The sequence below is a fragment of the Chlorocebus sabaeus genome, chromosome 8 (genome assembly GCF_047675955.1).
Source record: "Chlorocebus sabaeus isolate Y175 chromosome 8, mChlSab1.0.hap1, whole genome shotgun sequence".
Taxonomy (NCBI): domain Eukaryota; kingdom Metazoa; phylum Chordata; class Mammalia; order Primates; family Cercopithecidae; genus Chlorocebus; species Chlorocebus sabaeus.
Window position 1 is genome coordinate 77,748,141 of NC_132911.1, and position 144,179 is coordinate 77,892,319.

At 40.4% G+C, this 144,179-nt stretch overlaps 2 protein-coding genes across 16 annotated transcripts in view; both read right to left on the reverse strand.

Moving 5' to 3' along the window:
• Positions 1–1,039, reverse strand: part of STAU2 (staufen double-stranded RNA binding protein 2) — a 333,819-nt gene extending 332,780 nt beyond the window's left edge. For 9 of the 12 annotated variants that reach the window (XM_008000887.3, XM_008000875.3, XM_008000893.3 and 6 more), the window contains exon 1: positions 934–1,039. The gene's annotated coding sequence lies outside the window, so the exon portion shown is untranslated. The remainder of the gene's footprint in view (positions 1–933) is intronic. The other 3 variants (XM_038000392.2, XM_038000384.2, XM_038000390.2) reach the window with 3 other exon arrangements.
• Positions 1,040–35,829: 34,790 nt separating this feature from the next.
• Positions 35,830–118,840, reverse strand: UBE2W (ubiquitin conjugating enzyme E2 W). Of its 4 annotated transcripts, XM_008000897.3 has the most exons (7): positions 118,733–118,803; positions 109,858–109,890; positions 80,458–80,549; positions 75,256–75,358; positions 61,078–61,233; positions 56,222–56,297; positions 43,236–49,210 (listed from the first exon to the last, which is right to left on the reverse strand). In XM_008000897.3, the coding sequence occupies exons 1-7, from the start codon at positions 118,745–118,747 to the stop codon at positions 49,197–49,199; spliced, it is 489 nt and encodes a 162-aa protein (XP_007999088.2). In that variant the 5' UTR covers positions 118,748–118,803; the 3' UTR covers positions 43,236–49,196. The 4 variants fall into 4 exon arrangements, with proteins under 4 accessions (XP_072874264.1, XP_007999088.2, XP_007999090.1 ...); XM_073018163.1 differs by lacking the exons at positions 43,236–49,210; positions 109,858–109,890 and adding an exon at positions 35,830–36,252 and having other exon boundaries at positions 118,733–118,840; XM_008000899.3 differs by lacking the exon at positions 109,858–109,890 and having other exon boundaries at positions 118,733–118,840.
• Positions 118,841–144,179: the final 25,339 nt, after the last annotated feature.

Consider the following 144,179-nt stretch of genomic DNA (forward strand, 5'->3'; position numbering starts at 1 on the left):
CCCCACGGCCATTATCCCCACCCCTCCCTAAGAATCCCACTGTAGCGTGCTCCTCCATAGCCTCTGCGGAGCACCCCCCGCCCCCAGGCCACAGCCACCGGCTCGCCCCCAGAGAGACTGGAGTTCCTGCTCTCACACAGCGGATTCCGTAACTGAGCTTTGTCTCCTCGCCCAACTCCCTTCACCCCGGCAAGGTCACTACCGCCAACTACCCCTTTAAGCCGAGCCATCACGGTAGGAGTTCGTAAGAGCCACAGCAGAACTTGCCTGTCATAGGATACATTTTGTCCCCTCGGCCCCACCTACCCTCCCATTTCGGCAAGTTACGTCTTTACCACTCGCCCATTCTACAGAAATAGCCGCCGCCGCCACCCTCCGGCTCGCCCCGGGCCCGCCGCTCCGCCTCCAGCGCCCCCAGGCCCATTCGCCGCAGACCCTCCCCAGGCCGCCCTCCCCTGCCCTACCCCAGGCGCTCCCTCTCCCTCGCAGCCACACCGTGGCTGCACTCGCCGTCCTCTCTTCCGGCCGCTACCACCCCGGCCCCCTAGAACCCCAGCCTCCCGCGCCCGCAGCCGCGTTCCTGCCTCCCCCACCTCCGCACCCCGACTTGGCCCGGCCTCCTCGCGTTCCTCCCGGCTCCTCCCCTCAGGACACCTGTGTCGTCCCACCCCCTCCGCCACACACGCCCCCACCCCCCACCCCAAATCCTTCGCCTCCCGGTCCTCCCTCCCCCGCCGGTCTCCCCTCCCCCCTGCTGCCCCGAGAGAGCCCGAGGTGGGAGGGAAGGCGCGGGGGAGAGGAGGCCGCGAAGGGGGCCGCTCTTCTCCGGGTTCCCCGTGCCGCAGACCTGCAGGGCTCCCCAGCGCCCTCTGCCTCCTCCGCCGGCGGGGCGGAAGTCGGGGTCTCCCGGGCGCCCCCGATGAGGGTATTTACCTTCTTACCAGGAACACTTTGCAGACGGCTCCAACATTGGCAAACAGTACAGAGAACTGACCCCGCTCGGCCGCCGCCGGCTTCCACCCCTCGGGCTCCCCGCCCCCCGCCTCCGCCCGCCTCCGCCCGCCTCCCGGGCGCTCCCGCCGCGCCCTCCCGCGCTCGCGCCGCGCGCCCCCGCCTGCGCAGCCGCTCCCGCGCCCCAGCACGCCCGGCCGGCGCGCGCGCCCGGCACCGGCTCTATCTCCACTCCGCCTCCCGCCGGCCCGCGACCAAGCGCAGCCATTGTTCGCGACGCAGCTCCCGCCCCCTGGCGGCTGCCGGGCCCCCCAGCTGCAAGCTCTGCGGGGCTAGCGGCGGCGAGTTGGGCCCCCGAGCGAGGGCCGTTCCCGGGGGCCTTGGGCAAGCGGGCGAGCGACTGCGCTAGGAGCGCGCCCAGTCCGCAGTCTCCTCGTCCCCGGCGCGGCTCCCCGCCCCCTCGTCTGCTAGGTGGGCCTGGGGCAGCCCCTTCCACACCTGCAGTCGGCAACTTCCTTCTCCGCCCGACTGACCGTCTGCTCTTTCTGGTCCGCACCCTGTGCTCTGATTCCCCGCTCGTACCTTTCCCAGGCTCTCAGGCTGCCCCTCTGTGCTGTGCAGGGGACGCGCGACCATCCCGCGTCTGCTCCGGCCGCCGCTGTGCGACACACGGTTTAGCGGATCCTGCACCTTTCCAGACGGGGGAGGGGGCGAGGAGGAGGTTGCTTCACCGTCTCGCCCAGCAAACACCAGGGATCCGTAATCACCTGCTCGCCAAGACCCGCGGCGGGGCCAGACCTCCTCCTCCACCGAAAAAATTAGTCACATGAAAAAGAATCCTTGGAGCCAAAAATGAGAACCATTGAAAACAATGCCCTAGATCCTAGATTTATGAGGCAAGAGTGCCAGAAAACAGAAATTACGTCTTGATTCGTCCTGGTTTTGATGTGGATTACTTTTGTCTAGATAACTTCAACCCAGTTAAGCTCGATGAAATTGAACACTTCGTTTAGTAACGGGCACCAAAAATAATCTGACAATAAAAGAAATTTCGAAATAGAACTGTTAGTGTGCTTTCACAAACTTATTCATTTGCAACGTTATTTCTAGAGTTTCTTCCCGGTGTCACTTCTCTGAGAAATGTCTCCCAGGCCGGTGATTTCAGTCATCATCTAAAACCAATCTCCTGTGTACACCTGGGAAGATAGTGTGTGTCCTGGTTAAGAGCAAGGGCTCCAGAGTCAGATAACCAAGGCTGGATATCCGCTTACTAACTGGAGAGGAGACCACCGGCATGTTACTTATCCTGAACCTCAAGAGGAGACTACATGTGATATTTTGTATTTAAATGTGACAATACATATGAAGCCCTTTAAACAGGGCCGGTCATGTAGTACCTCTCCTGGTACAATGTTAGCTACAGCTGTATTTTTCCTCCCAGAACTCTTTCCTATGCTCCTTTTTCCCTCCTTTTCACCTCTGCCAGTTCCCTCGGATTGAACATGTTGCATCCTTCCTAAATTTGCAGCGCTCCTTCTAGCGGCTCACGCACCTAGTCAGCATTCTAATACAGTCATGCCTTACCTAGCCACAGGCATATGTTCTGAGGAACGTGTCATTGAGCGATTTTTGTTGTTTTGTGCACATCATAGCGTGCTCTTACGCAAACCTAGGTAGTCTAGCCAACTGCTCACTTTGGCTATATGGTATATAGCTGTTGCTCCTAGGCTACAAACCTGTAGAGTGTGTTACTGTGCTAATACTGTAGGCAATTGCAACACAAGGTATTTGTATCTAAACATAGAAAACGTACAGTAGAAGAACTGTATAATCCTTTTCTTTCTTTCTTTCTTTCTTTCTTTCTTTTTTTCTTTTTTTGAGATGGAGTCTCAGCTCTGTCACCCAGGCTGGAATGCAGTAGCGCAATCACAGCTCACTGCAACCTCCGCCTCCCGGGTTCAAGCGATTCTCCTGCCTCAGCCTCCCTAGTAGCTGGGTTTACAGGCACATGCCACCACGCCCAGCTAATTTTTGTATTTTTAGTAGAGATGGGGTTTGACCATGTTGGCCAGGTTGGGCTCGAACTCCTGACCTCAAGTGATCCTCCCACCTCGGCCTCCCAAAGTGCTGGGATTACAGGTGTGAACCACTGCCCTCGGCTTAAAGAACTGTATAATCTTATGGGAGCACTGTTGTATATGCTGCCCACCCGTCCATCACTGACAGAAAGAAGTTGGACCAGAAATTGTTGAATCTTTTGAGTGAATACCTTACTTTCCCACCAGCCATACGAAGAATCAAGCCGCCTACCTCTGTGTCTTTCCATAAGCTATTCTCTCTCCCTTCAGGCTACCCCTTCTCTTGCCTGGTGAACAAATAATCTTTCGTGGTATTCAAAAATCACCTTCTTGGCCGGGTGCAGTGGCTCACACCTGCAACCTCAGCACTTTGGAAGGCCAAAGCAGGCAGACCATGAGGTCACGAGTTCGAGAACAGCCTGGCCAACATGGTGAAACCCCCATCTCTACTAAAAATACAAAAATTAGCTGGGCGTGGTGGCACGCACCTGTAATCCCAACTACTTGGGAGGCTGAGGCAGGAGAATTGCTTGAACTCGGGAGGCGGAGGTTGCAGTGAGCTGAGATCATGTCACTGCACTCTAGCCTGGGCAACAGAGCAAGACTCTATGTCAAGAAAAAGAAAAAGAAAAAGAAAGAAAAGAAAAGAAATCACCTCCTTGAGAGGCATTCTCTAACACTCCTCTAAGCAGGCCAGTGCTCTTCTCTTGTACCTCTCTTCTCTGATATTGTAGGTATGTTAGAATTGTGTTTTCTAGCCTGTCTGTATCTACCAAACATTGCATTGTTGACGGGCAAACTCTGTGTCTCATGCATATCTGTAGTCCCAGCATCCAACAGCAAGTAGGTGGACAGTAAATCCTTTGGTATAAATGGATGAGTTTATACTTTTGGAAATAACTCTGAAGTGGTCAGATTTCATTCTCTTTGATTTGGATAATTAAAGTTAATTGAAAACTTTATCTCTCCTGTAACTGTTCCTCATAACTGATTTTCAATCATTGGTAAACCCCAAATAGAATGAACTTTTCTAAGTCACAATTATCAGAAAGGAAATAGTTTTCTAACTTGAATCAGCACTTTCAGTTGCTCAAGCTATATAGCATCAGTACATGAAATCACCTGAGTGACATGGAAATCCACACGCCACTCTACAATCATTTTAGGATTTACTTTAAAATAAAATATTTGTATAGGAGTTGAAAATAATGAATATTTAAAGAGCAGTGGGCCAGCCGGGTGCGGTGGCTCATGCCTATAATCCCAGCACTTTGGGAGACTGGCGTACCACCTGAAGTCAGGAGTTCGAGACCACCCTGTGCAAAATGGTGAAAACCCCATCTCTACTAAAATTAGAAGAACTACCTGGGCGTGGTGGTGTGTGCTTGTAGTCCCAGCTACTCAGGAGGCTGAGGTGGGAGGATCACTTGAGCCTGGGAGGCAGAGGTTGGAGTTAAGTAAGATCACATTACTGCACTCCAGCCGGGGCGACAAAGCAAGATCCTGTATCAAAAAATATAAATAAATAAAGAACAGTAGACCTATTAATAGGCAGCTGATTAAAAGCAACTGAGGCCAGGCACAGTGGCTCATGCCTGTAATCCCAGCACTTTGAAAAGCTGAAGTGGGAGGATCTCTTGAAGCCAGGGGTTTGAAACCAGCGTGGGCAGCAAAGTGAGACCCCCACCTCCATTTAATAAAAATAAATTTAAAATTAAAAATTTTTTTAAAAAGCATCTGATTTATCAACACATTTTTACCAGTTACCATGCAGTGAAATGTTCAAGCATCAGGAAAAAGATAATGCTTTCAAATTCACCATTATCGGATTTGAGCAGTTTGAATGGGACAGATTCCAGAATCACAAACTCCAGTTTCCTTCTATGTCCTCTTCTTTCGTATATTGTATCTTATATTATGATGCCCTTTTTCTGACATTTATTTTCCTGTGAATTCATCTAGCCCCCAGCACCCACCATAGAAGTTACCCTCCTTTATTAATGATATCTGAATTTTTTTTTTTTTTTTTTTTTTTTTGAGACAGAGTTCTTGCTCTCGCCCAGGCTAGAGTGCAGCGGTACGATCTTGGTTCACTGCAATCTCTGCCTGCAGGGTGCAATCGATTCTCGTGCCTCAGCCTCCTGAGTAGCTGGGATTATAGGCATATGCCAACAGGCCTGGCTAATTTTTGTATTTTTAGTAGATACAGTTTGTTTTGACATGTTGCCTAGACTGGTCTTGAACTCCTGGCCTCAAGTGATCCGCCCTCCTTGGCCTCCCAAAGTGCTGGCATTACAGGAATGAGCCACTGCATGGCCCTGAATTTATTTTTGTCACTACACACTCTTTATGTGTTTCTTCTACTATATCTTAAGCTCCTTGAAGGCAACAACAATGACTTTCTCTTCTTTGTCTCTCTGGGACTTAGCACAGTGCTCACTAAATGCTTGTCAAATGAAGGGATTAGCAAATTTGACCAATATTTACTGAATACCTACTATGTGCCAAATACTATTCTTGGCCTACAGATGTATAGCAATGAAAAAAATCTGCAAAATCTTTGTCCTTGTGGAACTTACAGGGGAATGAATGATGAGGCCGGGCACGGTGGCTCACGCCTGTAATCCCAGCACTTTAGGAGGTCGAGGCAGGCAGGTCACAAGGTCAAAACATAGAGACCATCCTGGCCAACATGGTGAAACCCCGTCTCTACCAAAAATACAAAAAAATTAGCCAGGCGTGGTGGCACGCGCCTGTAGTCCCAGCTAGTTGGGAGGCTGAGGCAGGAGAATCAGTTGAACCTGTGAGACAGAGGTTGCAGTAAGCCGAGATCACTCCACTGCACCCCAGCCTGGGAGACAGAGGGAGACTGTGTCTCAAAAAAAATTTTTTTTGAAAATTCCCAATGTATTTATGTGTTCACTAATAAAATTATTGCTCGAAACTCAACTTGTTTTCATAATAATGTCAAAATAATTATCAGGGTATTAGCCACCTAAAACACTGCTAAAAAACAGTAGAAATAAATTATGTTACAAAATAGGCTGGGTGCCATGGCTTGTGCCTGTAACCCCAGCATTTTGAGAGACAGAGGCAGGAGGATTGCTTGAGGCCAGGAGTTCAAGACCAGCTTGGGCAACATGGCCAAATCCTGTCTCTACAAAAAATAAAAAAGTAGCCGAGTATGGTGGTGCATTTCTGTAGTCTCTGCTACTTGGGAGGCTGAGGTGGGAGGACCACTTGAGCCCTGGAGGTCAAGGCTGCAGTGAGCCGTGATCAAACCACTGCACTCCAGCCTGGGCAACAGAGAGAGAATCTGTCTCAAAAGAAAAAAAAGGTAATCAATTATGTATAAGAAACATCAGGTATATGAAAAAATGCTCAACATTACTAATCATCTGGAAAATGCAAATCAAAACCACAATGAGCTATCATCTTACCCCAGTTAGAATGACTGTTATCAAAAAAACAAAAGATAAATGCTGGCCAGGATGCAGAGAAAAGGAAACTCTTGTACACTGATAGTGGGAATGTAAATTAATACAGCCATTATGAAAAACTGTATGGAAGTTTCTCAAACAACTAAAAATAGAACTGCCATACAACCCAGCAACCACCACTGTATATTTATCCAAAGAAAAGAAAATATATAGTGAAGAGATATCTGCACCCCCATGTTCATTGCAGCACTATTCATAATAGCCAAGATATGAATCAACCTAAGTGTCCATCCATGGATGAGTAGACAAATAAATGGGTATAATGGAACATTATTCAGCCTTATAAAAAGAGATCCTACTCCTTAAGACAAAATATATGAATCGAGGATATTATGCTAAGTGAAATAAGCCAGACACAGAAAGACAAATATCACATGTTCTCACTCATACGTGGGAGCTAAAAAAGCTGATCTCATGGAGATAGAGAGTAGAATGATGGTTACCAGAGGCTGGGAAGGGTGACTGGGGGAAATGAGGAGGGATTGGTTAATGGATACAAACATACAGTTAGATAGAAAGAATAAGTTCTAGTGTTCAATAGCACAGTAGGGTGGCTATAGTTAAAAATAATTTATTATATATTTTTAAATTGCTAGCAGAGAAGATCTGAAATGTTCTCAACACAAAGAAATGATAAATGTCTGAGGTAATGGATATCCCAATTACCATGATTGATCACTATACATTGTATGCATGTATCGAAATATTACATGTATCCCGTATATATGTACAGATATCATGTATCAATTAAAAAAGAAAACTCTCAACTAATAAGAAAAAAAGAATAAAGAAACAAAAACATACTTAATGAAGTATGGAAAGATTATTTTTTAAGTCTTTTTTTCCCCCCTGAGATGGGGTCTTGCTCTGTTGCCCAGACTGGAGTCCAGTGGCACAATCATGGCTCACTGCAGTCTTGACCTCCTAGGCTCAAGTGATCCTCCCTCCTCAACCTCCCAAGTAGCTGGGACTATGGGCATGTGCCACCACACCTGGCTGATTTTTTAAAATTTTTAGTAGAGACAAGGTCTCACTATGTTGCCCAGACTGGTCTTGAAATCCCAAGCTCAAGCGATCCTCCTGCCTTGACCTCCCAAAGTGCTGGAATTACATGTGTGAGCCACAGTGCCTGTCTTCTTTTAAGTCTTACGGCACATGGTGTTCAATAATTTTTTTTGAATACAAATAATAGGAACCAGGTGTGGTGGCTCATATCTGTCATCCCAGCACTTCAGGAGGCCAAGACAGGAGGATCACTTGAGACCAGGAGTTCAAAACCAGCCTGGTCAACATAATGAGACCCTGTCTTTACCAAAAAAAAAAAAAGTTTTTAATTATCTGGGCATGGTGGCATGCACCTGCAGTCCCAGCTACTCAGGAGGCTGAGGTTGGATGACACTTGATGTCAAGGCTGCAGTGAGCTGTGATGGTACCACTGCACTCCAGCCTGGGTGATAGAGTGAGACTCTGTCTCTAAAGAATAAAATTAAATTAAATCAAAAACAAAAATAAATAAAAAGAATAAAAAGAAAAAATTTGCCAAGCACGATGGTGCATGCCTGTAGTTCCAGCTAATCGGGCTGAGATGGGAGGATCTCTTGAGCCCAGGAGTTGAAGGCTGCAGTGAGTCATGATTATGCCACTGCGCTCCAGCCTCAGAGTAAGGCCCTATCTCAAAAAAATAAATAAGTAAATAATAGGGACCCAATTATGCTTGTAATGACTTTTCTTTTTTCTCTATATCTATCATCTTGTCTCTGAATTTTTTTTTTCTTGGAGATATTCACATTTTCCACCGTGCCAGAAATTTGGTCATCAGCCAGTCTATCTAGTATTTTGATTCTAATTTTGTCCTTAAATTTGTAACAGCATTGTTTAAGTTGTGATTTCATTCTTAATTAAAATGCAAGATAAAATAGCTTTACAGTCTGCCTTTCAACTCAATCTGTGTTTTATCATCTGTAGGTTGAAGGTTTTTTAATAGAATAGACAGATTCTAAAAACCTTGGCTTGTCCTTGTCAGGTAACCTGTTTGAAGAGTTGTCAGCTGCCACAACAGTGAGTCAGGAATTTCATGACTAAGTCATCCTGGGACCCCATGGAGAGCTGTAGTGGGGAGGAGAGTGAAGACTGAGACAAGCCCAGAGAGGTTCCCATCCTCTCTGTGCATCCAGTGGTCACCAACAAGATAAAAGTGAACCAACTGCAGTCACAGGGGGGAGCCCCCAAGAATTGCCCCCACCTGAAAGACTGCAACACACCATAATGTGGGATTACACTACTGTGGAATTGGTGGAGCTGGGAAATAGGTTCAGACACAAGGGGAGCATCGATAGCAGGGTGGCTGCTCCATCTAGGAGATGTGAGGATGGAGGGTATTATACTCCCCAGACTCAGGATAAGTAAAATGGCATCCATTAGAAAACCCATCAGAAAAATATGTTACATTTTTCTATAGTGCAAAGCCTTCGTAGAAATAGTCTTCTGTTCCATGAGGTATTTTTCTTTTAACTTGAGTTCTTCCATGATCTTTTGAATACAGTGTTCCATTTATTTATTTATTTAGCTATAATAATGGCATAATTTAACATACTTTATTCTTATTTTGTTCATATTTAATCTCGAAAACTGTACCCAGATCCTCTATTAGCTTAGCTTTGCCCAGTCTAATGGGCTTCCAGAGAAAATAAGATTTTATTTCACTAGTTTTTAGGAGTGGGAAAAGGTCTAGAACCTCGTTTTATTCCACCCTCTTTACCTTAAATATCTAATACTTTTCTTTGAACTATACAAATATATTATATATGTAACAAAACCTAGAAGTGTAACTTGTTAATTATTATTTAAATGTCCTTGCAATGGAAATAAATTTGTGACATCTCTACACACAAGAGAAGGAGGAGGGGGCTAGGGGAGAAGGGAAAGATGGCAAGTATTGCTTTTTAAACAAGCACAATGACTTCTTTAAACACTTCTTAATCGTGACTGTTTTGGCAGACATCATCTTAGCTTCACTTCTTCTTTCCTTTTCAATAACTTTTCCAAAAGACTTCATTATAAACTTCATAAAACATTCTTTTTCTCTTGCCATTTATAAAGGAGGAAAAAAACTAAAAATTTTGGCTATGTATACCTGTATTGAAGAGGAACAATTCCAGGAACTGGGGATGAAGGGGCAGACAAGTAGATTGGCCACACACAATGGCAGTGATACAGAGAAACTACAGACAATATCTGAACAATTTTCTGTCGTCTCTCTGTATCACTGCCATTGTGTGTGGCCAATCTATTAATATTCCTCTGTCCCTTCATCCCAAGTTCCTGGAATTGTTGCTTCTCATTTTTTTCTTTTCTTGGCTAATTGTCAATGGCATTCTGAATTTGAGACATATTGCAGTTTAATAAGGCACTCCAAAATGTAGCAGCTTTTCAAGCAACAGTTTAATTCTGGTAGTTTAGGCAGGGCTCAATATCTTGTCTCTGCCCCATGCAGTGTCAGCTAAGGGCACCTCAAAGGCTGGGAGCCCAAATCATGTAAGGACTTACTGATATCTTTTTTTTTTTTTTTGAGACGGAGTCTCACTCTTTCGCCCAGGCTGGAGTGCAGTGGCGTGATCTCGGCTCACTGCAAGCTCCGCCTCCTGGGTTCACGCCATTCTCCTGCCTCAGCCTCCCGAGTAGCTGGGACTACAGGCGCCTGCCACCACGCCCGGCTAATTTTTTGGTATTTTTAGTAGAGATGGGGTTTCACCGTGTTAGCCAGGATGGTCTCGATCTCCTGACCTCGTGATCCACCCACCTCGGCCTCCCAAAGTGCTGGGATTACAGGCTTGAGCCACCGCGCCCAGCCAAGTCACCACTTTCTTAAAGCCTGGCCCAGAATTCAAACATGCTTTGAATTCTGCCATATTCTACTGGTCAAATCACACAGTCCAGATTCAAGGGGAGGGCACCTGATTCTTTCCTTCCATGGGAGGCACGTCAGAGGATCTTAGAATCACATTTAAAACTCCACACATTCTCCTGTAATCCCAGCACTTTGGGAGGCCAAGGCAGGCGGATCATTTGAGGTCAGGAGTTCGTGATCAGCCTGGCCCACATGGTGAAAACCCATCTCTACTAATAACGCAAAAATTAGCTGCCCATGGTAGCAGACGCCTGTAATCCCAGCTACTCGGGAAGCTGAGGCACAAGAATCACTTGAATCTGGGAGGCAGAGGTTGCAGTGCGCGGAGATCATGCCATTGCACGCCAGCCTGGGTGACAGAGTGAAATTATGTCTGAAAAACAAAAACAGAAAGCAAAAAAACAAAAACAAAACATACCTCCACACATTCTCTGAAACATATCACCGTGTCTTTTCACTGTATTGCTCCTGTGTTAATATAAAGGTGACACAGAAAATTTCCTTCCATTGGTACCTACACGTGTCTGCATGAATCATCTCAGCTGGCTTAATTCATTTAACACCTTTCTTGTGCTGAAGACAGATATGCACACCTGCACTACAGAGATTACAAACACCAGATTGAAGTGGAACAGGCGTTACTAGTCTTTTTTAGTCTATTCTCCTTCCCAGGTCAAGGGGGGATGCTTCAGGCAAGTTGAAACAGTCAGTAGTTGCAGCAGCAGCTGAGATGAAGGAGTAAGTTGGAAGCTGGAGGAAACTCCCAGGCAGTAACATGCAATATGTAACATTTAGTCATGGCCTGTTTCTGGGACATGCTGCAGCTGAAAGTGGGCCATGATCTCAGTAGGGAAATAGCCTAGGGAGGGACCAACGGAAGGCTGTCTGACAAGGTCGGGTCAGGCTAGTAGTGTCAGAGTGCTCAGTACCCAGAGCAGGGTTTGTTCCTTCCTCTCTCAGCCCTACCCCAGCATCACCTTCAGGCCTGAGCCCTTCATTCATTTTCTCATTGAACAAACATGTCTGCCAGTGGCAGTGCGGCCTGCTGGTATGTTCAGATATTGTCTCTAGTCTCTCTGTATCACTGCCACTGTGTGTAGCCAATCTGCTTGTCTGCCCCTTCATCCAAGTTCCTGGAATTGTTGCTTTCTCCATCCTGTTGACTGCTCTCCAACACACACACACACACACACACACACACACCCCTCACATACCATTTCTTTTTTTCCCTTTTTTTTTTTTTTTTCCTCAAGACAAAAGTCTTGCTCTGTCACCCAGGCTGGAGTGCAATGCCGCAATCTCGGCTCGCTGCAACCTCCACCTCCCAGGTTCAAGCAGTTCTCCTCCCCCTGCCTCCCAAGTAGCAGGGATTACAGGTGCCCACCACCACACCCAGCTAATTTTTGTATTTTTAGTAGAGATGGGGTTTCACTATGTTGACCAGGCTGGTCTCGAACTCCTAACCTAGTGATCCACCCACATCAGCCTCCCAAAGTGCTGAGATTACAGGTGTGAGCCACCATGCCCAGCCTCTCTTTTTTCGTTTTCAACTTTTATTTTAGAATCGGGGGTGCACAGACAGGTCTGTTACAAAGGTATATCACACACACACCATTTTTTAAGATCTAATATACAACTTTCTCCTATCTAGGACCTGCTGGCCTCTATGCCTAGGGCTGAACCCAGTGCCCTCTTCCTCTCCTCTAAGGATATCTTTGTTTAAGTGTTGTTCCAGACATCCATGAACAATAAAACCATAGCTACCTTAAGGCTTGTATGTTGACCCACTCTTTTCCTTTCCTCCTCCCCTCCAGCTTTAACCACCAACCTTTACTTAGTTTGAATTGAGTTTATGATACCTCCTCAGAGTTGTTCTAACCTTTTGGGGACCTCAGCTCCTAGCTCCCTAATTTGCTTGGAACTGCACTAAGAAGTATACCCTTGACTTTTCCAAAGTCACTCTGGCTGGATCACCACTATGCTATATGGTGCCTTTGTGAAAATTATTTTTAAAGTACCTCTCTGGATAGTCACAGATATTTAAGCACAAATGTTGTGGAGTAAGCCTCACCTTTGTGCCTAGAGAAAAGGAGTGAGCAGAACATGCACAGTCTAAGGCATTTTGTTTTGTTTTGAGACAGAGTCTTGCTCTGTTGCCCAGACTGGAGTGCAGTTGCACGAACACAGCTCAATGCAGCCTCAACCTCCTGGGCTCAAGCAATCCTCCCACCTCAACCTCCCGCATAGCTGGGACCACAGGTGCATGCCACCACACCCAGCAATTTTTTTTTTTTTTTTTTTTAGAGACAGGGTCTTGTCATGTTGCCCTGGCTGTTCTTAAACTCTTGAGCTCAAGTGATCTACCCACCACAGCCTCTCAAAGTGCTGGGATTACAGGCATGAGCCACTGCGTCCAACCAGTCTAAGGTATTTTGTTATAGCAGCCTAAATTTACTAAGACAGAACCCGTTTGCTGGGGCTTTTGTGAACAAACAACGCAGAACACTACGCATATTGTCTTTGGGCTATCAAGCTCGGTCAATTCCCTTAAGCTAGTTGGTAGCTTACTCAATACCCTTACCTTAGAAATGGTCTAGAGGCTGGACACAGTGGCTCATGCTTATAATCCCAGCACTTTGGGAGGCCAAGGAGGGAGGATCATTTGAGCCCAGGAGTTTGAGACCAGCCTGGGCGACATAGCAAGACCTCATCTCTACTAAAATTAAAAAGAAAAAAAAAAAAAATAGCCTGGTGTGGTGGTGCACGCCTATAGTGCCAGCTACTTTGGGGACTGAGGTAGGAGGATTGCTGGAGCCCGGGAATTTGAGGCTACAGTGAGCCCTGATCATGCCACTGCACTCCAGCCTGAATGATAGAGCGACCCTGTCTCCAAAAAAGGAAAACAGAAATGGTCTAGTCTTTTCTGTTTCACTCCCATGTTGGTACCACTTTTCCACGTCTAGTTAGTGTCTGTCTCCCCCTTCTTACAAGAACAGAAGGAATTAAAATACTCGTCACTGGATCCTATCACGTCACAATTTTCCCAGCACTTCCTTTAGAGACAGGGTCAACGAATACTGTCAGAATTATCCTTGGATCCTCTAAAATCAGAACACAAAGCCAGAACCAGTCTAAAGACAGGGCTAGCAATATTAAGCATGGAAAATTTTAACTTATGGATTCCCAAATTCTAGATCATAAGCAGGACTGATCCAGAAAGTCATGTAGCATAATTCCCTGGAGTCACTACACTGGACATTAATAGATGTTATATCAGTAAAGAATTCTTTAATTAAATACATCCAAGAAGCTGTGAATTCAACAAAGTTAAAGAAGCGTGGCCTGGTGCAGTGGCTCATGCCTGTAATCCCAACACGTTGGGAAGCTGAGGAAAGAGGATTCTTTAGGCCTAGGAGTTAGAGATCAGCCTGAGCAACAGAATAATACCCCATCTCTACAAAAAAATTTTAAAAATACCTGGGCATGGTAGCACATGCCTGTAATCCCTTCTACTCGGAAGGCTGAGGTGGGAGGATTGCTTGGGCCCAGGAGTTGGAGGTTGAGTGTGCCACTGCACTCCAGCCTGTGTGACAGTAACACTCTGTCTTTATAAAAATAAAATAAGAAGTTTTTTTTTTTTTTTAATTGCAGAACTTCTCAAAATCTTCTACCAATATAAATGAAGTTTGCAAGAAAGGGATAGGACCTGTTCTGTACCCCAGGCCCATTTGACCGTAGGAACTTTTTGGCAGGAAGCACATCAGTGGAGCACATTTTGGGAAACCCAAAGGCACAGTTGGAGATCAAGCAGAAGGGCTCTACCTATAGTGGAAAAGAAGTCTCTGATGTTCAGCTAAGAATGGGAATATTTCTGGTAAAATGAAAAAGATCATTACATTGCTAATTTTGCTTCCATCTTTAACTATCAATTGACTTTTATAGGCTTTCTCTCTGTTCTCTAGTAGCTCTACTTTCTTAATGTTTAGCTTTAAAATGTCATCTTGGACTATTGATGGTCCATTCAAGATGTACAACACCAACTCTGGAGGCAGGTGATCACCAACCTTTCATTAGAAAATAAACAGTCAAGACAAGTAGAAGACATGACAATGTCTACAAACATAGATTTCAATGCTTTAAAGCAGAGGCCAGCTGGGCGTGGTGGCTCAAGCCTGTAATCCCAGCACTTTGGGAGGCCAAGGCAGGCGGATCACGAGGTCAGGAGTTCTAGACCAGCCTGGACAACATAGTGAAACCCCGTCTCTACTAAAAATACAAAAATTACCCAGGCGTCGTAGTGCACAACTGTAGTCTCAGCTACTCGGGAGGCTAAGGCAGGAGACTCGCTTGAACCCGGGAGGTGGCGATTGCAGTGAGCCGAGATCTCACCACGGCACATCAGCCGGGGTGACAGTGCGAGACTCTGTCTGGAAAAAAAAAAAAAAAAAAAAAAGAAGCAGAGGTCACAAAAATAAATAAATAAGTAAATAAATAAATAAAAATAAAGCAGAGGTCAGTGAATCAAATCTGGTCTGCTGCCTCTTTTTGTAAATAAAGGGTTTTTGAAATATACCTATGTTCTTTCATTTATACATTGTCCATGGCTGGTTTTATAAATCTGCATAATTGAGTACTAATAGAGAATCTAGGGCCCCAGCAAAACAAAAATATTTCCTATATAGCTCTTTATAGAAAAGTTTGCCAGCCCCTACTTACAAGAGAAAATAGGCCAGGTGCGGTGGCTCACACCTGTAATCCCAGCACTTTGGGAGGCTGAGGAGGGTGGATCATTCGAGGTCAGGAGTTTGAGACCAGCCTGGCCAACATGGTGAAACCCCATCTCTACCAAAAATGCAAAAATTAGCCAGGCATGGCGGCATGCACCTTTAATCCCAGCTACTTGGGAGGCTGAGGTAGGAGAATCACTTGAACCCGGGAGGTAGAAGCTGCAGTGAGCAGAGATGGCGCCACTGTACTCCAGTCTGGGTGACACAGTGAGACTCCATCTCAAAAAAAAAAAAAAAAAAAAAAGAGAGAGAAAATGAAAGGGATGTTAGTTCAAAACTCAATATGTGTCCTTTTCAAAGTCATATTTCAATGAGTTTTGCTAAGTTGAAAATAATGCAGTTAATGATATTATGTGTACTGTAGCCATTTCTGTGTAATCTGAATCATTTCCTTTCTCTTTTCTTAGATAGTTCCTCTTCCATATATAAACCTCTCTCCTAAATTTGAAAGGCATGTGGAAATCACTTTTTCAAATTGGTACTCCTGGCTTAAAATGGCAGACTGAACACATCCATTTATCTCTCCTCCCTCCAAAATCTTATTATGATGAAGTGAAGAATTTAAAAGGCATATGCCCACAAAGACAAATAGAAGAAACAAAGTGATGGAGCAATGATAACGAACTTAACGAGTCTGGAAAGCAGAAGCCTCACTAACCAATACAAAATGAGCTGACTTTACAAGAAGAATCCCGGCAAAGCTCAGGAACGGAGGCACCAGATAGTGTTTAGAGGAGATAAGGCATCAGGCTTATAGCATAACTGAGGGGAAAATCTGTATAAGGAACCGTTAAATTAGTTTCCACCCCCGCAGAAAACACTTCAACAACTCTCTTGTCTCAGCCTCCCAAGCAGACAGGAGGTTTATTTTCTGGTGAAACTGACCCTGGAAAGAGGCCCAGGACTCACAAACACCAGGCAGAGAGCCGGCAGCAAAGGTAAAAGACCGACGACAGACTTGGTACAGGTGAACCCGCCTGACACACACACGAAAGCTTCCCTCACCCTCCCCAGCTACTCGTTGTTCACGGAAATTCATTCTCCTGTCTTCCACGATGATGGAGTTGTAGCTGGGTAGGTAGGATGTCAGGTTGGGAGCACACAGCCAGCTCACTGAGGGTAAGTGTGACCACACAAGGAAGCTTACCGGAGGAATGGACACAGACACATTCCTGCTCCTCAATTGCTCCTTGCTCCTCTTTTCTCCAGCTTAAGCATACGCTAGCCTGAGGCCCTGTTTCTACCACAAAAAGGACAATGTCCTAGGGCAGCGTTTCTTTTCTTTTTTCTTTTCTTCCTTTTTTTTTTTTTTTTTTTCCTGAGACAGGGTCTCACTCTTTCTCCCTGGCTGCAGTGATATGATCTCAGCTCTCTGCCTTGATCTCCTGAGCTCATGTGATTCTTCCACCTCAGTCTCCTGAGTAGCTGGGATCACAAGCATGTGCCACCATGCCCAGCTAGTTTTTTGTATTTTTAGCAGAGACGGGGTTTCATCATGTTGCCCAGGCTGGCCTCAAACTCCTGACCTCAGGTGATCCACCCACCTCAGCCTCCCAAGGTTCTGTGATTACAGGTATGAGCCACGGCATCTGCCTAATTTTTGGATTTTTAGTAGAGACAGGGTTTCGCCATGTTTCCCAGACTGGCCTCAAACTCCTGACCTCAAGCAATTCACCTGCCTCAGCCTTCCAAAGTTCTGGGATTACAGGCGTGAGCCACCACGCCCGGCCTTTTTCTTTTTTAAAAAACTACTTTCGTAACAAATTAGGGAGCTTCTTTCTAAGATGATGAAATGATCTGGAATTAGGTTGTGGTGATGGTTGCACAACATACTGAAATATACTGCATTGTACACTTTAAAAGGGTGAATTGTATGGTGTGTGAATTATTGTATCCCAATTTTTAAAATACATGGAGCTAAGTATCAGTAGCCATAACTAAAATAGGTGAGAAGGACCAGCGTGGTGGCTCACGCCTGTAATCTTGGCACTTTGGGAGGCCGAGGCGGGCGGATCACTTAAAATCAGAAGTTTAAGACCACCCTGGCCAACATGGTGAAACTCCCTCTCTACTAAAAATACAAACATTAGCCAGGCGTGGTGGCGCGTGCTTGTGGCTCCAGCTACTTGGGAGGCTGAGGGTGGGAAAATTGCTTGAACCCGCCCTGCACTCCAGCCTGGGAAACAAAGTGAGTGTCTCAAAAAAAAAAAAAAAAAAAAAAAAAAAAGAGAGAGAGAAAGTGGTAGCCTCTGGAAAGCTCAACTGGCACATAGGAAGAGATAGAGCTGATAACTCCTGCTTTTTCTTATGTCTTGTGTTTGACATTTTAAGCTATATGCATACATTACTTTGATAAAAATAAAACTTACTTTTGAAAATCACCGTCACAAGTCTCCCCAAGCCTCAATGGAGTCAGTATTAAAATTAAAACAATATTAGCTAATTACGTAACTCCTTTCCAAAAAATGGCTTTTTACTTTTGGATAGTATTGGAATCTGTTTTCCTGCCTGAACAATATTTTCTTGAATTTAAGATCTAGGAAAGCATTGGGAAAAGGAAGCACAGAAATAGAGGTGGCACTGGTTAAATTGAAGCCAAGAAGAATCTAAATTCAGGGAAAAACTTAGGTTGAGCCAAGAGCTTTTTACTTATAAAACTGGTTAAACGCTTATGCTTGAAAACGAAGTTAAGAAAAGGAAGGTATTAAATTGTAAAATATACTCACTTCCCAAATGAAGATAGGAATATTCTGATTGAATGTGAAATCAGAAATAAAGTACTTAGCAAGCACCCAAGAACAGTTTGTCTTAAACTAACTGTACTGAAGTACCTTTTTTTTTTCAATCATGGACTGATAAAAACACAATAAAAATGAATTACCAGGTCAGGTGCAGTGGCTCACACATGTAATCTCACCACTTTGGGAGGCCAAGGCGGACATATCACCTGCGGTCAGGAGGTTCAGACCAGCCTGGCCACATGGAGAAACCTTGTCTCTACTTAAAATACAAAACTTAGCCTGGCATGGTGGCAGATGCCTATAATCCCAGGTACTCGGGAGGCTGAGACTAGAGAATCACTTAAACCTGGGAGGTGGAGGTTGCAGTGAGCTGAGATCACACCATTGCACTTCAGCCTGGGTGACAAGAGTGAAACTCTGTCTCAAAAAAAAAAAAAAGAATTACCAGAAAAATGAAATATAAAAACAAACACAAACAAGGTTGAATTTTCATTCTTAGCTTAAACAGGTATAATATTACTCTGACAAATTGCTAAAAATGTTTCTAAATATGCATTCTTAATTTTTATACTCATCTGTTCATAAACTGTTTGTTGTTTTTTAGGGACACGGTCTTGTTATGTTGTCCAGGCTGGTCTTGAACTCTTGCACTCAAAGGATCTTTCCACCTCAGCCCCCTAAGCATCTGGGACTACAGCACATACCACTGTGCCCAGTCTTTATAAATTGCTAAAAAATGGTTCATATAGGCCAGGTACGGTGACTCACACCTGTAATCTCAGCACTTTGGTAGGCCGAGGTGGGTGGATCTCCTGCGGTCGGGAGTTCGAGACCAGCCTAGGCAACATGATGAAATCCTGTCTCTACTAAAAAATATATAAAAAATTAGTCAGGTGTGGTGCTGGGCACCTGTAATCCCAACTACTCAGGAGGCTGAGGCAGGAGAATTTGTTGAACCCGGGAAGCAGAGGTTGCAGTGAACTGAGATCACGCCACTGCACTCCAGCGTGGGCAACAAAAGTGAAACTCCATCTCAAAAAAAAAAAAAAAGGTTCATATAATGGCACAGAGCCATGGGCCAACTTTGAAAAGCACAGCTCTAGAAACTGTGGAATTAGATCCTTGCAATTATTGAATAAATCTTAAAATAGTTTCAGAAGCAAGAGGCTACTAGAACCAAAAATTTAAAAATAGCAAGGAAAATAAAATTGTCTGATAGTTCTGTATCAGAGCATTGAATAAAAACCATTCACTTGGCCGGGCGCGGTGGCTCAAGCCTGTAATCCCAGCACTTTGGGAGGCCGAGATGGGCGGATCATGAGGTCAGGAGATCGAGACCATCCTGGCTAACACGGTGAAACCCCGTCTCTACTAAACATACAAAAAACTAGCCGGGTGAAGTGGCGGGTGCCTGTAGTCCCAGCTACTCGGGAGGCTGAGGCAGGAGAATGGCGTGAACCCGAGAGGAGGAGCTTGCAGTGAGCTGAGATCCGGCCACTGCACTCCAGCCTGGGTGACACAGCAAGACTCCGTCTCAAAAAAACAAAAAAAACAAAAACAAAAAAAAAAAACATTCACTTATAGAAAAGGCTGCAATTATTTTACAATGGCAAAAACTGGGTGCAAGCTAAATGGACATCAATGAGAGATGGTTAAAAGTCATAATATGTCTTTACTATGGAATTCAGCATAGTTTTTGTTTGTTTGTTTGTTTGTTTTTGTTTTCTGAGTTGGAGTCTCACTCTGTCACTCAGGCTGGAGTGCAGTGGCTCCATCTCAGCTCACTGCAATGTCTGCCTCCCAAGTTTAAGTGATTCTCCTGCCTCAGCCTCCTGAGTAGCTGGGATTACAGGCACGTGCCACCATACCCAGCTAATTTTTGTGGGTTTTTTGTAGAGATGGGTTTTCACCATGTTGGCCAGCCTGGTCTTGAACTCCTGACCTCAAGTGATTCACCTGCCTTGGCCTCCCAAAGTGCTGGGATTACAGGTGTGAGCCATTGTGTCTGACACGCATAGATTTTAAAAGAAGATGTATTCACAGGTATTGGCCTGGCAAAATGTCCTTGTTACATTATTGAATGAAAACACACAAACAGGCTGGGCGCGGTGGCTCAAGCCTGTAATCCCAGCACTTTGGGAGGCCGAGATGGGCGGATCACGAGGTCAGGAGATCGAGAACATCCTGGCTAACACGGTGAAACCCTGTCTCTACTAAAAATACAAAAAACTAGCCGGGCGCGGTGGCGGGCGCCTGTAGTCCCAGCTACTCGGGAGGCTGAGGCAGGAGAATGGCGTGAACCCGGGAGGCGGAGCTTGCTGTGAGCTGAGATCTGGCCACTGCACTCCAGCCTGGGCGACAGAGCGAGACTCCGTCTCAAAAAAAAAAAAAAAAGAAAACACACAAACAAAAACAAGTTCCACAGCACTGTATATAGAATGCAATCCCATACATTAGAGGGGGAGCCCAGGCTGTGTGTACATATTTACATTGTAAAAGTGTAGAAAAATATCTGAAAAGAGACGCACCAGACTGTATACCTTCATTACCCTTAGGGGCTGGGAGAAAAGGGACAGAAAGTGAGAAACTTTCACCTTTTACTTTCACCAATAGTTCATTCATTGGACAAACATGTACTGAGCACCAACTGCCCTAGGTGGCAGGAAAATAACCACAACAGATGACAAGCAAGTAAGCAAAGAACTTAAAGGAATGTAGAAAAACAGGAAGGAGAGAGGAAAAGGGGAGGGAAGAAGGGAAGGGAAATAAAAGCAAGTTCCAGAACATTAGAGAGTATTTTGTCCCACATATTAGAGAGTGGGCCTGGCTATATGTCAATATGTATATAGTGAATGCATTGGAGGAAGGCGGGAAGGGAGAGGAGGGAGGGAGGAGAGGAGAAGAGAGAGAAAAGGAGGAGAGGGAAGTGAAAGGAAAGAAAGCAAGGAGGCAGGGAAGAATGGAGGAGGGTAAATTTCAGATGGTTTGAAACCAAAGCAATGAAAGGAATAAAGAGTGACTGGGAAAAAGGCAGGGACCAGGTAGTGGAGCTAGTTTAGACACCATCGTCAGAGAAATGCCATAGGAACTAAGAAAGTGGACAATGAAGGCTGGGCTCGGTGGCTTCTTCCTGTAATCCCAGCAGTTTGGGAGGCTGAAGTAGGTGGACCACCCGAGGTCAGGAGTTGGAGACCAGCATGGCCAACATGGCGGAACTCGTCTCTACTAAAAATACAGAAATTAGTCGGGCATAGTGGCGCATGCCTGTAATCCCAGCTACTCAGGAGGCTGAGACAGGAGAATTGCTTGAACCTGGGAGGTGGAGGTTGCAGTGAGCCGAGATCGCGCCATTGCACTCCAGCCTGGGTGACAGAGCAAGACTCCGTCACAAAGAAGGAAAGAAAGACAGACAATGAGAAGAGATGGGCAAAGAGCCTTGAGAAGTGTAATCTGTGTGCCAAGTATATACATCTGCTTCAGCAGGCATCCACTACTATTAGATTTTTTTAAGCCAATAAAACGTTTCCATTGTTGTTATTATTATTATTATTATTATTATTTTGGAGACAAGAGTCTTGCTCTGTCACCCAGACTGGAGTGTAGTGGCGTGATCTCAGCTCACTGCAACTTCCACCTCCTGGGTTCAAGTGATTATCATGCCTCAGCCTCCTGAGTAGCTGGGATTACAGGCACACACCACCATGCCCGCTAATTTTTGTATTTTTAGTAGAGAAGGGTTTCACCATGTTGCCCAGGCTGGTCTCGAGCTCCTGACCCCAGGTGATCTGCCTGCCTCAGCCTCCCAAAATGCTGGGATTACAGGTGTGAGCCACCGTGCCCGGCCTCAAATATTTTCTAATTAAGAAAATGATCCATTGTAGAAGTTCTATAGCATTTTGAACTCTGATCTCGTTTTCTCATGGAAACAAATATTCTAAGCGGGTATTGGGCTCCTAGACAAGACTGCAGAAGGCTCTTTAATCCTCCAAGGCTATGTGTAGTGAACAGATGGTGGCTGCTAAAAAGATAGCTCCGTGTTCTAATCCCTGGAACCTGTGACTATCACCGTATATGGCAAAAAATGTGACTCAAATCCTGAAAGGAGAAGTTTATCCCAGATTATCCAGTTAGACTTTGTAAGCAATCACATGGATAAGAGAAAGGAGGGGAAATTTTGGGGTAGACAAAGAGAAGACATACAGAAGAGGAGGAGGCAATGTGACTACAAAGGCAGAGATTGGAGTGATGCGACTGTAAGCCAAGAAACGCTGTCTCTACTAAAAATACACCATCTCCACTAAAAATACAAAAATTTGCCGGGTGTGGTGGCGGGCGCCTGTAATCCCAGCTACTCAGGAGGCTGAGGCAGAAGAATTGCTTGAACCCAGGAGGTGGAGCTTGCAGTGAGCTGAGACCGCACCACTGTACTCCAGCCTGGGCAACAGAGTGAGACTCCTTCTCAAAAATAAATAAATAAATAAATAAATAAATAAATAAATAAATAAATAAGTCAGTCGGGTGTGGTGGTATGTTCCTGTAGTTCAGCTACTCAGGAGGCTGAGGCATGAGAATTGCTTGAGCCCAGGAGATGGAGGCTACAGTGAGCTGAGATCACGCCACTGCACTTCAGCCTGGGCAACAGAGCAAGACTCTGTCTCAAAAACAAAAAACATCACAAAACAGAAAATTAAAACAAAACGTAAAATGAATAAAATTGAGGAAAATTTTAATCTTTATTAGAGTTGGGTTCGGGGAGAGCAGGTTTAATTAATAATGGCTGGCTGGGTGCAGTGGCTCAGCCTATAATGCCAGCACTCTGGGAGGCCGAGGTGGGCAGATCACGAGGTCAAGAGTTCAAGAACAGCCTGGCCAACATAGTGAAACCCTGTCTCTACTAAAAATACAAAAATTAGCTGGGCATGGTGGTGCGTGCCTATAGTCTGAGCTACTCGGGAGGCTGAGGCAGGAGAATCACTTGAACCTGGGAGGCGGAGGTTGTGGTGAGCCAAGATTGCATCACTGCACTCCAGCCTGGGCAACAGATCAAGACTCCGCCTCAAAATAGTAATAATAATAATAATAATGGCTAACATTTATAGACAATTTACTATAAGTGCTTTAATGTGTTTGCTCATGTACATGTTATAACAGCCCTAGGAAGTATCTGCTATCTGTTCTCAATATTTAAAAACAAAATCCAAGAGGCAGAGGTTAAGTAACTTGGCTAAAGTCACTCAGCCATAAAGGGAAAGGGCCAATAGCTGAACCCTGGCAGCTTGACCCGAGAGCCCCTCACTCCACTGCTGCCTGCCTGCAGATAAGTTTTTACCTTTTTTTTTTTTTTTTAAAAACTCTGGACACTCTCAAGGGTTTTTAGAGATAATAGCACTGCTTTTTAAAACAAAAATCAATAGACTTCATTTTTTTAAGTAGTTGTAGGTTTACAGAAAACTTGAACAAAAATTAGACTTCCCATATGCCTCCTCCTCCCTTCTCCCAGATGAACATCCTCCATCAGTGTGGTACACCTGTTACAAATGATGAATGAACATCCATACACATTCTCTCTCACTATATATATATATACACACACACATATATATGTGTGTGTATATATGTGTGTGTATATATATCTGTGTGTGTATATATATATATATTTTTTTTTTTGAGATGGAGTCTCGCTCAAGTGATCCTCCCACCTCAGCCTCCCGAGTAGCTGGGACTACAGGCGCACACCACCATGCCCAGCTAATTTTTGTATTTTTTGGTAAAGATGGGGTTTCACCATGTTGGCCAGGCTGGTCTCAAACTCCTGATCTCCAGTGATCTGCCCACCTCAGCCTCCAAAAGTGCTGGGATTACAGGAGGGAGCCACCGTGCCCGGCCCACATTGTCAATATTTAACATCCATAGTTTATATTAGGGTTCACTCTTGGTGGTGTACATCCTATGGGTTTGGAGAAATGTATAATGACATGTGACCACAATTGCAGTATCTTGCAGAGTATTTTCATTGTCCGAAAAAGTCTCTGTGCTCTGCCTATTCATTCCTCCCTATCCCAACCCCTGACAACCACTGATCTTTTTTATTGTCTCCATAGTTTTGCCTTTTCCAGAATATTATATACTTGGAATCATACACAGTGTAGCCTTTTCAGATTGGATTATTTCACTTAGTAATATGCATTTAAGTTTCCTCCATGTCTTTTTATGGCTAGATAGCTCATTTCTTCTTAACGCTGAATAATACTCCCTTGTCTAGATGTACCACGGTTTATCCATTCACTTACTGAAGGACACCCTGGTTGCTTCCAAGTTCTAAGTAAAGCTGCACATTTGTGTGCAGGTTTTTTTGGTGAATGTAAAGTTTTCAGCTCATTGGAGTAAACACCTAAAAACAAGATCGCTGGATCACATGGCAAGAGTATGATTTAGTTTTGTAAGGAACTGCCAAACTGTCTTCCAATGTGGCTGTACCATTTTCCATTCCCACCAGCAATGGAGTTCGTGTTGCTCCACATCATCACAAGGATTTGGCGTCAGTGCTCTGGATTTTAGTTAATTCTAATGGTGTGTAGTGGTATCTCGTGGTTGTTTTGAATTTGGAATTCCCTGATGATATGTGATATTGAATCACACTGCTTTTTAGTGCTTGATTTTAATCCAATACTAAATTTATGTATATAGTTGTACATAAACATGCCTCTCTATATTAAGTTTATGATATTATATCTGAGAAATGGAATTATTGGTGGCTTTTATTGTCCTTATACTTATTGCTCCTGTGCATGTAACAGATTACAAGCTTTGTTAAGATTTTCAGAGGGGCCAGGTGTGGTGGCTCCTACTTGTAATACTAGCACTTTGAGAAGCTGAGACAGGCAGATCGATTGAGCTCAAGAGTTGGAGACCAGCCTGGACAACATAGTGAGACCCTATCTCTACCAAAAAAAAAAAAAAAAAGTAAAGAAAAAGGCCTGGCATGGTGGTGCATGCCTGCAGTCCAAGCTACTTGGGGGGCTGAGGCAGGAGGATTGCTTGAACCCAGGAGATCAAGGCTGCAGAGAGCCATGTTCATATCACTGCACTCCAGCCTGGCTGACAAAACAAGACACTGTCTCAAAAAAAAAAAAAAAAAAAAAAAAAATCTGGGCATAGTGGCGTGCACGTGTAGTCCCAGCTATTTGGGAGGCTAAGGTGGAAGGATCACTTGAGCCTGAGAGGTGAAGGTTGCAGTAAGCCATGATTGTGCCACTGCACTCCAGTCTGGGCAACAGAGGAAGACTCTGTCTCAAACAGAAAAAAAAGAAAAAAAATTTTTTTCAGAGGAAAAATTATTTTTAAGGCTAGTGATTTATTATTTATCTATGCTGGGTAACTGGTTGTTATTTTTTCTTTTTAATTAATTGAAAATCATTTGGTTTATTAACAAAGGCTCCTACATATTGGTGATAAAAGGTTTATAATTTCCAGTTGTCCTTTTTAAAAGTTGAGCACAACATCTCAAAATCAAATTTTAGGAGTGTCTTCTGATCATTGTAATGTTCACTGCAGTGAGCCAACATTTTTGTGACTTTCCTAATATGTACAGAATCACTTCCTTAATACATATATATATATATATGAAAAATGTGTGTGTATATATATATACATATTTTTGAGACATGGTCTTACTCTATCGCCCAGGCTGGAGTGCAGTGGCACAATCTCGGCTCACTGCAACCTCTGCCTCCCAGGTTCAAGCAATTCTCTTGCCTCAGCCTCCCAAGTAGTGGGGATTACAGGCATCCACTGCCACGCCCAGCTAATTTTTGTATTTTTAGTAGAGATGAGGTTTCACCGTGCTGCCCAGGTTGGTCTCGAACTCCTGACCTCAAGTGATCCGCCAGCCTTGGCCTCCTAAAGTGTGGGGATTATAGGCATGAGCGACTACGCCCAGCCTCCTTGTAGTATTTTAAACAAAACATGTTGAATGAAGAAATAATGTGTAATTTAAATAATCTCAATCATCATAGTAGCATTTGAAAGTTATTTCTAGTTTACTAATTTTAGCACAAGTCCTGTCATTTCCTCAATTGCTTATACAACATGGGTTGATACAAAGGACAAAACAGTCCTCAAGTAATGTATAGCCTATTTTCTACATTATATTTTATTGAAGCTCTAGTATTTAGCATATATTTAATAACTTACAAGATTCAGTTAGCATACTATATTTAATCTATCTTGTCTAAGGTTTATGATAGAACAGCAAAAATTTGAAAATACACTTGAATTAGTGCATTTTCAAATTTAAATTTGCCTTTAGTAGCATCTTTGTAGGTTTTATTGAAGTGTTGCATTAACACTTTGCTTTCACCTCTTTGTCTTTGAATTCTTAGGTTATAAAAATTAATCCATTGTAAGTGACATGTTATTCTTTTCATGTGCTGTAAGCTCTTAATTCATTTTATATTTTAACACATTACAGGAACCTTTTATGTCACATCACCTTTAATTTCAAATCACCATTTAAATGAAACTTAAATCATTATGTAACTTAATATATCATATATATCCCATAACAGTCAGAGCTGTGTGCATTGGATATCCATCAATTCTTTTAAATAGTAGAATTCAAGTGAATTATATTATGTGTGTATTATACTAATACATATAATTTACCTTTAAATTATATATTACACGAACACATGTGATTTCCCCCTAAAATATACAATATGTTTCTTTATGAAACATATCAACACCTCTTACAATGTCTATTATCAACATCTTTCCAACATTCCTCAATAGAAAGTACAATTAATGGACTGGGCACGGTGGCTCATGCCTGTACTCCCAGCACTTTGGGAAGCCGAGGTGGGTGGATCACTTGAGGTCAAGAGATTGAGACCATCCTGGCCAATATGGTGAAACCCCGTCTCTACTAAATATACAAAAATTAGCCAGGTGAGGTGTTGGGCACCTGTAATCTCAGCTACTCAGGAGACTGAGGCAGAAGAATTGCTTGAACCTGGGAGGCGGAGTTTGCAGTGAGCCGAGATCAAGCCATTGCACTCCTGGGCGACAGAGCAAGACTCTGTCTCAAAAAAAAAAAAAAAAAATACAACTGATGGTCAGGCGCGGTGGGTCACATCTGTAATCCCAGCACTGTGGGAGACCGAGGTGGGTGGATGGTTTGAGCCCAACAGTTCGAGACCAGCCTGGGCAACATGGAGAAACCCTGTCTCTACCAAAAACACAAAAAATTAGCTGAGCGTCTAGTGGGCACCTGTAGTCCCAGCTACTTGGGAGGCTGAGATGGGAGGATCACTTGAGCCCAGGAGGTGGAGGTTGCAGTGAGAGATCACGCCACTGCACTCCAGCCTGGGTAAGAGTGAGATTCTGTCAAAAGAAAACAAAAAAAAACGAAGGAAGGAAGGAAGGAGGGAAAGAAGAAAGGAAGGAGGGAAGGAAGGAAGGAAGGAAGGAAGGAAGGAAGGAAGGAAGGAAGGAAGGAAGGAAGGAAGGAAGGAAGGAAGGAAGGAAGGAAGGAAGGAAGGAAAGAAGGGAGAGGGGAGGGAAGGAGGGAGGGAGGGAGGAAGAGAGGAAGGGAGAAAGAAAGAAAGAAAAAGAAAGAAAGAAAGAAAGAAAAAGAGAAAGAAAGAAAGAAAGAAAGAAAGAAAGAAAGAAAGAAAGAAAGAAAGAAAGAAAGAAAGAAAGAAAGAAAGAAAGGAAGGAAGGAAGGAAGGAAGGAAGGAAGGAAGGAAGGAAGGAAGGAAGGAAGGAAGGAAGGAAGGAAGGAAAAAAGAAAGAAAGAAACGATGACGAAATGAAGTTTCTAGACTTTGTTAAGGAAATGCTAGAGAGTGGGCTTCACTATAGGCTTTACTGTACATACTATATGAATGTTTACCAACAAACGTAAAAGGAGAAATACTAGCTTTCCTTCATCATTTAAGTATCACTTAGCAAATATTTATATATTGTCCCATAGTGAAAAAAAAGTAGATATATGGTAGAGAAAGCATAGACATAAACCACTGCAGTCCAGATGGTGGGGCTGCCTTATCCACAACCCTGCTGCCTCCATCCCCACTCCCCAGATAGTTTACTTTCAAAACAACCTCATCGATTTACATATTTTATTTATTTATTTATTTATTTATTTATTTATTTATTTATTTGATACAGTGTCTCACTTGTTGCCCAGGCTGGAGTGCAGTGGTACCATCATGGCTCACTGCAGCCTCAACCTCCTGGGCTCAAGCAATCCTCCCACCTCAGCCTCCTGAGTAGCTGGGCCTCCAGGCTACTGTAGTAGCTTTTGCCACCACACCCAGCCTCCTGCCTCGGCCTCCCAAAGTACTAGGATTATAGGCATGAGTCACCGTACCTGGCCTGGTTAGAATTCTTTAGATAAATAAACACACAAATTTAGATCTATTAGCTTCCACTTGGTCAATAATCCTGTAGTAGTAGGGAAAGATAAATGTTCTCTTCTCATCAAAGTTCCCCAACCCCTTTGCCATTGTGTTGGGAAACTTCTCCTCCATTTCCACATGGTCCTGATGGGGCTGTCATTCTCACCACTACAGAGACAGCCCTAAGACCCAGGCCTGGCCAAAGCCCCCATCTCCCCAGCCTCAGCGATGGCTGAGAGAGGCTACAGTCATAGGCTCCAAAGAAGACCAAGCAGTGTCTTCTCTGAGGTTGATAGACAAATGCTGGGAAAGAGATGTTTGTTTTCTGAGTTGCTAGGCTGAGAAGATAGAGCTATCAGGGACACTCTTGGCCACCATTTCTGGAGGCTGTGTCTATAGAATACAGCGAAGCAGAGCTGGGAGTGGGAGCCAGAGCCTGGTGACCTTCTTTGAGCTCCTGCCTCCAGCTGTTCTGAAGCCAATCCCACCTCTAAACTCTCTGGTTTTATAAACCAGCAACTCTCTTTTAGTTTACATTAGTTTTATTTGCAACCCATAATAGGCCTAATACAAAGTGGGTCCCACTTGAAATGTAGAGAAACAGGTGGATGTTTAGGAACATTACAAATATGTGTATTCCTAGAACTCAGGAAGTGGAGGCTGCAGTGAGTGTGATCGTGCTACTGCGCTCAGGTGGCAGAGTGAGACTGTCTGATGTTTTTTTTTTTAAGTGTACTGTAACCTGAAATTTGTTTTTGAAAACTAGGAAGATTTTGCCACTGATCTCAAAACAGTTCTGTCAGTAAAATACCATCTTTATTCTAAATAGAAATCATATTTCCCCTTAATTTTTCATTAGTTGGTTAACTTACTTCCCCTCTTTCTGCAAGAGAATAAACTAAAATGTATAAACTGTGTTGTTATTCCCTTGCTGTATTCTCCCCAAAAACTATTGACATTCCTTATGCTGAATTATAGCTGAAAATCACTTTTGTCTTCTGACCTCCTTGATTTATGTTGGAAAGAGAAATATTACTTGTATCCTAAGAAACTTGGAAGTGAGTTAAACAGTTCTTCTCAAACCTGGGTCTGGATCAGAATCAGCTGGGGGAGTTTCATTCCCCTAAAGTATGAAATCTGGCCTCCTTCCAGATCTCACTGGAAAGAGATTGAGTTGAATTGATCCAACACTCAGCAATGCTCTATTTAACAAAGTCAGAATTTTTTGCCTGAAGAGACAGGGATGTAAAACAGTATCTCCTTGCTTTGAGCTCCTGAAAGGCTCTCTTCAGCTTTGTGAATAAAGCAAACACTTTGGCCATCTAAAAATTTGAACTAGAGGTATAATTTTAGGAACACCGAAATGAGAATAAATGGGAATTTGATATTTGAACTTAAGGTTCAGAACTTTTGTTGGTTTCATCATTAGACAAACATTTATAACAGGAAACATGCAAGCAACTGCGGATAAAAGCAGAAAGATATATTGCTTACTTCAAGCCCCAAATCAAGTAAATTTCCATGACTTAAGTCAAATTTCCAGAAGTATCGTTATTTTTGCTCCTGTTCAGTTATATGTATTGACACTCAATTCTTCTTATGTACTACAGAAGGCAATGTTTTCCAAGAAATTCTTTTCTGTTCTAGAAACTACGTTCACAGCTAGGAATTATCACTAAAGGTCTTTAACATTACTTCTTAGGAAAAAAAAATACGTTCAAGCAAAATTAGAATGTATTCTAGTCTAAATCCATAAGAAATTGCCTTGAGTGGTCTGTTCTGGATGGTTGAACTGGAAATCAGGGTCAGTTGCGCCTACCAAGATGACTTTCTTTACGGCCTGCTTCTGGACACAGGAATCCAAGTACTAAGACAGTAGCAATAATTTAGAATTCAATGGAACTCTTTTTTTTTTTTTTGAGACAGAGTCTCGCACTGTTGCCCAGGCTGGAGTGCAGTGGCACAATCTCGGCTCACTGCAACCTCTGCCTCCCAGGTTCAAGCAATTCTCCTGCCTCAGCTTCTCAAGTAGCTGGGATTACAAGCGTGTACCACCACGCCCGGCTAATTTTTTTTTTTTTTTTTTTTTTTTTTTTTTTTGTATATTTAGTAGAGATGAGGTTTCACTATACTGGCCAGGCTGGTCTCGAACTCGTGACCTCAAAAGATCCACCTGGCTCAGCCTCCCAAAGTGCTGGGATTACACGCATGAGCCACCACACGCAGCCTCAACGGGACTCTTGCGGTGTTTCCTGTCAAGAATGGAACCCCTTGGATGGGGGCCATTGTTCCAGGGCCCATATAGTCTTCCTCCTAGAAATGACGCCCCATAAATAGGCCTGTGAGTCAAGTGCAAATACAGCATCTCGGAAGATGGCACCCATCTTTGGAGAGTGTCGCTTCCAAACCGACAAGTCAGCTGTTCCTCCAGTAAGCAGTGCTGATGTTCTTTCAGGCTGATTACTTTGGGTGGTGCTGTGTGATAGGCCACGTGACCTCTGGAGTTGTGCTGTGAAGTAGGTCTCCTGGTCAGATGCTCTGTTGTGTGGGATCCATGCCTGTGAATCAGGCACCGCATAAGACCCCAGACAGTGATGCTGGCTGATAGGCTTTGCAGGCAGAAATGGTAAACCAACACCCAGAGAGCGTTATTCTAGTGAGAATGACAGAGCGTGTCATTCCCGTGAGAATGAATTGCATGCCATTTGTACTAGTTTGCTAGGGTTGTTTGTACTAGTTTGTGTAATAAAGTACCACAAACTGGATGGCTTAAACAACAGACATTTATTTTCTCACAGCTCTGGAAGCTAGAAGTCCAAGATCAAGGTGCGGGCAGGGTTGGTTTCCTGTGAAGACTGAGAGGGTAGGGTCTGTCCCAAGCCTCTCTTTGGTTTATAGATGACTATCTTCACATTCTTCCTGTATCTTCACATCTTCCCTTTGTGTGTGTCTCTGTATCCAAATTTCCCTGTTTGTAAGAACACCAGGCTGGGTATGGTAGCTAATGCCTGTAGTCCCAGCACTTTGAGAGCCTGAGATGGGTGGATCACTTGAGCCCAGGAGTTCAAGACCAGCCTGGGTGACGTGGCAAAACCCCATCTCTACAAAAAAAATTAACCAGGCATGGTGATGCGCACCTGTAGTCTCAGTTATCAGTGAGGCTGAGGTGGGAGGATTGCTGGAGCCCGGGAGTTGAAGGCTGCACTGAGCCTAGATTGTGCCACTGTACTCCAGCATGGGTGACAGAGCAAGACCCTGTCCCCCCACCCAAAAAAGAAAGAATACCAGTCCCATTGCATTAAGCCTGTTCTAATGACGTCATAATAACTTGACTAACTCTGTAAAGACTTTGTCTCCAAATAAGATCACATTCTGAGGTACTAGGTACACACGAAATTGAAGGGCATAGCCAGGGACCACACGGACTAATGGAGAAGGCATCTCACTTCAAATCTGAAGGGCACACAGTTCAACCCACAACACCCTTCTAGGACAAAAGGATCCCAATGTAGATAATGTGACATCAGCTGGAATGTTGGGTGCTGAGTTCATATATATATACACATATATATATGAATTTATATATAATTATCTATATATTATATACATAAAATACTTGTTAGAAATATTCTAGAGCTTTGTTCTGCAATGTAGTCTGGTTATGTGGAAAGAGTAATCCTCTTGAGACTTGCTTTTTACGTTTTTTTAGAGAATTCATTAAGGATTAATTTTTCCTCAATAATAGGCAATGCTTTCTGAATATTCCACCTTATGCCCCTTGAACTGCACGGTTTTGCACTCTGGCTGGAGGGAACACAAGCTCTTCCCAGCTTTGTGTGATCTCTGCCTATCGCTCATTTTGGGTGTTTCCTTCCCCAGCTTCACAGCTCCCGCACATGCTGAAGCCGCACTGGCTGCCCTCTGAGATCCCTGGGGCCCTCTCTCTACAAAGCCCTCTCCTCTTTAGTACTCCGACCTGAAGACTCCAGTCACCCTGGGCCTCCCTGGACTTCCGGCTTTGTCTCCCCAGGTCAGGAGGATGGCTGGGCTATGCCTGCTTCCCTGTGCTCCAGCAGTCGGGAGCATTGTCCAGGCAGGGAGCTGGGGCAGGTGTAGGGCTCACTCCATCTGTTTTCCTTCTTTCAGTGACTGATGCCCTTTTTTGCTTGCTAGCCAATGTTTTGAAAACCATTGTTTCATGTATTTCATCTGAGTTGTTAGTTCTTTCAGGCTTTTTAGTTCTTTAAATCCAGTCCCTGTTGCTTCATCTCAGCTCAATATAGAAGTTTGTAATTAAAAACATGCCATCTGGAATGGAGTCCTCACTGTCTGACAGACAGTGAGTGATTAGGTCTCAATGTCCCATTTAGTACCTTCTTCTTGCACCACACCCAGTGCCAACTGTGTTGATTTGGGTCCTCCAGGAAGCAGACACTGGAGTTAGGAGGGCAAGAGGTTTGTTAGGGGAGTAAGTTTGTGAAAGACAGAGGAAGAGGATTGGGCTGAGAAAACCAAACAGTGATGCAGATCTGAAATCTGGGAAGCTAAAGAAGAGGCAAATTTGTGCAGACAGAGCTTTGGACTGGGAGGCAGTTCTGACAAGTTCTCGCCAGCCAATGTGGAGGTTTAGAGCAAGGATTACGTGTTAGAGAAGTGCCATCCTGAGCAGAAATGGCCAGGCCCCCACCATGCTCAGTCATTGGCTGAGGGCTGTGTGGAAGAAGTGTGGCCATGGCTCTGAAACTGAGGCAGATCCCACAGCTGCTGCCACACTGCCTGCAGCTTTCCAGCAAGTTCTTTCATGGAGGCAGGGCACGGCAGGTCCCCACAGCTGATGCAACCGCCTCATACTCACTCAAGACACTTTTTTCTTAGACTAGAATGTGTATATTTCAACAGACCAGAAAATGGAAAACAATACGTGTGGAATTCACTAATTCAAATAGAAACCAAAGGAATGACTATTTGGAACCTGCTTGAACTCATCAAAAACAAGTCATACCAGAACAACCAGTATCTCCTTTCTTTGATAAACTTATATAGCAGTTCCCTCTTATCCACGGGGGATACGTTCCAAAATGCTCAGTGAATTGCCAAAACTGCCAATAGTACCAAATCCTTTATATACGATGCTTTTTCCTACATAGACATACCTATAGTAAAGTTTAACTTCTAAATTAGGCACAGTAAGAGATGAACAATCATCACTAATAATAAAATAGGCCAATTACAACTATATACTGTAATAAAAGTTATGTGAATGTGGTCTCTCTCTCGCTCAAAATATTTTATTGTATTGTATTCACCTATTTTTGGACCTATTTTTGACTGTGGACAACTGAAAATACGGGAATCAAAACCATGAATAAGGGGGGCTACCTTATAGAAAGATAACCCGAGTGATAGTAGCATGATGTTTGATAGTTACAATGCTTAAATAATATGCTGAGCTGAAGACGCTAAATGAGATAATAAATGGTATGCTTATGTCTTTACTTTGCTTTTAAACACTGAAAAGGCAAGGCAGGTGGATCACCTAAGGTCAGGAGTTCGAGGCCTGCCAACATGGCAAAACCCTGTCTCTACTAAAAATACAAAAATTAACCAGACGTGGTGCACGCCTGTAATCCCAGCTACTTGGGAGGCTGAGGCAGGAGAATCAGTTGAACCCAGGAGGCGGAGGTTGCAGTGAGCCGAGATCACGTCACTGCACTCCAGCCTGGGTGACAGAGCAAGACCCTGTCTCGGCCGGGTGCAGTGGCTCACGCCTGTAATCCCAGCACTTTGGGAGGGCAGGGAGGGTGAGGCAGGTGGAACACCTGAGGTTGGGAGTTCAAGACCAGCCTGATCAACATGGAGAAACTCCATCTCTACTAAAAATACAAAACTATTCGGGCGTGGTGGCACATGCCTGTAGTCCCAGCTACTCGGGAGGCTGAGGCAGGAGAATTGCTTGAACCCGGGAGACAGAATTTGCAGTGAGCCGAGATCGCGCCATGGCACTCCAGCCTGGACAACAGATTGAGACTCTGTCTCAAAACAAAACAAAACAAAACAAAAAACCACACACTGAAAAGATGTAGAACAAATGCTTAGATGTGATATTAATCAAGAGGGAGCAAGAGGGAGAGCTAATATTTTGCATGATAGAATAAGAAAACTAAACACTATTGGATACAGGGTCAGAAAAAAAAAAAAAAAGAAAGAAAGAAAACAAAACCAACAAACAAAAAGTCTCAATAAAAGGGTAAAAGCAAATGAGATGAAATCTTTTTATTGTAGACAAGATCTCGCTATGTTGCCAGGCAGGAGTGCAGTGGCTATTCACAGGCTCCATCATAGCACACAGTGGCCTCAAACTCCTGGCCTCAAGCTATCCCATGGCTTTAACGTCCTGAGTAGCTGGAACTACAGGCATGGACCTCCATGCCTGGTGTGAGATGACATCTTATAGGAATAATTAACATACTTTACTTGGGACCAAAACAAAAACAAACAAAAACAAAACTATGTACACAGATATAACAAACACAAAAGACGTGACTTTTACCAATCAAAATCTTGTGTGATGTGGCTGCCAAAAAATGTGAATTCAAGCCTGGGCAACACAGTGGGATCCTTGCCTCTACAAATAAATTAAAATATTAGCCAGGCAGGCTGGGCACAGTGGCTTACGCCTGTAATCCCAGCGCTTTGGGAAGCCGAGGTAGGTGGATCACCTGAGGTCAGGAGTTGGAGATCAGCCTGGCCAACATGGCAAAATCTCATCTGTACTAAAAGTACAAAACTCAGCTGGGCATGGTGGTGGGCGCCTATAATCCCAGCTACTCGGGAGGCTGAGGCAGGAGAATTGCTTGAACCCGGGAGGCGGAGGATGCAGTGAGCCGAGATGGCATCACTGCACTCCAGCCTGGGTGACAAGAGTAAAACTCTATCTCAAAAAAAATAAAAAATAAAAAATAAAGAAAGAAAAGAAAAAAAATGTTTTTCAAGCTTGTTTTCAACAGCAAACACTTTCTCCTAATGCAAACATCTATAGAATATCAATATGAAATACAGTCACATGTGCCCCTGAGGTAACTGCAAGAAACTCCTAGAGCTCTGAGAAACAGCTTGAAAATCCTTGCCCTAAACCACAGAGCAAGTTCTATTCTCTTTTGTATCTTAGACTATTTGAAGTGGTAAGATCAGTTCTGGTTACTACACTTTAAAGCATCTTTGAAAATCTTGACCCTACAAAAGAATAATGCAAGGATTTGAAAATGTATCTCATTAAAAACCAGTAAAGGAGATGTTTTCCTCACTGTGTCATGAAATATGTTCTTGAAATATGTTCTCAAAACACCTGCAAATATCTGGAAAAGAAACCAGGACTTATTCCGTGTCTCCAGAAGACAGAACTAGAAAAAAGAGATAGTGCGTGTGTGTTTGTTAGGGCTGCTGTAACAAAGTAATTGAAACTGGATGGCTTAAAAGAAACCAGACATTTATTGTTTCACATTTCTGGAGGCTGGAAATCCATGATCAAGGTATCAGCAGAATCACGCTCTCTCCCACAGCTCCAGGGAAGAACCTTTCCCTGCTTCCTCCAGCCTCTGATGTTCCCAGCAATCCCTGGCATTCACTGGCTTGTTGATACATGACTCCATGACTACATGGTCTTCTCCACTGTGTGTGTGAGTCTCTTCTCCAATTCTTAGGACACCAATTCTATTGGATTAAGGCCACACTCTACTTCGGTATGACCTCACCTCAACTAATGACATCTGCAATGACTCTATTTCCAAATAGGGTCACAATTTGAGGTACTGGGAGTTAAGACTTCAACACATCTTATTGGAGGACACAATTCAATCTGTAATAGATAGTATGAAGGCAGATTTCAGTTCTGAAAAAAAAATTAATTTTTTTGAGACAGGATGTCACTCTTTCTCCAGGTTGGAGTGCAGTGGCACAATGCAACCTCCGTCTCCCAAGTCTCTTTTTGGTTTCAAAAAAAAAGTATTAAATTATTTTCCAGCGATTAGTTAATGGGCAATTAACCCACAAACTGAGTAAAATCATCACACTGAATATTTCAATATCATTGCTGCCTAAAAACTTCAGCTCCCGTCTCCACTTACTAATTGACTGTATAAGCTACCATACTCAGTACAATGGGGGAATGTAAACACACCTCCTTTTCTCCCAAACCTGCTTCTTCACTTTGTTCTTTGGTGAAAACTATCACCCTCAACTCATTTGTCCAAGCCCAAAACATAGTGGTTATCTCAAGTATAAATGTATTGACTTTGAGCATGGATTTTGGAATTTGTCAGACTCAGGTTTGGGTGTTTGTTTGTTTGTTTGTTTGTTTTGATTTTTAAACAGTGTCTCGCTCTGTCAGCCAGGCTGGAGTGCAGTGATCTTCCCATCCCAGCCTCCCAAGTAGTTGGGACCACAGGTGCACACCATCATGCCTAGCTAATTTTTATATTTTTGCGACATGGAGTTTCACCATGTTGCCCAGGCTAGACTCAGGTTTTAAATTCTAGCTCCATCACATTTACAGTGTGTGAATTTGGGCAATTTGATTATGGCTGAATTTGTCCACTTTCTCACACCCTATTTCAAGCCATCACCATCCTGTCTTTATTACTAAAAGCCTCCTAATTTTTTTTTAAGACAGACTCTTGCTCTGTTGCCAGGCTGGAGTGCAGTGACATGATCTCGGCTCACTGCAACCTCCCCCTCCTGGGTTCAAGTGATTCTTCTGCCTTAGCCTCCTGAGTAGCTGGAACTACAGGCATGTGCCACTAGGCCAGGCTAATTTTTTTTGTATTTTTAGTAGAGACGGTGTTTCACCATGTTGGCCAGGATGGTCTCGATCTCTTGACCTTGTGATCTGCCTGCCTTGGCCTCCCAAAGTGCTGGGATTACAGGCATGAGCCACCGTGCCTAGCCATTTTTTTAAAAAATTGAGGTATAATGTACAATAATCTACAAATAAAGTGTATAATTTGATGAATTTGACATATACATCTGTGAAACCAAGATAATCAAGATAATGAACATATGTATCATTCCCAAAAGTTTGTTTCTTCCCCTTTGTAATCTCCCCTTCCCGCCGTCCCATTTCCCTATACGAACATTTATCGAATTCTGTCACTGTAACTAAGGATGCGTTTTCTAGAATTTTATGTAAATAAAGCCATACAGGATGTATGCTTTTTGGCCTGGCTATATTCACTCAGCATAACCAAGATTTATCAGGATTCATCAACTTCATTACATGTATCAATAGTTTGTTCCTATTTTATTGCTGAATTATTCCCTTGTATGGAGAGTTGCTTATCTGTTCACCTATTGATGGGCATTTGGAATGTTTCTAGTTTGGGCAGATTACATAAAACATAAAATGTTTTCTGTTTCATATAAACATTGGTATACGAGGCCCTTTGTGGACATATGCTTTCTTTTCTCTTGGGCAAATAGCTAGGTGTGAAATGGCTGATTTGTATAGTAGGTATGTGCATAACTTTTAAAGAAACTGCCAAATTATTTTCCAAAGTGGTTATACAATTCTAAATTCCCACCTGCAGTATAGGAGAGTTTCCATTGCTCCACATCCTTGCCAAAACTTGGTATGGTCAATGCAGTTGGTGTGCAGTGGGATCTCATCGTTTTTATCATTGTTTTTATTTGTATTTTGCTAAGGACTAAGGGTGTTGAGCAGTGCTCCACGTGTTTGCCATTCCTATATTCTCTTTGGTTACATATCAGTTCGTGTAAAAAACCGAAATTGTCCATTACTTCATTGGGTTTTGTTATTGAATTTTAAGTTCTTAAAAAATTATAAATAGATCCTTTATCAGATATATCAACATAATTTGCAAAGATATTGTCTTGTTTTTATAGTTTGTCTTTTGAAGAACCCGTTTTACATTTTGATGAGTCCAACTCATTCTTTTAGAGTTTGTGTCATAGTTAAGAAATCTTTGTCAAATCCAAGACCTCAGATTTTCTCCTTTTTGAAGTTTTATTGTTTTTGCTCTCAATTTAGGTCTATGATTCATTTTGGGCTAATTCTGTATATAGTGTTAGGTAAGATTTTTGTTTTTTGCATATGGCTGTCCAAATGTTCTAATGCCTTTCACTGGATGGACTGTTGTTTCACCCAGAAGTGCCTTGGCATCTTTTTTTGAAAATCAGTTGGCCGTATTTCTGGACTCTCTATTCTGTTCCATTATGTCTGGGTCTTTATTCCAATAGTTCATATTATAATCAATTCAAGCCATCATCCTTTGTCTGGATTACTGAAAAAGCCTCTTGGGTTCTGCTCCCATCCCCACATTCCCAGCTCTGTGACTCTTCCAATCCATTCTCCAGACTACAGCCAAGGCCAAGGTAATTTTTCCAAAGTGCAAATCTCATTCCACCAGTCCCTTTGCCCACAATATTAAGTCAAAACTTTATAACATGATTTTTGTTTTTGAGATGGAGGCTTGCTCTGTTGCCCAGGCTGGAGTGCAGTGGTGCGATCTCGGCTCACTGCAACCTTTGTCTCCTGGTTCAAGCGATTCTCCTGCCTCAGCCTCCCGAGTAGCTGGGATTACAGGCACGTGCCACCGGCCCGGTTAATTTTTGTGTTTTAGTAGAGACGAGTTTCACCCTGTTGGCTAGGCTGGTCTCAAACTCCTGACCTCAGGTGATCCGCTTGCCTTGGCCTCCCAAAGTGTTGGGATTACAGGCATGAGCCACTTCACCTGGCCATAACATGGTTTTTTACCATTCTAATTCAATGCTCCCACCACACTGTTCTTTCTCATACCTGGGCCTTTGCAGTGTGTGCTTATACATGCCCTCATCTTCACTCTCCCACCTTTACCTGGCAAATACTCATCCTGCATTTCATCACATTCCCTGAATTCTTTCTTGGACTCCCTGTGTTGATTCTTCCTGCCTTGATGCTCACCCAGCACTCTGTGATTACCCCAGGACACCAAGTGTCAAACTGTATTTCAATTACCTGTCTGCCTTCCCTGCCTGATCATAGTTCCTTGAGACTCAGTAGGCATTCAATATTTAAATGAGTGTAAAGACAAACAAGATAGGTTCTCATTCTTCAGAAGATCCCAAGTTATGCCAGGCAGATCAGCAAACCCTATCAGATCATGTCAAACCCCTCTAATGCTTTCTAGGTCTGTTTATATTGTTTCTGCTGGTTGTTTATCATGGTGTCTTATTTCCTAGAATGTGATAACTTTATGTCCTAGGAAGAAAGTATCTTCCTCCAGAGAGGATTTTCATTTGCTTCCGCATGTCATCTCCTGAGGACACTGCCAGTCAGGGACCACACCTTAATCCAAGTCCAAGGCTTGACATTCCCTGAACCACCCTAGAGTGGGTGCAAATCCGAATCATGGCTGGTTTACTTAGCTGATCTTTACTATGAAGTAGACCCATTGGGTCTAGCTTTAAATTATTTCTTGGTGGGTGGGATGCTGGGGTAGTAGTGCAGGCTCCTTGTTTTAGGCATATCCTGGGCAACTATCCTTGTGATATTGCCCACACAGTGGCTTAGTTTCATAACTATTTCTTCCCAATTGATAAATTCCCGGATGACAAAAGTAACTCTTAGTTGCTGGGCTCATCTCTCAGCTAGTGGAAACTGAAGGACCAAATAACTTCAGTCTTACCCTGACTCACAAGGACCTACACCATCCTAAATACCCTGCTCACCCTCAATCAGTCACAGTCCTTTGTACTGATCTTCATGCGAATTCCTCTCCTGTCCTAGCATTTTGTACCTGGGAACTCTGTTCTTTCCTGAAACTCATCTACAAAGTTTACATTTTTCAGATCATGACAGTATTTTTATTTTTTTGAGATGGAGTCTCGCTCTGTCACCCAGGCTGGAGTGCGGTGCATGGTCTCACTCAGCTCACTGAAAATTCTGCCTCCCAGGTTCAAGTGATTCTTGTGCCTAAGCCTTCCAAACAGTGGGATTACAGGTATGTGACACCATGCCCAGCTTTTTTGTATTTTTAGTAAAGATGGGGTTTCTCCATGTTGGCCAGGCTTGTCTCGACCTCCTGGCCTCAATGACCCACCTGCCTTGACCTCCCAAAGTGCTGGGATTACATGTGTGAGCTACCATGCCTGGCCCATGACAGTATTAAAGAAAACAAATTCAGAGGGTGCAGGTTGATTACACAGATCTACTGCCTAATGCTGGGGGTTTGGGCTCTATTGAACCCATTGCCCAAATAGCTAACACAGTACCCAATGGGTAGTTTTTCCAACCCTGGCACCCATCCCCCACTCCCTTTTGGAGTCCCCTGTGTCTTTTTTTTTTTTTTTGGAGATGGAGTCTCGCTGTCCCAGACTGGAGTGCAATGGCGTGATCTTAATTCATTGCAACCTCTGCCTCCCGGATTCAAGCTATTCTCCTGCCTCAGTCTCCCAAGTAGCTGGGATTACAGACGCCATTAATTTTTGTATTTTTAGTAGAGACGGGGTTTCACCATGTTGGCCAGGCTGGTCTCAAGCTCCTGACCTTGCGATCCACTCGCCCAAAGTGCTGGGATTACAGGCGTGAGCCACTGTGCCTGGCCCGTCTATCTTTATGCGTTACAGTACTTTTGGCAGACGTGTTTCTGTGATAATCAGAAACTATCTGCACCTCTTAAGGCTTGTAACATTTTATGATATGCTTTTCTATTTATTATCCCCCTTATTACATAAGCCCTTTGAAGATATATACTTTATCTGCCATCCTTCTTGGGACATGAAAGGTACACAATAATTACCTGCTTAATGTTGGTTTTTAACCTTATGTCAGGTTTACCTTTATGATTTTATGGTTCCTGAGATGTATTTAGTTTAAAACAATTTGTGACAAGCAATTTGCCTGAGATAAAGATATGAGAAACACCTATAAAAAAGAAGCCAAAACCAATGAAGAATGATTAATGATTTATTTAAAAGTAATTTTCTCAAACTCTCTGGGATAGAAAGAGCAGGGTTCTGCTATAACATTTTACTCAGGTGGTGGTTCTTGATGTATGTTTCAAAATAGCTACCACCTAAGTTTCTTTGAGAAAGCTAGGATAAAAATACAAGTATAACCAAGTTAATTCAGTACACACTTATTAAATGCCTATGTGCTACAGGTACTGTATACTAGGTACTGTGTGCTACGTGCTGGGGACACAATTGCCACACTGTCTCTACTGTTAAAAAGTTCAGGATAGATGACTGGTAGGAAGAGAAGAAAGGACATCGATGACAACCTTTCAGCTACCTTTGAATTAGACCTTTCAGGTAGAAACGCAGATCATGAACATTCTAGCAACAGGGAAGAACATTAGCAGAGGACAGTGGAGGGTTGCATTGCTACTGCTTATGAAACAAGGTTTGTGGATGGCTGAAGAGCAGCCTAGGGACACCAAGGCCAGGAAGTGAAAGGCCCTAATGGTAACGAGACTGGAGAGAAGGTAGAAATCTCAGAGACATTTTAAGGTTACACTCAACAGGACTTGAAAAATGCAAGGAGAGTACTACTGAGTATCACTGCTTGGTTAACTAGGTTGGATGGGAATGTCATTAAATTATAGCAGGATAAAAGAAATACGTTTTCATTGGGGTGAATATGGAGACATAAAATTTTAATGTTGAATTGGCTATCTGCAGGATACAGCCATCTATATTAGGATCTTGTCTGATGATATATATTCACCCACATTAAGTCCTTGAAGGCCAGGTACACACGAGAAGGTATTTCCTATTTTGGGATAAACTTTCCTTATTTCCATAATCCACTTAACTGTAAAGGGTGTAGGGATTCCCACTTATGTATTCTGCATCACGCAGGCAAACATTAAAAATAAATCTCACAGGCAACTAAAAAACTGGTTGAAAGGGGCTCCCAACAGGACAGATAACCACTGTGGCTTTGAGCTTTATTATCCAAGTACACAAAACTCTTAGCTGTGTCACTTGATCCTTCAATTTAGCTTATGTTTAATTTTGTTATGTGTTATGTTAGTGTGAAAATCAGTGAGAAATATAGGGAGGACATAAACAGAATCACTTATTCAGAGTAGCTTAAAGTAGTGGAGAAAAGTCAAATCCTACTATGGAAAGTAGAAATTACTTTAAGGATTATAATAAAGGAAAAGGGCACCATCAAAGTACAAAAGAAGATGGTTCATATATTTATCTAACCATCTACTAACATAGTTGTGTAGGACGGCAGGAACAGTTTGAGACATGATCATTTTTATGGCAGAATGGCTGCCTCAATGAGGACTAAGGTGCTCCTGAGGCAAGCAGATCCCCTGTAGAAAAGAACACTTAGAAATTACCAGCAGAGCATATTTAATTCTTCCTGTCAGAAATAACAGACGCTGAGATAGCCCCTTCTTGTGGTTATTTCATTCCTCTTCTTGCAGCTTCAAGAGTCACTCATTTAAGTCATTAGTTGATCTGTTTGTATACTCCAGAAAGCATCCAGAAGTTCTTACAGTATGTCCTTAATTGTACAACTTGAAGTTCAGAAACATCGGACTCACGATAACTCTAAACAAGTGCCTGGGTCTCCATTTCCATCTTCTCTGAAAACGCTCAGTCTTTAATTGGGACTTATTAAAACATAAACACTAAAACTAGCTACATATTACATAAAGGTGATGTGTTAAATAGATGGTTTGAGTGACTTATCTTCATTCTGTTGCATTCATTTTGGAAATGGACATGTTCCTGTTTCTATAATCCTTTAAAATTCAGTCTTTTGTGAAGAGAAACTACTGTACAAATAAAGTTTTACATCATAAACCAAAAAGAGGTCTGGTATTTATCCCATTTAGTATTCAAGTCTACAGAAAAAAATCCAGTGACAACTGCTTTATTATTAAAAGTTATGAAATTCCATAAAGCACACAAAGTAATCTGCATTCAACTAACAAGTCTGATACATATATTAAAAAATATATAACATAGATTTGTCTGTTTTAACATTTATATTCTATTTAAAAAGTAGTGACTTTACATATTTTGCAACTTGAATTTATAAAATATATACATCCACCCTACTCAAATCCGCAAGCATGAGCTTTCATTCCTATTAATAAAATGCACAATCTGTAGTTCTGAATAATAAAAGGAAAATGGTACCAACTAAAATGAACAAATTCATTTTGACCTGAACATGCATTTAGTTTTTGGCTACTAATCAACCCAATAATCCATTCAAATAATTATTTTACCTTGAGCCTGACCACCAATTTGCCTTTACATATACAATCTGTGGTTAACTATGAAGAGGTGCATTTTCATGGTATCTGACAAAATTTACCAAGTTTCTTATGGTAGATTTCAGGCTTTAAATTGTATGTTTCAGGCTTCAAAAGATGCAGGATTATTCAATCTTTCCACAAACCAGAAAATCTGACAAGTGATGTCATTTCGAAATCATGTTTTTGCCTTGAGAAAACAACTTAGAACTGTGGTAGGACCATCCTTTTCTCAAAACCCAGAGAGTGTATGTGCCAAGGACTAGAACAAGAACTGGATCTCTCCTTTTCCCAGTCAACTCCTCACTCACCATATTAAAACTGGAGTTATTGAGGTATGTTAAGATAGATCAGCTTCTATTCAGGCATTCCTTCCACATACTCAAAATACTCTGATATTTTATTAACAAAAAATTTTTCATAAAAAAAATAGTCATTTAATCATTTTAGAGACTCATCACAAAATACAAGTCACAATATTAACATGTGAAAATTAAAATTACAATTAACATCTCACCAGGATCAAACAACTCTAACTTCAACTTTCAGGATAGAGAGCCAAGTTTCAAGTATATGTCTAGATTCTATGTGCCTCTAAAGATAATAATGCACATAAACCTGTCTTAAATCAGCAAACAGATGAGGCATGGTGGCTTGCACCTCTAATCTCAGCACTTTGGGAGGCTGAGGCAGGAGGAATGCCTGAGCCCAGGAATTCAAGATCAGCCTGGGCAACACGGTGAGACCTCGTGTCTTAAAGAAAAAACAAAAAACAGAAAAAAAAAACCAAACAAACTACATATCCATTCAGGCATGGTGGCACACACCTGTAGACTCAGCTACTCGGGAGGCAGGAGGATTGCTTGAGCCAAGAAGGTCAAGGCTGCAATGATTGTTCCACTGCACACTCCAGCCTGGGCAACAGAGAAAGAACCTGTCTCAAAAAACAAAAACAACCCCCACACAATTTATGTTGAGAAAGCAAGTTTCCCACAAATTATTTTTAAAAAATGATTCCAGGCTGGGTGCAGTGGGTCATGCCTGTAATCGCAACACTTTGGGAGGCTGAGGTGGGCAGATCAGCTTGAAGTCAGGAGTTCGACACCAGCCTGGCCAACATGGTGAAACCTTGTCTCTACTAAAAATACAAAAATTAGTCAGGTGTGGCAGTGCATGCCTGTAATCTCAGCTACTCAGGAGGCCGAGGCAGGAGAATCGCTTAGACTCAGGAAGCGGAGGTTGAAATGAGCCAGATTGTGCCACTGCACTAAAGCCCAGGTGACAGAACAAGACTCCGTCTCAAAAATAAATAAATAAATAAATAAAAAATAAAAATAATAATCATTCCACATCTCAAAATGACTTAGAAATTTAAATGGAAAAATAAATAATTTGCTTGGGCAATAATTTGGCTTTGGGAGAGTCCTCATGCAAAAATAACAAAATTTCCTTAATATTAGTAGTGAAGAACTAATTACAGCTAACAGCTCATTTGCCAAGCAGTCAATTATTCAACAAATTTAGCCATCTACTGACAAACTGAAATTAGTATCAGAAATTCCATGTATTTTATTTGTAGGTAGGAAAGCCATTTTAAATTTTTCAAAAATTCATGGCATAATTTTAATAATCTTCCTTCTGTAGATTCCCTAACCTCAGGAAAAAAAAAGAGAATAAATTAGAAGTGAGAAAAGGAAACTGTGGAAGACTGATACACTGAACATCTGTGGGAAGAGACAGAAAAATAGGAAGAAAAAGAAAGGACAGATTTTTAAAAATTTAGAAAAGACTGCAAAAAGGATTGGGGCCAGTTGGTGCAGATTAAAAGACACCTTCTTCACAGACCTCAATCATGCACAGGCAGTAAGGGCATTACTGTAACACAGAACAGTATAGTAGCTGATTTTGATAATGAATTCTCAGAAAATAATATGATTAAGCTTCAGTTCTTATTGAAAAGCAATTTACATACACAATTACAAACAATTGCAAATTTTAAGCATTCAGCTAAGATATGTACTAAAAAAATTAATGAACATGAGATCAAGAAATATAAGCAGCAGTCACCATAAAGGCTTAGAACTAGTGACACTGAATTCTTTATTTAAAAAAATTTTTGAACACACAGTACCTCCTCTTCTCTTCTATCTTTAGGAAGAAGTTATAACAAGGTTTAAATATCTCAATTCTGAAAAACAATAGGCTTTTAAAAAATAAGACTTGATTACCAGAAACAATTAATATGTAGTTACATAACCATTTTCATATCACTACTCATTTCCATTATTTACCAATTCATCTTTGACGCAACTTGGAAACAATTAAGCAGTCACCAGACACCTGTTTTAGAATCTGAAGAAATTATTATCCACCACAGGAATCTAATGATGTATATATTTGCATATATTTAAAATTTCATAAGGGAAAAAGTAGTAAACTATTCTAGTTACTTTAAACCAAATATTGATATTCCTAGTCAAAACAACAAGGATTAGGATCTTTCTCCAGGTGAACTGTTGACTATATAGAAGCTATTTCCAGCACTTTCTTCTGGGGATTAAAAATGCTTTATTTCCCTGCTGGCTAACATGATAAATTATATATTACAAGTAAGTGCTTCAGAAGTGAATATTAATTCCTTAAGAGAACCACCATAAAATGTATTTTATAAAAATTCTCTTAAAAACTGAAAACAATCCTTCTCTTTAAAACCTATGGCATTAATCCCTACTTGACCAAAAAAAAAAAAAAAAAAAAAAAAAAAAAAGAAGGAAGGGCACCATGTTCATGATCTAAGCATGCATAAATAAGGAAGCAAATGTATCACTGTCTTAATAGAATTTGGCAAACCAGAAGAATGGCCTAAAAATAAATAAATAAATAAATAAAAAAAGAAAAGTGTACATTATCTTCTAAGTATGAAAGTCTAATTCTGTAGGCCTATGTAGCAAATAGTGCCCCACGAGGAAATGCAGGGAGGGGGCAAGTAGCATATCCCTATATACATTTTCTTGATATTCTGGTTGTCTTTCAACAATGCATTACAGAGAAATATTCTTTTTATTATTACAAGCCATTCATTAATTGCTCTGTAGAGCAATGACTCAGATAAATGTCCTACGACTTTTAATAATGTAACTAACATATAAATTAAATTTAAGTGCAAGGAGTTTTCAATGATTCCTAAATTTCAAGAGAGTGTTGTTAACCTGATTATGAATTTTAAATGTTTGTGCTCCTATATTTTAGCATATTTCACCTTATTTTCTTCTCTTTAAACCGTAAGATGTACCGAAATTATTTCATTTTCTTCTACTTTCCTCTGTTTCATTTTAGTTTACGGTACTTATATGTAGAGAGAGAGGTATGTTAAAATATTATTATAAAAAACTCAATTGAGGCTATATATGACCTATTACTCTATAGTATAGCATTGTTAATCTTTGACCCAGTATATTAATTCCTTTGGTGAATAAATGTCACCGGTCATTTCTTTATAAAAGCATTTTAGTAAGAGAACCAGCAACATGGAGAGAGATTTCTCCCCAACCCCCAGAAAAAGATCAAGTCAAACGGTAGTGTAGAGCAGTTATGTAAAACATGAAAATACATAATTTACAGCTGCAATTTTCATATTAAAAGCAGTTTAAAACTCTGAGTAATTCAAAGACTTTCTGACAGAGCTCACTGTGAGAATTTATATTTATCTAGTCAAGACAGAACAAAAATGTTTATAATTTTTTAAAAGTGGTAATTGTTAACTAGCGGTACATAAACAGTGTCCACAATTTGGTGGCTGGCCATGGTTTTAATTTTTTTTTTCAAGTTATTTCTATAGCAGACATATTTTTGAAGTCTACCCACCCCTGAGTTCAGCAATTATACTTTTAGAGTGTAAAATTATATGCCCTTAATTAACAACATGTACAAAGCTACAAAATGTCATCTATACAGATTAAAAACAATTTTAAAATATTTACCAATTATTGATTGAATGGTTTTACTGGGGTACATATTTCAAACCTTTCAGCCAACTGGCTTTTAGTTTTAAGCCCAAATTGATTCATATATTCACTGCAGGATATTTCAAAAAGAGTGCAACAATAAGGCATTAGTAAAAATAACACTGTAGTAGAAACAGATTTTGCATATGTGAAAAGGTAATTTATAAAATACATTAATCACTTCTTAAAAAGAACTTAGTTGCGTATCATTAACTCACATGGTACTGAGAATTGGACCTTTCAACGATTTTTTTTCTGTAGAAAATTTTATCTAACTGTAAGCAAAGTCTTTTCAACAACAACAAAACCCTCCAGGAAAAACTATATGGCTGTGTGAGACAAATAAGCAACCATTTGACAGCGATTTTTGCCTAAATTTTAAAATAAAAATGTCCACACTCTTTTGTTAAAACATTAAGCCTCTGTCAAAAATGTATTTCTTATTTTAGGGTACAGGATTAAAGGACAAGATGATACTTACAAGTAAAGAAAATTTACAAGAAAAAACTTAACAAAAGTTTTTCAATAAAAGTACTGTAACATTCAAACTTGACTTATAATAAAAGAAACAAGATTGCAAACAAAAATGTTTACGGGTTTTCCAAACATAAATAAATGAAATAGTGTTTAGGCAGTAGGGCTCATGCTGATGGCTAGCAGGAAGTGAACAGAGTGTAACCTACTTGGAAAAAATCTTTAATGTACAAATAACAAGCCCAAATTATGGACTGCAGCAATTTAATCATCACTGCCATTTTTCTTACTTCCAAAATAAAGCCTTGATTAAACCATTCATACCCTATATTACTCATACCTTTACTTCAGAGATTGAGGAACTATATACAACAAATGAATTTATTTTCACCATAGGGATAACATACTGTACCTCTCTGCCAATGTTACTTGAAAATCTTCCATGTCAAAACAACTTGACAGTAGATATAAACAATTCAATAAATACGCAATGATCTTTCATTACAGTCCTTTAAAGGCGCATGTTAATTCATGCTGTTAACCTTAGGATCACAGTGCATAGAATCCAAATATAAACAGTTGGGGTGACTTTTAAAGTAATGTTGGATCCCTCACTTTATTTATATTCCCACTATAACCGACAAGTTCATTTCATAGGCCCTATCATGCATTAATCATTGAGTGGCAGGAGTTAATGAAAACTTTTCCTGTTACAACGTCCATTGCCGGCAATGAACGTACCAAAACCGCCAAGGAAGTCATTGTTATTGCACAATACATAAGGACCTGGAGCTTTTCCAAAAGCTTAAAAAAATAAAAATAAAAAATGGAATTATATTTGACGTTTCCTGACACCTGCATTAATACTGTATGACTAATAAAAGCATGTCAGTTGCCTGGACTGAACCAGCGATCAACATGCGCCCAGAATGCACACAAGTAAAAATGCAGTAAAAGGAAGTAGTCTTCATTGCCTATAGGTCACTTCCAGTCAAAGGTTAAAGTTCAAAGACTGAATGATCAAAGTGCTCATTTTCTCAGTAGGACTATCTTCTGCTAGGAGGATGATAACAGTGGCATCAACAAGTATCATCTTTAAGAAAAGGAGAAAAAAGATAATTAAAAAGTCAAGCATGTAGAAGTAAATTCTACAAGTTTGTTTAATGTAGAAATAATTTCAATTAGCAAGAAGTACACAGTTTACATGTCTGATCGGCCTCCCCCAAACCTGTGAATAGAAAGTGCAACCTGTGTTCAATTATACAGTGATAAACAAATTGTTTTATTCTTTCAGAGAAATAGTTCCCACAAACCTTAAAATGATATGTTATTAGTACATTCTATTTAAAATAATAAACTGATATGACATGTTAGAACATATTCAGGATGTATTAATCTTAAGAGAATTATTTTATGGGCAACAAGTTCACATTGTAATGAGATAGGACGTAAACTCCTGATCAACAGTGCCATGCTGTTTAACACAGAATAATACACAATTTGCCTTTAGACTGTGAAGGAAGTAACCTTTCTTTACCAATGAGATACAATCTCCAAATCAATAAACAGTTAAGATTAATTTCCCTTTAGAAAATAAGCTTTCAGGCCGGACATGGTGGCTCACACCTGTAATCCCAGCACTTTGGGAGGCCAAGGCAGGCAGATCACTTGAGGTCAGGAGTTTGAGACCAGCCTGGCCAACATGGTGAAATCCTCTCTCTACTAAAAATACAAAAATTAGCTGGGCATGGTGGTACACACCAATGGTCCCAGCTACTCAGGAGGCTGAGGCAAGGGAATTGCTTGAATCCGGGAGGCAGAGGTCGCAGTGACACAAGACTGCACCACTGCACTCCAGCCTGAGAGACAGAGGGAAGCTCTGTCTCAAAAAAAAAAAAAAAAAAAAGGAAAGAAAATAAGCTTTCAGCAAGCATAGATACATATGCAAATGGAGTCATTATTTAATAATAACTTCTGGTAGTCTCAACACATATATATGTAACACAGACAACTTTAGAATTCATTATTTATTTTATAAAATTTCACGAAACATATCTGAAACATTTATTCTGAGGATGTTATTCTTCAGAAGGAAGCTACATAAAGAAACTAAGACTGGTGGCCAAGAGTTGTGAAAGCACTCAAGGAAAAAATTCTGAAATCCTAGCCAAAATATTTTACAAACTGTCTGATATAGTTTGGGTATCTGCCCCTTCAAATCTCATGCTGAAATGAGTGATCCCCTATGTTGGAGAGGGGCCTAATGGGAAGGTGTTTGGGTCATGGGGGCAGATCCCTCAGGAATGGTTTGGTGCCCTCCTTGCAGTCATTAGTTCACTTGAGATCTGGCTGTTAAAGAGTTTGGGACCTCCTTCCTCTGTCTCTTGCTCCCTCTCTTGCCATGTGACTTGCCTGCTCTCCCTTCACCCTCCACCATGAGTAAAAGCTTCCTGAGGCCTCACCAGAAGCAGATGCTGGCACTATGCTTCTGTATAGTCTGCCAAACTATGAGCCAAATAAACTTCTCTTCTTATAAATTAGTCTCAGGTGTTTCTTTAGAGCAACACAAAACATTAATACACTGTCTCATGTTAGAATTGATATACCGCTAATTAAAAACCAGTAAAATCTGATTTCTAAGCTGGGTAAACTCAGAGTATTCCAAACAGACTGGAGTTTAAAAATAAATCATCCCAAATTCATTAGATGCCTTAAAATAAATAAGAATAGTATCCTTAAGAAAACAAGTAGTTTATATCCTGTAAGGTTCACTCACAATTTTTTTGGCAATGCAAAGTGGCTCACGCCTGTAATTCCAGCATTTTGGGAGGCTGAGGTGGATGAACTGCTTGAGCCCAGGAGTTCAAGACCAGCCTAGGCAATATGGCAAAATCTTGCCTCTAAAAAAATACAAAAATTAGCCTGGCATGGTAGTGCATGCCTGTAGTCCCAGTTACTTGGGACGCTGAGGCTGAGGTGGAAGGATGGCTTGAGTCTCAGAGGTTGAGGCTGCAGTGAGCTGTGATCCCTAGGCAACACCGTCTCCAAAAAAAAAAGGGATGTTCTTTAAATTATTGTGGTACTTGGAACAGAGAACATATACTTGTTATGGATATAAAACAAACTTAGGAATATGAAGACGTTCCTTAAAACATCACTTCTGCAATAGAGTAACAATAGGGTTGGTCCCTAAAACTAACACTAAAACTAATCATACTCAAATCTCTAAGCTAAAAGATGGCACTAAATTCTACCTAATATGTCAAACTACTGAGGATAAATTTTAAGGTGATACAAGATAACAATGTATACAATAAGAAAAGTGACAGATAAAATTCAATTTGAACATGTTACCTAGTTAACTACTAATAAACTTATATCTCCACATGCCATCTTTGACAGGTGGTAGCATAAATGCATCTTTATTAGCTTGTTCATTTTAGTATAGTGGGTTTCTGCAGAATGTGCTACCAAAACGATTACAGTATCTTTGTGAAGCTATTTTCCATATCTCAATCCCTGTTATGATACTACCCACCTAGTTTTGAAGAAACAAATGATCTATAACAGCTAGATCCACAGGGACTTGCAGGATTACAAATCTATGATGGCTATATGTAATCAAGAGTTTATAAGCAAATTTTAAGTAAAGATACAGGTATGAGCCAAAGTCACGGCCATCCTTTTTTTTTTTTTTTTTTTTTTTTTTTGGAGACAGAGTCTCGCTCTGTCGCCCAGGCTGGAGTGCAGTGGCCGGATCTCAGCTCACTGCAAGCTCTGCCTCCCGGCACGGCCATCCTTTTTCTAAATAGGATGGCCATAACTAAGAAGCAAAAAACTTGTCCATTAGTAGAAAGAACACAGTTTGCTAGCCAGAAGAAAGTGTTATTGGATACCAGGACAGACTAACCCCCCAACCTAAATACATAAATAAATGAGTAAACCCATTTTGGGTCAAGACAAATACAGGCCAACAAAAGGTGGTATAAGAATGGTGTATTTAATCTCTTGGCTAAAGTATTTATGACAAGACAATGGCTTAAAGAAAAATCTAATATTAACCATTTATATTTTTCCTGGAACTTCAGAAGCCTTTACTAAAATTACACTTTCAAATATAACATACAAACTACCAGTTTCAAAGAGGTGACACCTACCATGGCTAACTTCACTGTGCTTCTGAGAAATGTAAATGAGAACTATATTAGAAGAAGGTCATTTAGTTTTCTCCTGAGAATAAAAACTATCATATAGTTTTCCAACTATCATGGAAACCCATCTCCTTGTATATCCCCAGAGACAGAAGACTAGAAAAAGAAGGAACACAGTAATATAGGTCAGTGGATATGAAGTGTATGCTACCTCCACGAAAGAAAAAGTATTTAGTTTTGTCTCTCTACAATTTAGGGAATTAAAATTTTCCTTTAATGAACTAATTCAAGAAATATTTCAAAGTAGGCAGACAACAGACTTGTTAATCAGCAGGAAACAGAAGCACAAACAGAGTAAAAGTTTAGACTCAGGAATTTAGTAAATGGTTTTGTAACTCCAAAAGGTAGTACAAATAAAAAAGTTCACAACACAGGTAAATCTATGGACAGCAAATATAAGGCAGGAAGAAAAGGAGTTTGCTACTACTAGTCTGAGACAATTTTATGCTCCTGCCCTCTTGTAGTCTTTATACTGCTATAGAAATGTTCCAGCTGAACAGAATCAGCATGCAGTCCATGGTTTTTAAAAACCAATATTCCTCTACACCTCCCCCAAATTACAGACTCATTTTGTTGGATATGCCATCTAAACATTATAACAATTCATTTCCTATGAGCCTAGGTCTCTGAAACCAACCTTCAACAGGAGCCTTAAGTTACATGGGGTGAACATCCCCAAATCCAAATCTGAAACTTTTTAAGCATCAAAATGACACCAAAAGTGGAAAATTCCAGACCTGCCCTCATGTGACAGGTCAGAGTTAAAACTCTGTTTCATGCAAAAAATTATTTAAAATGCTGTATAGGTCCAGTGTGGTGGCTCATGCCTGCAATCCCAGCACTGTGGGAGGCTGAGGCAGACTGCTTGAGTCCAGGAATTTGAGACCAATCTGGGCAACATAGTGAAATCCCACCTACACCTCCTGCAAAATATACAAAAATTAGCTCGGCATGGTGGTACATTGCCTGTAGTCCCAGCTACTTGGGACACTGAGGTGGGAGGATCACCTGAGCCCGGGAAGTTGAGGCTGCAGTGAGCCATGATCGCACCACTGCACTCCAGCCTAAGTGACAGAGATTCTGTCTCAAAAAATAAATGAAGTTTTGTATAAAATTACCCTCAGATTATGTGTTTAATGTATATGTGAAACATACATAAATTTCATGTTTAGACTTGGCTCCCATCCCCAAGATAGCTCATTATGTACATGTAAATATTTGAGGAAAAAAAAAAAGAAATCCAAAACACTTCTGGCACCAACCATTTCAAATAAGGGATATTCAATCTATAGTTTATAACTAACCATTCAATTTTCTAACACTTTAAGGAGAATGGTTCCAGCCAGCCACAAATCTGTCCTCCCCTCTGTGGAAAGCAAATCATTTATGAAATTAAGTTGTATATGCCTGATACTGACCTCAGAAAACAAATGGACCATACAACTAATGGACTTTAGTTGGCTACCTCACTGAAATTATTTTTATGGTTTCACAAAGAGACACGTTCAAAAGATACTTTCTTTCCTTCCCAAGAACAATCATCATGTCTGTTTTATGATATAGAACTTTGAGGCCTCAATCATTCATTTATTTGTGCATGGAACTGTAAGCAGATCTGTTTTCTGAGGAAGATTCTAGCCCTGAATCATAAAAAAAAATCCTTAACCCATCTATATGCTGAGGTGAGTTGTCTATTTTGCATACCTATTTTGGTTAGGCTTCTTTATTTTTTTTTAACCCTATTCTCCCTGCTCAATTGATTATTCAAAGCATAAGAATCCCCTCCCACTCTCCAACTGCCTTAACTGGCAATGGCAATGAATAAATTTGCATTTCAAAGCAGGTATGACTTCAATTTCTTGGTGAACAGAAACCATAAAGGAATTCTGGAAAACACATTGATAGTCAACTTCAAGTAGGTAATAAAGAAATGTGTAGTCACTATCAATACAACTTTTTATTTAATATATCCAAAGACCTCTAAACATTAATGAGGTGACTTTTTACATGGTAATAAATCACTGTGTGGTAAGTAAGAACCTCAAAAGAAATAAATATAAGCTACGATGCATACAAAGACAATACCAGTGGGGTAAACTGACTGGCCTAATTCTTGGTTTTTTTTTTTTTTTTTTTTTTTTTTTGAGACGGAGTCTCCCTCTGTCGCCCAGGCTGGAGTGCAGTGGCCGGATCTCAGCTCACTGCAAGCTCCGCCTCCCAGGTTCACGCCATTCTCCTGCCTCAGCCTCCCGAGTAGCTGGGACTACAGGCACCCGCCACCTTGCCCGGCTAGTTTTCTGTATTTTTTTGGTAGAGACGGGGTTTCACCATGTTAGCCAGGATGGTCTCGATCTCCTGACCTCGTGATCCGCCCGTCTCGGCCTCCCAAAGTGCTGGGATTACAGGCTTGAGCCACGGACTCTAACTAATAATGTAGAAAACCACAAATTTAAGCTGAGGGAGGTCTCTTTCAAGAACTTTAACATTGGTATCTGGCAGCTCAGCTTTAGCATGTCAGCAGAGTCCTCCTCATATAAAACCAGGAAATGAAGTGAATTTCAGATTTGTTGTTTTTCATTAACTGTGACTCCATCCGGCATCCAGCATCCAGGAAGTATACATATAGTCATTAATCTAAACCAAACCTCTCTTGCCTCTTTGCTTAGATCTGGCAAACACCGACTCACCTTGACCCAAGTATGTCAGGAAGCACCACACAGGAGGACTGTGGAGCTTGAGACCTGAGGTATACAATTCCGCTTAGTTTCTAGAAACCGAAATGCTAAGTGTTTATAATTCTATAGAAATGTTTATCCAATTCTTAGTAAGCCTTTGTTCAGTTTCTGAACTTTCTGCCTAGCTTTGAAAGTCACATAAGGAAACTGGCCTGCTCTGTAATCCTTGGAAAATTAGATGATGCTAAGAAATATCAAGAGTCCGTATGTCTTGGTAACTAGGTCTTATACTGGAACTAAGCAGTATAACACTTAGAGCTAAGGAAAAAAAGATTCGCTGACTTGTGGAAAGTTCTAATAAAAAAATTAATGTTATGCTTTTTATAAGTGTATGATTATCTTTGATAAGATTACCCAAATTTACCTATAATGCCAGGACAAGCTATTATTCACATTGACTGTGACTGCTATTCTGATATATATATAGGAGAAGAGAGCATGTGCTACACAGCTGAAATGCATTAGCTTTTTAAAAGTGAAGGAAAAAAAGTGAAGGAAAAGTTCAAAGAAGATTCTCTGTAGCCATCCTAGTTGGATGACAGAACAGTTGCTTTACCATCTCAATGTATAACAAATATTTCCATTCCTTGATTGCTATGAAACACACTTTCAAAACAAAGTTGTTCCTTAAAGGGAGAATGGTGGAGGGGAATGATTCAAACACTCAGTGTTCAAGCAAGAGGAGAAAATATATTAAGAGATAAGAATGGCCATCGCCAAATCAATGAACCAAGGATATTTTAAACAGAATTATCTGTAAATGAAAAAAAAAAAAGTTTTATGTACCCAGGATTGGGGACTGGACTAGAACAGTCATAACTCAGGAGAATAAGAATCCAGTGCCTTTTAAAAATAGCTCATTTGCATTGAGGGGAGAGGTGAAAGAGGAAAGGATAACCTTAATCTGATTTATTGGAAAAACGAATTACTGTATGAACTTCAGACTATTTTACATTATGTGAAAGGTTAATTTGGTTTGAAAGTCTATTTTTTTTGGTACTTCTTGGCTTACTTGGAGATTATGCGTCTCCAAACTACATAAATAACATAAATATAACACCAATTATAGCTTCCCTTCTTTTCTCCAAGTCTTATAGCAAATATATATAATCTTCAAATCAAAATGCTAAAAAGTTACTACAAATTCAAACTGCTTACCATGATACCACCATTTTGTTTTCTTTGGATTCTTGTTACATGTTCGCACATAAAAAGAATTATCTGGTGGTCGTCTCTGAAACAAAAAATAATTTAAATAGGTAAGTCGAAAAACAGAAAAACTAAGAGGGTGACAGTTTTAATAAAAGCTTAAGCAAGATTAACAGAATGCGTAAAAAACATATATCTAAAAGAATAAAAACTATAAATGTATTCCAGGAAATGTGTATGCTTAACACCTAAATTTAAAAAAGGAATAATAAGGGTGTTTGAGTGTGGTCTGTGTTAGGTTCCAGCCTGGCCAACATGGTGAAACCCAGTCTCTACTAAAAATACAAAAAAATTAGCTGGGCGTGGTGGTGCGTACCTATAATCCCAGCTACTTGGGAAGCTGAGGCAGGAGAATTGATTGAACCTAGGAGGCAGAGGTTGCAGTGAGCCGAGATCGTGCCATTGCACTCCAGCCTGGCAACAGAGTGAGACTCTTGTCTGAAAACCAACCAACCAACCAACCAACCAAAAAAATTAAATTAATTATAAGGGGAATGAAGAAGGACTGATGAGAAAAGGCAAATTCACATAATTTAACATAAATTCACATAATTAAACATAGCTGGGAGTGGTGGTGGGCACCTGTAATCTCAGGTACTTGCGAGGCTGGGGCAGGACAATTGCTTCAACCCAGAAGGTGGAGGTTGCAGTGAGCCGAGATGGTGCCACTGCATTCTAGCCTGGGTGACAGAGTAAGACTCTGTCTCAAAAAATAAATAAATAATAAAACAAAAGGCCAGGCGCGGTGGCTTACACCTGTAATCCCAGCACTTTGGGAGGCCCAGGCGGGCAGATCACGAGGTCAGGAGATCGAGAACATCCTGGCTAACACGCTGAAACCCTGTCTCTATTAAAAATATTAAAAAAAAAAAAAAAATTAACTGGGCCTGGTGGTGGGCGTCTGTAGTCCCAGCTAACTTGGGAGGCTGAGGCAGGAGAATGGCGTGCACCCGGGAGTCAGAGCTTGCGGTGAGCCGAGATTGCGTCACTGCACTCCAGCCTGGGAGACAGAACCAGACTCCGTCTCAAAACAAACCAAAACAAAACCAAAAAAACAGAAAAGTCTACTAAACTAGATTTGTCTGGAGAAGTATAGCAACGTACACACCTCCACAAAGAACTATATTTTTACTTTAATAGGATACCATCAAAGATAGACCAGAAGATTCAGTTTCTAAACAGTATTTAAGAGAAAAAATGGGAAAAATATATATTGGCATTTCTGCTGTAATTGGCCTTTTCTGCTGAACATATGCCCTGACTAAAACAATATGAGAAATATATGGCAGCTCTACAAGGGAGCTACCTCAGATAAAGCGATGCCAACAACACTGAAGATACATTATGGAAGAGATTTTTCCTGAAATCTGTTGGATGCTGACCAGAGAAAAGAAAATGTATACTCTCTACAAAGACTTGGAAACATCAAATTTATATTAAAGCTATATTAAAGTTTATAGATACTATGATAGCTATCCTTAAGTCTCCTTTATGCCTTTCAGAATCATTCCAATAACTTGATTATTTTCCTATCATTAAATATTTTATAGTGTATATGCAGAATTTATTTTCAGACTTAAATCTGCTTAGTTAAGCTAATGAAAATGAGAGATTAAGGGAATCCTTTCCTCTACCTGAGGCTAATGAAAATAAGTGAATTTGGTATGACATCATTTAAGGAAAGTCTAAACAGAAAGCAATGGTGAGTAGGACTCTGTGATAGCAGGAAGGAAAATAGCTAGTTCATTTGTCATTTCTAAAACTCATATATGTAACTATCAGCCTAGTTGAGCCTCATAATGTTCTTATGTGTTAATATTAATAGTAATTTATTTAACAAAAAGAAACATTAGAGCACAAGACATTCAAGGTATTTAAGTGTTCCAAGTTAATCTGTGCACACAATTTGAGAAAATTCCTAAAAAAATGAATATTATGAAATTAGATGCCTGACTACTTCAAGGAAGGGATGATTCTACAAAGTCAAATCTACGTTCATATGGAATTGGTATTACTAGAGCAAATAATTTCACAAACTCATTTTAGGTATGTATTGATTAGAACCCAAGAATCATCAGAAAACTCTTCAAAAAATACATATTTAGAAAAAAGAAATACTCAATTCTATTTGCTTAAATCATTTATCTCCCTGACAAGTGATCAGGAGATATAGTTCTTGGAAAAGAAACTATACAAAAGATGTCTTACAAAATTGTTTTAGGAATGGAATACAAACTGAAAAGTTTGAACAATGTAAGTATATTATAAAGGCATGCGATTAAAGTGAAATTTACTGAAAGGCCTGTGATCTCAATATCAGAAATTATCTTTAATCCACTGCAATCTAATGGCATACTGGATTTAAATACCTTCAGCTTATGGAACCACTCCTGATTGTTTAAAAGGAAACTGGAATAAAAGAATTATGACTAAAATTTTAAACACCTAAGGTAAAATATTTTAATAGCAGTAAAATTAACAAAGTAAAGCCCATAGAACCATGTTCACTACAGAATAAAGTTTACCTGTTTTAATAGTAAAATGTGTAGGTAGGTATTTAAAATACTTTTCTTTTTTCTTTCTTTTTTTGAGACAGATTCTTGCTCTGTTACCCAGTTTGGAGTGCAGTGGCGTGATATCAGCTTACTGCAACTTCAGCCTCCTGGGATTAGGCAAGTCTTGTGCATCAGCCTCCCGAGTAGCTGGGACTACAGGCATGCGCCATCACACCCTGCTAATTTTTCTATTTTTAGTAGACAGGGTTTAGCCATTTTGCCTAGGCCGGTCTTGAACTCCTGGCCTCAAGTGCTCCACCCCTCTAGGCCTCCCAGAGTGCTAGGATTACAGGCATGAGCCACTGCACCTGGCCTAAAACACTTCTTAAGGTTTCTTTGGAGCTAGATCTTCTCAATGCCAAAGCAAATTTTCCTCTTCATCTTTGTAACTTACCACTTAGCACAGTAAAAGTAGCACACACTAGGTACCTAGTAAATGTTTTTTGAATTTTATCATATTTCATGGAAATCTTGATTTCCAGATTATCATCTTGATTAAACATATTATACAACTATTACAGTAAAAATATAGTTTATTACTGCTTTAAATGGAAAAATTAGTCTTATACTAAGTATGCAAGAAACACTAGTAGCAGACAACTAGAATGTAAGGGGAATGGTGAGGGTTAGAGGAAGATGAAGGAAGTATACAGAATATAGTCATTCTCTAGTTTTTAATAATAAATCATTATATTGAAATGTAAAAATCTAGTCATGAGGCACATGCAAGACTATGTACAGATATCGCTGACATTCATCTCTTAATAACTTTCTTACTAAATCCTGTCGTTACCATCTCACCTTTCTACAGTATTTAAGCATAACAGGAACACAGAAGGCCTTGTACCCGCAAACTGCTTTGCCCTACACATAAAAGTTTAAAACATGTCTGTGTGTTGGGGCTGGGTAAGAGGAGAAAATATAACAGCAATAAGCAACAAATGAGTAAAAAAAAAAAAACAAACAAAAAAACCAACTTAACCCATTATTTCACATGCTGTGGCTTAGAGTGCTTCAGATTCTAAATAACCTATCATTTAAAAATGAACTATTATCTTAAAAGTTCTCCAAATACTAATTTACTAAAAATGACATTCAGTTCAACTTGGAGAAAAGGGAAGAAAATTGTAAAACACAAATAGCTCCCTAACCTCTAGGGCAAAGCTGTTTAAAACAGAATGCAAAAGGAAACCCTCATGGGGATTTAAGAGTGGTTTTAAAATGTAGAAATACATAAATGTTATGCTATACTAACCCTTAAGCAGGAATGACAAGAGGGTCAGAAGTGCACAGAGGATTCAGACACATTTAAAGGGTATCCTAAACTTATATATATATTTTTAAAATTTATTTTATTATTATTTTTTTGGGATGGAGCCTTGCTCTGTTGCCCAGGCTGGAGTGTAGTGGCGTGATCTTGGCTCACTGCAACCTCCGCCTCTTGGGTTCAAGCGATTCTCCTACCTCAGTCTCCTGAGAAGATGGGATTACAGGCATACACCATCACACCCAGTTAATTTTTGTACTTTTAGTAGAGACAAGGTTTCACCATGTTGGCCACGTTGGTCTCGAACTCCTGACCACAGGTGATTCACCTGCCTAGGCCTCCCTAAGTGCTGGGATTACAGGTGTTGAGCCACCATGCCCGGCCTACATTTTAAATTTAATACGTGATTTTTTTCTTTCTGTTTTTCCCTCCCCCCACTTCCATTAGACATAGAATCTGTGGATTAATAAAGGAGAACAGGAAGAAATGTCCTGAAAATTCTACTGGTAAACTAGTCTTCCTCCTTCAACCTAATCATTATGACAGGAAAGCTCTGGTTCCTGAAAAATTTCCTGAAACAGGTTGATAGGGTGGGAGCTGGCAGAGGGGAGAAGGAAGCTATGATGCACTTTTCTGAGGCTTTCCATTGTGAAATCTACAAAAAGAATTTCTTGTACACGTTTACCCTGTGCATGCTTTTGGGAATAAAATCAAATTTAAGAACATACCGTACATTTCCTGTTTAAAAAAATATAAAACAGTAAATCTGGCTTCTACCCCATTCAACATGTAAAACTTCTATTTGGAATGAAAGGTATCAAAATAACTTTTGAATTTATTACTAAACATGAAATTCCCCATAATTTTAAAATAAAAAGCATAAGTCCTTCCTCTAAATAAAAAGAATTACATATTAAAATTGTTTATCTACTTAAACTGAAAGAAGAAGAGATACTATCTGGAATAATTCTGAAAAGTCCTACCTTTTCCTTGCAGCTGGAAAGCATGCTAATAATGCTAAGACAAACTGATTGGACTGAGAGCGCTGGGGACCAGTCTTCTGTTAGAATGGATAAACAGATATGACCATTGCTATAAACATGAGGATGAACAGGAATATTTTCACCAGTAAACATGACCTAAGAGAGAATAAAATTCCATTAAAACTCAAATATTCTCTATTACCAAAAACTAAAATATTCTCCACATATAACAAGTATTGATTATTAAAAAAAAACAAAAAACCACCAAAATCAGTGCCAGGAACATGATAAACAACTGTTTATTTGTTTACTCTCATTAACTCAGTAAGTATTGGTTTCACTGAATGAATAACCACGTAGTAGGGAAAAGAAGCCACATTATTTTTTATTTCTGTTATTTTTGATAAATTATCCTTAAAAATTCTAAACTACATATTTTTCACTAGTGAAAGACAACTACAGTTATAAGAATGATTTTTCAAATTCTCTTCATTGCTCTCTGCATATAAAAATCAAGTATGTTAAAATTCCAAACAAAAATATTCAATTTTGGGAAAATATGAATGACAGGTGGTAGGAACACTCCTACTACTACTACCTGTTAACAATGTTAGCTCTAAGGTGCATGTGGCAAAGAGAAATGATTGTTATACATTCCACCTCATCTAAACTTACACATCCATTATGATGGGCACAAGTTACTAGCTGTTAATCAGTAAATACCTACGTGCCTAGACGAAAAATACAAAAGTTGACCAAGTCTCTCAATTTGCAGTTCTACTCTCCTTTTCCTTTTACTCAATTCTTCTAACACTACTTTTCCTTTCTCTATCTTGTCTCAGCAATGTTTTGAATGGTAATAAATCTATTATTTCATTCCTTTGCTCTAATAATTCAACAAATATCTTACAGTAGTTTTTCTTAAACTTATTTACCTAAGCAAATAGGCAGGAGAATAAATTCATGTATCCTGAGGAATCTGTAAGCATAGTCCAAAGTTGCTCAAAGAAAGCAGAAGTCTTATGTTTACACTGTGTACTGTATTTATTCTGCAGGTTAGCAGTAATTCCTAATTCCTGACCTTGCCAAAAAAACAAATAAAAAAACAAAACAAAAAAAACCACAGAGCTGGAATATCTGCTTAAAAATACAAATTCCAGTGTCCTACTTTCACAGATTCTGATTTAGTAAGTATGATGAGATTTGTATAGAACTCATCAGATATAAACCAACAATTCCTAAATCAGATTTACAGTATCTCTCTCAGCCCTGCAAACCGTCTCATACCAAGTACAGCAGAATATCAGTAAGGAGAAATCTTACCTTAAGTTGTAGCACAAACAATAAAAGATATACAGTATTGCTTTAGGCATACCCTTTTGCCTCTTTATAGAGCAGAAAAAAGAACCAGTGAGTTAAATATGAATAGAATAAGGTATGCTATAGTTTAATATGGAATATGTTATAGGAAATTACCATAAGCTAAGGTTTTATATATATTTTCAATATCTAGCTATGAATCTGATTTTGTTACAATTTTACAAAGATTTACATGTTAATAAAGCAGTCTTTCATATGAGTAGGAGTCTTCTAATATTTCAGATATATTAACCTATGGGACATATTTCCTTGACTAAGACTAGATAAGACAGCAAAAAGCATTTTTTCCCCAAAAGAACGATTTTCCATATTTGCATGTATTTCTTTTCTTTAAATTCTGGACATCAACCCTCCATTCCCACTAATTTAAAAAAAAAAGCTAAAAAACAAAAGTAACGTCTCAAAATAAGAGAAATCAAGTCACTTATCCTACCTAACTGCAGAAGACTCCCTGAAAGGACTTTGACTTTGTAATGGCTATGCTCTAAGCATGCCATTTATCTCAATTACATCTATCGGTGCTAGTACCCTCTTAATTACTTTTTGCTAAAAAAAAGTACTGTTCTGTAAAAGAAAACAAACGCTTAAATGGTCTTATAGATCCACACTGGAGTCTGTCTACAATTGTTTTTTAGTGAAATTTTATTTTTAATAAATATGAACTATAGTTTATTACATCATATGCATCTGATATTCCCATGTGTTGTAGATGTACAGAATGGGAGTTTACAAATCTTACGGATATATGCCTTGGGGTATTCATTTTGCCATAAAAAGCCATTTGATAATTAGGATATTTTCATTAAAACACAAGCAATACCCAAGAGTTTCTTCTTTGGCCACGATTATTTTTTTTAAAGATATTTTTCGGTGTGGCTCATGCCTGTAATCCCAGCACTTTGGGAGGCCGAGGTGGGTGGATCACCTGAGGTCAGGAGTTTGAGACCAGCCTGGCCAACATGGCGAAACCCCGTCTCTACTAAAAAATACAAAAAATTAGCTGGGAGTGGTGGCACGCGCTTGTCATCCTAGCTACTTGGGAGGTTGAGGCAGGAGAATCCCTTGAACCTGGGAGGCAGAGGTGACAGTGAGCTGAAATCACACCATTGCACTCCAGCCTGGGTGATAACAGCGAAACTCCATTTTCAAAAAAAAAAAAAAAAAAAAAAAAAAGATATTTTTCCCAGTAAGGTCTCTATCAAGAAGTCAAGAAGAATAGCGATCTGAAAGTGCCAAAAAGCCAAAAAACAGCCAAATTGTCTTCTTTGGCAAAACTGAATCACCAACCTTTAAAGAAAATAGCAACACGAAGGTTACCACACCATGTTTCGCCCAGCCAATTCAGAGCACAAGGAAAGCAGTATTTTTCCTAAAGAGAAAAGGTTATAAACTAAATCACCTGGCCTAAGAGCCACTAAGTAGGCATGAACCAAAAGGAACTCAGGAGAAAAGAGAAAGAAAAGTGATGAGTAGCAGTAGAAAACACCTACAGCAGATGCAGCAGACATTTTGTTAGAACCAGTAATGAAGAAGATAGAAACAACTGTGAAGTAGAAGGGGATTGAGATAAAAAATAATTCAGATCTCAATAACCTTTAAATAAAACAGCAGGGGCTTTTTAACATACTGCATGCAGGGCAAATGCAGCAACCCTAAAACTTTTAGCAACCAAAACCAGGGGAATTAATTATTTGCATATATTAGATAATAGGTAACCCCTAGGACCTAACCTGCCAGATACAGATTTTTAGAAGTTTGTCTAAACATAGAAAGGGTGAATTTACATGCCAAAGGTGAATTTCTGAAATAAAAGGAAATTTTTTTTCAATAGTTCATTCACACAAGGGACAAATAAGCACAGTTTCCACAGATTTTTTTGTTTGTTTTGTTTTTTCCCCCTAGACAGAGTTTTGCTCTTGTTGCCCAGGCTGGAGTGCAATGGTACGACCTTGGCTCACTGCAACCCCCACCTCCCAGGTTCAAGTGATTCTCCTGCCTCAGCCTCTCCAGTAGCTGCGATTACAGGTGCCTGCCACCACACCCAGCTAATTTTTTGTATTTTTAGTAGAGATGGGGTTTCACCATGTTGACCAAGCTGGTCTCGAACTCCTGACCTCAGGTGATCCACCCACCTCAGCCTCCCAAAGTGCTGGGGTTACAGGCATGAGTCACTGCACCTGGCCCCACAGATGGTTTTAATATAAACTTTGCTAATCTGGTTCTCTGCATGGGGAGAGTAACCAAGGCAGAATTTCTTCGACTGCATACTGTTAGCCATCCTCATTTATTTAATACTCACTACAAGCTAAAGGAGAAAGTGAACATTTCAGTTTTTTAATGCAGTCAAGTAGTTTCTACAAACAAGAAATTATTAAACTGTTTCTAAAGTTCAAAAAAAAACTTTTTGGAGTCTCAAGTAGCTGATAAAACTAACTAGAACTGATGTGACAAAACAACTGAACACAATAAATTTGAAACCATAGGAACTTTGAGAATTTATTCAAAGCAGTCAACAACGGAGACCACAGACATTCCTCGTTGCATAAATTACACTATGGAATTACAGATTTTTAAGGAACTATCTGATGGAAATAGTTTTACAAAAGGCTCTCAGACCTAACGTATATGACTCAAGTTTGAAGTTCTGAATGCATCAGAAACAGTCTTTTTTTTGAGACGGAGTCTCGCACTGTTGCCCAGGCTGGAGTGCAATGGCACGATCTCTGCTCACTGCAAGCTCTGCCTCCTGGGTTCACACGATTCTCCTGCCTCAGCCTTCCATAGTAGCTGGGATTACAGGCACACACCACCACGCCTGGCTAATTTTTTGTATTTTTAGTAGAGATGGGGTTTCACTATACATTGGCCAGACAGGTCTCAAACTCATGACCTTGTGATCCGCCCACCTCAGCCTCCCAGAGTGCTGGGATTACAGGTGTGAGCCACCGCAACCAGACTAGAAGCAGTCTTTAATTATTACTACATTTCCAAACTTCTCCTGAGCAGTATGGTTTATTCAAAAGCAAGTGAGAGCTAAGAGAGAAATAACTGTGCTCAGGGTGTGTATCATTTTGGAGGTAAGTATGTTTATCCCACAACCAACCTAAAATTTTAAGCAGGCCAATCTCTGGGTAACTTTTGGGTACTGTGAATGTAGTGCCTTTCATAAAACTACTAAAATCTAAACTGAAAGCCACCATAGTGATAAAAATCAAAAATAAGAATGAACAGGGGCTGGGGATGGTGACTCGCACCTGTAATCCTAGCACTTTGGGAGGTCAATGTAGGAGGATCACTTGAGCCCTGGAGTTCAAGACCAGCCTGGGCAACAAAGCAAGATCCCATCCCTTAAAAAAAAAAAAAATAGTAACTAGCCGCATGTGGTGGCATGCTCCTGTAGTCCCAACTACTCAGGAGGCTAAGGTGAGAGGACTGTTTGAGCCAGGAGTCTGAGGTTGCAGTTGAGTTATGATAGCCTATGGCACTTCAGCCTGAGCAACAGAGTGAGACCCTGTCTTGGAAAAAAAAAAAAAAAAAACCCGCTCAAATTTGGTGTAGTCAGAGAAATAGCTCAATATTATAGTTGCCAATATTTACAATGACTTAATAAAAATCAATAATTGAAAGTAGACTTATAATTGTACACTTCTATATAAAATAATTGTACACTTCTATACAAAATACAGTTTACCAAAAACCTCTGCATTATTGCTAAGAACAAAACAAATGATGGATATCAGGTAACTTTCTAATATGAAATTCAAGAATTTTCAAACATCAAGCCCAATACTGAAAGACCTTATGGTACTGAGATCTTACCACAAAGGAGGCGCCCTACTGTTCAGACTAGAGGTGTAGAGGTAGTTAGAAAGTCAATCACCTAATATGGTGTCAAGCTAGGTCAAAACACAGTATATACAAATGAACAGTAAAAAACAGAATATAATTATAAAAGCCAATTTACGATATGGATACCAAGGTTTTTCCAGGGACAGTATAAGGAAAATATGTTCTCTGATTACAATTATTATAAGATAGTACTTAATGCAGATGATGGTACTTAATGTGTAACTACATAAACTGAACGTACAAGCCATCAGTTTACTGTTGTAATGGAAACTAAATCAGATATTTATATATAACATATAGGTAGTCTACCATAAATGGTATTTGATAAAAATGACTGGAGATTGGAATCTTAGCATAGCTTTCAATTCAATTATCTCTTTTTAGTCCTCTCATATATACCAGCAAGCATCCATAAGTGTTCCCTGATATTCTATAATAACCAGTGACATGCAGCAACAGTGCAAAGACAAAATTATTGGACACACAAAACTAAACTTGGATTGCCTTGGATGGTAATCATTCTCTTCCCTTTATATTCTATGTTCTTTTAGCCTACTAATCTAATCCTCTATCTTCTTTCTCCGTGACCCCCCAGGCTTCAGTGAACAGGGTTCACCGTTCACCTTCTTGTCAGGTGTCCAAGATGCTTGACAATTGAAGGCAATAAAAATTGTTATTCAAAGACTTTGGAAAGCTTGAACATCACCCTATGAAAACCATGGAAAACCAGTCCAGGAAAAAAAGACAAGATTAGGACATCATGAAGACAGGTTCTGGATCTCTGCAATGAATGAGTTTTGAGCAACAGAAAAGGGTCTGTGGTAAGGAGGCATGAATAGGAGTGGGGAATGAGGATGAAGAGGAAGGCAATTACTCTTTTGCCTCAGTACTTCTAAAGCTTTATAATCAAGACAATTGTACTTTCAGCACCACTCTTAGCAACAAAACGGCTTCAAATCAAAAAGACACTGCCCCCTTCCCTCTCTTCCCTCTAAAATAAACATTTTCCCTATTTCTAAAATACTGAAGACGTTTTCATCAAAATTTAGGTGAAAATCTCTAAAACAAGGCCGGGCATGGAGTCTCAAGCCTGTAATCCCAGCAGTTTGCGAGGCCGAGGTGGGTGGATCACCTGAGGTCAGGAGTTTGGGACCAGCCTGGCCAACATGGTGAAATCCTGTCTTTACATAAAAACTACAAAATATTAGCTGAGCCCGAGAGGCGAAGGTTGCAGTGAGCTGAGATCACGCCATTGCACTCCAGCCTGAGCAACAAGAGCAAGACTCCATCTCAAAAAAAAAAAAAAAAAAAAAATCTCAAAAATAACAACCCTGTATAACTGGGACATTTAAAGGTAGTATAAAGCCGGACACGGTGGCTCACATCTGTCATCCCAGCACTTTGGGAGGCCAAGGCAGGTGGATCACTTGAGGTTAGGAGTTCCAGACCAGCCTGGCCAACATGGCAAAATCTCATCTCCACTAAAAACACAAAAATGAGCTGGGTGTTGTGGTGTGCATCTGTAATCCCAGCTACTCTAGAGGCTGAGGCAGGAGAATCGTTTGAACCCGGGAGGCAGTGGTTGCAGTGAGCCAAGATCGCGCCACTGCACTCCAGCCTGGGCAACAGAGTGAGACTCTGTCTCAATAAAAAATAAATAAAAGTGGCCGGGCATGGTGGCTCACGCCTATTAATCTCAGCACTTTGGGAGGCTGAGGTGGGCAGATTACAAGGTCAGGAGTTCGAGACCAGCCTGGCCAACATGGGGAAACTCCATTTCTACTAAAGATACAAAAGAAAATTAGCTGGGCGTGGTGGTGCACACCTGTAATCCCAGCTACTGGCAGGAGAATTGCTTGAACCTGGAAGGCGGAGGCTGTGATAAGCCAAGATCGTGCCACTGCACTGAAGCCTGGGCGACAGGGCGAGACTCCATCTCAATAATAATAATAATAAATAAATATAATACAGATGTATTTCAGATTTGTTTCACTCAAATAGAATGCTTTAACAGAGGAAAGGGGTACAAATACTGGATATGTAAAGGAACAGAAGAACTTTCTCTTGGATGTAGAAAGGAAAAGTAGTAAGAGTCAAGATACTAAGCTTGAGGACTTCAGAGATTTTTTTTGTTTTGTTTGGAGATGGAGTCTCCCTCTGTCGCCAGGCTGGAATGCAGTGGCACGATCTCGGCTCACTGCAACCTCCACCTTCCAGGTTCAAGCAATTCTTCTGCCTCAGCCTGCCGAATAGCTGGGACTACAGGTGCACACCACCATGCCCAGCTAATTTTTGCATTTTTAGTATGGGTTTCACCATGTTGGCCAGGCTAGTCTCCAACTCCTGACCTCAAGTGACCTGTCTGCCTTGGCCTCCCAAAGTGCTGGGATTACAGGCATAAGCCACCACGCCCAGTTGTGGACTTCAGAGTTTTGACGGAGATGGGCCATCCCTCCTAGTACCTATGATAGAAACGTCAAGCTTCTTTCACACTGTAATATCCTTTTTGATGAGCCCCAAAATAACCTTCCTCTCTCATCTCCTGCTGTAATCCCCCATATATCGACACATAAAACTATAAAAGCCTATCCTCACAAATGTGAGGAGGCCAAGTCCTTTCACACCTTGCCCTATACTTTTCACATAAACTCTTTTTGTCCTTTAAGGCCCAGTTCTACCAGTTCAAGTAAGTTTTTCTTTGCCCCCTTAGAGTATTCTAAATTGGTTGCTTTCCCTTTTGCTCCCAAGGCATACAATTCACACTTCAGTTAATTGTGTGTACAGCTGCATATGCCAAAAATCATGGAGTCTTCCTTGACTCCTCCTTCAGTCATACTCCAAATTAATCCATTAATAAATCCTGTTGATTCAACCTTTAAAACAGGTCCAAAACATGACCACCTTCCAAAACGTCCACTGCTACCCTTCTGGTGCAAGTCACCATGATCTCTCACCTGGGTTACTTTAATGGCCTATCTGATCTCCTTGCACCTTTATGCCCTGAACAGTTTATACGCCATACAACAGCCAGACTGTTCCCTTTAACTTTAAACAGGACTACATCGTTCCTCTGCTCAAAACCTTCCAAAGGCTTCCAAAGGCTCCCCCTTCTCACTAAGAGTAAAGAGTCAAAATTCTTAAAATGGGCTATACAATCCGTGATGACCCCTCCAGCCCAAATGATCTCTCTGACTAATACAGTCTGGATATTCGTCCCCTCCAAATCTCATGTTGAAATGTAACCCCCAATGTTGGAGGTGGGGCCTGGTGGGAGGTGTTTGGGTCACTCGGGGTGGGTGCTCTCATGAATGGCCTGGTGATGTCCTCAACAGTGAATGAGTTCTCGTGAGATCTGGTTGTTTGAAAATGTGTGGCACCTCGCCACTGACTCTTGCTCCCACTCTCGCCATGTGAGACACCTGCTCCCTCTTCACCTTCTGCCATGACAGTAAGCATCTTGAGGCCATCACCAGAAGCAGATGGTGGCACTATGCTTCTTGTACAGCCTGCAGAAATGTGAACCAATTAAACCTCTTTTCTTTATAAATTACCCAGCATCAGGTATTTCTTTATGGCAGTGCAAAAATGGCCTAATACACTGACCTCGGCCTTACACTCCCCTTCCTGTTTATACAACACTCCAGGGACCTGTCCTGCATATTCCAGATTTAGAGCCTTTGCATTTTGTCTTCACCTGTTCTTTCTCTCAACTCTTTCAAATGGTTTATTCCTGTACATCTTTCAGATCTCTCCTCCAATGTCACCTGCTCAGTGAAATCTTTCCCAATGGCTTTATTCAGTATTTCAACACCCTTGTCTCCCCTTCTGTACTTTTCCCCCACCATCTTCCATACTATATGTATTTTACTCATTGCTTACTGTCTCTTCCCACAAGAATGCAAACTCCATGTAAGCAAGATTGTTGTTGCTGTTGCAGTTTTGACCCTCATTGAATTACCAGCACCCAGCACAGTGTTTGTCCCATGATACAGCCTCAAGAAATATGGGATGAATATTTACCTATCCAAATACTAAACAGATTATAAACTGTTTAAAGGCAGGCCCAATGCCTTTTAAATCTCTGTACTCTCTCCCCTCTCTCAAGAAACAGTATTTGATACACAATACATGCCCAATACATGTTGAATTAACCAACCATTTACCTTTATCCTAGCATAAGGAAACAGAATATACAGAAAGATACTTTCTGTATGGCTGACAGTAAATGTACATTAGTGGCAAGCAGTGATGAAAAGATGCCTCATCTCTGTTTCCATATTAACTGACTAATTGTTTGTTGTTATTCTTTCTTTTAAGGCAAATGACTGAGCCAAACATATTTGAGATAGGTAACTTTTTCATTATAAGGCAGGACACAACATGAGACATAAAATATATCTGGTAGGAGGAAAAACACAACAAACCATAATGGTGTGTAACAGTCTTACCGATCTCATTTAAAGGTACAAAAGCAGTAATTTCACAATGAGATTGATCTATTCTAGAAATATTTTCCAAATTCTACTCTTGTAACTAGTGATAAACTCAGTATTGCTCATTGCATGGAAAGATGAAAGACTTCTTTTTCTTTCTTTTTTTTTAGAGATGGGGTTGCCCTTTGTTGCCCAGGCTGGTGAAGTGATCCACCTGCCTTGGCCTTTCAAAGTGCCTAGATTACAGGCATGAGTACCATGCCCAGCCAGAAAGATGAAAGACTAATTTATCTAACAAGTGCTAATGCTACAGAGTTTCATCAAATAAAATTTTGGGGGAATTTTACTGCCCTAGAGGACTGGTTCCAGCCACTTTCCCAGGGCAGTGGATCTCTGGAAAGTTTCAGTTATTGGAAAAATCTTGAAGTCTATAAGCCCATCAAACACTGATGTTTGACTCCTTATAATTATGTTAAAACTATATAGATTATGTATAAATACCTTTTAAAAAATTTTGAAGTATTACTGGCCTAACAGTAGTGCTGCCATTTTCCCAATCAATGGATATTAGAATATACAACCTCTATGCCATGTGAGGGGCTACAGAATTCACTGATATTAAAAAGGAATCCTCACTGGGCGTGCCTATGATACCAGTACTCTGACAGGCCGAGGCGGGCGGATCACTTGAGGACAGGAGTTCAAGACCGGCTGGACCAACATGGCGAAACTTTGTCTCTACTACCAAAAATACAAAAAAAAATTAGCTGGGCATGGTGGTGCATACCTGTAGTTGCAGATACTCAGAGTGGCTGAGGTGGGAGGACGGTTTAAGCCCAGGAAGCAGAGGTTGCAGTGAGCAGAGATAGCACCACTGCACTCCAGCCTGGGCAACAGAGAGAGACTCTATCTCAAAAAAATAAAAACAAACAAACAAAAAAACAAAATAAAAAAACCAAGCTAGGCATGGTGGCACATGGCTGTGTCCCTGCTACTCTGGAGGCTGAGGTGGAAGGATCATTTGAGCCCAGGAGTTGGAGGCTGCAGTGAGCTATGATTACACCACAGCACAGGCAGATGACAGAGGGAGACTCTGTCTCCACCCCACCCACCCCACCAAACAGTAAATTAAAAAAGGAATCCTTATATTTCAAAAAGAGCGAGAATAACTGGCTTAGAGCTTTCAAAGGTATCATTCATTCCATATATAATCTTTCACTTTCAGAGAGAAAATTACTACATAGATAAATAGGCATTTTTTCCCATACTGGTACTCTCATCTAATTGGCAGTATGGCAAAGGAGGAAAGGAAAGACTTGGGTTTGAGTCTTGATTGTTCTATAAACTAGGTATTAAAACGTGAACAAGGCACTTCACTTCTACAAGTTTCAATTTCTTCACATATAAAATGAGGATGAATCTACCTTCCCTAACCACTTCATTAAAAGATGTTAGAAGACAAAATCAGAATGGAAGTTAAATTATGAAGTACTATAGAAATATTACCATAAAGAATGCATGCAGGTGCAGAAAAAGTTAAATTTGGATGTGACTATACAGGGACTTGAATGCCAGGCTAAAAACTTGATTCCATAGGAAATAAAGAAACATTAAGAGGTTTTACTGTGAGGGGGTGGGGAATTCTGGGGATGGTGGAGTGAGACTGTGTGTGTGTATATGTGGGGGGCGGTGGAGTGGGTGGGTGTCTGTGTATGTGTATGTGTGTGTGTGCATGTGCATGTGTGTGGTATGTAACCAATGAGATAATTGTGCCTTCAAAGAAATCTAATGGCACCGTGAAAGGATGCACAGGAATCCAAAGAACTAAAAGTTACTGTAATAGTTCAATTAAAAGATAAAAACCTGGACTAGGCCAGGCATGGTGGCTCACACATGTAATCCCAGCACTTTGGGAGGCCAAGGAGGTGGGCTGATCGCTTGAGCCCAGGAGCTCGAGACTAGTCTGGGCAATATGGCAAGACCCCATCTCTACAAAAAATATAAAAATTAGCTGGGAGTGGTGGCATGCACCTGTAGTCCCAGCTGCTTGGGAAGCTGATATGGGAGGATCACTTGAACCCAGGTGGCAGCGGTTGCAGTGAGCCAAGACTGCGCCACTGCACTCCAACCTGGGTGACAAAGTGAGACTGTCTCAAAAACAACAAAACAAAAACAAACAACCAAAAAACCACACTACAGCACTGACATTAAGAAAAGAGTGGGCTACCTTTCAAATGTAGGAAGGAGGGGTGTGGAAAAGAGAAAAACTGAACACAAAATAGATAGGTGGACAGTAACCCAGGATAAAGAAAAACAAAATGTGCTTTGTTATTGGAAAGGTCAAATTTAGTTGTGTTAAATTTGAGATGTCTGGAGGTACTCAAGTATTTCAACAATGGTATGAAATTAAGCCTTAAAAAAAGAGGTGTTTCCAGAGCTGTAGATCTGAGTTAGCTGCTTAAAGTATTGAAGGTAAAAGAAGAGTGAGAAGAGTAACACAGTGCTGAATAAAGAACCTGGATAACACCAATGTTAGAAGAGCAGGTAGAAATAAAATCAGGGAAGGAGGATAAAATGAATTTGAAGTAGGATGATAGGGAGAATTTATAACAAATGCTTAACTTACAGAAATATTAAAGAAGAAATTCAACATAATGTTTAAGTTTGATATTTGATTTAGAATTCAATATTAAGGAAAGAGTTTAGAGAACACGTTTTTGACTTGGTTTCATGCTTATAGAAATATTATTTTCCTCTGGTGAAAAATTGGTAAGTTCCCAGAGTAAGCCTTCCCCCAATATCTCCCTAGTCAAAAGCTTCTGAGTTGGTGTGAAATATCCTTCCTTCCCATACCATCAATGAACTTAGATGAATGTAGACAAATAGGCTGATTGATGAAAACAGACTGAGATCCAGTTGTCTCCACACATTTATAGTCAGAAATGATGCTGACCAGCCAGAAAACAACAGAAGTGATAACAATCTTCTGGAGAGAAGATATTTGTTTTGACTTTTTGTTATATACAAATGCTTACTATAGACATCCAGAGGTGGTCACAACAGCATAATCCCTTTCACTTTAATTTTTATGAAAATGATAAAAATAAGTCCTAAAAGTCTTAGTAGTTTTCTGCTCACATGAAAATTTTAGAACTTAAGGAGTCAGTATCCATTTAAATCTATGCTTTAAAACAATTACCTCTTTACTTATAGCATGATACAGTAACTGACTTCTATCTCTTCTCTTACATAACTAAGAAAAGATTAAGCTGTGTTTGGTATATTGTTTAAAGTGGCAATGAAATAAGATTTTCCCCCAAATAGTACACTTTAGCACCTACAAGCTAAATTTTCAGTATCTGGGAAATATTTCAGGTATATGGTTCTATTTTACAGAATAGCTCATTTGCTAGCAATACTAGAGAGAGTTGGCATTACGTCTTATCATTTTAGCCAACGGATCTCACAAGCCTCAAATTTTAAAAATGAAGTGCTTTGTTACAATAATTCTCTGAAGAATAAGTAATTATAGTAACTCATTTACTTATATTACCAAGCCAGAAACCTGGAGGTCATCCTACAGTCTTCCTTTCTCTAATCTCTGATTAATCATTTACCATAGTTAAACAGCTCTCAAGAAACATTCCTCTACCACCATTATCCCTTGTCTAAGTATTAAGTTATTAACTAAACTGACTGGGCATCAAATTATAATAAACAGACTTTGGGCCAATGTTTAGATATTTAACATCTGGTGATGTACTCTGCCATTCCAGTACTAAAAGGCTGCAAAGACAGCATGTCAATGCAAAATCAAAGTACTCCTTCCAACAGAGAACTTTTCTCTTCACCATGTGATTCTATCATCTGACCTAGGAGAGGTGCCTCCAGTTATTCCAAAATGCCAACTTCTCCAATGGCCTAGAGCAGTGGTCCCCAATCTTTTTGGCACAAGGGACCGGTTTGGTGGAAGACAATTTTTCCACGGATGGGGTTGGGGGTTGGATGATGGTTTTGGGATGAAAGTGTTCCATCTCAGATCATCAGGCATTAGATTCTCATAAGGAGCGTACTATCTAGAGCCCTCGCATGTGCAGTTCACAATAAGGCTTGTACTCCTATGCAAATCTAATGTCACTGCTGATCTGACAGGAGGCGGAGCTCACGCAGTAATGGTGCTCACCTCCTGTGTGGCCCGACTCCTAACAGGCCAGGGACCAGTACCAGTCCACAGCACAGGGGTTGGGGACCCCTGGTCTAGAGGCCTGGTTAGATTTCTATTCCCTTTTCTGCTAGTATTTATGGATAAGAAACAAACAATTTTAGACGCAAAATGCAGTAAAGCCCTAATCCCAATATTAAGTGTAATGTTCATATCTTGATTATATTACGAATAAGGAAATAACAAATCCATCTACATACGTATAAATGATTTATATGTTTTTACTGAGTCAAACATCTCTGGCATTTAACTATCTAAAAATACAAAAAAAAAAATTTAAAGCAAGGCAATTACCTGAGGAGAGTCAAAAGGATATCGACTACTAAATTTAAATAGAAGTTGAAATTTTTCCCCTTCATATAAGGTACCTGGTGCACCTTCCATGTCTACAATCCACCTAGAATAGAAAAGGCAAATTAAAAACTTAAGATATTGGGGTAAGGAGGAGAAAAGAGGACACCAAGTACTTCCTGTACACTAAGCACTGGGACAAGAGTTGTTTATGTGTAACAGCACATGCCAGCCTCCCAATAACTCTCTCACTGTTAATTCTCATGACCTTCTCTGACATTCAGGGGTGAAACCACCAGATCAAGGTCAGACAGCTAGCAAAAGATAGGTCTAAAAAAGCAAACAAAATAAAAACCCAAGGCCAGGCGCGGTGGCTCACGCCTGTAATCCCAGAACTTTGGGAGGCTGAGGCAGGTGGATCACGAGGTCAGGAGTTTGAGACCAGCCTGACCAACATGGTGAAACTGGTCTCTACTAAAAATACAAAAATTAGCTGGGCGTGGTGGCGTGCACCTGTAATCCCAGCTACTCAGGAGGCTGAGGCAGGAGAATCACTTGAACCCGGGAGGCAGAGGTTGCAGTGAGTCAAGATCATGCCACTGCACTCCAGCCTGGGCTACAGAGCAAGACTGTCTCAAAATAAACAAACAAACAAATCTCAAACTAAGGTGCGCTGACACCCAAGCCTGTGCTCTTCCTAATTGATTTACATTACCTTATTTTTTCAAAGTACCATTTCTACAATGCTGATATTAAGTATTCTATACATAACATCAAACTAATCAACTGTCTTTCTGATTATTACTGGTGGAAGCCATGGAGAAACACGTATAGACAATGACTACAGAGAAACGTAGCTGTCAGATTTATTTTTCTCATCAACATTCTAGAAAAGATTAACAGGGTAAGGGGAGCTAAATTGACATCATTCCACTTACTCTGACAATTAAGCAAGGCTTTGTACTGCCTTTTCTTTATCTCTCACTATGTTTCAATTGTTTAATAAAGCCCATTTCTGTGGCATCTATGCAAGCCTACTTTGTTTTCATATATAACAATCATAAACATACATGTGTTATTTATAGTGTATACACTATTTCTTGTTATTTTCTTTAAGATGGGGGAAAGAATAAGGGATAATGACAGCAAAGATAACAGGGCAGCATTAGAAGCAAAAGTGAATTGAAGTCATTAACAATGTGTTCCTAATTATAGCTCTGTCACTTATAATTATTGTACACCTAGGCAATTCTCTTGAACTTTTCAGGTATTAAACTTTCTTGTACTTAAAATACAAGAAAACAAAAGGAAGAAACAAAACACAGTGTTGGGATTCTAGTCATTACCACGCATACTATGAATTTAGGATTATGTAAACTAACAAATGTACCTATTCTCTAAAAGAAATCAGCTACAGTATACAGACTCTTAAGAGCATGGCTATTCATTTTAAGAATGCATGCTGAGTACCATACATGGTAATAAAAGATACGACCACAGACCCAAGAGACAACATTTTATAGTGAAATTAAAGTTATAACTGAAGTTATACTGAAGTGGCAGTTATAGTTAATCTTAACTCGTTGTGTGAGCAAGTTATGTTATCTCTCCAGTTTTAACTACCTCAATAATAAAACAGAAGATAATCACCTTATAGTGTTGTTGGAGATAAACGACCCTACATAAGTAAAAAACCTAGCACATTCCTGACTCAGAGTCAATACATGGTAAATTAAATGCAATGCAAAAGCTGCATACAAAACAAAAAACTATCTCTTTATATATTAGGTCCTTCTTAATCTTCGAAATTCCTTTCTTGATTTTCCACCCACATCTACTAGGCAGAGTAATATTCCCAGGAAAAATGGTGGTCTTTCGTTCTGTTTATACGGCAATTTGAGGACACACAACATAAATTTACATGTGACCTATGCAAACAAGCACAGCTTTTAAAAATAAAGAGCTAACCAAGTGTCTCATCAATCCTCATAATATCTGCATGACATGCAGATACTACATGAGGTCAAAGACAACATAACTGTCAACATCGTGCATGGTACTTTCTTTTTTTCTTGGTACAGAGTTTTGCTCTTGTTGCCCAGGCTGGAGTGCAATCGCGCAGTCTCGGCTCACCACAACCTCCACCTCCTGGGTTCAAGTGATTCTCCTGCCTCAGCCTCCCAAGTAGCTGGGATTACAGGCATGTACCACCATGCCAGGCTTATTTTTTGTATTTTTAGTAGAGGGGGTGGTTCTCCATGTTGTTCAGGCTGGTCTCGAACTCTTGAACTCAGGTGATCTGCCTGTCTCAGCCTCCCAAAGTGTTGGGATTACAGGTGTGAACCGCTGCGCCCGGCCTGTGCATGGTACTTTCTAATAACTCTTTTTTTTTGAGACAAGGTATCACTCTGTCACCCAGGCTGGAGAACTGTGGTGCAATCAGGGCTCACTGCAGCCTTGACTTCCTGGGCTCAAGCGACTCCCACCTCAGACTCCCAGGTAGCTGGGACCACAGGTACATACCACCACGTCCAGCCAACTTAAAAAGATTTTTTTTTTTTTTTTTTTTTACTAGAGATGGGATCTCCCTATGTTGTCCAGCTCGTCTTGAACTCCTGGGCTCAAGGGATCCTCTCGCCCCACCTCAGCCTCCCAAAGCATTGAGATTACAGGCATGAGCCACCATGCCAGGCCTAATGAGATTTTATTAGTTAAAAAAGTAAGATATGTTCATTGTAGAAACTTCAGAAAAGTAGAAATAAAAATCACCCAGTGACAACCACTGTTAAAGTTTTTGGGGGTATATTTCATTCTAGTCATTTTGCTGTTTCCTATACCATCAAAGCCTATACAAAATGGCAGCCGAGTAGCTGCATTTTGTGCACACTTAAATTACATCAATTTAAACCATCAGGGTTTATGATTCCAATCACAAGCATATGCCCCAGAGTAAGGATGCGATGAGACTACACGTGTTGTTCTCTCAATTAGTCTCAGTTCTTCAATACCTGTGAGTACCTAGTACTCTAATTCTAATGTTTAAGCATTAGAATTTTTTTATTTCTTCACACATCATGGTTGTTAAAGACACAATCATCTATTCCACTCTGGAGGAAAAATTGGCTTTGGTGGATTTATTAATAAAGAGGATACATACCAATAAGGTCTTCTTAAAGGATTTTTCAAAGGTAATTATAACTATACAAAATTTTTACCTTACATGCTGACTATAGACTATAATTCAAGTGATGCCATTTCACTGCACTGCCTTGACAAACCTTTTCCATATTATTGACATTTACACTATTCCCAAATTATCCCTAGAATTAGTAATGTTGAAATTAGTATAGTTGGTTCTAAGTCTTTTTCTAGATCGTTAATTTCTTAGGATGATGTGTGGTGGGTCAAACAGGATAGTGTTCATATTTTTTAAGGTCTCAATATATGCTACCAAATTTCTTCCAAAAAACTAAAAAAAAATTTTTTTGTGGGTACAAAGTAGGTGTATATATCTATGGGGCACATGAGATATTTTGATACAAGCACACAATGCATAATAATTGCACCTGGGTAAATGAGGTATCCATCACATCAAGCAGTTATCCTTTCTATTACAATCCAATTATACTTTCAGCTATTTGAAAATGCACAATAAATTACTGTTGACTATAGTCACCCTGTTGTGCTCTCAAATACCAGATCTTCTTCATTCTACTTTTTGTGCCCATCATAAAGCTTCTTAATGTGCTTTCATCATCATCCTCTTCATGGATCTTCCACATCCATATCCACATCTCATATACTCTTAACAATCTGATTCTTTATAAGACTATTTTTATAGCCTAGAAGATGGCACAAAGGTAAAAATTTTACAGTTCATTTACAATAAATTAAAAGAAAAATTCTTGCCTGACCAGTATTTCGATATGATAGGATTTACTCTACAATAAAGGTATTGTTGTTTTGGCTGTTATAATTTGTGGTATAACTACCTTGTAATCTTTTAAAGCGTTTCTATTTGTAAAAATTTAAAATGTTTAACTTTTTATAAATTATTATGTTGTGTGTTTTCCCCATCCTCCCAAAAAAATAAAGGATGAAAGAAGAAGTAATCTCATTATTATCAGTTTCCTTGAGAACTATAGGGACAGTTGTTATAGGATGCTCTGAGGTAGATTAATAAAAGGAGAGAGGAAAAAGATTAAAATGGGATATAATCTGCATCAGGATGAAAAAAGAGTCAGTTTCATTTGTTTAACAACATGCAACAAATGCCACTCTAAATGTATGCTCCACTTTTGGTTGCTTTAGAACAAGAGTTTTATATTTTCTATATATGATATACACAAAAAATCAGTTTAGAATTCAACAATATTTTTAAGTGATTATTGCAGAGTTAAAGAAGTGTATTACATTTTTTTTTTTCAAAAGAGTCTATACATCCATTCGTAATATTCTTGTTCTTAAAGTTTTGACCCCTGTCTTAAGTACTGATACAAATGCCAAAGTCAAAGGTACCCAAAACTGTTCCTTCTGAAAGGGTAAGTTATATGAATTTTGGTCATTTTTACTCCCTGGACCTAGACTACACCAAATATATGAATTGGCTCATTTGTCCTACAAGTCGGTTTATAGTCAATTTTTTGACTACTTTTCCTTTCCTTTTTAGAGGTTCTTCTAAGTGGAGGATAAATTATTTTAGATTTCTCCACGATTTCAGAACATTTACCACTGTCTAACAAAATTATTAAACGACTGCTGAGAGTCACACTTTCACTTAGCTGCCGTTCTGTACAGAATGTAATTAATGTTTTTAGGGTATGGGATACCTCTTGACTATTACTCTCTTCATATGCCTAAATAGACACATATTTTTGATGAAACCTCACACCAAACAGTTCTTTAATATTATAGATGAGGATCACATTGCAAAGTTAGTGCTACTCAGTTAAACAAAACTTTTAAAAAATGTACCAAAGATAGTCTAAAAACAGCTTTACAAATTATGCAACAATGTTTATAACATAGTAAAACAAAATTGATTATATATATAAATGCACAGAATAAGATCTGTTTACTGTATTTCCCTCTTGGTGAAAGAGAATAAAAGAAATGTGAAAATAATTTTGTAGTTTAAAAAAGTGGGTGAACATCCATACATTATTGATAATAAAAGAAAGAGCACTTTAAAAATTAAATACTTACTGTGTAATTGAATTTTGAACACTTTTTTCATTTAAGGTCATCCCAGGAGGTGGGTCATTTTGCAAAGCCAACAGTTCTTTCTGTAGTCGTTTCTAGAAAAGAACATCAATAATGATTTGTCCTTTTTTTTGAGACTAGGTCTGTGTTACCCAGGTTGGAGTATGGTGGTGTGATCACAGCTCACCACATCCTCAAACTCCTGGGCTCAAGGAATCCTCCCACCTCAGCCTTCCAAGTAGCTTGAGACTACAGGCACACACCACAATGCCCAGTTAATTTTTTTTGGTAGAGATGGGGGTCTCACTTTGCTGCTCAGGCTGATACTGAACACCTGGCCTCAAGCAATTCTCCCAACCTCAGCTTCCCAAAGTGCTGAGATTACAGGTGTGAGCTACCACACTCGGCCTGTACTTTTAAAAAAACAACATAACATCCTTCTAGTTATCCTTGATAACATCCTTCTACAATCTGAAATCACTACATTTCCTCCAAATGTTCATACCTTTCTCTTTACTAGCCCCTTATATATTCTATATACATATTGCTCAAAAGTTGAATAGCCTGTCCTATAATTCACAATCTACTGTCAAACTATTTCAACACTAGAGCTTCCAGGCTGCTGAACGTGTGGAGTTTCCTGGAGGGTGGCACACCTGGAAAGAACATGGAAGCTCCACATCCCTTCCCTCACGCATCTCTTCATCTGTATGCATTATAATATTCTTTCCTATAAACCAGTAAATACATCCATGACAGTAATAGCAGTTCTGGCAGCAGCCACCAGCGACTCAAGAGCACAGCCAAACGGGTGGCTTTCCTGGATAATCCGGTGGAAGACCTAGAAGGCATGACAAAATTTAGGAAATTTTTAAAAAAGAAATTCAATGAAGAAAATATTTTGTTTTGGCTAGCATGTAAAGATTTCTTTTTTTAATGCAAGATAAGCAGATGCAGGAAAAGGCAAAGGAGGTCTACATGACCTTTCTTTCCAGTAAGGCCTCGTCACAAGTCAGAAAGAGGCAGTCTTCGCTCAACAAAAAGATTCTGGAAGAATCACATCCTCTGATGTTCCAGGAACTCCAGGACTGGATCTTCAATCTCACCAAGTACAACAGCTACAGTTGCTGCTTAAAGTTTGACTAGGTTTGTTGTTGTTTATTTTTTAAGAGACAGGGCCTCATTCTATCACTCGGGCAGGCATGCAGTGGCACAATCCTAGCTTACTGCAGCCTGGAACTTCTGGGCTCCAGCCATCCTTTTGTCTGAGTCTCCTGAGTAGCTAGGACTACAGGTGTGTAACACCATGCTTGGCTAATTTAAATTTTTTTTTTTTTTTTTTTTCGTAGAGACGGGGTCTCACTATGTTGCACAGGCTGGTCTTAGACTCCTGGTCTCAAGTGATCCTTCCACCCTGGCCTCTCAAAAGATTACAGGTGTGAGCCACTGTGCAGTCCTGATTTGCTTTTAAAATACAAGCAAACTGCAAAAGAGGAGAAAGTTCAGCCTGATGCTCAAACTACAGCTAGAAAAGCTTCTAGAATTTTTAACATGAGTTCCCAAAGACTGGCAGATTTATGAAGGAAAGAAAGTAGGCTGCATGTAGTGGCTCATGAATATAATCTCAGCACTTTGGGAGGGAGAGGCGTGAAAACTGCTTGAGCCCAGCAGTTTGAGATCAGCCTGGGTAACATAGTGAGACACTCTCTCTACAAAAAAATAAAAAATAAAAAATTAGCCAGGTGTAGGGGCATGTACCAGCTACTTCAGAGGATAAGGTAGGAGGATCTTTTGAGTCCAGGAGGCCAAGGCTACAGTAAACTATAGTTGTACCACTGCACTACAGCCTAAGTTACAGTGAGATTCTGTCTCAAAAATAAAACAAAAATTAGAATAAAAAAATCACAATCAAAAGAAGCAAAGAAACTTTCAGAGTTTGTAATTGCCTTGTTACGCACAAAAACTGAAAGGTACAAAACTCTTCAATGGAATATGTGTATTTTATTAACTGCTTGACCAGTAAGTTTTGCATAATGGCTAATCTTACATTAAAAAAAAAAAAAGGCTTTGAAGTTTTGGTTCACAAAACAAATTGATTTCTTCCACACTGGAAAAAATATTTCAACACTGATGCTGTAAAGTAGTTACGAAGAATAGGCAGTTACCTATATAACATCAAGATGTCATAGCTTCTATATTGAGGTTATAGGTCGAGTAGCCATTATCTGAACTGCTTGTGATCAGAACTGTTTCGGATTTACTGGCTGAGCATCCCAAATCTAAAAAGCCAGAATCTGAAATGCTCCAATGAACATTACCTTTAAGTGTCACATTGCTACTCAAAATGCTTCAGATTTCGGAGCATTTCACATTTCAGATTGGGGATGCTCAACTTGCGTAAGGTCTTAATAGCTTGAGTTATAAGTGCTTAAAAGTTTTAGCAGTGCTTCCTTTGCTGCTTTCTAATTATAAAAGCCATAGTTCGGTTGGGCACAGTGATTCACGACTATAATCCCAGCACTTTGGGAGGCCAAGGTGGGCAGATCGCAAGGTCAAGAGTTCGAGAACAGCCTGGCCGACATGGTCAAACCCTGTCTCTACTAAAAATACTAAAAAAATTGGCCGGGCATGGTGGCGCATGCCTGTAGTCCCAGCTACTCAGGAGGTGGAGGCAGAAGAATTGCTTGAACCCGGGAGGTAGAGGTTGCAGTGAGCTGAGATTGCGCCACTGTACTCCAGCCTGGGTGACACAGTAAGACTGTGTCTCAAAAAAAAAAAAAAAAAAAAGCCATAGTTCTCCATAATCCTTAAAGAATGTTATTTCACAGACAAGCTTTCCAGAGAAACTCTAAAAGTAACTCTTTATGCAAAAAGCCTTTCAAAAATTTTATGCTTTGTGATAAGAATGAAATCAGAAGAAAAAAGAAAAGAAAATATTAATAAAAATTTTAAAAGATTTTATAAAATTTTTGAAGTAATTTTAATACATAATCTACTATTCATTTTCTTAAATAGGATCACCTGCACATAGTTTAATATTTCAAGGTTATTGTTAACATCATTTATAGTAGAACATCAAAATACAACGTATTATGATCTGAGATATGTTAAGGTTTTCTTCCTACATACTAGGTATCCTAAAATGGCTATGTATTTTGCATATTTATTTGTACAGCTTTGATTGTATACCTCTTCCTTTGTTACCAGTGGACATGCTTTTCCAGGGTACAAAAGGCAAAAACAAAAAAAACCAAAACACAGTAGTCCCTAATTTATGAATTTTAAAACCAAATATTATAATTGCATGCAAGATTATAAATTTTAAAACCAAATAATGTTATTAAAATTGCATGCAAGATTATAAAGATTCTTAATATGACTTTTTTTTTTTCTTCAGAGACAGGGTCTCATTATGTTGCCCAGGCTGGAGTACACATGTGCAATCCCACTACTGATTGGCATGGGAGATTTGACCTGCTCTGTTTCTGACCTGGATCGTTCACCCGTCCTCCTGAGACACACCTGGTGGTCCCTTGCTCCTGGGAGGTCACCATATTGATGCCAAACTCCATGCGGACACCCAAACAGCATAGCGCACTACAGTCCAGCACTCTTGCCGCAGCCTTCCAAGTAGCTGGGACAACAGGCACCACCCACTGCACCCAGCATAAGTCTTTTCTCAAAGTGAAGAAGACGAGTATGGATATCTGTTCATTTCTTAAGAGTTCTCTGCTTAAAAATTGGTTTGTTTTTTTCTGGACAGTGAAATATTACTATCAGTAAGTAATGTTTCTAGGTCTTCAATATATGACACTTAAAGTTAGCTTAGCCATCCAACACCACTACAGATAGAAAACTGTGTTGTGAATCACTGTAATGGACTTCAAATTTGCTTAATTTGTTTTGAATAAAGACAAATTTAAGCAAATTTCTATGTTAAAACAAGGTTTTAATTATTTTCTACTGATATTCACAAATGAGGGTTCTGTGATCACATACATTTTTTAAAAAACTGGGTCAAAGAAGAACTGGCTTCTTCAACAAAACTTTTCATATACTAACTTGTACAGTGATTGTCCAAAGGGAAGATGACATAAAGAGGTTCCCCAAAATAGCTGGGCACAGTGATGCATGCCTGTAGTCCCAGTTACTCAAGGGGCTGAGGCAGGAGAATCGTTTGAGCCTAGTAGTCGGAGTCCAGCCTGGACAACACAGCAAGAACTTGTCTCTAATAAAACTAAACAAGGCCAGGCACGGTGGCTCAAGCCTGTAATTCCAGCACTTTGGGAGGTCAATGAGCATGTAATGCCTGAGGTCAGGAGTTCAAGTCCAGTCTGGGCAACATGGCAAAATCCCATCTCTACCACAAATACAAAAATTAGCCAGGAGTGGTAGCATGCGCCTGTAATCCCAGCTACTCGGGAGGCTAAGGCACAAGAATAGCTTGAACCCGGGAGGCGGAGGTTGCAGTAAGCCTAGATCACATGAATGCATGCAGCCTGGGCTACAGAGCAAGACTCCATCCCAATAAAATAAAATAAACAAAAAACTCCCAACAACAACAACAAAGAGGTTTCCAAAGATAATAGAACCCTTTGAGTGTAGATTGTCTCAAGCCTTGTTTCAAGGACCATATTTTGGGAAACACTGCTGCAGAAATCTTCCAGATCTTGAGAACTTTACTAAGTCAAGAAGAATAACCCTTCTTAGTAGAAGCAGCAAGAACATAAAGGAGAATCAATCTGCTTAACTACCAAGCAAAACACAAGAAAACAAAAGCAAACTAAAAAAGCACTTTATTGGTATAATTATCCCTGGTCTTCTGAACATAATGGTAAAGCGTGCCCAGATACAGAATCTTCTTGGGTTCAAATACCCTCTAGAGGTTTCCCATTGGCAACTTGGTGTTCACTTCAAGTAATGAAGTGGTGGCCCACAATCAGTCTGATTAGTTGCAGAAAGCAGTCAATCAGAGGCTGAAGTGATGTTACAAAGGTCACAGTCCTATGCAAACATCTGATTGACCTTTGATGTGAAGCAACCTTCACAGTGATTCTTGGAGAGGTGATAGTGCAACACAGGGAAAAGTGGGTATGGTAATCTCTTGAGCATCCTTTTGATGGTACATAAATTTTCTCCTCAACCCCTGTAGTAAGTCCACTGTACTACATATTAAAATTTGAAGAAAAATAAAGCAAATTAAGGGGATAGGTGAGGCATATAGGTCTCACATTTTGTAAAGTTTTATCTCAACTTGACACTTTGAGAAACTATCCTAAAGGGCAGAAACATTCAGGGAAGGAAAAAATACAAAGTGAAGAAAAAACATTAAAAATGTGGGAATATATGATAATGGTTGCTAATACAACTGTGTATAAAATGACCAAGAACATTTTCTCCAATTTCATCTAACAACCAACTAAAGATGGAAGGTTAAAAACAGGAGAGCACGATGGAAAAAATAGGAATACCATACACGTTAATATTAATAGCACTGCACTAATAAGTAGATATTATTTTTCCCTAACAACATTAAACAATTCTAACAGTGGTCATTTCTCCTTTCAGAGGGAAATGTGAGGCAACAAATTAGTTTTACTTTTTTTTTTTTTTAAACAGAACTAAACTCATGCAGAGCAAGGAAGCATTTTCCCTCCTACTGAATTCTGATGACATTTCTAACAGTTACTTAATGAAACTGTTTTCCCTTTCAGGAAAGAGAATGCAATGGAAGTATTCATTCAAAAGTCTGACAGAAATGCAAAAAGTGTCAGGACTTAATGATTTCTGCTAGTAAGAGCCCGCAGCCCACAAAAGGAGACAAATGTGCCAATAATTTCTCCATGCTTTCAGAGTACAGTAGTGTCCAAAAGAAGAGTGGTGAGCGGAGAAAAACCAGGACTGCAGTATGCAGAAAGCCAAGGAAGAATATGTTTCAAGGACTAACCAGACTTTCTTTTCCAGCACAACGGCAGAGTATATACCTGGATAATTACAGAGAAAACAAAGACAAAGTGAACGCAGGAACTCTGAAATGTAAGGATTAGGACTGGATTTTGCCATGGAGATTTCAAACAAACCCAATAGCAAAACCAAAGTGAAGATGCTAATAGAGGAGTTACCTGAAACTATGATCCCTCAATGTAAAGGTCAACAAGAAAATGGGAAAGAGACAACAATGTTATTTGCCTACTTTAAACTTAGCAATGGGTGAAGGAAGAAAAAAATTCTCCCCTGAAATTTCATAACCTCAACCCACATGGATTCATAGCCTGAATTCTTGCTACCTGAGAACATTAAGAATTTAATCAAAAGTAGTCCAGGAAGTGGTGGCCTCAAAGTAACTGGCAGAAACAAATACAAACATAAATCCTGGAGAAATCCAAATTCTAACCTTTGAGGCAACAATTTCACTACTCAGAATCGCAGAAAGATACATATAAAATAGCTTCGCTGTAAAACATCTAGAAATATATATCAATAGGTAAATTACACAAATTATGGCATAGCAAACTAAGACTATGCAACCGTTAAGAATGACATGGACCTGAGTACTGACAAAAAAAATAAAGAACTCCAAAACATACTGAAATAAAGAAAAAGCAAGCCTCAAAAATACATGTATTTTATCTTAAAATAAAAGAGGTGTAATTACACAAATATATAAATGCATACAAAAGACCAAAAAAAAGCACACTCAATTATTTTACAGTTGGAAAAGGCAGTGGAGAAAGAGGACATACTGTATGCACTACATACCTTTCTTTATGTTATTTGGCTCTTTTACAAAAATGTAGAAGTATATTTTCTGTATAATTAAAAAATAAACTAAACAACTCAATGGATGACGAAAACACATTCACACAAAAACATATACACAAACATTCACAGCAGCATTATTCATAATGCCAAAAAACAACCCAAATGCCCACTAACTGAAGAATGGATGAAAAAAATGTTACAACCATGCAATGGAATATTATTTCGCCTTCAAAAAGAATGAAGTACTGACGCATTTTACAACACAAATGAACCTCAAAAACATTATGTTTTTGAATGAAGCCAGTCACAAAAGACCACATGTTGTATGATTCCACTGATATGAAATGTCCATAATAGGCAAATCTATAGAGACGGAAGGTAAGCTGGTGGTTGCCAGGGGCTGGGAAAGGAGAATGGGGTGATGGAGAGTGACTGCTTATGGACACAAAGGTTGCTTTTTGGGCATGATAAAGATTTCTAAAGTTAAATTATGGGTATGGTTGCACAACAGAGTAAGTAAATTAAAATTATTGAGTGTAGAAATGGGACTATTTTATGGCATGTAAATTACATCTAAATAAAAGTTTTTTGACTCAGCACAATGGCTTGCGCCTGTAATCCAAACACTTTGGGAGGCCAAGGCAGGAAGATCAGTTGCAACCAGGTGTATAATACCAACCTGGGCAACACCGCAAGACCACATCTCTACAAAAAAATTAAAAATTAGCCAGGCATGGTGGTAGTATATACCTGTCGTCCTAGCTACTCAGGAAACTGAGGCAGGAAGATTTCTTGAGCCCAGGAGTTTAGGTTATAGTAAGCTATGATCTAGCCACTGCACTCCAGCCTGGGTGACAGAAAGAGAGACCCTGTCTCTTTAAAAGAAAAAAGGAAAACCTCAATGGGTAAAGAAACTAACCACAGGTGAAGAAAGAATTTCTGCTGAGGAAGATGGTATGAAGAAATTATCCAGGATATAACTCAGAGAAATAGATAATGAAAACATTAAAGAAAGGTAGAGAGACCAAAAAAAAAAAAAAAATTAGAGAACAGAAAGCAACATTTTCTATAAATGCTTCTTAAATAATAATGCATAGTGGTGCATGCCTGTAGTCCCAGCTATTCTGGAGGCTGAGGCAGGCGAATCGCTTGAACCTGGGAGGCGGAGGTTGCAGTGAGTAAAGATCACGCAACTGCACTCCAGCCTGGCGTCACAGCAAGACTCCATCTCAAAAAATATAATAACAACAACAATAATAATAATGCCTGAGAATCTCCCAGAATTGTTAAAGACATCAGCCTTCAGGTCAATGAAGCCCAATTAAATCTAAGCAGCATAAATAGAAGACATCCAAACTTAAACATCACAGTCAAAGCATAAAACACCAATTAAAAAGAGCTAATTCTAATGCCATAGACAAAAGATAGATTACCTACAAAGTTACAGAAACAAGAAGGCTACCACTTTAAGAACAATGATGTCAGCACTAGAAATCAGTAAAAATATATTTTATGTAAGTAAAACTAACCGCCAATTTAAACTCCTATACCAAACAAAACTAAGTTTTTAAAAAAATGGATGAAACAAAGATATGTGCAGACAAAACAGTTTACTACCAACAGTAACCAACAAAAGAATAAACCCTGAATTCTTTCTGGAAAATGATCCCAAGGGACAGATCTGAGATGAAAGAATGGTGAGCAGACACTTAAAAAAGTATGTACATCTAAACACTGAACAAAACAATACAGGCCCACAGTTCCTTATGAAACAACTCTTGGCTGGGCACAGTGGCTCACACCTATTATCCCAGCACTTTGTGAGGCTGAGGTGGGTGGATCACCTGAGGTCAGGAGTTGGAGACCAGCATGACTAACATGGTGAAACCTCATCTCTACTAAAAACACAAAATTAGCCAGGTGTGGTGGCGCATGCCTGTAGCCCCAGCTACTCAGGAGGCTGAGGCAGGAGAATCGTTTGAATCCGGGAAGCAGAGGTTGCAGTGAGCCAATATCGCGCCACTGCACTCCAGCCTGGGCAACAAGAGCGAAACTCCATCTCAAATTAAAAAAAAAAAAGAAAAAGAAAAAACTCTTGGGGCAGATGTGTTTCAAAATTAAAAATTTTTTAAATTTTAAAAAAAGTTTCTAAAGCAGCACATCACCAAACACATTAGTACTCAGCACTAAAATATGTGAATACTTACAATATACAGGAGTTTGAAACTAGCCTGGGCAACACAGGGAGACCATGTTTCTACAAATAATAAAAAAATTAGCCAGGTATGGTGGTGTGTGCCTATGGTCTCAATTACTCAGGAGACAGGAGACTAAGGTGGGAGGAACACCTGAGCCTAGGAATTGGAGGCTGCCGTGAGCCGTGATCTCACCACTGCACACCAACAGGGGTGACAGAGTGAGATCCTGTCTCAAAAGAAAAACAAAAAAGAAATCAGGATGTGATTACCTTTAGGAGAGAGAGGAAGTAGTGCTTAGGAATGGACATAAAAGAGGCTTCCAAGGTGGAGCTACCATTCTATTTTTTTATGTATGGTGATTACAAAGGTGTATTCACTTTGTGAATATATGAACTTTACATGTAGATTTGTGCACACCCGTGTTTGTTGTATTTCAGTAAAAACATTTATCAAACTGATCTAAAATTGACTGTGGTGATAGTTGCACAACTCCACAAATATATTAAAAGTCATTTTAAATGGATGAGTATGTTATGTGAATTATTTCTCAATAAAGCTGTCAACAAAAGCAAAAAAACAGTGTATTAAACAACAAAGAAAAAGCAAATATGGAAAATATTAATTGTTGAATCTACACAAAAGCCACAGCGGTGTCACACTGTTTCTACTTTCCTGCATGCTTGAGATTTTTCATAACAAAAAGTTTTCAATAAAAAATAACAGTAAAATAAATGCAAAAAAACAGCTAAAGTAACATCTAAAAAAAATTGTAGGCCAGGAGCGGTGGCTCACACATGTAATCCCAGCACTTTGGGAGGCTAAGGCAGGTGGATCACCTGAGGTTAGGAGTTCGAGACCAGCCTGGCCAACTTGGTGAAACCCTGACTCTACTAAAAATACAAAAATCAGCTGGGCGTGGTGGCGGGTGCCTGTAATCTCAACTACTTGGGAGGCTGAGACAGGAGAATTGCTTGAACCTGGAAGGCGGAGATTGTAGTGAGCCAAGATCGCACCATTGCACTCCAGCTTGGGCAACAAGAGCGAGCAAAACTCCATCATCTCAAAAAAAAAAAAAAAAAAAAAAAAAATTGTGCGTAACTTCCAAACTAGTAGAGGTAGGAAAAATAGAATGAGAAAACAGAAAAAGAAATCAATTCAAAATAAGGAAAGACACATAGGAAGAAATGACTAATGAAAAGCACTTAAAAGGAAGGAAATAAATCCTATTATATCAGTTACTCATTAAAAATTGGACTAAGTTCTTTAGTAAACAGTAAAGAATATTAGATTGGTTAAAAAGTATAGCTATTTGAGATTTTTTTAAAGATATTACTAAAATGTTAAGAGCACAGAAAGGTTCAGAGTCAAAGGATAGAAAAAAGATACTAGGAGAAGTTTTAAAAAACAAAGCTGGCATCGTTATATTAGTATCAAGTGAAATAAATGTTAACGTCAAAAATAATAAAAGATAGAGAATAACTATATAATGATATAGTCACCATGAATATAAAACCTGTATACACTTAATAACAAACTCAAAATAGATAAGCAAAGGAAAATCTACAAGTCTATCTTCACAGAAGATTTTATTATTAACACCTCAGTAACAGCTCAAGCAGACCAAAAAGCAAACAAAAGGATAACCAAATTGAAAAACAGTCAAAAGGTAAGAATAGGCATTTAATAGAAGAGCCACAAATGGCCCCAAAACATATACAATTATACTCAATTATTCTTATTAGCTAAGGAAATAGAAAATAGAAACATAAGAAGTATCTTTCACCAAAATAAGTCAAGTTTTGGGGAGGATGTGGTATCCCTGGAACTCAGGTACTACCAGTAAGAGCATAAACTGATGTAATTACTTTGGAATAGTAGGGCATTATCTAGTAAAATGGAACAGACATGGCATAACCTAGCACTTGCACTTGTAGGTCAATACCCTAAGAGAAAACCATGAAAATGTGTTACAACATTTAAAGCAGGACTGTTCATAACACGTCAGGAGTAAAACTGATCAAGTGTGATAGTTTATACCATGAAATACTACTTACTTAGCCTTACAATGTATTCCTACAAAGATGGATTAATCTTGAAATGATGAAAGTCACAAAGAATTACTAACAGTATGAGTCCATTTATCTAAAGTTTAAAAACAGACAAAATATATTGTTTAAAGTAAATCTATAAGGAAAAATAAAGGATCACAAACACAAAATCCAAGACTGCAATTTACTGTGGGAAGTAGTGAGGTACAATCAGCGGGACATTTAAAAAAAAAAAAAAAAAAAAAAAAAAAAAAAGGCAGGCCACAGAAGAGGCTTCAAAGATAATGGCAACTTTTATTCCTTAAGCAATGTGAGTATTTTATAATTTTTTTTTTTTTTTTTGAGACTCACTGTGTCGCCCAGGCTGAAGTGCAGTGGCCAGACCTCAGCTCACTGCAAGCTCCGCCTCCCGGGTTTACGCCATTCTCCTGCCTCAGCCTCCCGAGTAGCTGGGACTACAGGCGCCCGCCACCTCGCCCAGCTAGTTTTTGTTTTTTTTTTTTTTTAGTAGAGACGGGGTTTCACCGTGTTAGCCAGGATGGTCTCGATCTCCTGACCTCGTGATCCGCCCGTCTCGGCCTCCCAAAGTGCTGGGATTACAGGCTTGAGCCACCGCGCCCGGCCATAAATATTCTTTAAAATATTCACCTATGATTTTCATTTTTATATTTTTACTTTTTTTGAGTTAGGGTCTCACTCTGTTGCCTAGGCTGGAGTACAGTGGTGCAATCTTGGCTTAATGCAACCTCTGCTTCCTGGGCTCAGGTAATCTTCCCACCTCAGCCTCCCAAGTAGCTGGACACACTGGCACGTACCACCAAACCCTGCTAATTTTTGTAGAGACAGGGTTGCGCCACGTTGCGCAGGCTGGTCTTGAACTCCTGGGCTCAAGCGATCCTTCCACCTCAGCCTCCCAAAGTGCTGAGATTATAGGTGTGAGACACCATGCCCAGCCTCACCTATGATTTTTAAATTCTTCTGTATGCATGTTTCATTATCTTTTTTTTTTTTTTTTGGACACTCTTACATATGTGAAGAGAAAGAAAGCAACAGGGTGGTAGCAGAACTGAGGCAGAGGCAGGTGTTTGTTAGGAGAAACTTCTGCATATGTAAATATTGAAGAGAAGGATAAAGGTGAGAGAAAGGTGGTGATAAATGACATGTAAAATATCTGAGAAAGAATAGATCAGCTAGATGCTAAGTACAGAATTAGAGCCTTTACAAGGGATTGTGTTTTCAACGGGTGTTACGTCTATACAGGAAAAAATACACATTTTTAAAAATTAAAATCACCCCTTAATCTCACCATCCAGTGATCTCCTTGGGGCAGTGATTTTTCTTTCCACGAATCTGTATTTTCTAATATTCAACAATAAACGTGTAAAATATTTTTTTAAATAAAAATATGATCATGCTGACAACAGTGTGGCAGATGTACTGGAGAAGTTAAGACTGAAGACACACTGAAAACTACTAGAAAAAAAATTAGAGTTGAGACATTACTAATGAACAACTAGAGGAATCAAAGGACTTCATTAGGATACAGAATGAACTAGATTTGGTGATAACTGGATGTGGAAAGTAAGAAAGAGAAGAAATGAGGTTGACCCCAGAGTATTAGTCTGGATCGATGACAGTGTTCTTAACTATAAAAGAAATACAGGAAGAAGCCAGGCATGGTGACTTCTTGGCCTATAATCCCAAGTACTTGAGAGGCTGAGGCAGGAGTTCAAGACCAGCCTGGGTGACACAGTAAGACCTGGTCTTTTTTTTTTTTTTTTTTTTTTTAAAAAAAGAAAAGGTGGAGGAAGGGGAAGATAAAAAGGAAGGGGGAAGGAAAAAGGAGGGATGGGGAGAAACAAGAAGGGAGAGGGAGGGGAGAGGAAAGAGGAGCAATACAGGTTGCTGCTCTGTTTATGCAGGGTTGGAGGCAGCTGAGATTAAGATTAGTTTTGGACCTGACCAGTTCAAGGTTTCTGTGAACATTCAGATTGACAGAACAAAACAACAAACCAGTCAGAAATGAACAATGACTATTCCCTTTAAAAAGAGCTGCTCTCTTTAGGGTGGGTATGCTGTCTACCATGAATCCAACGTACGTACATGTAACTTAAACCTGCTTGGCTCCAAGAGGAAAAGTTTACAATCCCAGAATCAAATTTTAATTTCTCAAGCTAGTTCAGAAGTTATGTGTCTAGTATTCAGGAAATGAACACTCCAGATGAAATATTTGTTTTCTGAAAACCTTGACTCAGAATGAAATAATGTTCTGTATCTTTCTCTCATTGATCCCTGCATTTCATGCCATAGATGAAAAGCAGTAATTAGCACTAAGCTTGACAGAGTTAATGGTTTCATTTAAGCCAACCGTTTTTATTTTACTTTGGAAGAATAGATTTTTTTTTCTTGTAAAAATGCAATTCAAATTTTTTTACCTTCCATGTTTCAGCAGGCTAAGCTACCTTCAAAGATTCTGATATGTATATATACAAATTAAGAGTTACATAAATGTCATAAAGCATGTTATGTGGTGAAAAATCTATAGCCAGGGTCTAGCACAAAGTATTAAATATGCTGAATAAAATGACCGATAATGCCACCTTCAAAAGGTGGGAAGTTTGGTTTCACCAACAAATTGAACTACAGATCTCACAAAAGAACTATGTAAACTACGTGTTAGTATACTAGGGTATGTCATGTCATGTATTTCTTCAAAATGTAAGCAAAATGCAAACTTTAAGAGTGTAAGTTAGGTGCTGCACGGGATATTCTATGGTCTGAACATTTACATCCCTCCAAAATTCATATGCTGAAATCTAATTCCCAAGGTACTGGAATTAAGAGGTGGAGCCTTTGAGGGAAGGTGACTAGGTCATGAGGGTGGAAAACTGGTGAATGGGATTAGTGCCTATAAGAAGGGAGAGAGTTAATTTGCCTTGCTGCCACGTGAGGACACAATCAGAAGGTGTCATTCTGGACTACTGAATCTGCTGGCACCCTGGATCTTGGACTTCCCAGCCTCCAGAACTGTGAGGACTAAATTTTCTGTTGTTTATAATTACTCAGTCTAAGGCATTGAGGTATAGCAGCCTGACAAGAAAGACAAAATAGTTGTTTAGACTGATTATTTATTTGGCAAAGTCTTAGTTGCCCAGGACGGAACATAGTGGCACAATCATAGCTCCCTACAATGCTCCCGCCTCAGCCTCTCGAGTAGCTGGGCTACAGGTGTGTGCCGGCATGCCCAGCTAGTTTATTTTTTATAGAGACAGGATCTATACTGCCCAGGTTTGGAATTTAACTCCTGGCCTTAAGCGATCCTCCTGCCTCAGCCTCAAAATGCACTGGGATTAGAGGTGTGAACCATTGCACCTGGCCCATCAAGATATATTTAGCTGGAAATTTAATCTCTGATTTGTAGGAGTGTATAATACATGCAACTTTGGATAAGTAACAATGTGTACCTTAGTATCTTCATAATTAAATACCTCAGATTGTTATTGAAAGAATACAATGAGATGGGCTGGCAGATACAACTATTTTCAAGCTTAAAGTTCCAAATAAACATATTAAAGTAGTATTATATTCATAGATGACAATAAGGAAAAAAATAAAATGGGAAATAAAAAGCAATAAAAGATGATACTAAAACAGTTTACCGTAACCAACTTTCTCATAAAGTAAATAAAGCCGGCATGGTGGGTCATGCCTGTAATCCCAGCATTTTGGGAGGCCAAGGTGAGAAGATCGCTTGAGTCTAGGAATTCAAGGCCATCTATGGCAACACAGTAAGACCCCCATCTCTACAAAAAATAAAAAATTAGCTGGGCATGGTGGTGCACGCTTGTAGTCCCAGCTACTCAGGAGGCTGAGGACTCCGGGAGGATCACTTCTGCCTGAAAGGTCAAAGCTGTAGCGAGCCCTGATTGTGCCACTGCACTCCAGCATGGGTGACAGCATGAGACCCTGTCTCAAAAAAGAAAGAAAAATATTGATTCTATGACTTAGTAACACCATTCTTAAAAATTTATACTAAAGAATACCATAAAATTAGGGGAGGCAATACAAATGCCTAGGAGTAAAAAAAAAAAAAAAAAAAAAAAGAAAGAAAGAAAGAAAAGGAAACAACAGGTACATAGCTAAGTAGACCATGGCATATTGTTAGAATAAATATTGATGCTCAACTCTCTACACCAAAAGGTAGTTTCCAGAGCTTTTAAGTTCTATGAATTAAAAAGATATCTAGGTTAGATCTTTCCTTCTAATAGATTTAGTCTCAAAGGAATAAACATCTGGCGATTTGTAATGTAACGAGCATTACTGTTAGAACATTCTTCTAATAAATGTATTTTTTAGAAAAGATGTACTGCATTGTCATTGTCATTTTTATTGCTGAGGTCAATATTTTCCAGTGAACATAAAATCTAGTTTTCTAATAAACTCATCTCAGATGGATACAATTGATACCATAGATTCTCTGAGAATAGTTTTCTTCTGTCAAGTAGAGTTCTCTGAAAAGTATGAATTACAAATACAGTTAACCGTTGAATAATTTGGGAGTTGGGGAACCAAGCCCCAGTCGAAAACCCACACGTAACTTCTGACTCCCCCAAAACTTAGCTACTAATAAACCTGTTGACCAGAAGTCTTACGTTATTTATCAGTTACATAAAGTCAATTAACATGTTGTGTATATTATATACTGTGTTCTTACAATAAAGTAAGCTAGAGAAAATAAAATGTTAAGAAAATCATTAAGGAAGAGAAAATACATTTACAGCACTATGCTGTATTTATCAATCCCATAAATTTATGTCATCTGTTTATAAGAGGAATCATCTATCTGAAATGGTGGGCAACCACAACTGCAAATCTACAGTACATATCAAGCAGTTCAACTGTTTATGGTAATGTCATGACTTTACTCTGCTTCTTCGGAGTACTTCCAGCATCACTAGTGGCATTTTGTATGGATTCCATGGTGTTTGATTCAAAGTTTGCAGTATTGCACTAAAACACAATGAAAAATACACTAGAATAGTGACAGATCACTTTTTACTGCAATAGGCAATTTAAAGGTGAGACAAACTCTCATGCAGAGGGTCATACAGCATGTTAAGCAGATATTCCCAACACTTGAGCTCACAGCAATAGCAACAGAAGGTGATTATGAAATTTTATGCAGTTATGAATTTGATACTTCATCTTCATATTTACTTTTTTTTTTTCCGAGACAAGGTCTCACTGTCACCCATGCTGGAGTGCAGTGGCGCGATCTTGGCTCACTGCAACCTCCACCTCCTGGGTTCAAGCAATTGTCCTGCCTCAGCCTCCCAAGTAGCTGGGCTTACAGACACATGCCACCACACTCAGCTAAATTTTTTTGTATTTTTTGGTAGAGATGGAGTTTCACTGTGTTGACCAGGCTGGTCTCAAACTTCTGACCTCAAGTAATCCACCCACCTTGGCCTCCCAAAATGCTAGGATTGCAGGCGTGAGCCACTGCACCCAGCCCTGTTCACATTTCTTGACTGTAAACAGTGCTGAATAATATGGTCTGTAAGTGTGTAGGTATGATAAAGTTGTGTTACCTTCTGGACTTATTTTTTTTGTTAATAAAAAAATCATTTAATTATTAATTAAATCATTACTTATTAAATGATTTCTAAAGTTCCTTTTAAAAATCCCAGAACCTAGGTTATTCTACTCATTTTCACAAGTTAAAGCTATATTAGGAGTCTTTATACATATTGTTCAGCCTAATTCAATCACGTATCTGTAATTACTTTTCTATAGTTTTATATCTAGTTTATATTCACATTATGTTTTTAGTACTTTTCTCTATTATCTTCATCTAATGCTAGTGTTATTTCCATATATCCGTATCCCTAAACAACTATAATGGTTTAAAATGTTTCAAAAAACTAATAAAATAAATTTGGCTTTAGTACAAACTGTTTCAGTCAACCAAATAAACAAATTACCATTTTGATAACAAATAGGTTAAAACTCATGTCATCATTACCTTGCATCTTGTCCTATTACCATTTTCAATTTAACATTGTAGGAAATGCTATTCGGTATAAACAATCCCCCCTCCCCACTTTCTACTTTTACCCACTTAAACATAGACAAATTATATACACTTATGCATTTTTTTTTTTTTGAGATGGAGCCTTGCTCTGTTGCCCAGGCTGGAACGCAGTAGCGTGATCTTGGCTCACTGCAATCTCCACTTCACAGGTTCAAGCAATTCTCTTGCCTCAGCCTCCCCAGTAGCTGGGATTACAGGCGTGCACCACCAGGCCTGGCTAATTTTTGTATTTTTAGTAGAGACAGGGTCTCGTTGGTCTGGTCTCGAACTCCTGACCTCAAGTGATCTGTCTGCCCTGGCCTCCCAAAATGCTGAGATTACAGGCATGAGCCACTGCACCTGGCCACACTTAAGCATTTCTAAGCACTATTTACACAGAAGATTTCCATCAGCAGGAATAATTTTTTTTTTTTTTTTTTTTTTTGAGACAGGGTCTTGCTCTATCGCCCAGACTGGAGTGCAGTGCTGTGATCTTGGCTCACTGCAGTCTCCACCTCCTGGGTTCAATTTATTCTTGTGCCTCAGCCTCCCAAGCAGCTGGGACTATTGGCACATGCCACCACGCCTGGCTCATTTTTATATTGTTAGTAGAAAGGGGGTTTTGCCATGTTGGCCAGACTGGTCTCAAACTCCTGGCCTCAAGTGATCCGCCCACCTTGGCTTCCCAAAGTGCTGGGATAATAGACGTGAGCCACCATGCCCAGCCTAAAATCTTAAAATGAACTACTAACTTTATGGTTCCAGGACAGTTACTTTGTCAAGTCCAAATACACACATAATAACACAAGACAGTTTGGGCAACTTTTTAATTCAAGGAAGAGAGTGATTTGTTTTCTTTTTTAGTATGCTCAAGTTCACTATACTGTGATTTTAGGGATTTTATCAATTCTTTCTCCTGACATACTAGGTGGAAACTTCTATAATGCTGGTCAGAGTCATTAACAAGTAGGAAAAAAAAAATCACATTTAATTCTTACAGGAAGATTTTCTAAGCTGAAAAATACAGCAAAAATGTTTAAACCCTGGCACTTAAGGTAGATAACAAAGTATCTCATATACAGAGAACTGACCAAAATAAAAATACCAACTTTTTTCACTAGAATAGTTTCAATGTATGTGTTCTAAAGTATAATAATGTATTACAAAAGACTGCAAGTATGTAAGACCAGTATTTTGATAAAGAGCAAGTTCAATCTTCTATGCCTTCTTAAAAACAACTTTTGGGCCGGGCACAGTGGCTCACGCCTGTAATCCCAGCACTTTAGGAGGCCGAGACGGACAGATCACAAGGTCAGGAGTTCGAGACCAGGCTGGCCAACATGGTGAGAACCATCTCTACTAAAAATCCAAAAGTTAGGCAAGGCGTGGTGGCTCACAAACCTGTAATCCCAGCACTTTGGGAGGCCGAGGTGGGTGGATCACCTGAGGTCAGGAGTTTGAGACCAGTCTGGCCAACAAGGTGAGACCCAGTCTCTACTAAAAACACAAAAATTAGCCGGGTGTGGTGGTATGTGCCTGTAGTCCCAGCTACTCGGGAGGCTGAGGCAGGAGAATTGCTTGAACCCCGGAGGTGGAGGCTGCAGTGAGCCAAGACTGCGCCACTGCACTACCGCCTGGGTGATAGAGCAAGACTTCATCTCAAGGGGAAAAAAAAAAAAAAAAAAGAACATAAAATGTATTTATGACAAGTTTCATTCTAAGAAGGAATTAAGAAATATGAAAAGTACAAATAATGATTTATAAAATCAATTTTGGCATCCTATGTTGCCAATTCAAGAAATTATCAGTTTAACTTTCAATCATTTTCAATTATGAAAACTACAGTAGCTGAATTTTTAAAAATTCAGTATATTAACCGTTGCCAGTTCATGAAGATTTAAAATAATTTAAAAATGTGACACATTTTTAAAAGAAAACTCTGACTTCAGTCATAAGCAGATACAAAAAAAAAAGTCAATGTTAGAAAAGGTGCTGAAAAAAAGCAGCAGCTAGTACCTTTTAACACTATTTTTACTTTTTAGGATCATAGGTAATCCTTTCCAAGCCATCACCATTAACTGTCTTAACTTTCTGTTACTTGTATCATTTTCATCACAAACTTGCAAGGCTTGCAAGGACTGAACCAATCTTCCCTATCATTGGAGGGTTTGTGTTTGTGTGTGTGTTTGGTGGTTTTTTTGTTTTCTTTTTGGTGAGAGTCTTCTAAACTGAGCAATTTTCTCAAGTACAGCTGACCCTCAACAACACAGGTTTGAACTGCACAGGTCCACTTATACATGGATTTTCTTCTGCCTTTGTCACTCCTGAGACAGCAAGACCAAACCCTCCTCTTCCTCTTCTCAGCCTATAACAAGGATAAAGATTTTTGTGACTAGCTGGGAATGGTGGCTCATGCCTGTAATCCCAGCACTGTGGGAGGTTGAGGCAGGGGGATTACTTGAAGCCCAGAGTTTGAGACCAGCCTGGCCAACATGGTAAAACCTCATCTCTACTAAAAATACAACAACAATCAGCTGGGCGTAGTGGCGCGCATCTGTAATCCCAGCTGAAGCAGGAGAATCACTTGAACCCAGGAGGCAGAGGCTGCAGTGAGCTGAGATCATGCCACTGCACTCCGGCCTGGGTGACAGAGCACTTAATGAATAGTAAATATATTTTCTTTCATGATTTTCTTAGTAACATTTTTTCTCTTACTTTATTGTAAGAATAGAGTATATAATACATATATCACACAAAATACGTGTTAATCGACTGTTTATCTTACAGGTTAGGTTTCCAGTTAACAGTAAGCTATTAGTACTTAAGTTTTTGGGAAGTAAAGTTATATATGGATTTTTGACTGCACAGGTTGTTGGCTTCCTGTTGTTCAAGGGTTAACTGTAAATTAGAAGAATCTGAAGTGAAGCTCTGTCAGCATGCAAAGCTGTAACTATGTTTCAGAAACCCAATCTGTATTTCATAGACATTAACAGATGTTGTCCTCTGCAACATCTAAAAGAATCAAACACAAGCTCCCTATACCAAAATACTCCCATCTTCCCTAAGCACACACAGTTCTACTCCCAGACACACCTTATAAATAAAACATTTGGAAAAACAATACAATTTCAGAAATGAGGAAAAGTATACAGAGACACAACATATTTGAGTTTGGAAAGAAAGTAATCCCATAATCTTACTATCAGTGAAGCAAGACCTAAAATTACTTGCTGTCAGTAAGGGTTACATACAGGAAGCTTAAGAAAAAATCTACCACCAGGAGCAGGGAGCAGTGGTGGGAGTGAAGAAAAGATACTCTCATTGAAGCATTATCTGCAAAGTGAAATAATTACCAACGAAATATTAACTGAGCTGAAAGACGTGCATCATTAACAGGAAGCTTATCCTGACTTTTAAATACTGTATAAATTTTCCTATTCAACCCAATTCTTGACTTTCTCTAACTGGGCCAAGGCAGAAGCAAAAGATAGACAGCAATGGAATCAGAGATAAGGCAAGAAGGCAATATACCCAACTGTGTTTTCCTATCACTTCTGGCCTATTTTGAAAACAGCACTATTTATCTTTCTTTTATTTATTAACCCAGAAAACATTTGAGTGATTATTGTCAGTAAGCACTGCCCTCATGAAAAATCTAATAAAGACAAAGTGTCTTTAAAATAGCTACAAGGCAGAAGTGAAAAACCCTATGAAAGAGGTAAAACATGATATGGGGGCACACAAGGTACTAAAAAGTATGTACAGCTGTGAGGATGAGTCTAAGGTTGGTGGATTTATGATGTCAAAGTATAGAGTTACAAAGAACTAAAGAGGATTTTGACTAAAATTTGAATTCAGGAAGAAAGTTCAAAGAGAGGAGGGGCTAAATTACCTGCTAGGTAAGTTTTAAAAACAAACAAAAAACCTAGAATAATAAAAAAAAAAAAAAACAAAAAAGAAAACAAGATGGGGAGCTATCGAAACTGCCCAGAATTCAAAATGGAAATTCAGGCTAGACATGGTGGCTCATGCCTGGAACCCCAGCACCTTAGGAGGCCAAGGGAGGAGGATCACTTGAGGCAGAGTTTGAGACCAACTTGGGTAACATTACAAAAAATTTTAGAAATTAGTTGAGCATGGTGGCATGTACCTGTAGTTCTAGCTACCTGGAAGACTGAGGCAGAAGGATCCCTTGATCCTAGAAGTTCAATGTTACAGTAAGGTACAGTTGTGCCACTGCATTCTATCCTGGGCAACAGAGTGAGGTCCTATTTCTAAAAAAATAATAAAAATAAAATGGAAATTCAACATAAAAAGTCACTAATAATAATTGCTAAATATTCCTAGCAAGTAAAGGATACTGACAGAATCTCCACATATATAGTAATATCCATAAGGACAGGAGAGATATAAGCCCAGGGGTCAGAGTCATAAATAATTGATTCTCAAGAATTTTAGTGGACTGATAAGTTCAGCATAGGTCATAGAACGGGAGATACAAGGACTAGCAATAATGACGACCCCAATGAAGGGCAAAAAGACTTAAAAACAAGAATATCATTCCAAGTACCTAGAAAGGACTATTCTTTTTTAACAGGCCCCTAAGATTACTTGTGTTACTACTTTTTGTAGAGATGGAGTCCTGCCATTGTCCAGGTTGGTCTCAACTCCTGACTCCAAGCAATCCTCCCACCTTGGCCTCCCAAAGTGCTGGGATTCCAGGCGTGAGCCACCATGACCAGCCCAGATTATGTTTTAAATGAGATTTTTACGCATATTCAACTCCAACGATTCATGATATAATAAAATATTTTTAAATTTTGTTTAGGTGGACTCTATTGGCATGAAAGAAGAATCACTGAGCTCATAACAAGCCTATGGAACCACCCCATAGCCACATCTTAATGTACTCAGTTCACTAAAACTGCTCCACAAAAAATTCTCATGACAGATACTTTGTTGTATAAAATATCTATCAAACAAAACATTTTACTAAAGTTGATAAGACAGTCAATAAATGCTCAGATATGTACAGGAAATATGTGGTCTTTGACAGAACTATAATTAGGTAGGAACAAAACAAATACAGATATTTCCAATCCTAAATTTGATTCTTAAATCTTTCAAGAGGATTAAACTTTGAAATGTCTCCTGAACTCGAAAACAGATACAAGGAGATGTATTACAACTTATCCAATTTACATAATTGGCACACCTAAATTCCTGCATTGTAGTGAAGATCAGTCTACAACTTTGGCTGCACATTAAAATTACCTGAACGCCAGGCGCAGTGGCTCACGCCTGTAATCCTAGCACTTCGGGAGGCCAAGACGGGCAGATCATGTGAGGTCAGGATTCGAGACTAGCCTGGCCAACATGATGAAACCCGTCTCTATTAAAAATACAAAAAATAGCCAGGCGTTGTGGTGCCTGTAATCCCAGCTACTCGGGAGGCTGAGGCAAAAGAATCACTTGAACCTGACAAGCAGAGAGTGCAGTGAGCTGAGATCATGCCAGGGCACTCCAGCCTGGGTGACAGAGACATCATCTCAAAAAAAACACAAAAATTACCTGAAGAGCTAAGAAAAATTACAATACCCAGGATGCACTCCAGAGCAATTAAATAATCATAACCTGGGGATAGTATTTTTTTTAAAGTTTCCCAGGTGATTTCGATGTGATATCAAAGTTGAAAACCACCGGTTTGAACTACATGATTAACTCAAAAAAAAAAAAAAAAAAAAAAAAAAAGGAGGAAGGTATGATCTATAGCAGAAAATTAAATCAGAACCAAACAAGAAACCTGGATGTAACAACATTACCTTTTACTAGTTTTAACTGGACTTCAACACTTTCAAATCAAAAGTATACTGAAACTTAAATCAAAATACAGCTGGGCACAGTGGCTCACACCTGTAATCCCCGCACTTTGGGAGGCTGAGACAGGCAGATCACTTGAGGTCAGGGGTTCAAGACCAGCCTGGCCAACAAGGTAAACCTCGTCTCCACTAAAAATACAAAAATTAGCCAGGCATGGTGGTGCATGACTGTAATCCCAGCTACTTGGAAGGCTAAGGCACAAGAATCACTTGAACCTGGGAGGTTGCAGAGAGATAAGATCATGCCACTGCACCGGGTGACAGAGTGAGACTGTCTCTAAAAAAAACTTTTTTAAAATTAAAATACAGTCAATTCTCATTATTCACAGTCGTTAAGTTCTCTACAAAGTTGTGGCAAACACTGAATTAGTAAATATGGAATCCACAGTTAGAGGAAATACAGGGTTAGATTCCTGCCAGCCTCTGGTCACATTATTTTCTTCAACCAATCAAAAGTAACTTGCGTTTCTCTAAAGACTTTCTTTTTTGAGACAGAGTCTCACTCTATGGCCCAGGATGGAGTGCAGTGGCATGATCTTGGCTCACTGCAACCCAACCTCCGCCTCCCAGGTTCAAACAATTCTCCTGCCTCAGCCTCCTGAGTAGCTGGGATTACAGGTGCATACCACCATGCCCAGGAAATTTTTGGGGTGTGGTGGTGGAGGGGTATTTTTAGTAGAGACGAGGTTTTGTCACGTTGAGGCTGGTCTCAAACTCCCAACAAGTTATCTACCTACCTCAGCCTCCCAAAGTGCCGGGATTACAGGAATGAGCCACCATGCCCAGCTTCTTATTTACTATATATTGTTGATTAATATCAAACCCACAGCCAACAGCACTATAATGTATGCCTGAACAAATTTTCTCCAAAAGGCACAGCACAGCCTTCATGTATACATAGGAACACTAAACAGCACATAAGTTAAACAGTGAAATTACCAACAAAAAGCACAAAAAAGCTAAATAATGTGGCACAAAACAGACCTCAAAAATAACTGAATATGAGCTGAGTGTAGTATTGTTTGACCTCAGCTGGGAGTGTGTGCATAGAATGACAAATTCTTCACTGCTCTTTAAGTGTGCAAAGGCAAAAAAAAAAAAAAAAAAAAAAAAAAAAAAAAAAAAAAGAAAGAAAGAAAAAAAAAGGCACTGCAAGTATCGATTTTAGAGTTACAAATAAGTTTTACGAACAAGGGAATTCACAAATACAGAATTCATGAATAATGAGGCTGGACTATAGAAACAAATCAAGGTAACCTAAACTAATTGTTATAAAGAAATGAATTCTGTGTCTGTAATCCCAGCACTTTGGGAGGCTGAGGCAGGAGGACTGCTTGAGCCCAGGAGTTCAAGACTAGCCTAGGCAACATGGCAAAACTTCATCTCTACCAAAAATACAAAAATTAGCCAGGCGTAGTGGCATTACTCAGCAGGCTAAGGTGGGAGAATCGCTTGGGTCCAGAAGGTCAAGGCTGCAGTGAGCTGTGACTGCACTACTGCCTGGGTGAGAGTAAAACCTTGTCTCAAAACAAACAAAAAATATGCCCAACAAGGTAATTTTCTCCACTAGAATCCTTAAATTGTTTTCCTAAGAATATAACAAGTTTTCTTTTATCAGATCTCAATATTTTTAAAACCTATTACTCGATTTCCTTAACATATGATGTTCCTGTCACGTAGTACAAAAGATTATTTTTATTTTAAATTTTTTTAAATTTTACTTTATGAACTATCTCTAAACATAAAATGCAGCAATATTTAAAGAAAAGGCAAGGTGGTTAGACTAGATGACACCTGAGATGTCCCCGGCTCAAAGATTTTCTAAGTCTAAAGACTGAAGTTGATACGCCTCTTTTAATTACAATAAAGGCTTATAGGTGAACATAAAAATATTCTCAGCAGGCCGGGCGCGGTGGCTCACGCCTGTAATCCCAGCACTTTGGGAGGCCGAGACGGGCGGATCACAAGGTCAGGAGATTGAGACCATCCTGGCTAACATGGTGAAACCCCATCTCTACTAAAAATACAAAAAAAAAAAATTAGCCGGGCGTGGTGGTGGGCGCCTGTGGTCCCAGCTACACAGGAGGCTAAGGCAGGAGAATGGCGTGAACCCGGGAGGCGGAGCTTGCAGGGAGCTGAGATCCAGCCACTGCACTCCAGCCTGGGCGACACAGCGAGACTCCGTCTCAAAAAATAAAATATTCTCAGCAGGCCAGGAGCGGTGGTTCACACCTGTAATCCAGCACTTTGGAAGGCTGAGGTAGGCAGAACATGAGGTCAAGAGATCGAGACCATCCTGGCCAACATGGTGAAACCTCATCTCTACTAAATATACAAAAATCAGCCAGGTGTGGCAGTGTGCACCTATAGTCCCAGCTATTCAGGAGGCTGACGCAGGAGAACTGCTTGACAAAGTCTCAAAAAAACAAAACAAAAAATTATATGTGTGTGTGTGTGTGTGTGTGTGTGTATATAGTCAGCAATATTTTATATTAGAATCACATTTTTTAGTAGTAGGACTGCAATATAAATTCTTATGTGAAAAACAGCTCTCCACTCACCCAGAGATGTAACCTGAATCCAACTTGATACTATCAAACCCGATTGACTCTCAGCTTGGTCCTATACAACTTCAAATGGAAAACAAGCTGCCATATTAATGCTATGAAACTAAATAATCCCTATATTATATGCAAAAATGAATTCAAAATGTATCAAAGATCCAAATGTAAAAGCTAGAATTATTATATTTTCAGAAAAACACTTAGATGCAAATCTCCATGACCCCCTGGATTAGGCAATGATTTCTTAGATATGACACAAATACACAAAGAAAAAAACATAAATTTTGCCAAAATTAATTTTTGTGCTTCAAATGACACTATCAAGATGATGAAAACACGGCCCACGGAAGAAAAGGAAATTGGCTGGGTGCGGTGGCTCATGCCTGTAATTCCAGCACTTTGGGAGGCCGAGGTAGGCAGATCTATGAGGTCAGGAAATCAAGACCATACTGGCCAATATGGTGAAACCCCATCTCTACTAAAAACACAAAATTAGCTAGGTATGGTGGCACGCACCTGTAGTCCCAGCTACTCAGGAGGCTGAGGCAGGAGAATCGCTTGAACCCAGGAGTCAGAGGTTGCAATGAACTGAGATCATGCCACTGCATTCCAGCCTGGTGACAGAGCGAGACTCCGTCTCAAAAAAAAAAAAGGAAATTTTTGCAAATGTAATAAATAATGTCTAATAAAGGACATGTAGTCTAAATACATAAAGAATTCTTACAATTCAACAAAATGACAAATTGTTTAGGACCAGGTGCGGTGGCTCACGCCTGTGATCTCAGCACATTGGGAGGCTGAGGCGGGTGGATCACTTAAGGTCAAGAGTTTGAGACCAGCCTGGCCAACATGGCAAAACTCCATCTCTACTAAAATATAAAAACTAGGGCCAGGTGCAGTGGCTCACACCTGCAATCCCAGCACTTTGGGAGACTGAGGCGGATGGATCACAAGGTCAAGAGATTGAGACTATCCTGGCCAACACGGTGAAACCCCATCTCTACTAAAACTACAAAAATTAGCCAGGCGTGGTGGCACACACCTGTAATCCCAGCTACTCGAAAGGCTGAAGCAGGAGAATCACTGAACCCGGGAGGCAGAGGCTGCAGTGAGCCAAGATCGTGTCACTGTACTCCAGCCTCACGACAGGGCAAGGCGAGACTCTGTCTCAAAAAACAAACAAACAAAAAAATTAGCTGGGCGTGGTAGCACATGCCTGTATTCCCAGCTACTCAGGAGGCTGAGGCAGGAGAATCGCTTGAACCTGGGAGGTAAAGGTTTCAGTGAGCCAAGATCATGCCACAGCCACTCCAGCGTGAGTGACAGAGTGAGGCCCCGTCTCAACAACAAAAAAATTTTAATGGGCAAAAAATTTGAATAGGTATTTCTCCACTGAAATACCAATAAGCACAAGAAAAGACACTTAATACATCATTAGTCATCAGTCAAATGCAAACCAAATGCAAACCATAATGAGATGCCACTTCACACTAGGATGCCATCATCAAAAAACCACCATAATAAACACTGGCCAAACATAGGAATTGGAGTACTTGCACCCTGCTCACAGGAATGCATAATGCTGCAGTTGCCGTGGAAAAGTTTGGCAATTCCTTGTGTGGTATTGTGATTTACAACAAGAAATACGTATTTGATCTTCATCTAGCTCCTAAAACCCTTGGAATCTTTTTTATATGTTAACACCATGACTGGTGGCTGGGGGTTCCTGGAGAGCCTCAGAATGGGGACTGGCAGCCAAAGGAACCAACCATGTGATTAGAGGGTGGAAACATTCAGCCCCACCCCACGAATCTTTGGGGAAGAAGGGAGGGGCTCAGGGTTGAATCGAACACCAATAGCCAATGATTTAATCAATCGTGCATAAGTAACGAAGCCTCATAAAAACTCAAAAAGAGAGTTTGGAGAGCTTTTGAATTGGTGAGTAAGAACATAGCCACATACTCCATGGGGCCAAAGGCTTCTGGGTTCATGACCCTTACAAACCTCACATATGCATAGCTTCATCTGGCTGTTGAATTGTATCCTTTACAATATCCTTTGTAATACATTGGCAATTGTGAGTATACTGTCCTCCCTGATTTCTGTGAGCTGATCTAGCAAATTAATGAACCCAAGAAGGGGGTTGTGGGAACCTCCAATTTGTAGCCAAGTCGGACACAAGTTGTGGGTAACCTGGGAACCCACAACTTGTGACTGGTGTCTAAAGTGGGGGCCAGTCCTGTGAGACTGAACCCTTAACTCTGGTTAGTGCTAGAAATGAATTATAGAACACCAAGCTGGTGTCGAAAAACTGCTTGGTGTGAAAAAAAAAAAACCCCACATATCTGGTGTCAGAAAAAGAGAATCAAGTGTTGTGGGTGAGTACAGGAGAAAAATCATTGTTCTTTCTCTACAGATTTAGAAAGTTAAAACACAGTTACTGTATGACCCATTCGTTCAACATTTATTGAGGTCCTCCCACATGTAAGGTATATAACACAAACAAATTAAAACACAAGGCGATATAAAAACTTGTACATATATGTTCACAGCATTATTCATACTAACTAAAAAGGGGAAACAATCCAAACTGTCAATTAATCCATTGATGAATGAAAACACGAAACCCAAATATCTGATATTTAAATAACTGGTGAATGGATTAACTGTGGTATAACCAAAAAATGGGCCATTACTTGGCTACAAAAAGGAATGAAGTATTCATACAAGATACAACATGGATGAACCTCAGAAACATTATGAACTGGGCATGGTGGCTCAGGCCAGTAACTGCAACACTTTGGGAAGCCCAGGGAGAAGGGCCGCTGAGACTGGAAGTTTCAAAATCAGCCTGGGCAACACAGTGAAACTGTCTATATAAAAATTTTTTTAAGGCCGGGCGCAGTGGCTCATGCCTGTAATCCCAGAACTATGGGAGGCTGAGGCGGGCAGATTATGAGGTCTAGGAGTTCGAGACCAGCCTGGCCAACAATGGTGAAACCCTGTCGCTATAAAAATACAAAAATTAGCTGGGCACAATGGCTCACACCTGTAATCCCAGCACTTTAAGAGGCCGAGACAGGTGGATCTCTTGAGGTCAGGAGTTAAGAGACCAGATTGGCCAACATGGTGAAACCATGTCTTACTAAAAATTCCAAAAAAAGTATAGCCAGACATGGTGGCTCATGCCTGCAGTCCCAGCTACTCGGGAGGCTGAGGCAAAAGAATCGCTTAAACCTGGGAGGCAGAGGTTGCAGTGAGCTGAGATGGTGCCACTGCACTCCAATCTGGGAGACAGAGCAAGACTCTGTCTCGGGGGCGGGGCTGGGGGGGGGACTACAAAAATTAGCCGGGTATGGTGGTGCATGCCTGTAGTAGCAGCTACTAGGGAGGCTGAGGCAGGAGGATCGCTTGAACACAGGAGGCAGAGGTTGCAGTGAGCCTATGGTGCCACTGCACTCCAGCCTGGGCGACAAAATGAGACCCTGTCTCACCTGTCTCAAACAAACAGCTAAGTGAAAGAAGCCAGGCACAAAAGATTATATATAATTCCACTCACAAAATACCCAGAATAGACCAATCCAGAGACGAAAAATAGATGAGTGGTTTCCAGACACTGGGAAAAGGGGGAAATAGGGAGTGACTGCTAATGGATAAGGAGTTTCTTTCTGGGGTGATGAAAATGTTCTGCAAACAGCAGTGATGGTTCTGAATATATTAAAAACCACTGAATTGTACACTTTAGAAGGGTAAGTTTTATGATATGTAGATATTTCGATTAGAAGAAAAAAATGTGCATTAAAAGGATGTTAAAAGCTCACAATTTTATTTAACTAATTCTCAAGTTTTGAAGAGGATTGGCAAAAAACACACACTTACTGGAAACCATACTTCCACCCTGCTTCCTGTGGTCTGAAAATACAAAGAAAGACCTCATGTAACACATGTTCATAAAGGAAATCTATTTTTTCCATTGATAGCTAGTACAGGGACTAGAAACCAGAAAAAAAAAAAAAAAAAAAAAGCATCTAGTAGAGTTGGCTTAAAATGGGAAGCGTATAGCATTAAAAGATAACTCACCAATTCCAAAGACCTAGGAAATGAAATAACCTATTTGTTTTTATCATCCCTATTTTATGTTTGGGGGGTGGAAGGTTACACAGCTATTAAGCAACAAAACTAGAATTCAAACCCATGGTTATCCGATTCCAAAAGCTGTGCTTACTTATTCATTTATTCAACATTTACTGAACCCTCCTACATGTCAGGCACTAGGTTACATCCAAGAAAATAGTAAATGAGCTAATTAATAAATAATAGCCAAAGGTATGAAGAATTTATCAAGGTAAAAGAAATTATTAGTGCTGGGATGGGAGAGCTATTTTATATTGGCTGGTCATAAAGGGCTCTCTTTTTATATATATATATAAAAAGATATTTGAACAAAGCTCTGAGTGGGGAAAAAAAAAAAAAAAAAAGCCATCCAGATGTGTGAGAAGAGCATTCCAAATAGAGAAAATAACAAGCAGGAGTAGCAAGAAGGCCAATAAGGCTACAGAGACAAGAGTACCAGGGAAAGGTTAAGGCCTCCTAGGCCATAACATGAAATTTGGATTATATTCTGAGGAAGAGAGGGAAGCCACAGTAGGATTATGAGTGAAATGACATGACTTTTGTTTTGAAAGAATCTATTGGGAATCTAAAGGGATAAGTAAACAGATGAGGGCAGAAGTAGCAAAACCAGTATGACACTGCTAATATAATCCAGGCAAGAAAGGAGGATGTCAACTGTATTTACATCAGGAATTCAAAAAAACAGTTGAATTCCGGATATATTTTGAAAGCAGAGCAGATAGAAATTTGCTAATGATTTGCTAATGGTTTGACTGTAGGGTAGAATGAACCCAAGGTTTCTGGCTGAGCAAATGGAATGAGGTTGCCCATATACCAACGGGGGAAATACTATAGAAAACAAGTTTGGGTAAGATAAATAAAAAGCACAGTTTTATATGTTTACCTATCTGCTAATCTGTTTTTGTCTTACCCATTACACTCCATACTGATTTTTGTGCAACATAGCTTTTTAAAAAGTAGTGAAACAGGACTTGAATCTGGGTCTTTTGATTATAGAGCCTGCGTTATCTCTAATGAAGTTTTACCAAAGCTGCTAAATGAAAGTAGAGTCTTTTCTTAGAATAAAACAGCTCAAAACCATGCACTGTTTCTTGGTGATCCAAGAACTACATTCACAAATAAAGGCTTTCAAATGAGGACATTTTAATATCTGACAAACATGAATAAGTATTTTGCAGATACTACTCATAATGAAGCAGACAGCAACGACATAAAGATGGAATAAAATTTATCTAACAAATGCTCAATTTAGGTAAATACTAAGGAGAACTATATTTTCAGAGAGATCCCAGATCATCCCACTTTATATTTTATTTTTATATATATTTTTTGAGACAGGGTCCACTCTGTCGCCCATGCTGGAGTGCAGTGGTACCTTATTATTTTTACATAAATTTTTTGAGACAGGGTCTCGCTCTGTCACCCATGCTGGAGTACAGTGGCACAATCCTGGCTCGCTGCAGGCTCGAACTCCCTGAGCTCAGGTGATCCTCCCACCTCAGCTCCCCAAGTAGCTGGGACCACAGGCATGTGCCACCACAGCCAGCTAATTTTTGTCCCACGCTGGGATCACCCCACCTTAAAAATTCTCCTTGATAATGAAGATTATCTTTGAAGGCCAGGCGTGGTGGCCAGCCTTCAAGGATAACCGTCTGACATTACTTTCTGCTTTAGATTTCCTGCTGCATGAAGGCAGGAAAAAATACTTTCCCTCTATCTCTTTAATGTGCACATAGTGACTACAGTAAATATGTGTCCATTACTTAACACTTCAAAAAGCATTCCTAAATAGCAAATTCTTCATTAGTTTAATTCTATTTTAGGTCAGTCTATTAAGCAATTCTATAATAGTAAGCTTCAGTACCCATAAAGGGATAATTTAAAATTCATATTTATATAATGCACCAAAAAAGTGGCTTATTTTCTTGCTGCATGTGTTTGCCTTAAGTTTAATGTTCTTCATAGTATCTTCATATTCTTTATAAAAGAGGAAGTCAACTAACCTAATTTCATTCTAATAGAGATGTAGCAGTAACTTCTGGTAAGTATGTACTTATTTGGAAAGTGACTTACTCAAAATTACATAGTAACTGAGTAGTGAAGCTAGGATTAGAAACTAAGCTCTGAAATCTGTTGCTGCTCTGAAGGTGTAAGCAATGAACACAGTTTGGCATCATAGAGAAATCATTGTTGTAATTATGTAACTTTTCAGTCAAGAATTAAGCATTTACTAAACTATAGTTTTTATAGCTAAGAAAATAAGAAATATTCCTGAGTTTATAATACAAGGTTACTTTATATATCAGATTTTAAAAAGATGTTCTCATCATGTGTATACTTGTGTACTGAGTAAAATTATAATGGTAATTTTTTACTGTTCAAAGATAATCCTTTTTCCTTTTTTTTTTTTTTTTTGAGCCGGAGTCTCACTCTGTCACCCAGGCTGGAGTGCAGTGGCATGATCTCGGCTCACTGCCAGGCGTCTCCACCTCCTGGGCTCAAGGGATTCTCCTGCCTCAGCCCCCAAATAGCTGGGATTACAGATGTGCTCTACCATGCCTGGCTAATTTTTTTTGTATTTTTAGTAGAGACTAGGTTTCACCATGTTGGCCGGGCTGGTCTCGATCTCCTGGCCTCAGGTGATCCGCCCAACTCCGCCTCCCAACGTGCTGGGATTACAGGCTTGAGCTACCATGTCCAGCCTATTTTCTAACTTTTCATTATGTTGTAACCCTTTCATAATGACATCAATAAACAGATATGGTATCATCAAGGCAACATGAATTCTGTAACAGTAATGTCTTAAGGGTCCATATTCCATCTCTCTAAATCCCTATAGCCAATTATTTGAGTAAAGAGCTGTGGGCTGGGGGGCAATGGCTCATCCTGTCATAATCCCAGCACTTTAGGAGGCCAAGATGGACAGATGGCTGAGTTCCGGAGTTCAAGGCCAACTTGAGCAACAGGGCAAAAACCCATCTCTACAAAAAATACAAAAATTAGCCAGGCATGGTGGTGTGTCTATAGTCCCAGCTGCTTGGGCGTCTGAAGTGGGAGGATCACCTGAGCCTGGGAGGACAAGGGTGCAGTAAGCCAAGACCGTGTCACTGCACTCCAGCCTGGGTGACAGAGTGAGACCCTGTTTCAGAGAGAAAAAATGTTAAAAGTTGTGAATAATCCAAAATAATGTATTATTTCTAAGTCTGAAAATAAGCACACATTCATACTTTATCTCCTGTTATTAAATCTCAACCTCCTTCCATCCCGCCAAATTGACAGTTAATAGTCTAAGACTCAGCTAGGTAAGAGAGGAAGTAAACGCAGAAAATTCACAAAGGTAATTCAATTGACCATTTCTCTCAATTATATCACTGTTTTTAGAGTTGACAAACATCAACTACTATGCACTGACTTTCTAAGATGTTAAGACACAACGTAACAGGAGGCTGTATCTAAAATTAACAATTCTGGCCGGGCAGGGTGGCTCACTCCTGTAACCCCAGCACTTTGGGAGGCCGAGGAAGGCAGATCACGAGGTCAGGAGATCAAGACCATCCTGGCTAACACGGTGAAACCCCATTTCTACTAAAAAAAAAAAAAATACAAACACACAAAAAAAATCGGCCAGGGGTGGTGGCGCACACCTGTGGTCCCACTACTCAGGAGACTGAGGCAGGAGAATGGCATAAACCCAGGAGGCGGAGCTTGCAGTGAGCCCAGATCACGCCACTGCACTCCAGCATGGATGACAGGGCGAGACTCTGTCTCAAAAAAAAAAAATAATTCTAGAATGTCAAATTAGAAAAGTATATAGGGTATACGTTAAAATTGCTAACTCAGGAGAAGTCTGAAGCAGTTAAATTCTAAAATCAGAAATTATATCCAGGAGGTCAGGTATTTCACAACATTAATCCACAGGAAAGAAAAAAAGGTTATAAAGTTTTTTTAAAAAGCATTTAACAAAAAAAATACAATTTAAGGATTCACCTGAGAAAATAGCTCAATACTGCTATACTTTCAAAAATGTTTAGAATCACATAAAAATTCACTTCAATAAAATAATGCTTCTGTAGTTTGGGGATAAAAGTTTCTACCAAATAATCAGAGTCCCTAAAATGCTAAAACTAAAAATTTGCTACAAGAAACTTTCCACGTAACATTTTAAGATTTTTAAGGCGCGGTGGCTCACGCCTGTAATCCCAGCACTTTGGGAGGCCGAGATGGCAGATCACAAGGTCAGCAGATCGAGACCATCCTGGCGAACACAGTGAAACCCTGTCTCCACTAAAAATACAAAAAAATTAGCCGGGCATGGTGGCGGGCACCTGTAGTCTCAGCTGCTGCTCGGGAGGCTGAGGCAGGAGAATGCGGTGAACCCGGGAGGCGGAGCTTGCAGTGAGCTGAGATCGTGCCACTGCACTCCAGCCTGGGAGACAGAGCAAGACTCTGTCTTAAAAAAAAAAAAAAAAGATTTTTAGAATTACCAAAATTAAATGTAGATCTGTTTAACTCCTGTCAATTTTAGGTATCACCACAAATACAACATTCTCTTAAGAATGATTTCTTAAGGCTGGGCACATTGGCTCAGGCCTGTAATCCCAGGATTTGGGGGAGGCCAAGGCAGGTGACTGCTTGAGCGCAGGAGTTCCAGACCAGCCTGGGCAACACGGTGAAACCTGTCTCTACAAAACACAAAAACCCGTAGTCACAGCTACTCAGGAGGCTGAGATGGAAGGATCACTTAAGTCCAGGGAGGTTGAAACTGCAGCACGCCGAGACTGCGCCACTGCACTCCAGTCTGGGTGGCACAGTGAGACCCTGTCTCCAAAAAAGAAAAGGTTTCTTAAAATGTAATTTAACTGTAATCTTACTTAGTGATACATTACTTTTTTCTAGGAAGAAACAATAGGAAGGAAAAGAAAAAAAGAAAACGAGTAAAGAATGCCTCAAAGGGATCACGTAAGTCTGAAAACCACTATCTTGAATTGTATATGGCAGAACTCTAGCAATTTTAGGGAGCAGAGCGTCTCCAGCATTTACAGGTGTGCCAGGATATTGATCTCCCATCCCAGGAGTTTCATGAGGAACTGCCTGCCAGATGCTTCTAGCCTCCCAATCTCATCATCTACTTTAGTGTACTATTCGAAACTTACTTTCTATGTGGACAGAACCTAAAAGATGGTTGAGACGCACTGACAGAATACATTAAAGCAATTACTAGCTCAACTTTAAATACATACTCTCCAAAAGAAATTCAAAGTCTTACTTGTTTTACTGCATTGATCCTAAAGACTATTTAATTTTTATCAAGTAATGAAATCCCATGTTACATGTGTATATCATGGCATAAAAAAAAATACAGTTCCTCTTACAGCTTAAGTAACTTCTTCAGCAGCAGCAACATCCTGGTGTGGGTAAGATAAAGAAATCTACTAAAAGCTTTTTGAGTAAGGACATGGTCATTCCATGTTACAGTTTATTTTTTCCTAATTGAAATCCCCAAATGATCAATTTCCTAGCCTTCCATGTTTTTTCTCCACTGCACTATCACCTTCTAATATAATAACACACTCGGCCAGGTGCAGTGGCTCACACCTGTAATCCTAGCACTTTGGGAGGCCGAAGCGAGTGGATCACTTGAGGTCAGGAGTTCAAGACCAGCCTGGCCAACATAGCAAAACCCACTCTCCACGAAAAACACAAAAAAATTACCTGGTCGTGGTGGCCAGCACCCGTAATCCCAGCTACTCAAGGAGGCTAAGTAGGAGAATTGCTAGAACCCTGGGAGCGGAGGTTGCAGTGAGCCGTGATCACACCACTACACCCCAGAATGGGCGACACAGCGAGACTCCATCTCAACACAAAAAACAAAAAACAATTAACTTAAATATGCTGTTATTATCTGTCTTTTCTTACCAGACTATTTATTATTAAATCCATGAGGTCAAAAATCTTGTTCGCTTTTGTTCATTGCTATAACCGCGGCACCTAGATAAGTGTCTGACACACAGAGGGCCCCCAAAAGGTAACTGGCTCAGTGAATAAACTAATTTGATAATTTGATTGAAGATTTATGTATAATCTAGTTGTCTTAAAAGAGCCAGATGTTGCCATTAAGATAGTCAGGATATAAATTCTGTACAACAAAGATACAGAATAACCACACAGAAAGTAGGGCTGTCTTTCAAAAACCCTGACTTATATATATTTAAATATTCTTAAAGACACTACCAGAAAATCTGCACTAGATATTTTAAAATACAAGCAAAAGGAAAAGACTTTTTACTTTAATAAAAAGAGTTAGGCATCCGTTTTCCATTCCTCTAACCAGAAAACACAGAAGAATAGAGAGTGATAAGATTTAGATGGAACAAGGTGAAGGAAAAACTTCAAAGAGTGGTAAGATAGTCTGAGGTAATACTTAGGGCACAGAAAAATGCACTATTGCACTATCAATCAAGTATTTGTTTCCATTGCTTAAGACATCATGTAGGCCGGGCACGGTGGCTCACACCTGTAATCCCAGCACTTTGGGAGGCCGAAGTGGGCGGATCACCTGAGGTCGGGGGTTCAAGTCCAGCTTGACCAACATGGAGAAACCCGTCTCTACTAAAAATTAGCTGGGCGTGATGGCGCATGCCTGTAATCCCAGCCACTCGGGAGGCTGAGGCAGGAGAATCACTTGAACCCGGGAGGCGGAGGCTGCGGTGAGCTGAGATCGCCCCCATTGCACTCCAGCCTGGACAACAAGAGCTAAACTCTGTCTCAAAAAAAAAAAAAAAAAAAAAAAAAAAAAAGACACCATGTAAAGTTCAACATTACCAACCTCTCTTACAAACAAATCTGCCTTTTCCAGATACTGAATCTAACCAGATGGCACACTACGTTCTCTTGTCAAATATTATCATCACAAGTGTTGTGGATTTTAATCTTAATTTTAACTCTCAAATAATGTTTTAATCTTAATACAGATAATAATCTTAAACTTGTCATAAAAAATGTTTTAATCTTAACACAGATAAAAATCTTTAAGTGGTCATGTAGCCTATTGCATCTACTGTTCAACTAGCATTCCACAGTTCCTTTTTTTGGCCTCAAATGACGAAACTTCTCTAACGTCTCTGGGGGACTAGTGTAAAGTATAATGTTTCCTGAAATTGTTCCTGTTTTTTTCCCTGCACCATTCGTGACATCTCTTCAACTAGAAATGTTACATAAAACTTTTCTGTTCTGCAGGCAAGTCCAGAGGGAGAAGCAAAGGTAAAGAGAATATTGTAAGGAAAACAGGTTGAAAGGGGAATAACATAAAAGCACAGGAGTAAATGTGAAGCAAAGATATATTTGTACAAAAGAGGAAGAAGTTGCAGAAAAGGGAAGAAAAACACTTTTAGCAGAGAAAAGAAAAAAAAAATGGAGGAGGAACAGAGACTTGCTTCTTCCAGAAACAAAAGCAAAAAACACTTCTAAGAAAACGTGGTCTCTTTACCCAAGGGGATATTATTAAAACACTAAAGAGTATTCAGCTGACACTCCTATTGAGTGTTCTACTTTCTCTTCCAATGTCTTTGATACCGCTAGTCTTCACCTATGAATTAAATGCAGGCTATAGATAACGCAGCCAATCTCTACAAAACTACAATTGTGGTTGCCATCTTTGCCTGAAAACAAAAACACAAAAACCCCGCAACTCCCTGAATTCGGGAAAAAGGAGTAAATTAAGTTGGAAAGCCAGAAAACCACGCCTTGCTAAGTCGGGTTGATGTGGCACAGGTTAACAAACGCCTCCTACCAAACTAAGGTTCCACTAAAGGTCTGCGAATAAGGGCAAAGAGATGTATAGCCTTATCGCGACCGCAAGGGTGGGGCCTTGTAAGGGGAAACAAAATAAAGGGCGAGCTATCCCGAAAGGTTTAAGGGGGCTGAGGACTTGGCTCTCGGGAGATCGCCCATCAGGCAGTGGACTCGGGGCAGCTTTGAGAGGAGACACTGCTGAAGTAATGTCCGCGAGAATGCCGAGGCTGATGGAAAGAGAGGATACCCACGGGCACAGGATTAAGAGTCAAAGGGAAGAAGAGAGAGACGGGGCCAAGCAGTCTGGGGGGCCCGGCGTGGGAGGCCGGAGCAGAGGCCGCTAAGCGCCGTCCGCAGCCAGCCGCCTTCTCCGGAGACGCCTTCTCGGCTCCCCCACACTCAGCCCCTCGCCGCCCCTGCCCCGGCAACAACCGCGGGCGCAGCTGTTTCCGTCGGGCCAGGGACAGCGGGGGTAAAAGCAACCCTGGGACTGGCGGGCAGCAGACTGGCAGCGGCCGTGTGTGTGTGTGCAGGGAGCCGATTCTGAGGCTGCCAACACCAGACTTCGCCCTTTCTCCCCCAAGCCTCCTTTATCACCCAACTTCCCGGCCGGCTGGTGTCCGCTTCGACCGACGGATACCGCACCCCCCCAACGCCTCTCGCCGCCTCTTACCCCTCCCCCGACGCCCTGAGCTGAAGGAAAACAAGCCACCCGGGCCGATCCCGAACCCGCCCGGGTGTCCCCGAATCGCGGACGCCACCCCCGCCCGAACGCTGGCACTCTCTCGACGGCTCCCTGGCCCGCCCAGATGCAGCAAACTCCTCTCACCTGCATTGACGCCATGATGGAACCATCCCCCCAAGACCGGCGAGGCCAGAGACGCAGGGGGAGGAGCTGCCGTGCTCGCGTCACGCCGCGGGGGCTCAACATCCCGGGCGCGGAGGCGGGGCCTACGATGGGAAGGTGATGGCGCGAGGGGATTGGCTGGCGCGCAGGGCGGACGGGAGGAGGGGCTAGGGGGCGGGGCGAGGACGCGGTAAATGGCGCTCTGAGTACCTTCGGTCGCAGTCCGGCTCGCCGCTCCCGAGTTGGTCTTCCGTTTACTCTGGTTACTGAGGAGACACTGCTCCAGTTTTGACCCGGCTACGGTTGTTTTCTTCTTGTGTACCGCGTAATCCTGATGCCGTCCGAATCAGCTCAGATTTTTTTCTATTTCGTTTTGTTTTTCCAACCACAGCTGTGCGATTCACAGATTTTTCTCTTGGGATGTGTTTTCCATACCGTCAAGCCCACTCTGAGAGCCTTGAGGCCCCATAAAACTTCCCGCGCAGCTGCTTTCTGGTCTTTGTAGACCTGGAAAGCTTCTTGTATTCTTAATCTGGGGAAGAGAGACATAGGTTTCCTTGTACAACGGGATGAGGATTTAAGAGCAAAACGACACTGATATTTTAAAGGCGAGGGTATTTAAATTTGTGGAGCTGAAACTTGCCTGAAAGGGGAGAGAAAATTTGGAAGTTTGTTGTGTGCAGTTTCTGCCCCTTACCCCAGCCCTTCAGTTTTAAACTTCGCATGTATCAACAGTAGTTACGGTTGTTGCGGCAGTCGAAATTTGATTATCAGAATTGACCCTAGGCATGAATTTTTTAAAATATACCAATGTTGTGTTATATACACTTAGACCATTATGTCCAGACTTCTCTTAAGCCTATTTCGTGGTGGGCAGTTTTGTGGTCAGTTAGGGATGAACTTGGGTAGGGAAAGCTGAGCATACATAATTTATTTTAGGAATACACCAGTTCTGCCAACATTTATCAGAAGTCACGTTTTAAAAAAGCTATTCTGGAACTGAAGATGTCATTGGTTTATAAGAGGAAAATGGAAGCCAAAAGCTTGCACCTCATGCTCTATCTTTAAAAATTAAGGTGGCAGACACAATGAGTAGAAGGCTTTTATGTTACCAGAATGAAGGCTTAAAATCTGTCATTTTATTGACTCGGCTTTCTTTTTAGAAATTTCTTTAAGATATAAAAGCAATGCAGAATATCACTGTTTCACACTCTTAAAATAGATTACGTTCTCTGGAACTTCTCTAATCTGAAATGTGTTCAAAAAGGAAAAAGATCTTTAAAATACGCCAGTTAGTCTATGGCATAATATTAAACACTACTCATCACTAGAGAAGTTACAGTGGTATACCCTCCCCTCTCTCAGATGTCCACGCTAATGCCAGAAATGAGCGGAGTTTCCCTTTGTTGTGCAAAATGACTGTGTCCTTGAGGGATGTTTGGATGCTCTTGGTAAACCGGAATCAACCAGAAGCATATCCGGTGTTAGCCCTGTTGTGTCATCAACATTACAACAGTGAGGAAACCCACGTATCCCAATGAAAGAGGAAAACTTAAAGAAGTTTCCAGTATATTTTCTTTGAGATGTCTTTATTTCTATGACCTAAGAAGATCAGGTTTTACTGTCCAATGTTCACTTTGCCTAAAAGCTGATTGTTCCTTTGGAAAAAGTAGTGTCGGATGACCCTACAAACAAAGCATTATGACATCGTCAGAGCCAACAACCTGCCATGACAGATACTAATAAGGAAAAAAGAGGTTACAAGAATTCTGACACCATTCAGTGGAACCAGTATCTGGTCCCTTGGGTTTCATATATGTTAGAAGTATCTTCACAGGAGGGAAAGGTCAATGCCAGTAATATCCTTTCTAGGTAATACTAAATAGCACATAATAACCTATCTTCTTTTTTTTTTTTTTTTTTTTGAGACGGAGTCTCACTCTGTCACCCAGGCTGGAGTGCAATGGCGCGATCTTGGCTCACTGCAACCTCCGCCTCCCCGGTTCAAGTGATTCTCCTCTCTCAGCCTCCCAAGTAGATGGGATTACAGGTACACACCACCATGCCCAGCTAATTTTTTGTAATTTTTTGTATCTTTAGTAGAGATGAGGTTTCACCATGTTGGCCAGGCTGGTCTTGGACTCCTGACCTCGTAATCCACCTGCCTCAGCCTCCCAAAGGGCTGGGATTACAGGTGTGAACCACTGCGCCCGGCCATTCTTTTGTTAATATTTAATAAAAAGATCCTGACATAGGAGCCAAAACAGTGACTTACAGATGGTGTGGGGGGTATATAATTATCTCCAGTGAGCATATAATGTTAATATCTAAAACACTATTATGCAATGTTTGAAGACTAGGCTCATATCTCTACAGAGCAAGCGTTACTATCATTACTATCAGATAGGCAAAAGTTAAAATGTCTGACAGGATAATGCCAGTGTACTCCAGTGTAGGTGACAGAGCAAGACCCTCTCATCTCAAAAAAAAAAAAAAAATCTGACAATACCAAAAGTGAGAGAGGAAGTGGAGCTCTCATAAACTCTATAGGAGTGACACTGGTGCAATCACTTTGGAAAACAGTTCAGCAATAATGAAGTTAAAGTTTCCCATATCCTTACTGGATCTTCTCAATAACATCATATGTAATTATATATATATATATATATATATAATTATTTATATATATATATTTGTATTTTTAGTAGAGATGGGGTTTTGTGTGGTCTCGAACTCCTGGCCTCAAGTGATCCACCTGCCTTGGCCTTCCAAAGTGCTGGGATTACAGGCCATGCTTGGCCATGTAAGAGATATATTGAACAAATGCATATGTTAACATTGTTTGGATCTAGATTCAAACAAACTGTAAAAAAGATATTTTTGAGACACCTGGAGAAAATTAAATATAGAGTAGATATTAGAAAATATTAAGGAATTGTTATTTTAGTTAGATTTGATAATTATGTTCACTTTTTCATTTCCACAGCAATTAGCAATGACCATCAGGTTACAAGGAAGAGATTCTCCCTCATCTCACAAACTACCTGCATCTCCACTTCCCTGGAAGAAAAAAAAAAAAAACTGGACATACCTGAGCTGTGTATGTGCCTGAGATCTTCCCTTCCAAGGTAAAGAGAGAGCCTGAGACAGGTCTACGTTAGCATCTGGACTTTCTGCTAGTAAAGAAAAGGGAATATGGGAAACTAAATAGTAACATTAAAGGACCTACAAAGGGACTACTGGGTAAATGCTACAACGAATAATGTAATGTGATTGATGAATGCTTTTGTTCTAGTGATTTATTAAACTGGAAAGTCAGAAGCAGTCCTGTGAACATTTGTTTGTTGAAGCATGAAAAGGCAGAGTTGACGAGTCCTTGCTTGAGTCTGTGCCTCCACCTAGTAGTTTGTTCTTAGTCTCCTCGGGGCTGATCTCAGCAGAGAAATGGAGACAGTTCAGTCACCAACAGTTTGTTACTGGATTTTGGAAAAGGCACCAAACTAAGAATCCAAGGCTTGTATTCTTATCTTAGCTCTGTCATTAACAAGCTTGGGTAAGTCTTCTAATCTTTCTGGGTTTCTTTCCTCATCAATAAAATGAGCAAGTCAGACTGCATAATCTTTATGGTTTCTTCCACATTTCAAATTCCATGCGTCTATTAGAGAGAATCAAAGTTGTACATGATTTGTCTAAAATACCATGTTAAAAAGTCTAACATAAAATGCAATGGAAATTACATACCATTTTGAGTTTAAAAATCACTTTTGTAAATATATTAAGGAATGAACTTGGCTTCATTGCAATTTATGTAGAAATACTGGGAAGTGGAGGGGGTTTGGTTAACAATTTTAAAATGCTAATATAATCCAGTCAAAATATAGATAGGATTTCATAAAGTAGCAAAAATTCTATATTCATAATTCAGAGTGATAACAAATGCATATCTATAAAGCAAAAGAGTATTTTTAAAAATAATTTTAAATCCCAACCAGTCATTTCATTTAAGTCTTCTAATAAAGGACAAAGAAAATGAACAAAATAACAATGGCTTGTATGTGTGACTTTTTTTTTTTTTTTTTTTGAGACAGAGTCTTACTCTGCCGCCAAGGCTGGAGTGCAGTGGCCGGATCTCAGCTCACTGCAAGCTCCACCTCCCGGGTTTACGCCATTCTCCTGCCTCAGCCTCCCGAGTAGCTGGGACTACAGGCGCCTGCCACCTCGCCCGGCTAGTTTTTTGTATTTTTTAGTAGAGACGGGGTTTCACCGGGTTAGCCAGGATGGTCTCGATCTCCTGACCTCGTGATCCGCCCGTCTCGGCCTCCCAAAGTGCTGGGATTACAGGCTTGAGCCACCGCGCTCGGCTGTGTGACTTATTTTGAGTGTAACTTATTCTACATGTCAAAAACAGTTGATTTATATACCTATATAGTTTGCAAAGAAAATTGTCTACCAGGAAAAGTTTTACTTTATTCCCTATTTTTACCCTTCTCTAGCAAGAGTTCTTTTATCCATGTCTGCAGCCCTTGATATTCCCTGCTTATTTCTCACCTAGACCTCTTACCAAACATGTTCATAGCAAGCCATTACTTGAAAAGACTGTGGTTTCTTTTTATTTTTTATTTTTGACAGGGATCTCATTAAAAATTAAATGAAAGCCATGGACCCACTCCACAAACAAATACATATACCCATGAAAATTTGTATTTCAGGAAGTTACCGGACCCTTAGAAGTTCATCCATCAGGGTCAGGCATGGTGGCTCATGCTTATAATCCCAGCATTTTGGGATGCTGAGGCAGGAGGATCACTTGTGCCCAGGACTTTGAGACTAGCCTGGGCAATATAGTGAGACCCCATCTCTACAAAAAAATTAGCTGGGCATGGTGGCACATGCCTACTACCTGGGAGGCTGAGCTGAGAGGATCACTTGAGCCAAGGGCGTCAAGGCTGCAGTGAACTGTGATCATGCTACTGTGCTCCAGCCTAGGTGAGAGTGAGGCCCTGTCCCCCACCCCAAAAAAAAAAGTTTATCGATCAGATCAGCAGCAGAGGTATATAAACCTCAAGATAAGGCAGGACTTGGTGGCTCACACCTGTAATCCCAGCACTTTGGGAGGCTGAGGGGGGCAGATCACCTAAGGTCAGGAGTTAGAGACCAGCCTGGCCAACATGGTGAAACCCTGTCTCTGCTAAAAATACAAAAGTTAGCCAGACGTGGTGGCACACGCCTGTAATCCCAGTTACCTGGGTGGCTAAGGCAGGAGGATAGTTTGAACCCAGGAGGCAGAGGTTGCAGTGGGCCAAGACCATGCCACTGCACTCCAGTCTGAGTGACAGAGGGAGACTCTTTCTCAAAAAAAAAAAAAAAAAAAAAAAAAAAAAGATCGCTTTTCCCTTGTACAGAAGCTGGATTTTAGGCCAGGCATGGTGGCTCACACCTGTAATCCCAGCACTTCGGGAGGCCGAGGCAGCCAGATTACTTGAAGTCAGGAGTTCGAGACCAGCCTGGGCAGGACGCTGAAACCCCATCTCTACTAAAAATACAAAAAATTAGCCAAGCATGGTGAGAGCACTTGTAATCCCAGCTACTCAAGAGGCTGAGACAGGAGAATGGCTTGAACCCAGGAGGCAGAGGTTGCAGTGAGCCAAGATGGTGCCACTGCACTCCAGCCTGGGTGACAGAGTGAGACTCTGTCTCAAAACAAAATACAAACAAAAAAAGCTGGATTATAGGAAAACAAACAAAAAAAAAACTTTTCATGAAGAGATGAAGATAGATACCAGCTCAATCTCTTGCCCTTCTAAAATTTTCTTTTCTTTTTTTTTCTTTTTTTTGAGACATAATTTTGTAACACTTGTTCTCTTCTTGTTCAGTTGTTTGTTTTCTGGTCTTCCTGAAAATCAGGATGCTATGTGAAAAACCCTGGATTGGGAACCAGAAGAGTTGAGTGCTCATCTTGATCCTTCCCAGGAGTGATATGAAACTTGTTTAACAACAGGTGTGGCGCAGGTACCAACCATTCAGAACGAGGCTGCTTATTACCGCTGTGGGGTCCTGAAAAGTCTCTGCTGAGTGGACTGGGTATCTTTAGTTAGATCATGGGGAATTCCAGGTTTCAGGGGTGGTTGAGAGGCTATGGATAGGAGGTTCTTTGGGAGTCTGAGATCAGCAGCAATTTCCTCACCACTGTAGAACTATTTTAATGTTTTCTTTTTGGTGTGATGGAAATATCACACCAAATGAGTTGGTCATTTAACTTCTTTAAACTTTAGCTTCCTTATTTGTAAAGTGAGAACAAAATTTCCAATACATGATTTATGGTGGGGTCTAAAAAAGATCATGGATGTGAAGCATCTTTGTGAATTGCATAGCACCACATTGACGAGAAGCAATATCTAATTTTCCTTCCTCATTACTCAGTGCTCTCTGTCCAGTAAGCAGGTGCAATGTTGACTGGAGATAAGGAATAGGGTATATGACAGTGACTGAGAAATACCTCTGCCAATATTCTCAAATTTTGTATCACTTATGAACATAGAAGAGTCTGGGCAGGCCAGGCATGGTGGCTCACGCCTGTAATCCCAGCACTTTGAGAGGCCAAGGTGGGTGATCACCTGAGGTCGGGAGTTCAAGACCAGCCTGACCAACATGGACAAACCACGTCTCTACTGAAAATACAAAATTAGCCGGGTGTGGTGGCGCATGCCTGTAATCCCAGCTATTCCGGAGGCCGAGGCAGGAAAATCGCTTGAACCCAGGAGGCAGAAGTTGCAGTGAGCTGAAATCGTGCCACTGCACTCCAGCCTGGGCAATAAGAGGGAAACTCCGTTTAAAAAAAAAAAAAAGACCCCATAAAGACCCTCATAATTCCCACTGTGTGAGGCACAGCGGAAAGATAGCTGTCCATAAACCAGTAAGTGAGCCCTCATTAGACACTGAACCTTCCAGTGCCTTGATCTTAGATTTCCCAACCTCCAGAACTGTGAGAAATAAGTTTCTGTTGTTTATAGGCTGCCTAGTTGATGGTATTTTGTTATAACAGCTCAAATGGACTGAGACACTTTGAACAGAGCTTGCTATAGACAAAATTTCAAGGTTGGAGCCAGAGCAGTTAGGCAAGAGAAATAAATAAAAGGCATCCAAATTGGAAAAGAGAAAGTCAAATTGTCCCTGTTTGCAGATGACATGATCTTATATATCAATAAAACCTAAAGACTCTACCAAAAAACTCTTAGAACTGGTAAATTAAAGTTATAGGACACAAAATAAATATACAAAAATCAGTAGTGTTTCTATACATTAACAATCAACTAGCTGAAAAGGAAGTCAAGAAAGCAATCCCATTTATAGTAGCTACAAAAAATAAAATAAAATACCTGGGAATAAATTTAACCAATGAGTGAGAGGCCTCTACAAGGAAAACTACAAAATACAAACAGAAGAAACTGAAGAGCATACAAACAAATTGAGAGACATCCCATGCTCGTGGATCAGAAGAATTAATATTATTGAAATGACCATACTACTCAAAGCAATCTTCAGAGTCAGTCAAAATCCCAACAGGCATTCTTCACAGAAATATGGGGAAAAGCTCTAAAATTTGTATGGAACCACAAAAGACCCCAAATACCAAGGGAATCTTGAGCAAAAAGAACAAAGCTAGAAGTATCCATACTACCAGACCTCAAAATATACTACAAAGTTGTAGTAATGAAAACAGCATGGTACTGGCATAAAAACAGACACACAGACCAATAGAACAGAATAGAGAACCCAGAAATTAATCTATATATCTACAACCAACTTATTATTAACAAAGGTACCAAGAATACTCACCAAGGAAAGGCCAGTCTCTTCAGTAAATGGTGCTGGGGAAACTGGATATCCACATGCAAAAAAACGAAACTAGGCTGGGCACAGTGACTCACACCTGTAATCCGAGCACTTTGAAAGGGTGAGGCAGGAGGATCAGTTGAGCCCAAGAGTTTGAGGCAGGAGGATCAGTTGAGCCCAAGAGTTTGAGACCAGGCTGGGCAATGCAGCGAGACCCTGTCACCACAAAAATAAAAAATCACCCAGGCATGGTGGCACATGTCTGTGGTCTCAGCTCCTTGGGAAGCTGAGGTGGGAGGATGGCTTGGGCCCAGGAAGTTGAGGCTGCAGTGAGCCATGACTGTGCTGCTGCACTCCAGCCTGGGCAACAGAGTGAGACCCTGTCTCAAAAAGAAAAAGAAAAAAAAATACATGAATGAAGTTATGAAATTAGATCCCCACCTTTCACCCTATAAAATTAACTCAAAATGGATCAAAGACCAAAATGTAAGATTCAATATCATAAAACTACTAGAAGAAGATATAGTGGAACTGCTTCAGAACATTGGTCTGGGAAAAGGTCTGGGAATTCCCAGAAATTGGTCTGGGAATAAGACCTCAAAAGCACAGGTAACAAAAGCAAAAATAAACAAATGGGATTATATAAACTACAAAGCTTCTGCATAGCAAAGAAAGCAATCAACAGAGTTAAAAGACAACCTACAAAATGGAAGAAAATATTTGCAAACTAATCATTGACAGGGGATTAATATCTAGAATATACAAGAAACAAAATTTTTAACTTAATTTAATTTTATTTTTTGAGACAGGGTCTCACTCTGTCATCCAAGCTGGAGTGTGGTGGCACGATCACAGCTCACCACCTCGACCTCCCGGGGTCAAGCAATCCTCCCACCTCAGCCTCTTGAGTAGCTGAGACTACAGGTGCACACTGCTGCACCTGGCTAATTTTTTTTTTTTTGTAGAGACGAGTCTTACTATGTTGCCCAGGCTGATCTTCAACTCCTTGACACAAGCAATTCTCCTGTCTCAGCTTCCCAAAATGCTGGGATTATAGGTGTGAGTTACCATGCCCAGCAGAAATGGAAACATCTCAACAGCAAAAAAAACCCCAAACAATCTGATTTTTTAAATGAGCAAATGATCTAAACATTTCACAAAAGAAGAAATGGCCAACACATATACTTAAAAATGCTCAGCATCATTAATCATCAGGGAAATGCAAATCAAAACCACAATGAAGTAACAACTCACCACAGTTACAATGGTTATCAAAGACAAAAAGTAACAAACACTAGTAAAAATGCAGAGAAAGGGGAACTTTTATACACTGTCGGTGGGAATACAAACTAATACAACCACTATGGAGAACAGGATGGAAGTCCCTCAAATAAAACAAAAATAAAACTAACATATGATCCAGCAATCCCTCTACTGCGAATTTATCCAAAAGAAAGGAAGTCATTCCAGCAAAGAGACATCTGCACCCCTCTGTTTATTGCAGCACTATTCACCAGAGCCCAGATAGGGAATCAAGCTAGGTGTCCAACAACAGACGACTGCATAAAGAAAATATGGTACACATATGCCACAGAATACTATTCAGCCATAAAAAAGGATGAAATCCTGTCATTCATGGCAACATGGATAGAACTGAAGGACATTATGTTAAGTGAAATAAGCCAGGAACAGAATGTTAAACAATGCATGTTCTCACTCATATGTATGTGGAAACTAAAAAAATTGATTTCAGAAGTAGAAAGTAGAACAGAGGATACTACAGACTGGGAAGGGTAGGAGGAAAGGAGGGAGAGATCTGTTAAAAGATTCAAAATTACAGCTGGATAGGAGGAATACATTCTTGTGTTCTATAGCATTGTAGGATGACTATAGTTAACAATATTATATAGTTTTGTTACAGTGGGTAGTCAGACAAGAGCAGGGCAGGAAAGTGCTCCCCACCCCCACCAGGAATGTCAGGCAACCATCAGGTGATGGTCAGGCCATTGTTAAACTGTCTCTCTAAACTAATAATTGGTCGCAGCCAGCGCCAGGGAAAGGCAGCCTCCTGAAACTGGTGATCAGTAGCTTCCTGATAAGATCTCAGGAGTTGGGCAAGTAGGCTCAAGTATGCACACTAAGGGGCAAAATGGGAGTATTTAACTGGTATATGACCTTCTTCTGGGAACAGTTGACTGGTAAGGTAAAAATGCCTCAAGGGAGCATGTGCACAATTTCAGTAAATACTGTGCATGTGGCCCCTCCCAAGTGCTGGCAGGCTGCAGTACATGTGGATAGCCCACCCCAAGGGAAGAATCGGGAGAAAGGACGCAACCCTCCCAGAGAATGTCAATGTAAAAAACCCCTAGTTAAAGGTCAGACCATGCACTTGAATCTCTCAAGTGGCCTGCTTGGTCCTCTTCTAAGTGTACTTTACTTCCTTTTGTTCCTGCTCTAAAACCTTTAAACGAACTTTCACTCCTGGTCTAAAACTTGCCTCGCAAAAAAAAAAAAAAAATTAGAAGGAAGGGCCAGGCATGGTAGCTCACACCTCTAATCCCAGCCCTTTGGGAGGCTGAGGCAGGTGGATCTCTTGAGGTCAAAAGTTTGAGACCAGCCTGACCAACATGGTGAAACCCCGTCTCTACTAAAAATACAAAAATTAGCCTGGCGTGGTGGTGAGTGCCTGTAATTCCAGCTACTCGGGAGGCTGAGACATGAGAATCACTCGAACCCAGGAGGTGGAGGCTGCAGTGAGCTGAGATCACGCCACTGCACTCTAGCCTGAGCGACAGGGTGAGACTGTCTCAAAATATAAAATGAAATAAAAATAAAATAAAACTTGCCTCAGACTCTTACTCTACCTTATGCTCCTCAACTGAATTCTTTATTTTAAGGAGGTAAGAATTGAGGTTGCTGCAAACCCTTATGGATTCTCCACTGCTAACAGTTTCAGATAGCTAGGAGGAGGATATTAAATGTTCTCAACACAAAAAACGATAAATGTTTGAGATGATGGATATGCTAATTCCTATGATCTGATCGCTACGCAGTATATGCATTAAAACATCACTATGTACTCCACGTATATGTGCAATTATTATTTGTCAATTTTAAAAACACAATAAAACAAACAGACCAGGTGTAGTGGCTCATGCTTGTGATCCCAGCACTTTGGGAGGCCAAGATGGGAGGATCGTTTGAACTCTGGACTTTGAGACCAGCCTAGGCAACATGGCAGAACCTTGTCTCTACTAAAAATACAATGATTAGCCAGGTGTGGTGGTGTGTGCCTGTAGTCCCAGCTACCAAGAAGGCTGCAGTGGGAGGATTGCTTCAGCCAGAAAGGTGGAAGTTGCAGTGAGCCAAGATTGTGCCACCCTACTCCAGCCTGGGTGACAGAGAGAGACCCGGTCTCAAAAATAAAGAATACAATAAAACAAAACAAAGAAATTTAAGGTTGGAATGTTGCCTCTCCTTACCCACCAGTGTGCAAAGGTGGCCTCATGATTGTTCTACCTTCCCTATATATGTCATCTTCCCAGACCTGCCTTTATTAATGAAAATGATAAAAGCAAACTTGTATTCAGTATTTATATATGCCACATAAGCACTGTGAGAGACCCTTTGTATTTCTTGTGTAGGGGTAAAAAAGTGCATCCTTTTACCCTCCTAGGTTCAGATTCTTTGGCTGGTCTACAAATTAAATGGACACAAGGCAGATTAACAGAAAGAAAACCATTTTATTTTATATTTATTTATTTATTTATTGAGATGGAGTTTTACTCTTGTCGCCTAGGGTAGAGTGCAATGGTGTGATCTGGGCTCACTGTAACCTATACCTCCCAGATTCAAGAGATTCTCCTGCCTCAGCCACCTGAGTAGCTGAGATTCTCCTGCCTCAGCCCCCTGAGTAGCTGGGATTACAGCTGTCTGCCATCACACCCAGATAATTTTTGTATTTTTAGTAGAGACAGGGTTTTCACCATGTTGGGCAGGCTGGTCTCGAACTCCTGACCTCAGGTGATCTGCCCGCCTCGGCCTCCCAAAGTGCTGTGATTACAGGCATGAGCCACCTCGCCTGGTCAGAAAACCATTTTAATTACACACCTGCACACAGGAGTCCTGCCAAAATGAGACTTAAAGAAGTGGCCAGATGATTGAAGCTTATATGTAATGCTGAGCTACAAAAAGGGTCTGAGGTTTCTGGCGGTTGGTGGGGAGAGTGGAGACAAATTATGGGAGGGTGAAAGGAGGAAACGTGTGATGAACAAAGGTTGCCTTGTTATACAGCTAAGTCTCTCAGGTGATAAAAGTTGTTTCAGAGTTGCTCTCTTCCTGATACAGACGCGTTTATAAATGAAAATTTACTTTATATTTCCTTTACCAAATGGTAACGTTTCAGAGCTTCTGTGTCTGCAGTTCTCCAAAAATAATCAATATGCTTTAAAAAAAAAACACACAGTCTATTTTAGGGTGGCATATTCTGGTCTCCTACCATCATATTTCAGAGTGCAGGTCCTGAACCCTATCCCTTGAATTATTTTATCTTATTAATTAATTAATTAATTTTTTTGAGACAGAGTTTCACTCTGTTGCCAAGGCTGGGGCGCAGTGGCACGATCTCAGGTCACTGTAACCTCCACCTCCCAGGTTCAAGCAATTCTCCTGCTTCAGGCTCCTGAGTAGCTGGAATTACAGGCGCCCACCACCACACCTAGCTAATTGTTTGCATTTTTAGTAGAGACGGGGTTTCACCATGTTGGCCAGGCTGGTCTCAAACTCCTGACCCCAGGTAATCCACCTGCCTCAGCTTCCCAAAGTGCTGGGATTACAGGCGTGAGCCACCACGCCTGGCCTATTTTTTATTTTTTTGAGATGGAGTCTTGCCCTGTCACCCAGGCTGGAGTGCAGTGGTGCAATCTCTACTCACTGCAACCTCCACCTCTCCCTCCTGGGTTCAAGCAATTTTCCTGCCTCAACCTCCCAAGTAACTGGGACTACAGGGCGTACTACCACACCCAGATAAGTTTTTGTAGTTTTGGTAGAGACAGGGTTTCTCCGTGTTGCACAGGCTGGTCTCGAACTTCCTAAGCTCAAGCAATCAGCCTGCCTAGGCCTCCCAAAGTGCTGGGATTACAGGCCTGAGCCACCATCCCAGCCAATTATTTTATCTTTAAAACAGTACTATGAAGTACATAAAATGATTTCCTTCTTACAAATAAGGAAACAGGCTTAGAGAGGCTAAATAATTTGCTAAAGTCATCCAGTTTACGAATAGAAAAATCCAGATTCTACCTTGGGAATTCAATTTTTTTTTTTTTTTTTTTAATGTTGCTTTTGTTTGTAACGATGGCCACACAAAGGATCTACCTTGGGAATTCTAACTCTAGGACTGTAAAAGTTGAATTCTCGAACCAGTGCACGTATTATCTTTCAGAATCCTTTCATTTAATGATTCATATCAATAGGTTTTAGAAAAAAAGTAATACTGATCAAGTTTATTCATTTGGAACTATGAAACTTAAGTTAAACTTAAGGTAAAATGGATTTTACATTTTACCAAGAATATCTATGCCCCCAAATATATCTAATTGGTGAATTTTCAGTTCAACAAAATTATTAAAAATGTAATTTTGTCCAATAAGCCTATATTGAATGCCAGACACAAGAGATGTAGAGATGAATAAGATATAGTCCCTGCCCTCACATTGCTTATACTCAGGATGATGGATCTAAGAAAGGATTTAACAGAATGTGGGAAAAGTTACTTACTGGCTATGATGGAAGCAAACAGTAGGAGCATTTGACCCCACCTGGGAGCTAAGGACATCTGTCTGGAAGAGCCAACATCTTAGCAGAGGTGCAAAGGGGTAGAGGAAAGGAATTGGGAGAGGAAGCATAACCAGGTGATTGGTGTTTACAAGCGATGACAAACAGATTGGTATTGCCTAACAGAAATTGTAAAGACAGGGTGGAAGATGCGACTAAAGAGGCAAGTAAGACCAGGTCATGGAAGAATTTATATATTTAGCCTGTGACACAGCCTCGAGGTGATTCTCAGAATATGTGCCCCTCATGGAAGGTTCTGTTGGCTAATGAGGGGGCTGGACTTGACCTTAGAGATCATTTGGCACATCGAGGTATTTCCAAATAGAAAGTGGTAAACCAGGTTGGGTGTGATGGCTCACGCCTGTAATCCCAGCACTTTGAGAGGCTGAGGCGGGTGGATCACCTGAGGTCAGGAGTTTGAGACCAGCCTGGCCAACATGGTGAAACCCTGTCTCTACTAAAAATACAAAAATTAGCCAGGCATGGTGGTACATGCTTGTAATCCCAGCCACTAAGGAGGCTGAGGCAGGAGAATCACTTGAACCCGGGAAGTGGAGGGTGCAGTGAGCCGAGATCGTGCCACTGTATTCCAGCCTGGGTGACAGAGCAAGACTCTGTCTCAAAAAACAAACCAACAACAACAAAAACAGTAAACCAGACTTGTGTTTTAGAATGATTGTTCTGGTGGAAGAACAGATTTGCTCAGTTAAAGTCAGCAAAGAAAAATCACGAAAGGAAGCTATAGCTATTGCCAGAGAGTGAGAAAGTGAGGATGGACTAGGACATGTATGGAAAGGAAGGGAAGGGCTCTAGCGACAGGAAGGAGAGCAGACAGGACTGAGAGATCTGTTGTTTGTAGGGGATGAGGAGGAGGAAAGAGTTGAGTGCTAGATTTCTGGTTTGAAAATAGAGGAGTTAGTAGAAATGGAGGCAATGAAAGTAGAAAAGGAAAAAAAAAGAATTCCCTTTTGGACATGTTTGAGATTTTCAAGTTTCCTATAGGTCATCTGCTTCAGTTAGGTCTTTTTCAAGTGTAAGTTGTAAAAGCTATCTCAAATGAATTCAAATAGGGAGGGGAAAATAAATTTCTTAAGCAATTGTGGGAACAGAGCTTAGCTGAAGTGGAGGGCCACTTTTTCTGTCTGTCTCTGTGGCAAACAAAATAACCCCCAGTTTCCAGGCTCATATCCCTCCTACCAGCTCAGCAACCCCAGTGATAGTTCTAGCTACAAAGATCTGATTGCTTTAATCAGCTCCATCTCTCAACTAATCATCATAGTAATGAAGGAAGTGAGGTACTTACTCTGATTCGTTAGGTCTTGGCTGACTCTTACAGCATTGTGGCTGCAGGTCACGTGTAATGAGACATCCTATAAGGAAGAAGCTTCTTAAAATAAAATGGGAGGAGATAAGAGATGCCAGAGAAACATGAACTACAGATGTCCACTACTACAAGGAATATATTCAGTATATTCAGTGACAATTCTACACCACAGGTTTCCGGGCCTTAAGCTGAGAGAAGGTGGGGAGAAACTCTCATTTAAGTGAAAGTTTTTGATTGTGATAACGTTAGATGGCTTGAACATTTTCATGTCTGATAAGAGGCTGTTCCTGTGACAGAAGGACTAGAGCAGTTCTGGCAACTTTCTGAGATTTCATCCAGGGCAGAGAAAGTCCATCAAGCAGGTTTGAAAGGACAACAGGCAACAGCACCACATGGAGTCCAGCACATTCAGTAAAATGATTACATTTAAACCAGGAAAATAAAGAGATCACCCCAAGACATATTAGGAAAGAGAAGAACATGATGCTGAAGTCAGAAGCTAGGGGAACATCAACATTTAAGAGGAGGAGAGTGCCTGGAAGCCAAAAAAAGTGTCCTCAGGAGTCAGTAGTTAGTAATGAGTACCATACTTTCTGTTGGAATGAGTTGTGGAGTGAACTGGTAACTGAAGAAATAGATACATCAAGAAACTTAACTGAAGCCAGTTGCGGTGGCTCATACCTAAAATTCAATAGTTTAAAAAGCAGGGCGGGGGCTAGGTACAGTGGCTCACGCCTGTAATCCCAGCACTTTGGGAGGCCAAGGTGGACGGATCACTTGAGGTCAGGAGTTTGAGACCAGCCTGGCCAACATGGGGGAAATGCTGTCTGTACTAAAAAAGTGCAAAGATTAGCTGGGCATGGTGGCGAGAGCCAGAAATCCCAGCTACAGGGGAGGCTGAGGCAGGAGAATCGCTTGAACTTGGGAGGCGGGGGCTGCAGTGAGCGAGATCTTGCCGCTGCACCGCAGCCTGGGCAACAGAGCAAGACTCTGTTTAAAAAAAAAAAAAAGAAGAAGCTGGAAGGGGAGGATTGCTTGAGGCCAGGAGTTTGAGACCAGCCTGGGCAACATAGGGAGAGCTCCCTCTCCCCATTTCCATGTGCAACAAATAAAAAAATTAGCTGGGCATGGTGGTGCGTACCTGTAGTCCTAGTTACTTTAGAGGCTGAGTTAGGAGGATCCCTTGAGCCCTTGAGCCCAGGCATTTAAGGCTGCAGTGAGCTAGGTTTGCACCAGGGCACCTCACTGCTCTCCAGCCCCGGCAACAGAGCAAGACTTTGTCTCAAAAAAAAAAAAAAAAAAAAAAAAGCTTAACCTTTTTTAAGTGGGAAATGAGATAAATGCAAAGTCAAGAGTAGGGAACAGTTTAGTTTTTTATTTGCTTATTTTAGAAAGAGATTTGAGCATTTTCATTGGCTAAAGGCAGTCTGAGAGGTCAAAGACTACAGGAGAAAGAGAAGTGCTTCAAAATGCTAGGAGTTTGAAGATGAAAGGCTGTATGAGTGATGTATATTGGTTTTGAGGTGGAGGAAGACTCCTAATAGCTTTTTATGTTATAATACCATAGGACTGAGGGACATATGCTCCTATGATATGACATAGGATTTATAAAACCACAAGATAGACATGGTACATCTCCGTAGAACAAGAATTTTACTGTTTGGTAAGTTATTTAAAACAGAGTGTTCTTCAGACTCTGAAATTCAAGTTCACACTTAGGATTACTCTAGTGGAAATTGAGAATCATTGAGGTAGATGTCAAATTTCATCATGTTGCTTCCTTTTACTTAATTGGCTGTTTCAAATGAAATGAAAAATAACAGTTTAAAAGGATTAGAGAAGCCAGCCTTGAAGGGGGATCTACTGGCTGAAGATAAGATGGTTTGAGCAGCAAAACAAGTAAGGATTGTGATAAAATGAAACATGTAACTATATACATAGAAGTATGTATACATAATGTAAATATGTATTGCACATAAAAGCAATGAGAGATTTAAAGAATAAAAACATTGCAAACCCTAGTAAAATAATGGAGTCTGGCATTGATCTTCAATTCGTGTTAAAACCATTAGATGAAAAGTTGAGGAAGAGCCTAATAATGGATGAATCACACAGACACACATAAATTTATTGATTAATTTTAATGTCAGCAAAAGTGGGACAGCCAGATATTATGTGCTTCCTGAAGGTGGTACGATAGGAAGTAACAGATTAAGCACTCTTGCCAAAAGAATGTAATCAAGACCTGTATCTCATGATCAGTTTATAGGAAATACAGAGTGAGTGGAGTGCAAAATAGAGGAACTTGTAAAACCACATCAAGAGGCTGCAAACAGCCAAAGTCAGATTATAGGAAATTCTACAGAACAAATGACTTAGTTTCTTCAATAAATGGTATAAAAGGGAGATCGAGGGAAACTGTCATAGATTAAAAGATACCTGAGAGACATATTAAACAAATGCAATATGTTAACCTCATTTGGATCCTGACTCAAATGAACTAACTGTAAAAATACGTTTTTAAAACAACAGGAGAAATTTCTTTTTTTTTTCTTTTCTTTTTTTTCAGATGGAGTCTCACTCTGTCTCCCAGGCTGGAGGGCAGTGGTGTGATCTCAGCTCACTGCAACCTCCGCCTCCTGCGTTCAAACTATTCTCCTGCCTCAGCCTTCCAAGTAGCTGGGACTACAGGCATGCGCCACCACGCCCGGCTAATGTTTTTGTATTTTTGGTAGAAACGGGTTTTCACCATGTTGGTCAGGCTGGTTGCGAATTCCTTACCTCAAATGATTCACCCACCTCGGACTCCCAAAATGCTGGCATTACAGGCATGAGCCACCATGCCTGGCCAACAGGAGAAATTTCAACATAGACTGGATATAGTTTGAAAAGACAGAGTAAAAGAAAACTAGATATGATAGATATGGAAGTCATAAAAGTGTTATTAAATATATAGGCATAGATGATGGTTTCTGCAGAAAAAGAGCATGAATGGAACAGAAAAAATATATAAAAGATTTGTGGCATAATAAGAAATATGTATTTGATCTTTGACCTCAATTCCTGACACAGAGCTCCTAAAACTCCTAATTTCCTGAGTGATAGGAACATCTTTTGTTCTGATATTGTGACTCTTAGCAGGACCCTAGATAGCTTCAGGTTGGAGGCTAGAAAGACGGCACCTTGGCCGGGCACAGTGGCTCATGCCTGTAATCCCAGCACTTTGGGGGGCTGAGGCGGGCAGATCACGAGGTCAGGAGATCGAGGCCATCCTGGCCAACATGGTGAAACCCCGTCTATACTAAAAATACAAAAATTAACTGGATGTGGTGGTGCATGCCTGTTATCCCAGCTACTTGGGAGGATGAGGCAGGAGAATCAGTTAAACCTGGGAGGTAGAGGTTGCAGTGAGCCAAGATGGCATCACTGCACTCCAGCCTGGGCAACAGAGCGAGACTCTGTCTCAAAAAAAAAAAAAAAAAAGAAAAATGTCACCTTGATTATAATCCTGGAATTTTCAGCCCCCCTTTCTCCCCAAACCTATGGGGAGAGGAGAGAAGCTGGAGATTGAGTTAATAATTGATTATGGCTGCATGGTAAAACCTCCATAAAAAGTCCTAAACGATGGGGATCAGAGAACTTCCAAATTTTCATCCGTATTCTTGGAAGGTGGCACACCCCAACTCCACAGGACAAAGGCTCCTGTTCTCTGGACCATTCCAGACCTTGCGTCTGGCTGTTCATTTGTATCCTTTGTAATAAATTGGTAAACATAATTAAGATGTGTTCTGAATTCTGTGAGTCCTTATAGCAAATTACAAAACATGAAGGGAGGCCAGGGGAGGTGGCTTATGCCTGTAATCGCAGCACTTAGGAAGGCTGAAGTTGGAGAATTGCTTGGGCTCAGGAGTTTGAGGCTGCAGTGAGCTACGATCGTGCCAATGCACTCCAGCCTGGGTAACAAAGCAAGACCCTGTCTCTGAAAATAAGAAAAAAAGAAAACATGAAAGGGGGGTCATAGGACCCCCTGATTTACAGTCAGTTGGTCAGAAGGACAGGAGGCCTGGGACGTGTGACTGGCATTAGAAGTGGGGGCAGTGTCATGGGACTGAGACTTCAATCTGTCGTGTCTGCACTAACTCAGGATAGTCACTGTCAAAATTGAGTTGTTGAACATTTGCTTGGTACCCAGAGAATCGGAGAATTGGTTGTTGGTACCAGAAAACATCCCAGAGTAACGTAACAAATTATATATCCCTTAGTCATAAAACTAGCACCCAAGGGAATGGGAAAAATGCTAGAGGGAATCCCACCAAGATCTGGAACAGGCACAAGATGCCCCCATCTCTATTACTACTTAACATTGTATTTGAGGTATTAGCCAGTTTAATCAGACAAGAAGGCAATTCTAATTGTTTTAATGTTGGATAAGAATTTTTTTTTTTGTTTGTTTGAGACGAAGTTTCATTGTTGTCGCTCAGGCTGGAGTGCAATGGTGCAATCTCAGCTCACTGCAACCTCCGCCTCCTGGGTTCAAGTGATTCTCCTGCCTCAGCCTCCCAAGTAGCTGGGATTACAGGTGCCTGCCACCACGCCTGGCTAATTTTTGTGTTTTTAGTAGAGATGGGTTTTTGCCACGTTGACCAGGCTGGTCTCAAACTCCTGAACTCGTGATCTGCCTGCCTCGGCCTCCCAAAATGCGGGGATTACAGGCATGAGTTACCTCACCTGGCCTAATTTTGCATAATAATTGAATAGAAAAAGTTTAAACTTTCTATGTGTAGATGATATAATGGCATCCCCAACAACCCAAGATAATTCAAGATAAAGCAGAATAAAATAATTTAGTAAGCTAGAAGGATAGAAGAGTGACATACAACTATTCATACCTTCACATATGCAAAAAATAACTAGTTAACTTTGGAAAACAATATGATGTTTTTTCCATAAATTAAAAATATAGGCCAAATGCAGCAGCTCATGCCTGTAATCCCAGCATTTTGGGAAGTGGAGGCAGGACAGTTGCTTGAAGCAAAGAGATCAAGATCAGTCTGGCCAACATAGTGAGACCTCATCTCTACAAAAAGTTTAAAAAATTAGCTGAGTGTGATAGCATGCACATATAGTACTACTTACTCAGGAGGCTGAGGCCGGAAGATTACATGAGCCTGGCAGGCAAGGTTATAGTGAGCTATTATCTCACCACTGCACTCTAGCCTGGGTAACACAGCAAGAACCTGTCTCTATTTAAAAAAAATACATATATATGTGTATATATGTTAAAATACATACATATATGTATATATGTTTATATACATACATAAAAACATATATGTATATATATTTATATGCATACATAAAGTTACCATATGATGCAGCTACTCGGCTTCTGGGTATATACCCAAAAGAATTGAAAGCAGGGTCTCAGGCTGGATGCAGTGCCTCATGCCTGTAATCCCAGCACTTTGGGAGGCCAAATTGGGTAGATTGCTTGAGCTCATGAGTTCAAGACCAGCCTGGGCAAAATGGCAAGACCCTGTCTCTACCAAAAAATAAAAAAATTTAGCTGCACATGTTGTCACATCCTTGTAGTCCCAGTTACTCGGGAGGCTGAGGTGGGAGGATTGCTTGAGCCCAGGCTGGTGGAGGTTGCAGTGAGCAGAGATTGCATCACTGCACTCCAGCCTGGGTGACAGAGTGAGACCCCCATGTCAAAAAAAAAAAAAAAAAAGAATTTTTGAAAGCAGGGTCTCAAAGATAAGTTGTACGCTCACATTCATAGCAGCATTATTCACAAAAACTAAAATGTAGAAGCAACCCAAGTGTTCATTAACAGATGAAAAGACAAGGAAAATGTGGTGTACACGTACAATGGAATATTATTTAGCCCTAAAAAGAAAGGAAATTCTGACATACGCTACAACATGGATAAACTTTGAAGACATTATGCTAAGTGAAATAAGCCAATTACAAAAAGACAGTCATGCTGCATAACAACGTTTTGGTTAATGGTGAACTGCACAAATGATCATGGTCCCATAAGATTATAATGAAGCTGAAAAATTCCTACCATCTAGTGATGTTGTAGCCATTGTAACTTTGTATCTCAATGGATTACTCATGTTTGTGGTGATGCTAGTATAAATAAATCTATTGTGCTGTCATATGAAAGTGTATAGTAATAGGCCGGGCACGGTGGCTCACGCCTGTAATCCCAGCACTTTGGGAGGCCGAGGCGGGCAGATCACGAGGTCAGGAGATTGAGACCATCCTGGCTAACACACTGAAACCCCATCTCTACTAAAAATACAAAAAATTAGCCGGGCGTGGTGGTGGGCGCCTGAAGTCTCAGCTACTCGGGAGACTGAGGCAGGAGAATGGCATGAACCCAGGAGGCAAGGGTTGCAATGAGCCGAGATCGCGCCATTGCACTCCAGCCTGGGCGACAGAGTGAGACTCTGTCTCAAAATGAAATGAAATGGAATGAAATGAAATAAAATAAAATAAATTAAAATAAAATAAAATAAAATAAAATAAAATAAAATAAAATAAAATATCTATTGTATAGCAGCCAGGCCGGGTGTGGTGGCTCATGCCTGTAATCCAAGCACTTTGGGAGGCTGAGGCGGGTGGATCACTTGCAGTCAGGAGTTCGAGACCAGCCTGGCCAACATGGCAAAACCCTGTCTCTACTAAAAATACAAAAATTAGCCAGACATGGTGGTGCATGCCTGTAATCCCAGCTACTTGGGAGGCTGAGGCAGGAGAATCTCTTGAAACCAGGAGGTGGAGGTGGTAGTGAGACAAGATCACACCACTGCAGTCCAGCCTGGACAACAAAGTAAGACTCTGTGTCAAAAATTTAAAAAAAAAAATGTATAGCAATACCCTAGGCCTTCACATTTACTCAACACTCACTGAGTCACATAGAGCAACTTTCAATCCTGCAAATTCCATTCATGGTAAATGCTATCAACCTAAATAATAAACAGAGAGAAGTTCTTTAAAAGAAAATGTGGCCAGGCATGGTGGCTTATGCCTGTAATCCCAGCCCTTTGGGAGGCCAAGGAAGGTGGATCACCTGAGGTCGGGAGTTCGAGACCGGCCTGACCAACACGGAGAAACCCCATCTCTACTAAAAGTACAAAAATTAGCTGGGTGTGGTGGTGCATGCCTGTAATCCCAGCTACTCGGGAGGCCAAGGCAGGACAATTGCTTGAACCCGAGAGGCAGGGGTTGCGGTGAGTCAAGATCATGCCATTCCAGCCTGGGCAACAATAGCAAAACTCTGTCTCAAAAAAAAAAAAGAAAATGTTTATTTTGGAATCGGGCATTGCAATGGGAATACATGTACCAGAGTAAACTGTGTGTGTATTCAGGGAGGTAAAGGAAGACAAAGGTTTTTAAATTCTTTTCCCATTTGGCCCGAGAATACTTGCCAGTAGTGCTTGCAGCTGCAGCATACCCCAAGATAACTTTGCCACAAAATATCTGGCTTTTATTAATATTATTATGTTTGCATCACTCCAGTGTATTGATTTTGAAAACAAAAGACATCATTCTATCTGTAGCATTCTGTTTTTAACAGTGGTAGTTCGATTTACACAACAGTAATTCTCGATGGCTGAAAATCAAATCCTAGAAAACGTAGCATTCCTTTACGTGATCTTAGTTGTTCTCAAACAGTTGTTGACCAAAGAGTTATTTGGTGAATGTGATTTTTCCTAAATAGACAATTCTGGTGATTCAGACGATTCTGAGTTAGTTCTGTTTAGAAATAACTCCAAGAATACTTTTTATGTTTTATTTTCACATTGAAAATCAGTCAGATTTGCTTCAGCCCCAATGAGTGTGTTTATGTAAAATTAAATGAGTGCTGGCAGCAAGCTGCACCTTTTGTTTTCTAAATGGGAAAAGATGTAAAGGAAAAACGAAGAAGATGATTACATAGTAGTTTTGAGATGATTATCCTTGGCTACAAGAATCAATAACAAGGGTGATACCAGTCCAATCAATGACCAGGGTAATGCCTGCAAATGGTTAGGCAGTTGCTGGGCTGATAGCCTCACAGAATTATATTTTTGTGTAAAGTTGTGATGGCCTTTGTGTAGGGTTGTGGGTTTGGCAATCTTTTGTGGTAGTTCTTGTAGTTAGGCTTTTTTTTTTTTTTTTTTTTTTGAGACGGAGTCTCGCTCTGTCACCCAGGCTGGAGTGCAGCGGCTGCGATCTCGGCTCACTGCAAGCTCCGCCTCCTGGGTTCACACCATTCTCCTGCCTCAGCCTCCTGAGTAGCTGGGACTACAGGTGCCTGCCACCAAGTCCGGCTAATTTTTTTGTATTTTTAGTAGAGACAGGGTTTCACCATGCTAGCCAGGATGGTCTCAATCTCCTGACCTCGTGATCCACCCGCCTCAGCCTCCCAAAGCTGGGATTACAGGCGTGAGCCACTGCCTGTAATAGTTAGGCATATGTACATGAGAACCCTCCCTTCATGGTCTTCCCTGGCTCTATTTGTCAGGGCTTTGTTTTGTTTCAGCATAAGTGACTCTTTTAATTCTGAGCACTTTTACATTCCCCCCTTTGAGAAAGATCTTTCTCCAAAAGCATTGCTGATCAATCATCCTGTAGGTAGGTTTTGATTGTCCCTTGGTGCCAGGATGGACCTACCCCAGGTTGCTGGTCTGGTCCCATGTTGAAGAAGTGATTGGTGACTAGGAGTCAGTGTCAAAACCTTTGAAGGCACATTTGAGCAACAAGGGAGGTTTGAAAAGAGTGGCTGTCAGGCTAAGTGTACCTGGCGTTTATTGTTAAATCCAATTTTGTCTGTTCTGTAGTTTTTGCTATAATCTCAAAGTTCAGGACCAGAATTATTCTGTTAGGAGTTGTACTTCTTCAAAAGTTTAACAGGTAACAGATACAAATTTTAAAAGGTAAAATATAAAGTAAAACTAATAGTGTTATGACAATCCTAGTTAGCATAATGGTTTTCAGCTATGAACTAGGCTTAAAGGCAACCAATTGAATGAATCAAACGACTATTATCCTGTCAAGTGGAAAGGTAAGCATTAAGAGTCTCATGGGCCGGGCTCACTGGCTCACACCTATAATCCCAGCATTTTTTGAGGCCAAGGTGGGTGGATCGCTTGGGCACAGGAGTTCAAGACCAGCCTGGGCAACATGGAGAAACCCCATCTCTACTAAAAATAGAAAAATTAGCAGGGCATGGTGGTGCACACCTGTAGTCTCAGCTACTTGGTAAGCTGAGGTGGGAGGATCACCTGAGCCTGACAATCAGAGGTTGCAGTGAGCCAAGATCACACCACACGATAGCACTCCAGCCTGGGCCACAAAATGAGACCCTGTCTAAAAAAGAAAAGAGTCTCATGATATGGAGTATTGTTCTGACCTCTTGAGAAAAGCTGTCTATAGCATGAAAATGTCCTGGTTTGCAGTATGAATATCTCTGATGATGGTATTGAGCAGTGTGGTGCGATTTTTATGTGGTCCATATATCAAGCATAAGACTTGTTCTTTAAAATTCATCTAGTTTTGAATTATAGGGCTTCAGGAACAAAACAGTTCCCATTTTTAGTATTTTCTTTACTTTTTTTTTTCTTTTCTTTTTTCTGAGACAGAGTGTTGCTTTGTCTCCCAGGCTGGAGCAGTGGCGCAATCTTGGCTCACTGAAACCTCTGTCTTCTGGGCTCAAGCGATTCTTCTGCCTTAGCTTCCCAAGTCGCCGTTGGAATTACAGGCACACACCACCATGCCCTGCTACCCTGCTAATTGCTTTTTTTTGTTTGTTTGTTTGTTTGTTTGTTTGTTTTTAGGTCAAGATGGGGTTTCACCATGTTGGCCAGGCTGGTCTTGAACTCCTGACTTCAAGTGATCCACCCACCTTGGCCTCACAAAGTGCTGGGATTACAGGCGTGAACCACCACACCTGGCCCTGTTTTTAGTATTCTCATGGAGGAAAGTTGGATTAGAGGGATGCAGAAGAATTTAGAATCTAATCTTGGCTATAGGTAGATAATAAGAACTCAAAAACAATGCACAGGGCTACAATCTAATAACAGGTGTATTATAGTTTTTCTTTTAGAAATAGTTTCTCTCTACATTGATCACATAGAAATGTCAGATTTAAAAACTTCTTGGGGCTAGGAAGCCAAAACCAAGGAAGACTTTAGATTTTCCTACAGTGTGAAGGTTCCTGGGCCTGCCAGGAAGTGATAAGAGTTTACTCACGTCACTGTAAGGCTGAGAACTCTTGAAACCAGGTGTTCTATTCACGCTTTCAAATACGATATGTTATTCAAGGCATTGGTAATATAACCCATGTTTCCAATTGTATCCCGTTACAAAGAGAGAACAGATTTTTACTGAACTTATGCAAATAACCATATTGCCATAAGAATATTCACAAATAACTTCTGAATTTTG

Bases quoted from the DNA above. Each gene is read 5' to 3' on its own strand.
- UBE2W (XM_073018163.1), bottom strand. From the start codon at position 118,834: ATGTTGAGCCCCCGCGGCGTGACGCGAGCACGGCAGCTCCTCCCCCTG. The intron at 80,550-118,732 runs GTGAGAGGAGTT...GTTCTTTTCTAG, and splicing joins CCATCATGGCGTCAATGCAG to AAACGACTACAGAAAGAACT. The intron at 75,359-80,457 runs GTAAGTATTTAA...TTTCTATTCTAG, and splicing joins GTTCAAAATTCAATTACACA to GTGGATTGTAGACATGGAAG.